This window comes from Coffea eugenioides, chromosome 9 (genome assembly GCF_003713205.1).
Source record: "Coffea eugenioides isolate CCC68of chromosome 9, Ceug_1.0, whole genome shotgun sequence".
Classification (NCBI taxonomy): domain Eukaryota; kingdom Viridiplantae; phylum Streptophyta; class Magnoliopsida; order Gentianales; family Rubiaceae; genus Coffea; species Coffea eugenioides.
In genome coordinates, this window is record NC_040043.1 from 3,380,171 (window position 1) to 3,498,943 (window position 118,773).

General features: G+C 35.7%; 17 protein-coding genes, 1 non-coding gene and 1 pseudogene across 24 annotated transcripts; 4 read left to right on the forward strand and 15 right to left on the reverse strand.

The window, feature by feature from the left end:
* Nucleotides 1–2,628: 2,628 nt before the first annotated feature.
* On the reverse strand, nt 2,629–4,521 carry LOC113782995. Its single transcript, XM_027328988.1, has 3 exons — nt 3,574–4,521; nt 3,163–3,198; nt 2,629–3,023 (listed from the first exon to the last, which is right to left on the reverse strand). The coding sequence occupies exons 1-3, from the start codon at nt 4,430–4,432 to the stop codon at nt 2,896–2,898; spliced, it is 1,023 nt and encodes a 340-aa protein (XP_027184789.1). The 5' UTR covers nt 4,433–4,521; the 3' UTR covers nt 2,629–2,895.
* A 15,065-nt stretch (nt 4,522–19,586) lies between these two features.
* LOC113782684 (probable WRKY transcription factor 31) lies at nt 19,587–22,319 on the forward strand. The gene is made up of 6 exons (XM_027328568.1): nt 19,587–20,141; nt 20,272–20,370; nt 20,492–20,659; nt 20,762–21,097; nt 21,199–21,312; nt 21,438–22,319. The coding sequence occupies exons 1-6, from the start codon at nt 19,821–19,823 to the stop codon at nt 22,116–22,118; spliced, it is 1,719 nt and encodes a 572-aa protein (XP_027184369.1). The 5' UTR covers nt 19,587–19,820; the 3' UTR covers nt 22,119–22,319.
* A 9,455-nt stretch (nt 22,320–31,774) lies between these two features.
* On the forward strand, nt 31,775–36,869 carry LOC113782810 (aspartic proteinase-like). The gene is made up of 14 exons (XM_027328735.1): nt 31,775–31,878; nt 32,756–33,133; nt 33,243–33,303; nt 34,022–34,116; nt 34,199–34,311; nt 34,452–34,620; nt 34,705–34,744; nt 34,893–34,957; nt 35,244–35,357; nt 35,508–35,572; nt 35,704–35,857; nt 35,943–36,062; nt 36,400–36,488; nt 36,582–36,869. Exons 2-14 carry the CDS (start codon nt 32,762–32,764, stop codon nt 36,664–36,666), a joined length of 1,542 nt encoding a protein of 513 aa, XP_027184536.1. The 5' UTR covers nt 31,775–31,878; nt 32,756–32,761; the 3' UTR covers nt 36,667–36,869.
* Nucleotides 36,870–38,958: 2,089 nt separating this feature from the next.
* On the reverse strand, nt 38,959–41,745 carry LOC113783079 (B-cell receptor-associated protein 31). Its single transcript, XM_027329109.1, has 2 exons — nt 41,166–41,745; nt 38,959–39,829 (listed from the first exon to the last, which is right to left on the reverse strand). Exons 1-2 carry the CDS (start codon nt 41,446–41,448, stop codon nt 39,456–39,458), a joined length of 657 nt encoding a protein of 218 aa, XP_027184910.1. The 5' UTR covers nt 41,449–41,745; the 3' UTR covers nt 38,959–39,455.
* Nucleotides 41,746–44,705: 2,960 nt separating this feature from the next.
* On the reverse strand, nt 44,706–46,160 carry LOC113783078 (probable F-box protein At4g22030). Its single transcript, XM_027329108.1, has one exon. It carries the CDS (start codon nt 46,086–46,088, stop codon nt 44,802–44,804), a length of 1,287 nt encoding a protein of 428 aa, XP_027184909.1. The 5' UTR covers nt 46,089–46,160; the 3' UTR covers nt 44,706–44,801.
* Nucleotides 46,161–48,174: 2,014 nt separating this feature from the next.
* LOC113782001 (probable F-box protein At4g22030) lies at nt 48,175–49,485 on the reverse strand. Its single transcript, XM_027327917.1, has one exon. The coding sequence runs from the start codon at nt 49,483–49,485 to the stop codon at nt 48,175–48,177; it is 1,311 nt and encodes a 436-aa protein (XP_027183718.1).
* A 5,717-nt stretch (nt 49,486–55,202) lies between these two features.
* On the reverse strand, nt 55,203–56,654 carry LOC113783524 (probable F-box protein At4g22030). Its single transcript, XM_027329683.1, has one exon. It carries the CDS (start codon nt 56,583–56,585, stop codon nt 55,299–55,301), a length of 1,287 nt encoding a protein of 428 aa, XP_027185484.1. The 5' UTR covers nt 56,586–56,654; the 3' UTR covers nt 55,203–55,298.
* A 939-nt stretch (nt 56,655–57,593) lies between these two features.
* On the reverse strand, nt 57,594–58,903 carry LOC113782002 (annotated as a pseudogene).
* A 1,196-nt stretch (nt 58,904–60,099) lies between these two features.
* Nucleotides 60,100–61,347, reverse strand: LOC113782003 (probable F-box protein At4g22030). Its single transcript, XM_027327918.1, has one exon. The coding sequence runs from the start codon at nt 61,345–61,347 to the stop codon at nt 60,100–60,102; it is 1,248 nt and encodes a 415-aa protein (XP_027183719.1).
* Nucleotides 61,348–65,151: 3,804 nt separating this feature from the next.
* Nucleotides 65,152–69,452, reverse strand: LOC113782971 (peroxisomal membrane protein PMP22-like). The gene is made up of 7 exons (XM_027328961.1): nt 69,061–69,452; nt 68,800–68,898; nt 66,953–67,054; nt 66,479–66,554; nt 65,796–65,866; nt 65,604–65,689; nt 65,152–65,498 (listed from the first exon to the last, which is right to left on the reverse strand). The coding sequence occupies exons 1-7, from the start codon at nt 69,130–69,132 to the stop codon at nt 65,447–65,449; spliced, it is 558 nt and encodes a 185-aa protein (XP_027184762.1). The 5' UTR covers nt 69,133–69,452; the 3' UTR covers nt 65,152–65,446.
* A 523-nt stretch (nt 69,453–69,975) lies between these two features.
* On the reverse strand, nt 69,976–73,683 carry LOC113783525 (aminomethyltransferase, mitochondrial). 3 transcript variants are annotated; one of them, XM_027329686.1, is made up of 4 exons: nt 73,389–73,683; nt 72,066–72,636; nt 71,229–71,347; nt 69,976–70,676 (listed from the first exon to the last, which is right to left on the reverse strand). In XM_027329686.1, exons 2-4 carry the CDS (start codon nt 72,621–72,623, stop codon nt 70,130–70,132), a joined length of 1,224 nt encoding a protein of 407 aa, XP_027185487.1. In that variant the 5' UTR covers nt 72,624–72,636; nt 73,389–73,683; the 3' UTR covers nt 69,976–70,129. The 3 variants fall into 3 exon arrangements, with proteins under 3 accessions (XP_027185487.1, XP_027185486.1, XP_027185485.1); XM_027329685.1 differs by having other exon boundaries at nt 72,066–72,657; XM_027329684.1 differs by having other exon boundaries at nt 72,066–72,643; nt 73,389–73,679.
* Nucleotides 73,684–75,659: 1,976 nt separating this feature from the next.
* Nucleotides 75,660–80,745, forward strand: LOC113783127. 5 transcript variants are annotated; one of them, XM_027329177.1, is made up of 8 exons: nt 75,660–75,711; nt 75,957–75,989; nt 76,993–77,259; nt 77,378–77,497; nt 77,582–77,740; nt 79,496–79,668; nt 80,231–80,336; nt 80,504–80,745. In XM_027329177.1, exons 3-8 carry the CDS (start codon nt 77,014–77,016, stop codon nt 80,531–80,533), a joined length of 834 nt encoding a protein of 277 aa, XP_027184978.1. In that variant the 5' UTR covers nt 75,660–75,711; nt 75,957–75,989; nt 76,993–77,013; the 3' UTR covers nt 80,534–80,745. The 5 variants fall into 5 exon arrangements, with proteins under 5 accessions (XP_027184978.1, XP_027184977.1, XP_027184979.1 ...); XM_027329176.1 differs by having other exon boundaries at nt 75,693–75,711; nt 76,599–77,259; XM_027329175.1 differs by lacking the exon at nt 75,660–75,711 and having other exon boundaries at nt 75,732–75,989; nt 76,599–77,259.
* Nucleotides 80,746–80,952: 207 nt separating this feature from the next.
* LOC113783340 (U3 small nucleolar RNA-associated protein 6 homolog) lies at nt 80,953–84,950 on the reverse strand. Its single transcript, XM_027329445.1, has 6 exons — nt 84,485–84,950; nt 83,214–83,870; nt 82,097–82,552; nt 81,682–81,854; nt 81,378–81,561; nt 80,953–81,183 (listed from the first exon to the last, which is right to left on the reverse strand). The coding sequence occupies exons 1-6, from the start codon at nt 84,884–84,886 to the stop codon at nt 81,094–81,096; spliced, it is 1,962 nt and encodes a 653-aa protein (XP_027185246.1). The 5' UTR covers nt 84,887–84,950; the 3' UTR covers nt 80,953–81,093.
* Nucleotides 84,951–86,403: 1,453 nt separating this feature from the next.
* LOC113782004 (glycine-rich cell wall structural protein 1-like) lies at nt 86,404–86,868 on the reverse strand. The gene has a single exon (XM_027327919.1). The coding sequence runs from the start codon at nt 86,866–86,868 to the stop codon at nt 86,404–86,406; it is 465 nt and encodes a 154-aa protein (XP_027183720.1).
* Nucleotides 86,869–88,376: 1,508 nt separating this feature from the next.
* LOC113781910 lies at nt 88,377–90,711 on the reverse strand. Its single transcript, XM_027327775.1, has 6 exons — nt 90,461–90,711; nt 90,288–90,364; nt 90,095–90,131; nt 89,061–89,328; nt 88,856–88,967; nt 88,377–88,757 (listed from the first exon to the last, which is right to left on the reverse strand). The coding sequence occupies exons 1-6, from the start codon at nt 90,678–90,680 to the stop codon at nt 88,587–88,589; spliced, it is 885 nt and encodes a 294-aa protein (XP_027183576.1). The 5' UTR covers nt 90,681–90,711; the 3' UTR covers nt 88,377–88,586.
* A 3,081-nt stretch (nt 90,712–93,792) lies between these two features.
* On the reverse strand, nt 93,793–98,131 carry LOC113783631 (L-ascorbate oxidase homolog). Its single transcript, XM_027329824.1, has 8 exons — nt 97,750–98,131; nt 97,510–97,619; nt 95,655–95,925; nt 95,443–95,545; nt 95,005–95,350; nt 94,464–94,829; nt 94,304–94,382; nt 93,793–94,194 (listed from the first exon to the last, which is right to left on the reverse strand). Exons 1-8 carry the CDS (start codon nt 97,897–97,899, stop codon nt 93,979–93,981), a joined length of 1,641 nt encoding a protein of 546 aa, XP_027185625.1. The 5' UTR covers nt 97,900–98,131; the 3' UTR covers nt 93,793–93,978.
* A 6,804-nt stretch (nt 98,132–104,935) lies between these two features.
* TRNAF-GAA lies at nt 104,936–105,008 on the forward strand. Its single transcript has one exon. It is a non-coding gene; the product is annotated as a tRNA-Phe (tRNA).
* Nucleotides 105,009–105,747: 739 nt separating this feature from the next.
* Nucleotides 105,748–109,360, reverse strand: LOC113783633. The gene is made up of 4 exons (XM_027329826.1): nt 108,647–109,360; nt 107,364–107,512; nt 107,129–107,239; nt 105,748–106,733 (listed from the first exon to the last, which is right to left on the reverse strand). The coding sequence occupies exons 1-4, from the start codon at nt 109,185–109,187 to the stop codon at nt 106,140–106,142; spliced, it is 1,395 nt and encodes a 464-aa protein (XP_027185627.1). The 5' UTR covers nt 109,188–109,360; the 3' UTR covers nt 105,748–106,139.
* A 795-nt stretch (nt 109,361–110,155) lies between these two features.
* LOC113783632 (glucan endo-1,3-beta-glucosidase 1) lies at nt 110,156–113,618 on the reverse strand. Its single transcript, XM_027329825.1, has 5 exons — nt 113,488–113,618; nt 112,103–113,383; nt 111,290–111,317; nt 110,927–111,111; nt 110,156–110,836 (listed from the first exon to the last, which is right to left on the reverse strand). Exons 1-4 carry the CDS (start codon nt 113,564–113,566, stop codon nt 110,940–110,942), a joined length of 1,560 nt encoding a protein of 519 aa, XP_027185626.1. The 5' UTR covers nt 113,567–113,618; the 3' UTR covers nt 110,156–110,836; nt 110,927–110,939.
* Between the last annotated feature and the right edge of the window lie 5,155 nt (nt 113,619–118,773).

The following is a 118,773-nucleotide window of genomic DNA, read 5'->3' on the forward strand; positions in this document are numbered from 1 at the left end:
GTATAAAAATATTTGAAGGAATAAAAATTAAGAAATAAAGTCAAAATATAATAAATTGATTATAATTTATATGCAATCGATATTTTTAATATTTTTTCCCCTTAGTATCATATTATTACTTGAGATGAAAGTGTAGTCTCTAATTTTCTCTCCTTAATGTATATACACAAGTCTATAGTTGTTATATTAGTGATATGAAGATATTCTCATAATTACCTTAATATATACACAAGTTCATGGTTGATATATTGTTGTGATATGAAGATATTCTAATAATCTCCTAATTGGTGAATATGCAAAATGATTTCACCAGCCATGCCTTTGTAATATGCTTACTGTCCAAGCTAAAGACTTGGTTATGAAGATTTGTATAGGAACTTTCCTTGAATGACACATCAGGCTAATCTTCTTACGAGACTGTATAGATTGTGATTGTGTTGCTCTTTGAGAGATCGTGAATTATAAATTTTTAGAACAAAGAATTCCAATTATTTTTGAAATATTTATTTTAGACTTGTTGTTAGATAAAAGGTCGAATTTCTATTAATTCAGAAAAAATTCAAGAAATAGACCAACATATTTTTCCTTTAGCTGCAAGGCAAGCATTTAGGCTGGGGTTTTTATTTTAATGATTGTGATTAGTTTTGACAGCATCCATTTAATTTTGTTTTTCTCCTAAGATGAAACATTTTTTTTCTTTCTTTTTTTTTTTGTAATTTTGAATAGATATTGTGCTTCAAGTTTTAGTAAACTTACCTTATTATTGATTTTTATCTTTTTCTTGGCTGATATTCTTGTCTTGGCTAATATTCTTGAATACTTGTCTTTCATATACACCTTTTCTGTTATTATTTTCTTTCCCAATTTTATTACATTGTCTAAAATTTTATCGTAAAAATAAAAAAAAGAGTTGAAGAGCAGCTGAAAATACAAGCGCGAGCTTCACTCCCGCGCCTCGCGCGAGCTTCACTCCCAGTATTCCAAAATGAATTTCACAAAAGACAACTATACTATTTTGTTGTTTTGGGAATTCCCAACAACATTAGTGCCTCTTGTTTGTGCTTATCAGAATATGGTTATGTAGCTACTGACTAACGCACCACATCCCCCCCCCCCCTCCCCCCAAAAAAAATTGGTTAAGCTAAATTTAAATGATCGAAATTCATTCGTGTACAGACTCATTCAGAAGATGTAATTTCTTAATTTTACATTAGATCCCTACCGCTGAAACACATGACTTGAAAGATGTGGCAAAATCTTAAACTTGTTCTCATAGAAATGCAAAGAACTGAGACCCCCCAAGAGTCAAACAGCAATTTTTAGCATTCGAAAAACTAATTGCATATGCAGACTTGGACGCGACAAATTTTGCAGAAGACCACAAGGCAAATTATACAAGCAAAATCGAGACATGGTTAAAAAACAAAAAATTCAAGTTCAGTGTACAAAACTTGTACAAGGCAATGCAAACACTCTCTAGGTAACATACTATTGTAGCTCCTTTACACAAATTTGAGCAAATCCAAGAGACATTATAATCTTCTCAAATACACATGGAGCCTATAAATGGTGACAACCTTCTCATGTAGCCTTCCTTTACCCATGGCACGTTCAATTTGTAAAATCGAGCCTTGGATCCTAGTCAAGTTCCCTTTATCGACTGTTCAAGTTTAACAGGTCTAAATGAACCCAAATAAAAATGGACTTGGGCCTTCCTCAATCACTTTTTTTATTGTAGGGTGCATTTTATAGTGGGGATTGATTGAATATGAAATTAGGTAGATGAGATTGATTCTGGCACATAATTTTTAGAGTAAAATACACCTTATTTTCTGTGGTTTAACATTTTTCACATAATCCTCTATAATTTTAAAAGCTATACACACTTCTAATGATTTGGTCTAAAGTGTCAAAATAACGAAATTTATGTTTCATAGTTAGCGTCAACTAAAATGTCAAAAGTATCCATATGTAATGTTAAAAATTATTTATTAATCATAAGGGGGTTACGTATATATTTTGAAAACCATAATGAGGTTATTTGGTGGAGCACTAAATCATAAGCGAGTTATGTGATAAAACATAAAACTATAAGAAGTTAAAATATCATGCATATTATGTTTATATATTTTGGTCATTTCAACCATTTTAGTTTTTAAATAAGGGAAATCTCACATTAATGTAGGTTCCTTTACTAAGAATTATTTCTGTCACTTTGATACTTTAATCCAAATTATGATTAGGTTATATATAACTTTTAAAACTACAGAGGAGTTATGTGAAAATTTGCTAAACCATAGGAGGGTAATGCATACTTTACCCTAATTTTTAAGGAGTGTTAAAATTTATTGAGTTTTGGTATGTTATTTAGGTCTTAATGGCTACATCTGTTATATTTGTGTCTATACTACAACACGCAATTGGGATTAATAATTGTAAAAAACTGCGAGGCTGTGATCCGGTAACTTTTGGCAAACTATAGTCACCCCCAAGAGAGTGATGTGAATGCAATGATCATAGCGAAACCTTAACTGATTGTGCTAAAGGTCTTGGATCATTTTCTGAAGGAACATGGGTGTGACATCTGAAAATTCAGAAGAGGCCAAGGTAGCTCTTTCATTGCTCAAATTATCTGAAAATCCAGAAGTCATTGCTTTGACAGTACAATTTGTCAACCAATATAGAGAGTACAAAGCAATGATATTACTGGCATACTATGACGGTATTTCTGCAAAATTTTCAAATGGCAACAATAGCAGTAAAAGATAGACAAAGTGCATCATAAGGTTGATTATAACTTGACATGTGCTTCCACGAGTTACCTATATGGCGAATGCTACAATTGACAATCTCGGACAATACATCATATGTTTTGGCATGGAAACAAATGATTATTCAAAAGAGTCTATTTTCATTGCTCTGCACGCCGTGGGTTACAGGAGCTTTTGTCCTCACTTTCCTCAAGAACCATATGCCAGCGCCGATTCCAATCGCTCCAGCAACTGAAACTGCTGTTACCGTACCTGATACAGTTCAGATGTTTATCAGGGAGAGTAAACTTGCCTTGTTAGAAGGTGCAGGTGCAGCATAAACAGTACCAGAATGCTCAGCTCACAACATTTCTATAGTATAACGAGATTAGGTGATTGAGAATGTATTAACCTGCAACTACTCTCGAATGCTGAGAATTATTGCGATCTGCATGATGGAACGAATTAAACAATGTCAAATAGCAGTCCATAGGCCTGATAGCTTTTGAAATTTCAAATACTGAGGTGATCAAGCGGTGCAACTTTTGCCAATAAAAATACAAGAAACGATCTAATACAGTTTTAAGTATAAATTTGCCCTTAACGTAATGTTAATCCAGAGTTCCTGACATCTTATAGTGTATCTGTTTAGCGAATATTATTTAATCTACTGTAATTTAAATCTCAATAATAGCTTCTTTTTTTTTTGAAAAAGAATCTCAATAATAGCTAATTAGTTCAAGTAGTATTCTCCATGAGTATTTTTTTTGAACAAACAGAATGGGAAACCAAAGATTTCTGGAAGGGCCATAACTAAACATACCTTTACAGAAAGTGGTAGCATTCCCTTTCTGACAGAGGCACAAGAAATTCTGTGTTTCTGTGTCAAACCCACAAATACCACCACCCTTAGCCGTATCCTGGCACTGAAGGCAACGCATTGTCACCGGAATCTCAAAATCAACTCGTATACCATATTCAGGGATCTGATTAAATGGTGGAGTTACACCAAGATTTCTCCAGTAGACGCTCGCGTAAGTTGAGCAATGCCTCAGCATCAACCTTAACGATTCGGTAGCTTTTGGATAGTAAGAGCAGCATGAACTACTCCTCAATGCAGATGCACATTCTGGAAGGTGTCGGCAGAGGTAACTGGAACTGTCACAAGCAGAATCACATTGCTCAGGGAATCGCTCACAGAACATAGGCTTTGGTTCCATTATCACATAGTTTTCACTACAATTGAAGAAGAGGTAGTCATTTTGGGATGAAAGTGTGAAATGCGTGCTGGTGTCTAGACTGAACGGCCTGGTGGGACGAAAGTTGTTGCCATCTTGGCAGTTCCACATGAAAGGATCTGTTAAAAGAATATGAGGGTCAGAATAGGTTATATTTCGAATTGGATATCTCCCTGAAGGAGTCATGAACTCAAGTTGTCCTGAAGTTGAGCAGACAAAGAGGTGTCTGTAGTATGGACTGCCACAGCCATCATCAATGCCAAAGGGATAGTTGATTGGTATATCACCACAAGACGTTCTGCAGAGCTTTGATTGTGCTTCTGTAAGACCTGTTAAAGATGGAATTACAAGTAAAGAAAGAAGCAAAAAAATAAAGCAGGGATGACCAGGGAGTAGTAAATTGATCATATCCCATCTGGATCTTCCCATGTATGTAGAAACCATCTTGGATACGAATTAGGCGATGCAAAAATTTCAGGGTGATGACCTCAACTCTCGAGCAAGTTCTGTATAGTTCAACATTGCTTAGGGGAGTAATGAGTAAAGTTAACCATTTACTTGGGAGGAATCTCTCTGAGAATTTCTTTTTATACTTTATGCTTTACCTTTTTCTTTTTCCCAATACTAAGACTTTGTTCCCACTTCATGTAATTGAGTGCTTCTGCTTTTGCTTTCCAACATGGGAAACTTTAACTGTATTTTCACTGGAATAATTTTGATTTAACCTAGAAAGAAACATCCTTTAACAACAGTCATGAGCAGAGAAGCATTAATTCACGTGAGGTGAATGAAGTTTGATATTATAAGCCTGGGGTAGCGCATCAACAGATGCCTTGCTAAAAAAATATTGTTGGACATCATGTGCCTTGGTTGTACAAGAGGGCAGATAAAAGAAGGGGCAAATTACACTTTGCCCCCCTATGGTTTAGCGATTTTTCACATAGTCCTCCTATAGTTTTAAAAACTATACATAATCCCCTCATGATTTTGATTAAAGTGTCAAAATAAATAATGGAAATGATCATTCGTAACGGAACCTTTGAAAATATCGAAATTGCCCTTATAAATACATGACACACTAAACCCATATGATTTTATGTTTTACTATATATCCACATTATGATTTAATGCTTTACCATATAATCCTCTTATAATTTTCAAAATATACACATAACCCTCCTTGGTTAATAAATAATTTTTAACTTTACATAAGGGTATTTTTGACATTTTAGGTGACTCCGTTACGAATGATCATTTCCGTCACTTTGACACCTTAATTTAAATCATGAGGGGGTTATGTATAACTTTTGAAACCATAGAGAGGTTATGTTGAAAAAATACTAAACTGCAGGGGGGTAAAGTGTAATTTGCCCTAAAAAAAGGTTTAATGAAACTAAAATTTTTCTTTGCCCTAATTATCGATTAGATCTTTTAGCTTATAAGAATCGATATTGATTTGATAGCATTACCAATAGTGGAAGACTGGAAGCCATTTTATTATATTCAATTCGACCTAGATGTCAATTAACAGAGTCTTATTCATTTTATGTCTAAATTATGCCCCTTTTTAAATGGAAAATTGTATTACCTTTTTGCACTTCTCCGGATCTTTATAAAATAGTTTGGTACGCTGATTTCATCTTCCTAACCTTCTAATGTTCAACCTCGCATTCCTCAATGCTCGGTTAGAAACAAATAGTCACACTAGTAATGTTGACTATCACTCATGAAATGATTACCTTCGTGGGAGGAGAAGCAATCTATCTTCATATAATCTAACATTCGTATTCAATTTTATTTGCACCAAAAGAAGTACACAATCTTGTTTGGTCGATGTTAAACTAACCCAAAACAGAAAAATGTGTCGAAAAGCAAATGCTGCAAACACAGAATGCCAATATATGTTAGTGCAAAAACTCAGCCAGCCAGCCTGCACTACCAACCCTCAGGTGCCAAAACTAAGCTAATTATGCGCCTCTTTTGGGATCAGAAGTAGTTGGCTTCAAGCTTATTCCTCTTCTTCATCGTACGTCCTCAGCCTCTGCAATTTCTTCATTTGTTTTTCCCCACGTTTCCACTGAAGTGCTCGACATGAACATAAGACGAGCAAACATAGTAGAAGCTGTTCAATGTACAATTGACAGGCCATGCATCAAGGACCAATTGAACAGAACTAACATCAGAAGAACACAACGTTAATGAAAGGAGAAATACTTCAAATGGAGAGATTGAATTTCAGTAAAGAATATTCAGGATGAAAATTAGATTAAGCCGCCGCAAGGCAGCTTGCATATATAAGACGAAGAACCAATGTAGACATGTTTTGCTATTTTCCCGACTAATGAGATTAAGGCAATTAATCGAGGAGACACCATGAGAATGGTATTGAATACTCTGTCAATCCAATTGAAAACATATATAAATTGCATGAAAAACAACGCCTTCCGTTCTTTAATAACCTTTCCCCGGGCGCCTTTACTAATTCGACCGCAGAAAGTGAAATAGCCAAGTACCATTAACTACTATGATTATAGAGGAGGATCTCGGTCTGGTTTACAAGCTTGCGAGATGGCGTGTGCACCCAATCTACAATAAACCTTTTTTGCCTACTGATCTGACTAGATAAAGGGGTGACCTAACTAACACCTTTTAACTCCCCAGTCCGGTTGGTAGCGCGCAACAATCTTGATTATTACCGATCAAACAATCTTCTCATGTTTTTGGCAACTTTTTAGAAGTTTCATGTTTTTGTTAGCAATATAACACAAAAGTATCCTCTTTTTTCGTTAAATATGATACAGGATAGGAAATTCAGAAAAGAACAAAAGAGCACAAAATTATGATTTTGAGCTTTTGGCTTATTCGATCATCCAATGAACCAGAACGAGCTTAATAGAGCAAAATTTGGGTTTAGCATTCAGTTCTAAAGACCTGCCGCTAGCATACGTAATTTAACCTTAGAGCGGCTGCTACACCCGGTCAGGCTGGTGCAATAGTACCTGGCTACTTAGCAGACAGCCAATTACGGAACCAGAATTTTGCTTTAGGGGGGCAAACATTACACAAACATGTTATAAGTTAATACTCATCGTAAATTTTTGAGTTATAAACTTAGAATAAGAATAATTATTTAAATCTCTAATAACTAGAATTTATGATATAACGAAAGAAATTGTAAAGTAATATAAAACTGCCTTTAAAAATTAGAGCTTAGTAAAAGAATCAATGCTTGTTAGCAAAGATCGATGCTTGATCAAACAGAAACAAAAGTTGAAATTTTTTATATTTATTTTAATTAATACTCCTATTTTTTTCTTTTTTTAGCTTAAGTAAATTTACCATTAATAATTTATCCCTGTGGTTAAATCTTCTTGTACTTGAGTTTGATTTCTTCTCTTAGTCTTGTCTTTCTTTTTCATTTTATTTTGCTTACCGATATAGTGTTTCTTAATTATTATTTTAAAGTTATAATAATCATATCTAATAAAGGAATGATTTGGATAGCAAGTGTCTAATGAGAGACTAGCTAAGAGGGGCCTCAGATGAGAATTCTTTTAAAAGGTGTAATTAATTTGTAAGTGTCAAAATGCAAGGGTTAAAATAATTATGATTGTGTTTATTCATATGGTAAGCTAAGTTAAGTATAATATAACTTATTAACTAATACGCATGGTACACCGGCTAGAAAAAACCCATAAAGAATATAGTATTTATTTATTTATTATTTAAAAGTTATACTAGCTACTAATGCTATAAAAATATTAAAGTGAAACTGATATGTATGCTAATATAAGGAAACTAAGACTTGAATTGCTATATATAGGATATTTTACAAAGAAAAATTAAAGGCGATTCTTTAGTTAGCATTTAAAAGTAGAATACACCAAAATCAAATACTAATTATATACTAAGATTAGTTTTATAATAAATTTATGTCTTATGCTAATATGAGAAAACTGAGAGTTGGTTTAGATAGTGACATTTAAGTAGATTTTCTAATTTATATCTAAATATGATAACGATAAACATGTTGAGGGGAGGGGTAAAGTGATAAATTTTGATTTAGAAATTAAGACTTCATATATAAGTTTACAAAACTTTCAAAAGCCTACTTAAGGGTTTTCTAATTTAACTTGCACCTAACCTATCATATATATATATATACATATACTACTAATTATTACTCTTCTTTGTATTTATATACTTTCCATATTTAATCTTACCTATTCTCTTTCATATTTATTTACTTTTCCTAATTAATCTTAACTACCCTCCTTCATATTTATTTATTTTCTCTAATTAATCTTATATTTTCAAAAATATAATACTTAAAATATATCTTAACAAATGTTCTATAAACACCCGTTAGACAGACCCTATATATATTTTTTAAAAGTTCGGAGGCTGCTGCCTATGCAACTCCACGCGCCCGCTCCGCCCAAACACCCCCCCCCCCCCCCCCCGGCCCCCCAGGCCCCAACACACCACAAAAAAACCAAAAAAAAGAAAAAGAAAAAGTTAATTCCGTCCCTGCATGCTGCATGTAGCTGATGTAATGGGCCGGAGGCCAAGTTCAGTGTATAAGGCCTCGGGTCAGGACCATGACCTGGGTCACGGGGCCTAAACCTAATGGCATCTCGTGTGCCATCTAGCATGCCTATTGTTTCAATAAATACCAACGGCAAAACCGACCAGTCAAAGTTTGCAGCTAAAAACACTTCATATGGATGGTGAAAAAAGTGATTGCAATGTGAGTTGGAGTGCTGCTTGTAGGTTGATTTCAGAATATTTTGTTTGAGAAGATTTGTGGACTACGTCTCCTTGACCAAGAGAAAAGCATGCCATGAAACGGATTGAAACGCCAAAAAAAAAAAAAAAGAATGGAAAGGAAAGTAAAGAAAAGGAAGTAGCAATTGTTAAGTTGGTCTTTTTGACAACAACAAAAAAAAAAAAAATTTGTTAAGTTGGTCTTCCTCAAGAAATGAATAGTATGCGTTTGAAAAAGGTGTATAGAGAATCAGATGAAATTCAAAAGTCATCAACCGTCGCCCGCAGAAGTTTGATAAGTATCAATTCAATCCCCTCTGAAGATGGCAGAAATGCACAGTCGATCGAGTGTGAAAGGTATCTTAGGCAGGCATACTGCAGCCTGCAGTTGGCAACCTGTGCGGAATTAATATATGGTTTTCGTTCCCTGCCCCTGGCGTAGTAGTGGGGTGCTTGCGGGCGTCATTGATGATACAACAAGTCCACCGTTTTCCGTTGATTAAGACCCCGTCGGTCCAAATCGCCATGCTTGTTGCGGTTTTCAACATTACAGATTTCAGAATTTGATGTCTCGGGGAAACTTGAAGATGTGGAAAAAGGTTACCAGGCACGAAGGAAAAGTTTTCTGATCTCTTAATCAGGTTCAGACTAATTGCATGCATGCATGCGTGCAGTTTTCTCTCATTTCATTTTCAGTTTTCAACCTGAAGGTTAGGTATGGAAAATTTGTGGTTTTTTTTTGGACACTAGGGATTGCTGTCCATCTCAGAGACGGTGCACGCTTGCATGATACTGATGGATGTTGATGTCATGAAAGGGAATTTACTTCCCTTGAACACTTAGACAATGCAATGAAGCCCATCAACTTAGGATCAAATCAGTAACAGATTAAATTGCTGTTTACAATACTCTTATCAGATTCATCATCTTAATCATATTCGTATCCTACTACCTGCATGATTTTATTGGTATCATATGTATCACAAAATAACTAATATGTCTTGAATTTGTACCAAAACATGATGACGATAAATGTACGTACAATTATGGGTGAATTGCTATCAACCCCCATTGGTTTCACCGTTTATGTCCTGTCCCCTAATGATTTTATATAAAGTGAAAAATGAATGGAAAGTGATTTTATATAGCGTGAAAAATGATTGGAACGGTTTTCTAGATGCAAATGTACTCCTAAATTATATCTAAAGCCTGAAATATAGATTATACTAAAAATATAATCTACTCGTTTGAGATTGCGGTAGCTTATCAAAAAGCACTTCAATTAATAGAACTTTTTATCAAAATACTTATTACGCACTTAATTATATTACTCGGGCCTGTACTTGCATAAGTGTGTTTTATTATTTCATAATATGTAATTTAAATTTCTAAAATATATTTATCTCTTCATTTAGTTCAAATTTTATAAGAAAATACTTAGAATTCATTTTTTATTTTTTTGACACATAAAAGTTGCTATAAAAGCATCAATTTTGGGCTTGTGTTAAAAATGCTTTAGAGATCAAAAGCTCTACTCTTAAATTTAAGCATTGATGTTCACCAACTACTTTAAAAGTATTTTTATCCTTCAAAAGTACCTTTTTCAGTAAAAGCATTGCAACCCCAAACATGCTCTTAATCTCTTTACGATTTTGCATTTGATTACATAGCCCCCTAATGGTTTTTATATAAAGTGATTGAAGCCTCGTCATTTGCTGTATTTGAAGATGGACTCCTACAATTCTAACTAGTGCTATAATTGGCCAATGTGCTTTCCATCGATTCTTTGCTCTATATAAAATTATAGGGGAGTTAAGTGATTATTATTAAGCATATAGAAAGGTACGAAAACACAGAGGGGTTAATAGTAATTTACCTACAATTATTTAAGAATAATGGGGTTAATAGTAATTTACCCTACAATTATTTAAGAATAATATTTCAAATACGGTTCTAAATATTGGATAATTGTCTCATGGGATAAAAGTAACTTGTATTGATTAACATTCATAAAAATCGAAAATTATGAATTTAAATCCCAACTCTAGTGTAGATATGTAATCCAACAACAAACAGAAAATCTTGAGAAAAGAAATATAAGATGACAAATATTTTCTAGAAACCTCCTTACTTCTCAATAACCAAAAAATAGATCGAATGATCCATACAAATTATATGTTGCTTCATTTAATCCCAAAAGATTAAACATTTTGGTACACACAAATTTTTTGGTAATTTCAAAAGTAGCTTGTATCTTCCGGTGCGATTGACCAAACTCTCATTATGTTAATTAAAGAGCAGTTATACGTGCTAAATATCTTATCAAGAGAATCCAAGGCATGCCTGTTGTGTTGAGAGTATCATTTCGCAGTTTTGATGTCAAAAGAATTGACATTCTTTTATTCTTCTCGTCCTTTTTTGGAGGAAGAATCTTGGTGCTGTCTAGAGGTGTCAAAATGGGTGATTTGGACGAGTTTGGATTGGGTAAAATGGGTACTAGGTATAAGTGAGTCAACCCATTTATACCCATCTAAATAGATGGGTATAAATGGATAAGTCAAAAAATGAATTGGGTAACCCAATTACCCATTTATAACTCATTTATTTTTAACTTTTTGTAAATTCATTTATATTCATTTTCACAAACTAAATTATCAATTTATACCATCATTTGCCTCCATCATTAGTTTTAAATATTTATTTATAATGCTCAATGAATCTAATTATCAATTTTTTCCCATCTGTACTCTATGTCGCAAAATTACATACTATTTAATAATTAAACAATAGGAATATAAAATTTTGAACTAAGTACTATAAAAGTTAACATAAAAACTTAATCCAAAAATTTTGAACATCTAGCATTTTTTCGTGTGTAAATTTAAAATTTTATTTTGGAAAAGTAAAAAAAGAGACTAAAACTTGTCATAAATTAGTAATGTTGAAAATGAACAAGTTAACAAACTAAAAAAAAATAAAATGATAAGATAAAACCAACAAATAATAATAATAATAATGAAACAAAAGTAGTTAACATCATGACAAAGTGCAAATTTGAAAAAAAAAACGGGTGGGGGAAGAGAGGAGGTTTGGGCGAAGACAATTCTAAATGAGTTAATTGGATTTGATGGGTATTATTGGGTAATCCATTTATACTCATGTACAAAAATTTAAGATACCCATACCCATCTATTCATGGACGGGTATAGAGGTAAACTTAGTTAAATGAATTTGTTTGACAGCTATAGTGCTGCCCAATTGAAGAAAGAACAACTGGCAGCGTGGAAATGGTATTTGATTTATAAATAAATTAAGAGACAATAAACCATACAGGTGGAAAAGAAATTTGAGGCCAAACTTAGCCAAACAGGTTGAAAACGAATAGTGCAATCGTTTTGTTTCTATATGGTTGAAGAAAAAAGCATGGGTTTGAATGCGATTGGTTTTGTCGGTCTCGGGAGGTTTTGGAAAATTGGAGAAACCATTTTGAACTTTGAAAGATTAAATTGGAACGTAAGCCAACGTTCTTTGACAAAAATGCAAAAGTTGAGGGCGGCCTTTTTACGAAGAAAACGCCCCCTCTAATTTGCCTGAAAAGACTCTCTGCATAAAGCTACAGGAAATTTCTAGGAAAAGCATGGATAAAGACAAATTATGGTTTCTAGAAAAGAATTGTGTGGGTCTCAAAATCCTTAATGACACGGGGAAGATAGCAAAGATGAAGACATGCCTTCTTCATCCACTACAAGATATTTAAGTTTTCGCGATTTGTTCGGTGGGTGTAAGTCACAAAAAGCAAAAAAAAAAAATCACTTTTTTATGACATAAAATTGGTGATAGCTAGTCGCAAAAATTATGATTGTCAAGTCACAAATACTTACTATTTTTGAGATGCAGCTTCTTCACATTACGTAGACGGTGACCCTCATTTATAAGTTACAAAATCAATTGTGACACGTAAATAAATTTCATGCTATTACTTGCGAATTAAAAGTTATAATTTTCGTGCCTATCACCAATTTCATGTCATAAAAAAAGTAAGCTTCACGAAACACCTAACTTTTTTGGTACTTGTATCTTTTCGGAGATATTCAAGAGAAATTTGAGAGAATTCAAAACTACACATGCTCACTAATCAATTTTACTAATAAACATCCCACCATTTCCACGAGTAAGCAAATATTTTATTTGTTGTATAGTGTTGCTTTTACACTAGAGTTTCTAATGTAGTAGGAATACGTTTCTTTTGTAGGTCAATAAATTAAAAGGAGGTTAGTTTGCTCAAAAAAGAAATAGAAGCAAGCAAAACCTTAAGCGTTCAAAAATGAACAGCGAAGAAATTTTATAAAGTTACAAGAAAAGTGGCTCTAAATTGGAGAATTTAGAAAGGTTTGGTCATGATGAGCACTTCGACAGAGACCAGCCATGCCGTAGAGCTTGGACATGATTCCAAACCACGAGCAACCCTGAGCCCAGAATTTACGCCAAAATGCAAAATCCAAAATTTAGCGTCCGTAATGACTCAGCATACCTTGGACTAGCCCCCCAATCTCCATCATCATGTCAACATTTTTTTTTTCTCAGCGGCGGCAACAATCTACGCTATTTCTACAGTATAGAAGAGAAGGATAAGCCTAATTAAACATGTATATGAATAGAAGAGTGAACTACCAAACTAAACAAGTGCACTATTACGGTCTTATATAGTTAAAGATAGCAATGCTTAGGTACTTCGCCTCATGATACAATGTGAAAAATACCATAATAATAATGTCAAGTACGTAAAAAAAGGGTAGAATTGATACGTTACGAGTTTTAGTAAAGTCTCTGTAGTTCTTGAGTCAACGCATGGAATAGTTTATAAATTTATCACGTCAGTTCCACTACACTTTGAAACTGATAAATCTCTAGTGAAAAAATAACTGATATCTAAAAGGTAATTTTGCTGACCAATTTTTATAGTATTCTTATCGATTTTTGGTACTTTCTTATTACTATGTGAAATGGGAAACATTTCCCTAAGGGGCAAATAACCTAATGAACCTCTTGTAAGAATCGTGTGCCTGCAGCTTTTCTTTCCAAACTCTTGAACCTTGATCTCCGTGGTCCAATCAGAACCTAATCTTTCCACCAAATTTTCTATGCCATGCAAGTAAGCCACGTTGGAGTTGGTGTATGGTCAAGGGAAATGAATCTCAGTCAACCCTCCTTTTGTCTTCTCCATCTTGCTTAATTTTCTTTTCCACAGCTGCTTTGATCAGGTGGCCCTACATTTTTAAAGTTAAAATAAAGGTTAAAGCTTAAAGAAATCGTGGTTCAATCTTCTCCATTCATGCTAATGACAGCACGCATTTCATACTGACAGTCAAGGTCTCCCATTAAAAGTAGTACTGGTTTTGTTTGGACAGCAGATTATTTGGTCAAATATATTTGCTGACATCATCATTACAATTTTCAATATAATTTTTTATCTTCCTAATTATTTTTTTATCTCACATACATCATATCACAAAAAGTGCTACAGTAATTATCAAATAATACCCTATCCAAACAAACTCAGTACTGTACTTCTTTTGTTACTTAGCACGATTATTCTCTTACGTCTTAACTGGTTTTTTTTTTTTTAAAAAAAAAAAACACCATACCTTCTAGACTAACTAGCTTTATATCCAATTATGGACGAAAATTACAAGTGATCAAAAATAAATTAAATTTTAGAAAAAAAAAAGGTAAGGATTTGGACATTTGAACTTATGTCCCGTACGTGCTATTTAGGGATTGAAATAACATATAATCAGTAGATAATAATGAATTAAATTTATTAAGGAATAAAATCATTCAATAATCTTAAAAAATGACACGTCAAAATATTAGAAACTTTTTAAAATATATCAACTGGTGAATAAGCAAGTATGTAGATAGATGATGAGCTTAGATAAGCCCCACCAGCAAGAAATTTTTGCGGTTCTTGAAAATCTGGACACTGATCTTGGTAAAAATTTCATGCGTTATCGTCACTTGAAAACGGATAATCAACTCATGACATCGTATGATGAAGACCTGACATATTGACCCATCTTAAGAGTCACTTAAGAAAAAATCGAAAAGTAATTCAAAGGCAGGACTTAAAGAACAGAGAAATAATTGATTCAACAGTTAAATTCTCCATCTTTTCCTTCTAATGTATTTGTAAAATTATCCTGCTATATATATTATCATCCGGTCCTTCAATTTGTAGCTTGTTACATATATTGAGAAGATTATTGGAGGAAACTTCCTATAAAGACTTTTTCATTTAAAATTTCTTTTCGTTACAAGGAAGAAATTCAACATATTTTTTTTTAAACAAGTCAATTTATATTTTAAAAAATGCATCAAAAAATTTTGCTACTTGAACGGACATCTAAATCGTACCAAGAGATCCTTCCTCTTATTATTTCTCTCCTGTTTCCCTTTTTTTATGTAATTCACTTTCTTCCTATATAGCCTTGTTTGGATTGGATTTTCTTGGATTTTTTGTAGAAAAATTACTGTAACGATTTGATGTATATGAGGAAAAAAGGTAATAGGAAAATGTAATCATGGAAAACGACACAAGTTTTCGGCGAAAAATGGCTGTCCATACACCCTCTAGTAGGTTTCAAGTTTAATTCAGTACTTCCAGTTTTCTTTTAAATGCAAATACTACTACTATTTTTGGAGCATTCGTGGAAAAAGAGGAAGACAAATGACCAAGAAAGACTTCCCAGACACAATAGCTGCAAATGGAGACCGCCGGAGCCGTGTAGGGTCATTGTGCTTGACTTGAAAGTTGGATGAAGGAAGAAAAAGGGAGCCTCACATCTTTGACGTAAGAAACCCCACGATGGTCACAGCCAGACAACCTATTACCTGCATCTGCTGACCGCGAGATCATATCATGTTTCCACATTCAAAAACAAAGAACCGCCAGCTACTTCTTGAATAATAGTTTTCAATACTAAGACAAGAGATTGGGTCACCCGAGAGTTTTTGTCCATTGCTTCTGGAGTATATATAATCAAAATAAAGGGCCAAGCGGCGTTTACAAGTTATTATTATTAACATGATCCCATAAAAACGTGTGTGCCTGATGGCCGCAGTTGCTTTTTGGTTGGTTGCAGCAAAGCTAATAAAACTCAAATCCTATGAATTCTATAGCCTGTCAAACCGACGGATCACGATTCTATTTCCTACCCAAATCAGCCGAAGATAAACCCAAAATTCGATTTCCAAACTTGACAATGGAGAGAATTTTCAAACCTAAGCAATCAAGAAAAGATTAAAAGAACATAAACTAAGGCGGGCAGAAGAATCCTCTAACTAAGTAGGTGAGGCGAGGCGAGGCGCCTTTTTATTCTGTTCAAGGTGCAAACAAGACAGGAGATTGTTTTCGTTTTCTTTTTTAACTTTTCCACATTTTGGTCGGGCCCTTTTCTTTGAAGATCCCGAAAAGGATACAAAGTACACACTACACAGGATCCAGCCGACAGGAGAGCACGCTTTAACCCTTTTTCGATGGCCATAAACAAAACAATACTTTGGCAAAATATGTTTCTTTTGCTGAGGACCAAAGATCAGATGATATATCTAAAACTTGAGTCTTTTTTACTAGCTTTTAAGGCATTTCCTGTCTGAAGATCGAGGAGGAGTTTCTTGATCTCAAAACCTTATAACTTAATGAACGTTGATGTTTCCGTCTGAACTTAATGGCTACTGGTACAGCAGCTTCTCCTGACTGTCATCCAAATTGTCAAATTGAGGCAAATTATCGCGTCTTAGTCACGGCAAAATGCTGGTACTTATTGAAAGGTCAAATGAACGTGAAACTTTTTCCACGAGACGCCCTGGTTGGTCATACTTGTTCAGAAGCCATCGACTCTTTGTCTATTCTGGCTCCCACTTGCTCCCTTTTTTCTTTTCTCCTTCGTCTTATTTCGTTAATTAGAGATTGTGGTCCGTTTAATTACCATAAATGTTCATTTTTTGTCTTGTCTCTCCAAGTCTTTGTATACTCGTATTGTGCATTGGCTTTTTCGGTGCAAGAGTAATTGCAGAGTAACTCGCTCGTCTATCTAGAAGGGAACCTACCATAATAAAAGTGCCTCATAGCACAAATCACATTTCTCTCCTATTTGGTAGCTCATCATCTGTTGGGGTTTAAAGAAATCCAAAAAAATAAATGCAAGAGCAAGTTGGGAGATTTTTAGTAGTATCTGACTGAATTGGAAGACAGGAAGGAAAGGTCTGAATGGTACTGTAAGCTAGCTTTTTTTTTTTTCCCTCGCAAAAATAGGATTCTTATAACCTAATCTAGCCTAATCTACGGGAAGAAGGGAAGATGACTCGATGTGAGTAGAGACTCCATCGAAAATGGCCAATTAAGACCACCACATCTAATGATAAATTGGTGGAAGGCAAGGATTGAACCCTCAGACCAAAGGCCTAGTGGCTATCCAGTAAGCTAGCTGGTGTTGCATTTTGTGCACTGCTTAGTTTTCCCTCGGTGTACTTCCTCACGTAATTTTATGTTTTCAATGTTTAATAAATAGTATTCTCTTAAACATTTGCTTAAGTTCAATATAACAAAATCAGAAAATCTGTATTTGATGGAAGTTTCTCGTAGGAATGGTTCACATATTATTATTATCTTAAACAAGCTAGGAGTTGTAATGTTTTTATTTCCTTAATGTGAATATTGACATTTTGAAAAAAAAAATTCTCAAAGTGAATAAATTTGACTTTCAAATAAGATATGTGGCCGACATGGTCACGATTTAGGTTCAAACTGGAAAAAGGTGAGAATTGGATTGGCGATTTGGCAAATTAGAAATGGAATTGGCTTTGGCAAACAGAATCTGTCCAAGACCTTGGCTGAAGGTTCTGATTTAGGTTCACCAGATTTGAAACCAATAGTTTTAAGCTGACTCGAACCATCCAAGTTATTGTCTTTTAATGTTTGAAAGAAGACACCACCTCAGCTCTAGGGCCAACCCAAACTCCATCGCCCAAAAATATCTTCTACTTTATTTAAAATGTTCAATAAATCTGAGGTATTGTTTCATATATTTTGTTTAACTTCCCCTTTTCCTTGTCCGTAAAAGTCATATTTTTCTTATTCTGAATTGATTGTCATATTTTCTTAGAATCATTTTCATAACCATAAGTAATTATGTGTAGCTCAAAAAATCGAAAAACTAAAAACTAACAGAAATTGAAAACAATAACCGGAAAGAACTAGAGCCTAAAATGGAATTGAAGATTCCAAAATCGTCACCGTAATTGTCCCTGCAAGGACCGATTCCGATTCCACCTTTCAAAGAAATCGAAACCGATGATTTTGAAATCATGACCACACCATACCCATTGAAAGAAAAACATCAAGCTATATTATGATTTGATTTTATACAGGGGGAAGTAATTTGTATTATTATTCATCGATCAAAAAACTCCTACTATTTCACATTCCTTCTAAAATTGTTCACCTAGAATGATATAAATCTTGTTGGAGTGATTTTTAAATTCTCAAACAACAAAATTAAAAATTTAAGCTAGTGATGTTAATTAGCAACCAGTTTACTAGTAGGTAAAACTGATGCCATAAATTATACCTGGCAATTGGGCGGATTTATATTGGGTTTTTACTTAAATGGGTTATATCCAATCCGCCCAACTTTAGATTGGGTTAATTTTGGGTTGGGTCATATTGGGTCATCTCAGACCCACGACCCAAATATGACCCAATATATTAATTAATAAATTTTTATACACAAATTCTCTCAAATACATTTTTGCATATAAAAAAATTTTTTCACACGCTAAAACACTTTTACGGATACAAACAAACACTCACTTCTTAAGTTTTAAAAAATACACTATTTTTACACACTAATATACTTTCACAAATGAGAAAGACAGCAGTGCTTTACAGGTTCCAAATCACAAGAAAATGGTGCAAAAGAACACATTCAATTTTCAATAATCTATATGCTTAGTCACAATTACTGACTAAAAATTTCGATATGAAAAAAGAAGTCAAAGAAACCCATTAAAATTGCACGCAAAGGGCGTAGAATCTCAATAAATAGAAATAGTAGTGTGGGTCTAAGGACCAGGTCCCACGGAGGCAAAGGCAAAACCAGAAAGTCTGGGAACCGCCCAATCCCGAAGCAGAACAGTCAACACTGGGTTCCAAACCCACACAAGTCACAGATCTGTCCCTCCCAATAATCCATCCAAAGACGTGGTTGCTGCGTCCGCCCGTGCGTGCACACGCTACTCATTTTTCACGCACTCACACACTACTAATTTTAAGCAACCAACCAAACCAAACCAAGTCAGGACTCAGGATATATTAAAAAAAAAAAAAAAAAACACACCCCACCTCATCAATCATCGTCTCTCTCTCTCTCTCCCCCAGAAACCTTGGCCGTCAAATCGGTTGACTTTCTCCTCTTACCTTTTCATTTTCATCACGTGGAACGCGCCGCACCCTTCGGGCCGGTGGATTTCTCTCTTCTCTCTCTCTCTATATTTCTTCTTTTTTTTTTTTTTTTACTTTTTGTTTTTTCGCTGAATTCTAACTAGTACTACTAGCTTTTTCCTCTTTTCCTTATAATAGGAACCAGTCAAACTCAGTCTTGACGAAACACAGACGAAACCTTCCCTTATTTTCCCGATTTCCCCCTTTTTTTCAACTCTATTTATTGCTGAGATATTACTACTTTATTTATTCCAGTAGAAGTGGACTTTATTGCCATCTGGCACCATTTCTGACGCATCTCCTTACGTAAATTTATCAAAAATGATCAAATCTGAACAATTTTCAGTCGACGTAACCTTGAAATCAAGACACCGTCTCCCCTCGCCTCATTTCCACCTCCTTATATACCCCTCCCCATTCCACCTGTGAAAAACTTCTTAGACTCTCTCCTCTTTAGAATACTGCAGCCTGATTAACAACAATCTTCTTGATTGATCAGAGTATTTTGCTACTGGTGTTTATCTCTTTGTGCAAAAACACTACTAGTTTCTGGGGTTGATATTTATGGACAAAGGATGGGGCGTAACCGTAGATAATTCTGACAAAATAGGATTTTTTGGAAATAAGCCGGTTTTTGGATTCAATTTGAGTCCTAGGTTGAATCCTAGCAAGGGTAGTCTGAGTATGTTTCCGGCCGCCGAGTTTTTGGCCAATCAGAACCGCCGGGAAGACTCGCACGCTGCTGCTTCGTCCGATGGTGAGAAGAGGGTTGTTGTTGGCGAAGTTGACTTCTTTTCGGACAAGAAGAAGGCTAATGATATCCTGATCAAGAAAGAAGATTGTCATGGTGAAGACAAGATGAAGACTAACATGGACGTTGTAAATGTAAGCATCCCACAAGACAGTAGTACTTTTTTTTTTGTCTTAATCTGATATATCTGGTGAATTAATCCAATCCCATTACTTCACGATTATGTGCTTACCTCTTTTTGTTTTTTGTTTTCCCCCTGTATAGACGGGCCTCCAACTTGTTATCGCGAACACTGGAAGTGATCAATCCACGGTGGATGATGGAGTTTCATCAGATATTGAAGATAAAAGGGCTAAGCTTGAGGTAAGAGGATGACAATTAACTTTCTTATCGACTGAATGATGTTTCAAGTCTAATTTGGTGATTTAGTTAAATGAGCTTTCACGTTTTGATAATAATTTCCTGTTTTGCACAATTAATTCAGCTGGCTCAGCTTCAAGTGGAGCTTGAAGGAATGAATGCTGAAAATCGAAGGTTGAGAGAGATGCTAAGTCAGGTTAGCAACAATTACACTGCCCTGCAAATGCACCTCATGACATTGACGCACCAGCAACAACAGAATGCCAAACCCCAAACCACACAAGACCATGAGGTAGATTTGTCTAACTGTTAACTCGATATAATATTCAATCATATATGGATTTTTTTTTTCACTATTTATTTTGAGATGCTGAATAAATTTTGCATCATTTAGATTGGAGAAAGGAAATCTGAAGAAAATAAACCTGAAAATGGAGGAGTTGTAGTTCCAAGACAATTCTTGGACTTAGGCCCTAGTGGCACAGCCGAGATGGACGAGCCAACCAATTCTTCGTCTGAGGAGAGAACCCTTTCCGGATCACCCCACAATAATATGGAACTGTCTAGGAATAAAGGAGTTGGTAGGGAAGAAAGCCCCGAGTCACAAGGCTGGGCTCCCAACAAAGTTGCCAAACTAAACGCATCATCGAAGACTGTTGATCATGCTCAAGCCGAAGCTACCATGAGGAAAGCTCGTGTTTCTGTTCGAGCCCGATCAGAAGCTCCCATGGTAATTCATGATACAATCCTTAACAATGATCAAGCTGATGATATTAAGTACATGTGAGGATTGATTTGTTTACTAAACCAATTCGATCAAATCAAATACAGATTACTGATGGATGCCAATGGCGAAAATATGGACAAAAGATGGCCAAAGGAAATCCGTGTCCGCGTGCTTACTACCGGTGCACCATGGCTGTTGGTTGTCCAGTGCGCAAACAGGTACGTAAAAAAATTACTACACCAAGAAAGCATTTATTTTGATCAAATGATAAGCAAGCATGTTTCTAATTTCAAGATCTGCACAGGCTATAATATTTATGAATGAATTTTATATTCAATTCCAGGTTCAGAGGTGTGCTGAGGACCGAACTGTCCTAATAACAACATACGAAGGTACTCACAACCATCCGCTTCCTCCGGCCGCCATGGCGATGGCTTCGACGACGTCTGCAGCCGCGAATATGCTACTTTCGGGCTCCATGTCAAGTGCCGATGGACTGATGAATCCCAACTTTCTAGCAAGAACCATTCTACCTTGCTCATCTAACATGGCAACAATTTCAGCCTCGGCTCCATTTCCAACAGTCACACTAGACCTTACTCAAACTCCAAATCCATTACAATTCCAAAGACAACCCTCCACCCCATTTCAGCTTCCTTTTGGAACCCCTCCCCAGAACTTTCCTCCGGTGGCTAACCCACAAATGCATCAGGTTTTTGGCCAAGCATTGTACAATCAATCGAAGTTTTCTGGTCTCCAAGTGTCCCAGGACATTGAAGCTGCAGCAGCAGCAGCACAAATGCAAAACCAAGGGCAACATCCACAGGTGCAACAAGGACAGCACCACCCATCATTCGCTGACACGCTTAGCGCTGCCACGGCCGCGATCACAGCTGATCCCAACTTCACCGCGGCCCTTGCAGCTGCTATCAGTTCTATCATTGGTGGTTCTCATCCCAGCAGCAGCAACAATAGTAATCCAACCGCATCAACACCGCCAACTGCCAATTTTCCTGGGAATTAATTTCAAGAGCTTCCATTTTCTTGCTTTTTTTTTTTGTGGAGATATTTGATGTTAATTAATTTTGTCTAATCTTTCTTTTTCCTTTTTTTCCCTCACATGTATTTTGGCTGAACATAGTTAACATGTTCATATTTTTTAGTTTTTTTAGGTCGGGCCTGCAGAGGAAAATGTTGGAACATAAAAAAAAAAATTCTTCATTTATTTTTTTGCCACTTTCTGTAGTGATAAATTTTATTTGAATTTCAGTAAATACCGTAGAACCCAAGAAGAATGAAACGCCAAGAGCAATTGCGCGTTACTCCGAGTGAATTTGAATTATGTTATTTTAGCTTTCTATTTGGTTTATTAAATATCTGTGGGCGAAGAAAATAATAATATGTATGAAGAAGTAGTCGACGAAGAAGAAACGGATAATCAGACGCGTGAAAAGCGACAGGTATATTCTGATTCGGTAGGAGGAGTGGTCGCCGGTCAATAACTACGGCCATTATTTTTGACACGCAATTGGATAGACTTGACGGAGATGGAGTAGACCACAAGAGACCTCATGGCAGCTCCTTTTGATGATTCTTTAAAGCACGATTCTCGTGGGGATAATGAATGCATCTCTTTGATTAGGTTTACGTCTCTGAATGGAGACAATGGTTGAGCTGTATTATCAATCCCACAATAATGAATAATTTTAAAGTTTTGAATTTCTTTAAAAATTATTTTTAATAAAAGAAAAAAAATGAGATTTAAGAAAGTAGAAAAGAGGGATCAAAGATTTGAACGCAAAACTTTTAATTTTTTACGAGATTTCATTCCCAAGGAATGTCTGAAATCAACTCTATAAGAAATCTTGGTTGGAAAAAACAAGGGAAAAGTGAATGGCCTACTTTGGCCAAACCAGCGAGGGGACCAAAATTTTATCTGATAAGATCATCATCAAGAATTATACTTCTAATGCCTTGAAAAGAAAGAGCTAATGCAGCAATTCCTAGCAATAAAGTTTGAAATTGAAAAGATCATCTTCTTTGACTTGTTTGCAATTATCCTTGTGTAAGTGAAGGGGTTATGATTCATTTTCTCCGGAAAGGGGAAATATCAAAATGATCACTGTAACTCAATTGACAATGCGTGGAAAAGTATCTTGACACGTAATTGATGATTTTGATATGTGCGCAAAAAAATCTACCATTAAGTTCTCTTCTTTCTTTGGAATGGGACCCCGTCTATTTATGTTCTTCAACTCGATCCTACAAAGCTACTTCCCGTGTAATTCCAAGATAAAAGTCGCCCTAAGGCTGCTGCAAACCTTTGTTGCTTCCTATCATCAAGAGCTATGGTATCAGATAAAACTCTTTATATTGATCAATCGAAAAGCAGTTTTGGTGAAGTTTAATGTGGAATTCTTTTGGCTTAACAAGGATGGCTGATAATTGGGTAACCATACCATTGCTTAGCCAACAAGTTAGCGGTCATTGTTGTCCTTCATTTGCAAGTCAATCTCATCTCCCCCTTTTAATCCAAATGGAGATAGGAACTGCTTTTTCTTCCTTGTTTGGAAAGGGATTTTCCACAAAAAAAAAACTCAATGTTTCCGTGAACACATTTTCTAATTATCTTTCTACTTTACATAAATCAAATCGGTACAGTACATTTTTTTTTATAAAAACTCTAAAAAAATTGCAATCCAAACACGAAATTTCCTTAAGTTGTCAGGCTAAGGAGTTAGGGCTTGGCTAATCAAGTACTCCCTGGCATTCAGGTTACATAAATTCAAGTGTTAATATTTTAACAAGAGCAAAACTAATTTGAGAATGTATTCAATTGTAGGAGAGCATTCCTAATAAATCTAAATATGTGTATTCATATGGTAAATATGATAAATTAGGTGTTTCTTAAACATGTATCTTAATGAGTGCTCTGGTTTACTAAAAACCACAAGAAAATATCACTCCATAAGGGGGGAGGAAACACAATAAAATAAGGTTAGCGGACGTTGATTTATTTACTTGAAACCTTATGATTTGGACATCACGATATAGTTCTGTTTCCTATGTTCTTAAATTCATTGCCAAAGTTATCAAATATAACAGAAATTAAGGTTCTGAATTGTGTTTCTTCAGAGAGTAAATTTCCCTAGCTTCTTCAAGCCCAAGTATTTAACTTCGTAATTTTAAGTCATCTTATAGTTAGAGCTGTTAAATGAAACGAGCAACTCGAAAGCTCAATTGAGCTCAACTCGATAAGGCTCGAGCTCGACTCGTTAATTGTGATAAATGAATCGAGTGCGAGCTCGAGATATGCTCATTTAATTAACAAGTCGAGTAAGCTCGACTCGTTTGTTATCTGAGTAGCTCGATTAGGCTTGATAAGGAAGGGTATATATGTCATTTCACAATTCAAAAATATAAAAATTAAAAATTATAGATTTTTATTGGGGTCAATTTGCACGAGTTCGAACTCGAGCCACATGTCCCATTTGGCAAGCCGTGTCTGAACACATTTCAAAGCTTGTCCACCTAGTCGAGCAAGATTGAGCTGGGCTCGAGTTAAACTCGAGTCGAGCTCAGCAACCAAATACTCGGCTCGCTTAACAGTACTACTTATAAGCACTACAAGTAGAAAGTTTCTATATGTACAAGAATTTTAATATTGACAAAATTTACTCAAAAATGTTAAAATTCATTTTTAGTAAATTGGCTTCTTTTAGATAGGAATCTTAATGTGTGTGGGAATAGTTAGTTTTCTAATTGTTTTAATTACTTAAAGTAATAGTAAAAAAATTTTCTATTTATATGAGTTTAGAAATTAGAAGTTATTTCCTATTTTCTATAAGTTTAGAAATTAGTAGTTATTTCCTATTATTACTTACGCCAACACCCAAGTAATATGGTTTATAATTAGGTGGGGGTTGGCATACAGCACATAATGAGCGACATATAGCCTTATACATGGGGTAAAAGGATTTTCAGGAGTTGGGAGAAATTATATAAGAGTTGGATTTGGGTTCGACTTATATTTTGTATGGAATTTATTCTCTCTGAATAAAGAATAGGTTTCTCTCCACAGACATATGCTCAATGATGGAGTCAAATCATATTAAATCTTGTGTGCCGTTTATCTTTTATACTTGTGGCTTATTTGTTATTAAATTTTGTGTACTTAATATATCAATAATAATTTGTTCCGCGTCTAAATCCCAACAATCATTAATTCCATAATTTTGCAATCTTTTATACTTAACTCTCAACTTAAAAGAAAATTTGAAAATTAAGCTTTATTGAATTGTTCACTTGTTTGTTATCAAATTTCCTTTAGATATCTCCTATTTTATTTATAGGTTTGACAAGAGTGAAACTAATTTGAGGGAGTATCTAAATTCAGGAGGCAATAAATGTGAGCATGTATATTCACATGATAAGTTAAATGTAATTTAGAAAGAAAAATTCAGGAGACACAGACACTTCTAGTCGATGCATAGCTCTAATGTACATACTATTAGGGCTGTAAATATTATTTGAAAATTGAATATTTGAAGGTTGAAAATGTTTACTATTTTTTGGTTAAATTTAGGGCTTGGAAGAAGATCTTTTTCCATTTGCTGCATCTTATCCATGTATTTGCTAATATTGATGATCTCCTGGGATCGATGAAATGATCCTTGCTATTTAAAAAAAAAAGAATTATTTGTTTATCTGTTAACATACATTTCCTTTCCTTGGGATTGTGAATGGTGATGCATTTTGGATCTACAGTTCCGTGAATTTCAATATCAACTTCGTTTGGATTGCTATTTTTTTAAATTTTTTATAAAAAAAATGTATTATAATAATTCAATGTGTATAAGATAAAAAAAAAGTGATTAAAAAATATATTCACACATAAAAATATTTTTAGTAGAAAACTACAATCTAATTAACATTTTCTTGGGATGGGAATGGGATCATCACAGAAGGGCTGCTTTGGCGACTTTGGTTGTTGGGCAATATAAAATTGACTTTGGGCACATGATGCATCCACCAATCATGTTTGTTCAGATGGGGCATAAAATTTTGACAACAACCCAACTTGTGACTTTGTGGGTCGCACCGTACTTGATCCGCCGTACAGCAATGTTTACCAAAACCAACGGCCTTAGCACCAAGTCCAAGTCCCACATGCTTCCATGTGATTTGGTCGCGCATCCATTGTCCACTATTACTTATTTTTATAAATTAGTTTTGCATCTACCAATGACGTTTACACTGACACCGTTGGATACAAGTTGGATATGTTAAAAATGGACTTTAAATTTTAATTGGAATAAAGTGACATCCATCTAAAGGTACTAAAATATACAAAATTAATTTTACTTTTAGTAGCTTTTAGCTAATTGATTTTCTCTTTTTTGACAAGATTGAGTAGCTTCAAGAAGGTATATAGTTAAGACTGCTGTTACATAGTTTTTTTTTAATCCACTATTTGGATGGACAATATCAAATTAAAACATGGAATAATGTCTATCCTCTAGAATGCATGTCTGAAATTAGGGGAAAGATGATTAGTAGAAATGCAAAGGAAAATATGAGAATCTCAACTTAGATTTGTTTCTATTTAATTATATATCTTCATAAATGTGTAGCATATTGATGCGAAAGCGCCTTGTTGCCAATTAGCAGTAATGGTGTATTCTGAAACATAATTATTGTATGAATTAATCTTCTATATACTGACAGTGTATACACACTCGCCTTTAGATGCATGACGCATGATTCGAATTTGAATTTGAAACTCAAATTTTATCTATGTGTCGTATATCCAACCGTGATAGTATATACACCGTCAATATATATAAGATTTACTATTGTTGTATTGTTCTTTAGCGATATTTTCTTTTTCTCTTTATCCTTTGTTTTTGGGGCGAGGGATTAGCGAGATCACAATATTTGTACGAGTGTCAAGAATTCAACCTAAATTTGGCTGTGATAATGTAAAAGGATTATCATTTGGTGGAAACATATGTGTTTAAGCTGTAATTTTGGGTCAGACTAGCTTAATTATGTAGGGAATGGCTCTAATACCTAAGTATACGCTCAAAATTGATATGCTTGTAAAAGTTCAGAGATTAGGTTATCATTCTACTTTAAGTTTAAAGGGCAAGAAAAAGAATGATGGAAGTTTTGGAGAACTATATAGCAATTCTGCTAATATTCCAACTGTACAAGTCGACCTAGTCATTTATATCCAGTCACACCACATAGAAGTTGAAGCTACAAACTACCAAACTGTTAACAATTCGTAATAATTGACATCCTAACATGTTTTTTTTGGGAGGTTAAAAGGTGGAACTTAGGACATCAGAAACAGTTGAAGAAGAATTCTTCAAGTTGGAGTCCACTAACACATTAAATGGGCTTTGAGCCCAAGTATCCAAACATTTTTCAAGTTTGCCAGAATGGCTACAGGTATTGCCTATTGTTTATCGGATAACTTTTTAATACATTAGTAAAAAAATTTTTATATACAAACATATTTAGATTATGTCACATATCAAATTTAAACTATATATATGTAGCATACATCCAAAACTGTTAGTGTAAAAATAATTATTATATTGTTAGTGCATAAAATTTATCATGTCCAAAAAATGTGGGATCAAAACTGCAATTTTCTCAACTTCTTGGGGTGGATAAGATCTCTTACAAAGTAGAGTGTGAGGCAAACCTACGTACAACTGAGCCCCTCAATTTTGTGAATACTCTTTTTCCACAATTGCCTCAAAAGCATATGTCAAGATGTATACACACACATATATATACATATATATACATATATATATGTATATATGTATGTATGTATATGTGTGTGTGTGTGGACTTTCAAAATATTATTCGAGTTAAAAAGCGATTAGAAAATGTGCTCACAGAAAACATAAAATTTTTTTGGTAGAAAATTGTAATCCAAACACTTTTGCGACTAAAATGTGATTATGATAGATTAATCCAACGCATCCAATTTAATAGACCTTTTGATACATCAACTAATACAAAGCATGCTACCATAAATTGTTAGGTTATTTATCTTCTAATGCTTTAGATTGGTTATAATTCCAAACTGCAAGCCAAAATGTACCAGCAAGCATTTAACTTAAGAGATGATGCGCAAAGGTGACACAAAAGCGACAACGAAGGTGGACGACTGACTTCCGTCGGCGAAAAGTCTTTAATCTTCATTCCTTTCACTTCACCCTTTTCTTCATCCTCTGATACTTAACTTTGCCGCTTAGCACCGACAATGGATTAAAGCTTTTGATAGCGATGTGTATGCTCGTTTCACTTCACTCTTTTCTTCAGTTTGTTTGCTGTAGCTGACTGGCTTCTTCTACCATGGTCTAGATTACTAATCACCTTGTTACACTTCCAATCCTCATAGTTACTACAAAGGTAATGACTGTGATGCTTTTACTACGCAAACAGATTTCTAATGATTTCACTTAGTACGTTTGAGATTTTAAAAATTACATTTACCTCTCTTAGCTGTTTAAAATGATAATACAAGCCTTAACATTATAGGGAAATTTTATTGTTTGCATTATACAAAGGATGGGTTTTATAATTTTTTTCCCTTTCTCATTCTTATTCATTTCTCTTACAATTTATCAGACAATCCAAAAAACTATCAATGTTATCCTCAACCTCTATGGTGATCAAACATCAAACTAGTAACATTTTTTTTAAAACTTTTAATATCATCCAATTTTTTGAACTCTTTTTTTTTTTGTATCAAAATCAAGAATAAATCAACAATAACTGAAAAACAAATGGCATAAAATCACTATCAAACTATGGTAATTCTATCATTGAAATAGTCCACAAACTTAAAAAAAAAAAGACACTTTCTTCTCTATCTCAAAAAGAATCTATATTCTCAATAAAACACTATGAAAAGTAGCCGATTGTAGTGACAGATTTATTATTATAGTTAATTATCAAATAACAAATATTGGCATAAAAAATTTGACACTCATTCCATTTGTAATTGCGCCAAAATACTTTATAATTGTTCAGAAGAATAAAATAAGCTTTATAAAATAAGGGCATTTTAGGGTATTCATTGAATTTTTGACCCTATTTTAATGTTTGGTTACCAAAAATGTCCAATCAAAAGAGATAAGTGTAATTTTTAAAACTTCGAGAAAGTTAAATGAAATAGTCAAAAACCTCATAGGAGATTTCTCAAATTATCCCTTTGTAAGAGTTCTAAGTTCTAACCTTAACAATAGATTGTGAGAGAAGTACCTTTATTTTAGTAATCTTTTTAGAATGAAATTTTACTACACATAATTTTTTTCACTAATAGATTTAGATGAATGACACTTCATTTTCATTCAAATTTACAATTCTTTCATTTTACATATAACATACACCTATATCTCTAGTACATATAAAAAAAAGGCTTATTGTAACAATGTAATAAAGATTAATTTATACCTTTATTGTGAGCAATTATTTTTCTTTTTCTTTAATTTTTTTAGTAAGAAATGAGTGAGATTTAAGAACCGGACAGGGAAAAGAGAATCTGAAACTAGGACTTCTAAATCATGAAGTTTCAATTTTAACTATTAGAGCAAAATCTCTTCCATATATGAGCAATTGTTTTTTGTACTTGTTACTAGATTTAATTTTTTTCTACACTGACATTATATATACTAACAAATTTATATGTATATATATATACATATATTAAATATTTAAAACTTCAACTTCAAATTTAAATTGAAATTTGTTGTTATGCATCTAAACTCGCTATGTAAGAACGAAAGGCGAATCCTTCTTACTATCTGATGAACTTTGCAATTACCTTTTTTTGGAAGATACAGAAGTGAACCGTGCATCACCAGTCTATCCAACCTTATAGGGGAAATGGTGAGGGCAGTGGCATCTTTACCTCAAATCGCAAGCATAATGCATCAATGCTAATATACTAAACCAACCGTTTGGCATTCACTATCGAATGACAATAAAAAATTCGTCGATCACAATGGATTTTACCAAAACCTTTGCAGTTGTTTGGTATTGAGATTATAAGGAATGGATTTTTACATTTAAATTTTTTTTCCTTCCCTTTTTAACTTCTTTTTCTTCTCCACAATTTCTTATTCTTCAACCAGCACCACCAATTGCAGCAGCACTGAGACTACTGCCGCTCCGATTGGTTTCGCAGTTGGAGATTTTCCCTAGGAGCTTTTGAATTTGATTCTTGGCAAGTTATATTTACTCCTCGGTTGCATCCAATTTGGAGCTGTAACTATATACAAGTCTTGCCATTCAATTTATCTTAACAAGAAATGCAGAGGTATAGCAACTATTTTCCAGGAACCTCACTTGCTCTTGATTCTCACCGCTGAAAAATGTAATTTGTACAGCAATTGTGAGCATTTTCCCCTCAGTTTGTTACTCTTCAAGCACCACCGTCAACTGGGGTGGCACCACGGCTGCACCAAACAAATCAAGAGGCATGAAAATAGGATGGAACGGGAAAGAATGAAGAAAAGACGAAGAAACTGCTGGATCTCTTGCACTAGTGTTTTCTTGTTTTGATTTTTGTTTTGGCTCTCGCTAATGTAAAATTCAGGAATGGGATGAAAATGTCCAAATTGTTTGAGCAATACCAACTTTTGGATTGTCCGTAGTAATAGATACGTACCCACAGGTACCTACCAACACCATGTATCGGCTGCCAAAGCTCAAAGCCCATGGTAGAGCTGGGATGCCAGTAGAAGTTGAATTAATTCGTAAGCTGGAATCAATTTCTCATAAAAAGTGATCGTGATGTACTTGAATCTTGTTTTCGATGTAAGAACTGTGTTGATGACCAAACGACTATAATTCCGAGACATTCGCAGAAAAGTTAAAATCGATGATGGAGAGGAATATTAACATAAGTTGAATGAATTGATAAGGACGGATCATTTTTCAAAAGCGAGAACTATGTTGATAGGCATGCGATTATGATTCCGAAAATATCCTGATATGTAGTGGTGACGAGAATCGATTTTACGTAACTTTTTATCTATTAAAAAACAAAAATTGTGGAGAGGTGATTCCCCCAACCAAACACACATCTGGCAATATTTTTTTTTTCTTGTTTTGGAAAACCTATTAGTAATACTAAACAAGATATGTCGTGGTCGTGGCACGAAGAAGCATGATCAAAACGGTTGAACCCCGGATGCTGAGAAAACACAGAAAAGAGGCAAACAGAGCCAGGTGTCGCGTGCAAGCAAGCCTCATCCACTCCACAATCGTTTGCTTTGCTGACACGTAAGCACTAATTCCGTTACGGTTTCATCTCCCCACGCGTCATTTTCCGTCACGCTACTAAATCCTTGTCACCGACCTACCTCAATCTATCCGTCACTCTCCTTGCTTTCCCCACCTCACCCTCTCTTCACCGTCCGATGAAAATCCGACGATCCAGATTCGTCAACCCATCTTAATCCTACAAGTCACGTCGCACAAAATCCCGCTCTCAAATGTTCTTTGCTTCCTCTGTTTGAACGTCCCGCTCCCACACACGAGCATCCCGTGAAAGCGACTTGCTCACGAGAATCAACGGCTCAGATTAAGAATCTCTTGATCAAGATCCAACGGCTGCAGATCTTTCATGAATGGTTGTTCGGAAAGTTAGTTCAGCAATATAAATTCACGCATTCCATATTTTTTTTTTTGGCAAAGCAATTCATCGGTTTCCGCTCTGAAATTTGGATAACTTTCTTCCTCGTTAAATTCCGGTAAGGTTTTACATTTTTTTAATCAATTGATTTTGTTCATGTTGTTACTTTCTTCCTCGTTATACTATATTGTGGTTTGAGGTTTATCGGATAATTATCTGGATTCTTTTTCTTTTTCTTTTTATTTGGTTTGACGTTTGTGTATGTTATTAATATTTATGTTTGTTTGATTCTGTGGATGATATATATATTTGACTAGGCTTTTGGGTTTTGCAATTTGTTGAGTGTTGGTGAATTTTTCGCTCTTATTATTTTTGTGAGGAATATGAAGGGTTTATAATGGTTTTATCACTGACCTTTTTTTGCGATGTTTAAAATATTTTTTATTTTATTATTTCTTCGAATATCTTTTGGTTGGATGCGGCCAGCTTATTTAGCTAGACTGAAACAGAAATTGTTGAAGTTTGAGAAATTGAAAGCTGATACTCGTGCCAAAAATGTATTATAGCTATGTCTTGATATTATGGTTTGATTTATTTATTTCTTTTGCATTTTTTCAGTTTTCAAAAATTTTTATCTGAATGATAACAAAGTTTTTTTTTTTATGAATTTTTTGTTGCATTTGTTTTTCAGTTTTCAAATATTTTTATCTGAATGATAACAAAAAATTTTTATTTTTATTTTTTGCTTAAAATTTTCTTTCATGCAGCATGAGTTCTGTAAAAAGGAGGAGGTGAATTTTAACGAAGAAAATTGTTTTTTTTTTGAGGAAAACGATGGGAAATTAGTAACTTTTAAGATTGAAATGGACCTAATTGTGGTTTGATAGTATTTCTTTTCGTTGGAGAAATAATAAACTTGGTAGTACTAAATTCTTCTTTAAACACACTGTAGAATATTATGAATGAGAGATGGTAATTTTGTGCACTTCTTGTAGGTCAAAATGGGGATCCGAATGAATGCTGTTACAGTTACTCTGTTCATTTCGTTGTTGCTGCTTCCTCTGGCGTTTTCCTCTTCAAATGATGGACTTGTTAGAATTGGATTGAAAAAAATTAAGTTTGATCAAAACAACCGCCTTGCTTCACGGCTTGAATCTAAGGATGGGGAGACTTTGAGGTCTTCAATTAGGAAATACCACTTTCGTGGTAAACTAGGGGACCCTGCTGACACCGACATTGTTGCACTAAAGAACTATATGGATGCTCAGTACTTTGGCGAGATTGGTATTGGGACACCCCCTCAGAAATTTACTGTAATCTTTGATACTGGCAGCTCTAATTTGTGGGTACCTTCATCAAAATGCTACTTCTCGGTGAGTTTGAAAAGTCCTGAAGGAGTGAAACAAGGCATATCAAGCAATTCTTATGCTGGTCTCCTTGAGGAGTCTATGGAAACTTTGATACTTGTGTATTTTGGTGCAGGTTCCATGTTTTTTCCATTCCAAATATAAGTCCAGCCAATCTAGCACTTACAAGAAGAATGGTTTGTTTTATTCCTTTAACCATTCTTTATGTTTGTATTATGAAGATATTGTGACATTTTAATTTTGGAAAAAATGCAAATTCACTTCTTGACGGAGAACTTCGTAGAAAGTCATTTGCTCCAAAAGCACAATCCTGCATTCTTATCTTTTATTGAGCTGAAGTATATAATTTGCAGTTTAAGGCTTTGTTTAGGTTGAGAACATGCTAAATTATTAAATACATCAAATCCATGTCATGTGAATTACATGAGCTTGAATTGGATGAGTAGACTCTTTTTCATCCCACTTGGGCTCCAGGAAACCCATAAATGCAATTGGGAGAAAACCATTCTTTGAATAGCTTTAATCTGTCAAACTGGCATCTGGATCTAGGGTTCGTTTTTTAGGAGTTTAGTCTATACTGGTTTTTTGGCTTGTAATAGCTATATATGTGCTTATGCATTCTGAGTTGTGTTCTGGTTACTGAATATTAAGCCTGCCCTTGTTATTCTTAATACTTTTTCTCTCATTGTCTTTCCAGTGACTTTACATGGGTTAACTTTAGGGAGTTAAAAACCTTTGTGGTAGAACATGTAGCACCATTTAATAAGCAATTAAGGCTCAAATTTAAAGGAGAAAAATGGAAGACATCAGTGGAATGCTGGAGGAACACCAAAGCTTCAGTACAATATGCATGCTATCAGATTATTGATATTTACTGTTTTTGTTTTGTTATAGGGAAGTCTGCCGAGATTCACTATGGCACTGGAGCTATATCTGGATTCTTTAGTCAGGATAATGTCAAAGTTGGTGACCTAGTTGTGAAGGATCAGGTTGTTATGGTTTTTCTTGCTTGTGTTTGTCCTGCATTTTGGTTTAAGTTTTTATGACTAATTAGTTTGTTGACCCTATCAGGAGTTTATTGAAGCAACAAGGGAGCCTAGTGTTACTTTTCTAGTTGCCAAGTTTGATGGTATAATGGGACTTGGATTCCGTGAAATATCAGTTGGAAATGCTGTTCCAGTGTGGTAAGTTTTCATTATGTTCGAACAAAAACTATATACATCTTTTCTGGTAATGAGGTTGCTTTACTTTTTTTTCAATCAACAATATTGAGGATTGTTTTGAGCTTGATATCTTGAATCTTACTGATGTTATTACATGACAGGTATAACATGGTTAAGCAAGGTCTTGTCAAGGAGCCGGTGTTTTCCTTCTGGCTAAACCGGAAGACAGAGGAAGAAGAAGGGGGTGAGATTGTATTTGGTGGGGTTGACCCAAATCACTTCAAGGGAAAACACACTTATGTTCCAGTGACACAGAAAGGTTATTGGCAGGTTAGTTATCTGGATGGTATATTCTAGCTTGAAGTTGGTATACAACTTCTCATACTGATCCCATCTTTGTGGTGTGCTTTGCAGTTTGATATGGGGGATGTTCTAATAGAGGGTAAACCAACAGGTACGTATTCAGTGGCTTGTTGTATTACAGGTTGAGAAACCATTTGATGAGTCAACGGAAGAGCCATGATTGAAATTCTTATTTGTGTTTTTAAGTTTAGAACTGTTCTTAACTTTGCCATGATATTATTTGATATGAGTGTGATTAGGTTACTGCGGAGGTGGATGTTCTGCAATTGCAGACTCTGGAACTTCTCTGTTAGCTGGCCCAACGGTAGGTGGCAAAAGACTCTGAACTTGGTGCACTATGATTATTGCTGCTTTTGTTAATTTTATGGGTTTGCCGTGGTCATAATCCTGTAGCCTCAAGAAAGTTGTCTTCGGCCAACTTGATACTGGTTTAATTTATCTTTGTTTTTTAGTATGCATTTGTTTGTGATACGTAGTACATAAGCTGTGAAGCTTTTGTGTAATATGAAGAGGTTTGTTAAGCTATTGTGCATTGCTAACTTTTGATCAATTTTGCCTTCTGCCATACGAACTCGCCGATTTATCTGCAGACTATTATCACGATGATAAATCATGCAATTGGAGCTTCTGGTATAGTTAGCCAAGAGTGCAAGGCTGTTGTGCAACAATATGGGCAGACAATTGTGGACTTGCTTTTGGGAGAGGTACTTTGTAAACCTATAACAGATTTGCATTTCGATTCTTGGTTTTTCATTTCTCCCACTCTTTACTTTTCCTTTATTTGAACCTTCCTTTTGGTTTCATTGAGCAGTGTAAGATGCAAAATCATACAATGTTTTATCATGCTCCTGCAGGCTCAACCTAAGACGATATGCTCTCAGATTGGATTGTGCACTTTTGATGGAACTCAGGGTGTTAGGTATGCGTTGAAGTGCTGTGACTACATGGACTAGTCTTTTCAATTTGGAATCAATCTAGTTTTTTAGCCCATCTAATTAATTGATTTGAGGATCACTACAATTTTCCTGATTTTGTCCATATTTTCAATAGCATGGGTATTGAGAGTGTAGTGGATGAGCGTGCTGGAAGATCATCTGGACTGCGTGATGCTATGTGCTCAGCTTGTGAAATGGCAGTTGTTTGGATGCAGAACCAGCTCAGTCAGAATCAAACTCAAGAGCGAATCTTGAACTATGCCAACGAGGTGAATTTCACTTTGTTGTTTGTTTCCTAAGTTCATGCTGGTTTTACTTGCCTGACTTAAACTGCAATCACCTTAAAAATATCAGCTTTGTGACCGGTTGCCTAGCCCCATGGGAGAGTCATCTGTTGAGTGTGGAAGCATTTCTTCCATGCCTAAAGTTTCCTTCACTATTGGTGGCAAAGTTTTTGATCTTGCTCCAGAAGAGGTACAGGCTTATCTTCTTACATGAATGATTGTTACATCCTTCTTGGACCAAGCCACAGTGTATCTTAAAAAACTTGGAAAGTATAGAGTTTGTGCTATTTAGACGTCCTAATTAATATTTTGATATTATGTATCATTAAGAATTGCATTTCATAAACACATGCCCATAGATTGTAAGCCCACCCAGGCAGAAGCTGTCCCCATGTAGTAAGCAGTTAAACTTAACGTAATATAAAGTTTTTTTTTTTTTTTTGGTCGTTGTTGTTGCTATTTTGTTTTTGGGGGGTAATTTATTCTGTCTTAGTTGTGCTAAGTGGGCTAATTTCTTGTCTGAACAGTATATTCTCAAGGTGGGTGAAGGTGCCGCTGCACAGTGCATTAGTGGTTTCACTGGTCTAGATATGCCTCCTCCTCGTGGACCTCTTTGGTATTTACTTTCCTGAATCTCATTGCTTTCTGTAGACAGTTCTGTTGCCGATGTGGGATTGGCATGCCTAACTTTCTGGTTGTGCTACTGTAGGATTCTGGGCGATGTCTTCATGGGTCGCTACCACACTGTTTTTGATTATGGCAAGATGAGGGTTGGATTTGCTGAAGCAGCTTAGAATGTGATCTACCAGCATAGTCTTCCATGGTCTTCTGGTTTGCTTGTTGCCTTTCTTAAATATATCTATCTGTATGACTCGTTTTGAGTACACCAAGGAACATGGTGTATAAACTGGAAGTCGAAAGGCTTTAGACTTGGTGGAGAATGCTTGTATATATTTTGTGCTGTGTTCTTATTGCACCTTCGTTGTGTTGTTATCTTCGTTGTTTCTCCATGTTCTCATGTGCTTGTTTGATGTGTGCTGCTACGTGCGCAATGGTTGGACATCCCATTTGGTTGTCATCTTGTTCCAAACCAGTCAGAGTCAGTGATCACGATGGTCGAAATACTGGCTGCCGCGGAAGGATTAAAAAAAGGAAGGACGTAAGGAGTATCATCTTGAATTTTGTATTACTGCCACAAAAGGATAAAAAAAAAAAAAAAGATTTAACGCCTGTAATTTTTTTGTCTGCTCAATTGTGTAAATTTACATGTCTACAACTGCCCCTTCAATTGTGCATGATAATTTGGGTATAACTATTTATAAAGTGAATCGTGTAACATGATTGGTTTGGCATCAGATCCCAATTAACTGATGGTAGCACTTTTTGGGACCGGTATCCCGTGATTATGTATAACTAATCTTATGCAGCCAGAGCAAGTAACCATAATCTCAAGACTCAGCCCTGGCCCACGGAACTATGGTGGTTCGTGGTTTATTAGTGTGCCAGTAGGCCCAGTACTAGCATTGCAAACGGCATACTAGGAAACCAATACCCAACCTGTAGTATCCACATCGGAAGAATGCAAATGAAAGGAATGGTTTAAGAACTTGGACTCTTGGAATTATTTTGTAATTTGAATTAACTATTTTGGACAAGTGAATTTCGTATAAAAATTACTTGGATCCATCCTTGGACTTGAGTTGTGACACAACCAGTTGCACAACTGGTGGGCTGCATATCATCAGCCCATATTAAAAACTAAGAAAGTCAAATACCTAACTAGTACATGTTACACGACTGATGCATTGTCATATAAGAACAGGGAAGGGAAGGGAAGGGAATTGTTGTAAGTAGTGCTGATAATTGAGCCTAGTATTTGACTGTCGAATTCGACTTCTTGGGCAGCAGCTGAAATGGGATGGAAAGAAAGTGCAGCTTGCTTATTTACAGTTGGTGCAATACACTACTTAGTAGTGTTCATCACACTTTATTAGAGGCTTCCGGGCGCTGATCGTTTTGCAGCAATACTACGACCTGTTTTTTTTTTTTTCTGTTCGTTGCTGCAACAAGCGCTGCTAGCCTAGCTTGGAGCTCCATTTCGGGGACATTCAACATATCATGCAAAATGCTATTTTTTCTGTCAATGTTCCTACTTGTTTCATTAGTAAGTCAGTCCGGCTCATATCTTGATACGCTAGAGAAAAAACCTCGGAAATAATTTAATGCAAATGGTGATAGACAAGAAGAAATGAAGAAACTTAAAAGCTTAAGGCTGTAAAGATTATTTTATTTTTAACCCAATGGTTTTTGTTCGAATTGCTTTTCAAAAATTCGCTAGAGTTTGCATTCCAACATCTGCTATAAATATAATGTCTAATCCTTATTCTTCTTTATATTCAGGCTTCTCGACCTGCACTATTCAAGAAATCAATGAAAAGGTACAATGTTGCTTGGTGGGTTTACTCATTTCCTGTAACCTTCCTAGCACTAGCCTCAGAAGAGTATGCAGGACAGATTGAAGGCGTGACGGCTTCTGGTTTGATGCTTTTCTTGTCAGCCACCTCAGTTCTTATTTTTCTAGGCTTGATGATCATTACTGCATTCCAAACTGGACCGCTGCCGTGGGAAAATGACCCTTACCTAAGGTTTACCAGCGGTCAAGTTTGAAATTTTAAGTGCTGGACGTTTTCAATTCAAATCTTATTTTGGGTGACTTTCTTCTGACCATATGGTAGCGTTCACCCTACCATAGATAATTAGATATGTTAGTTTGTTGAATTGAGTTGTAAATTATGCGTGTTGTTCCCAATTTCCCATTTTGTTCCTTTTAACCTTGTATCGAAATAAACAAAAGAAAGAGAAAGGTTTATAATTTGATTCTTGAACAATTTCCATACTTTCCACAAGAATCGCATTTCACCAGAGATAATATAACCCCGTTTACTGGTCACAACCACAACTTTTTCTTGGCAAGCGCAACCGCAATCAATATGCACATATAATCAGGAAGACAAAAAATCGTGATTTCCAGGGGAATCAGCAATGTCAGTTGTTGCCTAGCTTAAGAGACATTATATAAAATTGGATTACATTAAGACATCTGGTCAAGGGAATAACATGGTAGATACACCAGTTATCTCCCTTCATTGTTTTCCATTCAGATATCAAATAGAATCAATCCAGAATTTCCAATCAGAAAATCCAAAGAGAAGAAGATTATCAATACCAACAGAATTCTCAATTCCTGGTCGTATTGTCACGCCTAATCCAATTTGTGAAATAGGACCCATGACAAAGTCTTGAATCCTAGCTTTCTTGCCATAGTGATCAAATTTTCTCAAGTCTAACTAAGAGCAATACAAAACAATGAATCAGTCTTTCAGAAAGAAAGAACGCAACCAGTACTGACTCATTTGTCTAGAAAAATTAGCTAGTGTGACAACACCAAAGATCCAACTCATTCAATGTCTTCCCCTTTCAACCTGTCTCCCGGCTTTTTCAAGTGTCAGGGAACCTATAGCAAAAAGCTGTAAGAAATGTAGAAACTATTAGATACTCAAGGAATAGCTTTAGTCATTGTTTGTTACATAATCTTCTTGCTATCTGAGTGTGAGATTCTCCTATCCAAGGATTGCAACTGACTTCGAAGGCTTTGATTTTCCTCAAGCAACCGGTCATATTCAAGGAGAAAACCTTCTGATTGCTTTTTCAAAGCCAATTTATTGGCTTCAGCACTACTTGCTTCTTTAGTCTTTTCATCAAGCTCTGCTTCCAAGTTCTTAACCTTTGCCCGCAATGCAGCTGATTCTTCTTCCAATGCTTTAAAGTCACCATTCTTCCCATCATCAGAAATCCGGTTTTGTTTCTTTCCAGCTTCCATACTTTTCCTTCGTATCCGCAGTTCTCTGATATAATGGTGTAGCCTGTCAATCATGAATGCAAGGAAAAGGGAAAACCCTGCAGCAAAAACATGGATAATTTAAGTACACATCAAGACCAGAAAAAAAAAGCCAGTTGAAAATTGGAACGCTGCCTGAAAATTACAGGAGGTGCAGCAAATATAAAGCGAATTGCAATCCTCACATTTATTCTGATTCTACCTTAAAAAAAATTACGTTGGCTAGTATGTCTGTGTTTATTGGGGTTTTAACAAGTTCAGGAAAGAAAAAGTCAACTTTCAAATTTACAATCATGCAGCTTCAAAAAGCAACAAAAGTTTGTGAACTGGAGAATTGTAATTCACACATAAAAGAACCAAGGATTACTAGTCCTTCCAACTTGTAGAAAACACATAGGAGTTCTGAGGAAATCTTATCAAGTACAATGCATCTCAATCTACCATGGAAATTGAAAAGTCAAAGATAAGCCTCAGAAGTTGGATTTATGAATCATAAATGACCTCGATTTATGCAAATATCATCATAGCTTTGTGCGTAGATCTGATAGCTTACCTCATAATGTTTAACAACTCGTGACTCGTGTTTTTCCTACAACAGCATGACTTGAATTATATAGCAACTTAATGCATGTAATTATACAATTAAAAAAACTTCAGAAGCAGACGTGTTTTATAAACTTACAATGGATTTAGTAAAGAGGAAAGTTCTGCATCCTGGCTAGGCCTCCCAAGAAAAGCATACTAAATTTACCTTCTTTTCTTTTTCCCTGCATGATTAGTGTTTGTTTAAGTCAGAGGCCATCCTAAAAGGCCTGACATGTAATTCCCCTGCTCTTCTTCCAACCTTTTCTTAAGCTTCACATCTTAATCCCACCACTATAACCAAATACTAAGTAATCATCGCAGAGCACTAGCACACACTAAATCACTTGATTAAGACACTCAGCACAAATATATCATATGAGGCCGAAAAGAATTAAAAAGATAAAGAAAAAAATAGAAAGACCGCAGCCAACAGCAGATTTGATTTATCCAACTTCAACACCATCAGACACCAGATGATCAAGTATAATCCTTACTCTTAAAAATTTGAGGTCATAAAAACTAATACGAACAAGATCACATTTTTATAGTGATAAAAGGGGAAAAATCACATTATCAGAAATCAGAAAGCATTGCATAACAAAAACATGAGACCATTATATAAAGATAGTAACATGTTCACAAGTTCCCTGGCGAAATCTACAACCCAACATTACCACCTTCTTACTTGAGTAACACTTCATTATTTTTTCCTCAGAGTCAAATTCACAATCGCTTTCCCTTCGTTACCAAAATTCTACAGCATACACCCTACACAGATATGCATATTGCAAGGTTGTAAGGTAAATTTACCCATAAGAGAGGCTTCAAGTAGGTAGTTCGCAAAAAGAATCTGATCCGTCGGATTTATATCGGCATCTTGAGACCAACGGTTGTGGATCGCCACCGCATTGTAGCCGCTGGACATCATAACCACAAAAAGGGTCCCGGCAACAGCCTTGACTACGGTTGGACCGCGACCCCTTTTGACCCGATCGATGCCCATTATCACCAACTTCCTCAAGGGGGTTTTAAAGACGAAGATCACGATCAAGGCCATCTCTGCGAATATCAAACTAAACAGTAATCGAATCATCTTTTTCCCCTTCTCCTTGTTCTTTCTTCTCTTTCTTTTTTCAACTTTTTTCTCGACTTTAGATCATATGAATGAAGGGATTTGTTAAGTGATTTGGATTCAAGGATTTCTTAAGGATTGAATCAGAAGAATTATTCAAAAAGAGGAAGAGAGATGGACATCAGCAGGGGAGGAAGAAGATGGAAGCTCTATTGGCTTTTGGTGTTTGGTCATCATAGTGATGTGTAAGGATGGCAATGGGGCGGAGTTGGAGCGGGGTGCCCGTCCCCTGTCTCTCGCACTCCACTCCCCTGCTCCGCCCCGCCCCGCCCCTCTTTCCTCGTGGGAGTTAGTAAAAATTTATTATATAATTTTATTAAAATTAAATTTTAGTAAATAATTAAGTACTAAAATATCAACACATCATTAAATTATTATTCATTATAATTTCACAATAGAAACTTACAAAAACAATCAAACAAAAATTATTTGAATACAATCCAACATGATGAAATAAATATAATTAAAGTAGTCAAGTTTTCACTTTTGGCACAAATACAATCACTTTTGGCACAAGTACAATAATGATTTAGTGATTATATTTGTATCAAAAGTAAAAACTTGACTACTTTAGTTGTATTTGTTTCGTCATGTTAGATTATATTCAAATAACTTTTGTTTGATTGTTTTTATGAGTTTCAATTGTGAAATTACAACGGATAATAACTTTGCAATGTGTTAATATTTAAATACTTGATTATTTATTAAAATTTGATTATAATAAAATTATATAACAAATTTTTATTAGCCCCGCGGGGGAAGCACGGCGGAGCGGGGGTGAGGGAAATTAATGGGCAGTGGGGTGGGATCCCCCGCCTCAAATCCGCTACGCTGCCATCCCTACTCTACACATAATTTCTTTAGTAGTATTATTTTTGCGTCTAGTTTTTTCTTTTTTCTTTTTCCTTTAGCTGTTTTATTTTTTTTCCTTTTCCTTATTCCTTCTCTCAAAAATTTCAATTCTAGGGTAAGAAAAGACTTGCTCGAATGAAAGAAAAAAATGTACATGGCTATTCTTGGCCAATAGTTTGCGCACAACCTGGGATAAAGTGTGAGAAATTATTGAACAAGTTACTAGGCATGGAAAGGCATTACTCGTGTGAAGGATGTGCAAAAGTGCTCTCTTTCCTTCGATATGTGGCTTCTTTACTAGCTAGTTTAAGGGTTAAGTTAAAACCCTTGTCGATTTTGCTCCAATTAATAATTTTGAGGCAATTTTTTTTCCATATGAAATATAAGGGGAAACTTTGATGTTCGGTTTCATTTTAGGTGCAAATTTGTATTTCAGATGACAGTAGTATGTATAGCCCTTTCAAGAGAAGATATTCTTACCATTGCTGTATTTGACTACACATAGATCATTTCTCTTTACGCCTTGATACACGCATGGTGGAATTTGCAGATAAAGAGTGTTCACACAGCTGTTCACTTTTGGCAACGTAGAATTGGAAATTTCTTGCATTCAGAGAATTCATTTTACTTTCACATGCAACTGCATATGGTTGTCATCATCAGTTATCGTGAGTGTATTCATTAACAATATAAAAATGGCATTGTCCTCGAATTAAAGAATGCAGGTTCCGGAAGTCTTCTTTCTTTAACATGATAGGATATATTTGGGAGTTTCTTAATGCTATAAGCCAACATCAACGTCAACATCACCAGTTCACACCCTCAATTTTGAAATTTTGTTCAAATTTGATTTATTTAGTTATTGAATATTCAAGTTTGAACGAATTTTTTTTTTTTTATCGAATTTGAAAGTTATCGAATAGAAAACATTGTTTAAACTTGATTTGACTAATTAGCGAATCAAGTTTGAACGAGCTCTTATCAAGTCGAACTTCATTCGAATATCGAGTAATTTGGTTCATCTTTCGACCCTAATTACATTGCATATTTCGTACGCTTTATGATAATGACAGCACATAAAGGTTAGACTTTAGAATTACCTACCCAACAGCTAAAGTAGTCAAAAGTCAGATGGATTTTGGTTGATCAGTTCAAGTTTGATCGATTGCTTGGTTTACCTTTCTCCATTTGGTTGCATTAATTTTTGATTTGTTGGGTAATCTACCAAGTTATGCTTTGTGTTTTATAGCTCATTTTATTTTAGTACAATATTAAGTTATTAACACGTTGGATGCGTTAGAGATTTATCAAAGTGGTTGGTCCTTAATTATTGCTTCAAATAAGATAAGATAAGATAATCCTTGGTTTTTACGATCCTCAAACTTAAGCAACTGGCAACCATTCGTATCTTTATTACCATGCAATTGCCCATCTCCCCGTCCCACTTCCCTTCCCCTCCGGGCACCTTCGTTTTGCCCTCATCATCATTTGCCCTACTGCAAGGGGTAGTTGATGTCTAGAGCTCAATAATTTGCAACTTTTCTGGAAGCTTTTGAGATTCTTTCTCAATTGCCGTGGAAGCAGGTCAATAAATTGCACCCTGCTGTGGAACAACCAGTGGAACTTAAATTATTTTCAGAAAATGGTGGTAATTGATAAATGTACATAGTATAAATGTATGTAATGGAAGCATTTAATGTATTTCATATAATTAAAATAGATCAAAATTCTTAGAAAAGAGGATGGGAGATTGAGAGCTCTTTAGAGATGGAATCTAAAAGTTGTCTTCAAATGTACACAAACGCACTTTCAACAAGATGGATGATTGCTACAATAGATAATCATAAGAAAATTAGAACTAGCAGAGATGAATAAACAAAAGAAGTATTGATGAAAAGTTTAACTTCCTGATGTTTAACTTCACAATTCACAGTATAATTGAATAGCACCGTCCCACATTAGCTGAAAAGTTTCAAGCTGCCCAGGACCCCACATAAGTATTGATGTTGCAAATTAAATTGGATAGGAGATTTGACAAATAATGTGGAAAAGTATTTCATAAGAAAATTATTAAGAAGTTGCTGTTTTCAATTTAACTTCTTGATATCTCATATATAGTTGAGTTCAGAGATTTATGATCATCAGATATTTTCATATTGATGTCCATGAAAAAGAAAAATAAAAATAACTCAAGGCAGCACTTGAAGTTTGTTTTGAATATGAAGAACATTTCTCTATCTTTTTTTCCTTTTTTTTTTGGGTGGAGAATGGAGTGACCATTTCAAAGTCTAAACCAATTACTTATATTTATACCCAGAATCAACATACTTAAAAGAAAAACATAATTGAATTTAATAAATCTGGTCAAAAGAATTACAGATTTAAAAAAAGTCAGTTATATATACAAGTATATACACACAATCATTGACTCGAGTTCGTCCGGCTAAGAAAATCCTGATCTATCAAAATAGCTTGCTACCAAACTCATTGACATCTTCAACTTCGTTTGAAGAAGAAGAAGCAGATGCAAGATCTCTGAGCTCGGATAAGCTCCTTCCTAGTTGCAAAGCTACCTTCATTTCGAATAATTCACCATTTTCTCGTCTCTCCATCATATTGGATTCTATGGATTCCTCCATAAGTTTAAAGAACCCGGCATTGCTCCTGTACATCTCAAACACCATTCCAATTTGTCCTCCATGCTCGAATGTGTTGACGATGCTTGCCAATGCGCCGCCCACGACTCCAAGCATGGCCGCCAAGAAACCAATATGAGAAGAAGAGCCCACAAAAGCAGAACCAATGGCAGCAATGCCAGTCAAAAAGGGACCACTTATGGCTAACAATTTGTTAAACTTTAAGGCTTTCCCACCCAGCCTTAGATATTCTGCTTCATCCTTAATCCTTAGAACCTCAACAATTGATCTCATTTCCTTCTCAAGCTTCGAGCTCCAGCCATTCGATTTCGAACCCGTCTTGTGGGAGGAATCGTTTGCCTGTTGAGGCCACCAAACTGCAGGTTCTACTTTAGATGGGAATTTTTCGAGCATGACACCAAGGAGAGGAAGTGGATAGGCCTTGTCAAGTGCCAAAACTTTCTCCACTGCTTCCTTTACATCCTTGTCTGTGGGATGACCTATACTTATAACCGTTTGGACTTCATTATGCAACTGCTGGAACAATCTTGTAGCACTTCTTTGCTCCTCTACAAGTTGGGAGGGTTGAATCTTATTCATTATCAATAGCATCCCAGTTGCTGCAAGAAACATTAGAGTAGAGGACATCTTTAAGGCTGCCACAGGAGCACTGCCAACAGCAGTTGTGGCTGCAACTCCCGACATCGTTGCAGCAGCAAGAGTAATTGTATTAATGGACGACAAAAGTAGGCTGTTCCAGTTTTTTCTCTGCTCCCCAATATTTTTATGCATCTCCACTCTATCCGCAACTGCCTCCAAGATGGCGTATAACTTTGCCAGCACCAATGAATCAGCTGATTCATCAGCACTGTCTCTGCCAGTTCTAATGGTGTTTGCCTGTTTCTTGAGAAGGGTACCAGTCAAAGATTTGATTATCAAATCTCTGCCCAACTCCAGCTCATCTCCAAAAACTCTAGTTTGGAGATTTGGGAGGGGAATATTTGTAGTCCGTGATTTTGAGATAGACATAAATGTGCCTTTCTTGCATAGACTGGGGGATACTGCAGAATAGGGAGATGAGTGTAGGATGCCAGAAGTGTTAAGTGTTGACATATTTGTGCTTGTGATTGAAGAAGAGGTTGCAAAGTGTTTTTTTGAGAATTGTATTTGTTGAAAACTTGAAATGATATGACACAAAGTGGTGGAGAAGATGGAATATTGCAATATGGTATATATAGAGGGGGCTGTTGACAATGAAAGGTTTGAATGTACTCCTAAAGTTCAACCTTTGAATCGGTTCTTTGTTTAGACTGTTTCTGGTCTTTGGTTTATTAGACATTTAGACCAAGTCACTGAACCAATGACCTCAGGCCACCAATTGGTTGCTGAATCGATTGATTCTCAAAATTATGAATCCAAGAAATATGGATTTGAAAATTCGATTGGACAAAGAGGCAAGGGAGAGGAAGTGGACAACCCACCAACTGTGGGATACATGATCATACAACTCAAACACAACTTTTATAAAATCAGGTTTTTAGATGTTTGCGTAATCTCAACTTAGACATCAAAATAAATTTGTACTCTCTAGCGTTTACTTTCAAACCAAAAAAAAAAAAAAAAAGAAATCCCTTATTGATCTTCAAACTTTTGACTTTCAGCATTTGTCTTAAAACACATATTTGCAGTAACAATATAAGTTGATTCAATTGATAAGAGTCAATCACTTTCTCATAAAATGTATGTTCGAATTTGAATACAACTGTCAATGTGAAAATTGTATTGGTGGACGATATGTAAGAACCCTCACATCGACTTTGTTGGTGGACAATCTATGGTCCAAAAACATGTTCTGACCCATGGTGGTGATTGAAGCCGAATCCACCCACATTTTTTCTTAATTTTTTTTTGGTAATGATTTACATATATACCTACACCAGTGCACTTTAGACAAAACTTAACAATTATATAAACTTTTTAATATTTTTTCTTTTTTCTTTTTGGTGGCTGCACTTTTTATTCATCACTATGCAATAATTGGTGATATGGAAGCGGTTTGTTTGAAAGGGACAATTCCGTTTGGCAGTTTGAAAGCTCCCCAGCTCCCATCGCTCGAGTGCGCGTGGAATGGTCTTTATCTCATTTTAATTGGTCAAAGCTTTTTTTTTTTTTTTTTTTTGGTATTGGTGTTTGGAAATATTCAATGGACAATGCATAAATAAGTTTACCAGAAAAGATTAATGCATTTGCAAATATCCATGATTAATTCTGATCTAAAGTGGTTTCATGAATCAAAAACTATTAGATTTTGGGAATTCGAAAGTGAAACAATATGATCAGTTCTGCATGAATAGCTTTGATCTGCATGGAAGGAAATTAAAGCATGTTGGTCGCAAGGTACGTACCTTTTTGTACGTTTTTTATTGCCCTTTTTTCTGCGCAGAAAAATTAGAGATACGGTAGAAAAAATGCTCAACAAAATCACATTCTTGTCAAGAGATTTACAAATTACGTTAGCTATACATGTCTATTTACAAGAATTTGCTAGAATGAAGTAGAGGAGCTTGCCAAAAGGCATTCGTGAGTGACGAGAGGCCATTATCATCTTTTTGTTATTTTCGTCCTGTTGCTAATTGTCCATATGAGATTACCTGGCCACGTTCATGGAGGATTTTGCATCACATTTCACTTATCTTACTAGAGTAACATTGGCTACTCCTTGCTCCTTTTGCTGAGTGCTTCCATGATCTTGTAATCATCTATTGATCATTACTCAACTAATCTGTGGACTATATTGGTTTTACCCATTGACTACACTGTATTGGATGATGACCTAAGAAACCAAGGAGGGCTTTAATCAATGATTAGGTAATACTTAATTTCAAGTTTGAATTTTTGTAAATAGAGCAAATACGTGGTCATAAAGTAATGGGTTCTATATATTTTATTGAATTTATTTCACGTCGATTATGAAATAAATAGGATACTTGATTATAAGTATGAAAAAAGTCTCACCCTTTAGCTAATGTATATATGATGCGCGAAAAAATCCTAAAAAATATCCAGCGTTGTAAAAGCTGAACATGTGAGTATGACGAATACATGACTTCCATTCTAAAACCATTTTTCAACTACAACAAAGGTCTATTACCTAAAAAATGATATGTTATCTTAGTCTAACGCACAAGTTCGCAAAACTTCAGAAAAGTTTGCAAGCAAACTCCTCGACATGCTCTTCTCCATTGGAAGAAGAAGAGGAAGGTGCAAGATCTCTAAGATCTGATAGGCTCCTTCCTAATTGCAAAGCCACCTTCGTTTCAAATAATTCACCGTTTTCCTGTTTATTCATCATATTAGCTTCTATAGTTTGTTCCATGAGTTGAAAGAAACCAGCATTGGTCCTGTACATCTCGACAACCATTCCAACTTGTCCTCCATGCTCTACTGTGTTAACAATGCTTGCCAACGCACCACCTACAACTCCTAGCATAGCTGCCCAAAACCCATGAGAAGGAGATCCCGTGAAAGCAGAACCAATGGCTGCTAGCCCTGTTAATACAGGACCACTTATAGCCAACACTTTGTTCAGTTTCAAGGCTTTTCCGCCCAGCCTCAGATATTCTGCTTTATCTTTTCTCCTTATAACCTCAAGAATTGTTTCCATTTCCTTCTCGAGTTTTACGTTCCAGCCATTGGAGCATTCCATCTTAGTGGTCAGCTCCTCAGCTTGCCCTGGCTGCTGTCGAAGCCACCAAACTGCTGGTGCTACCATACGTGGGAATTTTTCAAGCATGACACCAAGGAGAGGAAGCGGAAATGCCTTATCAACAGCTAAAACTTTCTCTATTGTTTCCTTCACATCATTTTCACTAGGATTTCCAATGTTTATAAGTATTTGGACTTGATTGTGCAACTGTTGAAATAATCTTGCGGCATTTCGTTGCTCTTCTGCAAGTTGGGATGGTTGGATTTTATTCATTATCGACAGCATCCCAGTTGCTGCAACAAACATAATAGTAGACGACAGTTTTAAGGCTGTAACAGGAGCACCGGCACCATCCGCACTTGTTGCAGCAATAGCAGACATTGTTACAGCAGCAAGAGTTATTGCATTGATGGATGCCAAAAGTAGGCTGTTCCAATTTTCTCTCTGCTTGCCAATATTCTTGTGCATCACCACTCTATCTGCAACTGCCTCCAAAATTACATAGAGCTTTGCCATTACTATCATAGTATCATCAGTGCCATCAGCATCAGCATGGATGTTGTTCAATTTTCTGTTATTATTGGAGCTGGCCTCATGTTTCTGATCATGAGTAGTTGCAGTGGTCAAAGACATAGAGTCCCTGGCCAGCTTCGCCGCCCCCGATCGTCCATTGCGGCCGTTTGATGACCCCGGTTGAGGGACTTGATCAAGAATCGCCTTTAGTGTTCGCTTCTGGTGAAGCCTGAACAAAGGACAGGGAGATGTCGAGTGGAATATAAAAGCCGAAGCTTGAAGAGATGCCATTGTTTGTTCTAAAGCAAACCTCTTGTGGCTGTCCAACCCAATCCAATGCAGTATTTTTGTGATTTGAATCGGGGTGAACAATTTTAAGTAGATGACTGACATCAGACAATAGATATCATGATTGCGTTTGAAGTAAGATCGAAGGTGGTGTTTGATACTTTAATACATGTAATTGTAGTCTCTGTAGAGGACAATAGACATAAGAGCAGAGATATATAGTAGCGCAATAAGCTGTTACAGTAGAATTGGTTGAACGTTGTTTAGACTACTTCTCCTCATTGAAAGACTTCCTAATGAATGGACTGAGCCGCTTGGATTGAGTGTAACCAAAATACGAGAGAAAGCAACTAGTATTAGTATTTTAGTATATGAAAACTTTTTTAGATTCATAGTATATGAAAACTTTGAAACAGCCCACCCACGAGGCAAGACCATTCGATTATTATCCTGCAACATTATTATCAAGTCTTTTCAGTATTTCATCAAAAGAAAGAAATAGTGATGCATATCTGAGAGCACCATCCGAAGGATGCAACAAGTGCCATACAAAATACTCTTTTTGATTAACCTGGTATTCGTTTATGGAATAGTTAGGTACGATTCACTGGCTGACTTGTGATTCATGTGGAATCTTCAAGAATCACTTTCAAATTTTCTAATAACATTATTCAACGTGATCGATATCATTTTTCTTTATCATCATAAGCATGTATCTCTTAGATATATTTCGTGGTCTACAACTAGACTCACAATCCGATCTACATTAGCATTTCACGTTTCTTCAGTATTCCAATCCTTCTCTTAAAGCATTCCGTTTTAAGATGTATAAGGGATCAATGCTTTTTCTAAAGTAGTATATTTTTCGAGTTAAATTTAACTAGAAATAAAATGGAAAAGAATGGCTGAAAATTTAAGTATAGCCCTTAAACAAAAATTGAGTTGTTTAGACTTGAAGTACATATGTAATACATGTGCTAATTACTATTCTTATTCATGAATTATACATGTGCAACGTATCTTCTGTCCCATGTCACTCTTTGTCCCACTTTTTATTATTACCACAAATTGTGACTTTTTTTTTAATACTAGTATGTCGTATTGAAGCAGCCCACGAGGCAAGGAGACAGGGCAAGACTATTTCTTAATGCCATGACAATGGCATGGCTAGTCTGTTGTGTTATGATGATTATTGCCTTGCAAAATATGTTACGGCAGTTGAAGAATAAATTTCTCGATCTATTAGCAATAAAAAAATTCATGACCCAGCCCCAGAGTTATTAAATGACAAATGTAAATTAAGTCCATTCTTGAATTATACTCTAGACTAAAAATGCAAAATAAAAAAAAAAGAAAGAAAGTAAAATAATGCAAAAGATCTTGTGTCCTACTGTTTTCCAACTCTCTATGCCACCTTTTATCACATTGTTATTTGACCTTCACAAACATCTTATTTTAATTCCTTTTTCCCCTAAATTCTAATAACTAATAGCAGGGTAAAAAAATTACAGTAAGATACTGACAAACTAAAAAAATTAGAGAAAAATAGAATTTATGAAAATGTTATGTTGTATTTCATAATTTTCTATTTTATTGTGTTGGTTAATATTTTATTTTTTACCTTGAAATTAGTTATTGGAACTTAAAGAAATCGAAAAAAAAGAATATGATTCTTTCTAAAGAGAAATGGCAAGATAATGAAACATGGGATAGGAAATGGGTAGGAAGTGAGAGAAGATCTCATGCTAAACATTGTTTTGAAACCTGAATCGTTAATTGAACCGGTGAAGTGATCAGATTGAGGTTCAATTGATCGGATCAATTCAACCCTGGGCCGATCATTATATATATGTGTGTGTGTGTACACACTTGTGTACAAAATAAGATATCCCACGGATCAATCTAAGACATCATTTAATAAAAAGTTAAATATTTTTAAGCACAAATAAATTTTTAAAATTGTAAATTCAAACAAATAAATTCATCTCAATTTGTACCTACTAGGAAAAAAAATTTTAAATCCTACACAAACCAGAACCATATTCTAAAATTAAACAAAATGCATTGAAACTTTTGAAATTAAACAAAATCTAATAGAACTACAAAAGAAAATGGTGATCTTTGAGTTTGAGGGTGAGAACAGAAGATTCAACATATGAGTTTTATGTTTAAAACTATAGGTTCATTTTTTTTAAAAATGGGAAAAATGAAAAACTGCGGTTCATGGGTCAATTTGGGTAAAACAGTCCAATTGATTTTTTGCAATTTTTATGATAAATGAACACTAATAGTGAATCAAATCGAAAACTTGTCCGATTCCTGGTTCGATCGGTCGAACCGGCAGGTCCAATCCGATTTTCAAAACATTAAATTCCTTTGTGAATTCCTCTTTAATTTCTATCTCACATTTTATCCCACTTTCTCTGCTTGCTGTCACCTGTGACCCTATTGAAACTAATACTATCTCCTTGTAAACATATTCGTCACCATCGTTTGTTATATTCATTAACTAAACAAATAATGTTACCATTTGCTTGCCCTTAAATAGGTAAAAATCATATTGCTAATTATCAAATGAATTTGACGGAGAGAAATTGGGATCTTTTACACCACACAAGATTTGCAACATTGGACAAGCATCCAGAGTCCAAGATAACAAAACATAGAAAAGATTGATTATAGACCAAATCCTGGCAGTAATCCGAAGATAACATCAAGTCCTGGCAGTAAATATAGACCAAATCAGCCCATCATTATCCTCAGGTAATCCGAAGACGATGTGGATTATGTAGTCTCAATTTCACAGTAAAATATAAATGAACACATAAATCAATGTATAAGATGAATGACGGCATATTCAGACCAGAAAACGAATGGTGAACAAATAATATCAGGAATCTTAAGTGCTAGTTTGGAATTTCTTTATTGAGCATTAATGTTTTTTTGTTCTTCTAACACTCAATTTGAAGGTGAAACGAAAAGCCCTTGGACAATAATTCAGACACTCCAATTGCAACAAATGAGGGTTTCAGACAACCAAGTCAGGAGCAACTCTAAAGCAGTTGGTGGTCAACTAATGAGGAAAAGATTTCCAAAATGTTCTTGAATTTATTGAAATGCTATTTGATTACCGATAATAATAATAATAATAATATCAATGGATTGTAGTATGATCACATATTGACCCTAGAGCGTTTGTGATTTACTGGAATCTTCAAGGGCGTATTAGATTGGCAGTCGACGTGGTCAGTGTCAGCAATTGAAGTTCCAAGAAGTGCGAAGCTTAGAGGCCAAGAGCGCGCGTGAAATGGTCTCAACTCTCAGCCCGTGTCGTGGGTCGGTCAAATTGATCGCGGTCACCAGACGAGACCGGTACCATGACCCGAAACATTCAATGCTTGACCAATTTCAATTCCTCAACCAGTCGTCAAGACATTTGCCATCTCCCCACGTACACGTGAGACGAGGTCTATGTTTGCATTGTAGTTTTTCAATTCAAAAAAGCTTTTACGTTTTTTTTTTAACACATTTGTTTAGACAGAGTATTATTTAAAATAATTATTAGAACATTTTTATGATGTAATGTATGTGAGATAAAAAAGTAATTAAAAAATATAACAAGGTGACTTAGAAAATGTGTTTATGATGTAAACGAAATATTATTTAGATTAAATGTGCTATCCAGATCTGATTACATCTTCTGCATGCAGTGATTATTTTCAAAAACACTGCAAAATAAAACAAAAGATAAGGGCAAGCTTTGATGTTCGGTTTCATTTTAGGGCAAATTTGTATTTCAGAGGACAGTAGTATATATAGCCCTTTCAAGAGAAGATATTCTTACCATTGCTGTATTAGACTAGCTACACATAGATCATTTCTTTTTACGCCTTGGTACACGCATGGTGGAATTTGCAGATAAAGAGTGTTCACACAACTGTTCACTTTTGGCAACGTAGAATTGGAAATTTCTTGCATTCAGAGAATTCATTTTACTTTCACATACAACTGCATATGGTTGTCATCATCAGTGATCGTGATCGTGAGTGTATTCATTTACAATATAAAAATGCCATTGTCCTCGAAATAAAGATTGCAGGTTCCGGAAGTCTTCTTTCTTTAACACAGTAGGACATATTTGGGAGTTTCTTAGCGCTATAAGCCAACATCAACATCAACATCAACATCAACATCACCAGTTCACACCCTCAGATTTGAAATTTTGTTCAAATTTGATTTATTTAGTTGTTGAATTGAGGTTGAACGATTTTTTTTTTATCGAATTTGAAAGTTATCGAATAGAAAAATTGTTTAAACTTGATTTGAGTAGTTAGCGAATCAAGTTTGAACGAGTTTTTATCAAGTCGAACTCCATTGGAATATCGAATATATAGTTTGGTTCATCTTTCAACTCTAATTACATTGCATATTTCGTTCGCTTTATGATAATGACAGCACATAACAGCTAAAGCAGTCCGAAGTAAGATGAATTTTGGTTGATCAGTTCAAGTTTGATAGATTGCTTGGTTTACCTTTCTCCATTTGGTTGCATTAATTTTTGATTTGTTGGGTAATCTACCAAGTTATGCTTTGTGTTTTATAGCTCATTTTATTTTAGTACAATATTAAGTTATTAACACGTTGGATGCGTTAGAGATTTATCAAAGTGGTTGGTCCTTAATTATTGCTTCAAATAAGATAAGATAAGATAATCCTTGGTTTTTACGATCCTCAAACTTAAGCAACTGGCAACCATTCGTATCTTTATTACCATGCAATTGCCCATCTCCCCGTCCCACTTCCCTTCCCCTCCGGGCACCTTCGTTTTGCCCTCATCATCATTTGCCCTACTGCAAGGGGTAGTTGATGTCTAGAGCTCAATAATTTGCAACTTTTCTGGAAGCTTTTGAGATTCTTTCTCAATTGCCGTGGAAGCAGGTCAATAAATTGCACCCTGCTGTGGAACAACCAGTGGAACTTAAATTATTTTCAGAAAATGGTGGTAATTGATAAATGTACATAGTATAAATGTATGTAATGGAAGCATTTAATGTATTTCATATAATTAAAATAGATCAAAATTCTTAGAAAAGAGGATGGGAGATTGAGAGCTCTTTAGAGATGGAATCTAAAAGTTGTCTTCAAATGTACACAAACGCACTTTCAACAAGATGGATGATTGCTACAATAGATAATCATAAGAAAATTAGAACTAGCAGAGATGAATAAACAAAAGAAGTATTGATGAAAAGTTTAACTTCCTGATGTTTAACTTCACAATTCACAGTATAATTGAATAGCACCGTCCCACATTAGCTGAAAAGTTTCAAGCTGCCCAGGACCCCACATAAGTATTGATGTTGCAAATTAAATTGGATAGGAGATTTGACAAATAATGTGGAAAAGTATTTCATAAGAAAATTATTAAGAAGTTGCTGTTTTCAATTTAACTTCTTGATATCTCATATATAGTTGAGTTCAGAGATTTATGATCATCAGATATTTTCATATTGATGTCCATGAAAAAGAAAAATAAAAATAACTCAAGGCAGCACTTGAAGTTTGTTTTGAATATGAAGAACATTTCTCTATCTTTTTTTCTTTTTTTTTTTGGGTGGAGAATGGAGTGACCATTTCAAAGTCTAAACCAATTACTTATATTTATACCCAGAATCAACATACTTAAAAGAAAAACATAATTGAATTTAATAAATCTGGTCAAAAGAATTACAGATTTAAAAAAAGTCAGTTATATATACAAGTATATACACACAATCATTGACTCGAGTTCGTCCGGCTAAGAAAATCCTGATCTATCAAAATAGCTTGCTACCAAACTCATTGACATCTTCAACTTCGTTTGAAGAAGAAGAAGCAGATGCAAGATCTCTGAGCTCGGATAAGCTCCTTCCTAGTTGCAAAGCTACCTTCATTTCGAATAATTCACCATTTTCTCGTCTCTCCATCATATTGGATTCTATGGATTCCTCCATAAGTTTAAAGAACCCGGCATTGCTCCTGTACATCTCAAACACCATTCCAATTTGTCCTCCATGCTCGAATGTGTTGACGATGCTTGCCAATGCGCCGCCCACGACTCCAAGCATGGCCGCCAAGAAACCAATATGAGAAGAAGAGCCCACAAAAGCAGAACCAATGGCAGCAATGCCAGTCAAAAAGGGACCACTTATGGCTAACAATTTGTTAAACTTTAAGGCTTTCCCACCCAGCCTTAGATATTCTGCTTCATCCTTAATCCTTAGAACCTCAACAATTGATCTCATTTCCTTCTCAAGCTTCGAGCTCCAGCCATTCGATTTCGAACCCGTCTTGTGGGAGGAATCGTTTGCCTGTTGAGGCCACCAAACTGCAGGTTCTACTTTAGATGGGAATTTTTCGAGCATGACACCAAGGAGAGGAAGTGGATAGGCCTTGTCAAGTGCCAAAACTTTCTCCATTGCTTCCTTTACATCCTTGTCTGTGGGATGACCTATACTTATAACCGTTTGGACTTCATTATGCAACTGCTGGAACAATCTTGTAGCACTTCTTTGCTCCTCTACAAGTTGGGAGGGTTGAATCTTATTCATTATCAATAGCATTCCAGTTGCTGCAAGAAACATTAGAGTAGAGGACATCTTTAAGGCTGCCACAGGAGCACTGCCAACAGCAGTTGTGGCTGCAACTCCCGACATCGTTGCAGCAGCAAGAGTAATTGTATTAATGGACGACAAAAGTAGGCTGTTCCAGTTTTTTCTCTGCTCCCCAATATTTTTATGCATCTCCACTCTATCCGCAACTGCCTCCAAGATGGCGTATAACTTTGCCAGCACCAATGAATCAGCTGATTCATCAGCACTGTCTCTGCCAGTTCTAATGGTGTTTGCCTGTTTCTTGAGAAGGGTACCAGTCAAAGATTTGATTATCAAATCTCTGCCCAACTCCAGCTCATCTCCAAAAACTCTAGTTTGGAGATTTGGGAGGGGAATATTTGTAGTCCGTGATTTTGAGATAGACATAAATGTGCCTTTCTTGCATAGACTGGGGGATACTGCAGAATAAGGGGATGAGTGTAGGATGCCAGAAGAGTTAAGTGTTGACATATTTGTGGTTGTGATTGAAGAAGAGGTTGCAAAGTGTTTTTTTGAGAATTGTATTTGTTGAAAACTTGAAATGATATGATACAAAGGGGTGGAGAAGATGGAATATGCCAATATGGTATATATAGAGGGGGCTGTTGACAATGAAAGGTTTGAATGTACTCCTAAAGTTCAACCTTTGAATCGGTTCTTTGTTTAGACTGTTTCTGGTCTTTGGTTTATTAGACATTTAGACCAAGTCACTGAACCAATGACCTCAGGCCACCAATTGGCTGCTGAATCGATTGATTCTCAAAATTATAAATCCAAGAAATATGGATTTGAAAATCCAATTGGGCAAAGAGGCAAGGGAGAGGAAGTGGACAACCCACCAACTGTGGGATACATGATCATACAACTCAAACACAACTTTTATAAAATCAGGTTTTTAGATTGTTTGCGTAATCTCAACTTAGACATCAAAATAAATTTGTACTCTCTAGCGTTTACTTTCAAACCAAAAAAAAAAGAAAAAGAAATCCCTTATTAATCTTCAAACTTTTGACTTTCCGCATTTGTCTTAAAACACATATTTGCAGTACCAATATAAGTTGATTCAATTGATAAGGGTCAACCACTTTCTCATAAAATATATGTTCGAATTTGGATACAACTGTTAATGTGAAAGTTATATTGGTGGACGATATGTAAGAACCCTCACATCGACTTTGTTGGTGGACAACCTATGGTCCAAAAATATGTTCTAACACATGGTAGTGATTGAAACCGAATTCACCCACATTTAAATTTTTCTAAATAAATGAAGCCCTTAGGGCTATCTCATACTGTTCAACCTGAGGACATATTCAAAACCAAGAACCGAGTCCAGAAATATCCAGCGTTGTAAAAGCTGAGCATGTGAGTATGACGAATACGTGACTTCCATTCTAAAACCATTTTTCAACTACAACAAATGTCTATTACCTAAAAAATGATATGTTATCTTAGTCTAACGCACAAGTTCGCAAAACTTCAGAAAAGTTTGCAAGCAAACTCCTCGACATGCTCTTCTCCATTGGAAGAAGAAGAGGAAGATGCAAGATCTCTAAGATCTGATAGGCTCCTTCCTAATTGCAAAGCCACCTTCATTTCAAATAATTCACCGTTTTCCTGTTTATTCATCATATTAGATTCTATAGTTTGTTCCATGAGTTGAAAGAAACCAGCATTGGTCCTGTACATCTCGACAACCATTCCAACTTGTCCTCCATGCTCTACTGTGTTAACAATGCTTGCCAACGCACCACCTACAACTCCTAGCATAGCTGCCCAAAACCCATGAGAAGGAGATCCCGTAAAAGCAGAACCAATGGCTGCTAGCCCTGTTAATACAGGACCACTTATAGCCAACACTTTGTTCAGTTTCAAGGCTTTTCCGCCCAGCCTCAGATATTCTGCTTTATCTTTTCTCCTTATAACCTCAAGAATTGTTTCCATTTCCTTCTCGAGTTTTACGTTCCAGCCATTGGAACATTCCATCTTAGTGGTCAGCTCCTCAGCTTGCCCTGGCTGCTGTCGAAGCCACCAAACTGCTGGTGCTACCATACATGGGAATTTTTCAAGCATGACACCAAGGAGAGGAAGCGGAAATGCCTTATCAACAGCTAAAACTTTCTCTATTGTTTCCTTCACATCATTTTCACTAGGATTTCCAATGTTTATAAGTATTTGGACTTGATTATGCAACTGTTGAAATAATCTTGCAGCATTTCGTTGCTCTTCTGCAAGTTGGGATGGTTGGATTTTATTCATTATCGACAGCATCCCAGTTGCTGCAACAAACATAATAGTAGACGACAGTTTTAAGGCTGTAACAGGAGCACCGGCACCATCCGCACTTGTTGCAGCAATAGCAGACATTGTTACAGCAGCAAGAGTTATTGCATTGATGGATGCCACAAGTAGGCTGTTCCAATTTTCTCTCTGCTTGCCAATATTTTGTGCATCACCACTCTATCTGCAACTGCCTCCAAAATTACATAGAGCTTTGCCATTACTATCATAGTATCATCAGTGCCATCAGCATCAGCATGGATGTTGTTCAATTTTCTGTTATTATTGGAGCTGGCCTCATGTTTCTGATCATGAGTAGTTGCAGTGATCAAAGACATAAAGTCCCTGGCCAGCTTCGCCGCCCCCGATCGTCCATTGCGGCCGTTTGATGACCCCGGTTGAGGGACTTGATCAAGAATCGCCTTTAGTGTTCGCTTCTTGTGAAGCCTGAACAAAGGACAGGGAGATGTTGAGTGGAATATAAAAGCCGAAGCTTGAAGAGATGCCATTGTTTGTTCTAAAGCAAACCTCTTGTGGCTGTCCAACCCAATCCAATGCAGTATTTTTGTGATTTGAATCGGGGTGAACAATTTTAAGTAGATGACTGAAATCAGACAATAGATATCATGATTGAGTTTGAAGCAGGATGGAAGGTGGTGTTTGATACTTTGATACATGTAATTGTAGTCTTTGTAGAGGACAATGGACATAAGAGCAGATATATAGTAGCGCAATAAGCTGTTACAGTAGAATTGGTTGAACGTTGTTTAGACTACGCCTCCTCATTGAAAGACTTCCTAATGAATGGACTGAGCCGCTTGGATTGAGTGTAACCATAATACGAGAGAAAGCAACTAGTATTAGTATTTTAGTATATGAAAACTTTGAAACAGCCTACCCACGAGGCAAGACCATTCGATTGTTATCCTGCAACATTATTTTAATGGGATTACAAGTCTTTTCAGTATTTCATCAAAAGAAAGAAATAGTGATGCATATCTCAGAACACCATCCCAAGGATGCAACAAGTGCCATACAAAATACTCTTGTTGATTAACCTGGTATTCGTTTATAAAATAGTTAGGTACGATTTACTGGCTGACTTTTGATTCATGTGGAATATTCAAGAATCACTTAAATTTTCTAACAACATTATTCAACGTAATCGGTATCATTTTTCTTTATCAAGTAGGTCCGAATATGAATTTAATTTTGGTTTCGAAAGGACACTCAATCAGAAGGTAATTCAAGTTTCAAGATGCATGCAGCCTAAGACGAAGAGTGAAATGGTCTCCGAGTTGTTTTGGTCAAATCGTACGATGTCACAGTGACTTGAAATATATATTAATTACAGGAAGGAAACCCGACAATGACAATAGGATAAACCAATAACCTGAGAAAGTCGATGCAAAACGAAAATAAAAATGAGACATCTGGTTGTATCTTGTTTGAACTGAAGCAATTCATGCCAACAACTCAAAATTAACAATTAGAAAGAATTAAAAGAATCACCACATTTGATTAATAATTCTAGTCAAAAAATTATACAGATTACATTTCCTATTCAGATATGTAAAGAATTAAAAAATTTTTTACCACATTTGATATTAGTAATCCAAGTCAGAAAATATACAGATTACGTTTGCTATTCATGTGTGTACAGGATAAATTTACAGGAGTTTGTCAAATTTTGACAAACAACCTATCAGAAAAGTTTGCTTGCAAACTCCTCCTTAGCACCTTCTTCTTTGTTTTCTGGAGAAGCTGCGAGATCTCTCAGCTCTGATACGCTCCTCCCTAATTGCAATGCCACCTTCATCTCAAACAATTCACCATGTTCCCGTCTCTCCATCAAGTTAGACTCTATAGATTCTTCCATGAGTTTAAAGAAACCGGCATTGCTCCTGTACATCTCAAACACCATTCCAACTTGTACTCCATGCTCTAACGTGTTTACAATGCTTGCCAATGAACCGCCCACAACTCCAAGCATGGCTGCCAAGAAACCAATTTGAGAAGAAGAACCCACAAAAGCAGAGCCGACGGCTGCTAGCCCTGTTAATAAAGGACCCCCTATGGCTAACAATTTGTTCAGCTTCAAGGCTTTTCCACCCAAGCTCAAATAGTCTGCTTTATCTCTTCTCCTTATAACCTCCACAATCGATCTCATTTCCTTCTCGAGCTTCGAGTTCCAGCCATTCGCTTTCGAACCCGTCTTGTGGGCGGACTCTTTTGCTTGTTGAGGCCACCAAACTGCTGGGTCTACTTTAGATGGGAATTTGTCGAGCATGACACCAAGGAGAGGAAGTGGATAGGCCTTGTCAAGTGCCAAAACTCTCTCCATTGCTTCCTCTACATAATCATCTGTAGGTTTGCCTATAGCTATCGTTGTTTCGATTTGCTTTTGCAGCTGCTGGAACAATCTTGCAGCATTTCGCTGTTCTTCTGCTAGTTGTGATGGTTGGATTTTGTTCATTATGAACAACATCCCGGTTGCTGCGAGAAACATCATCGTGGAAGATAGCTTCAAAGCCGCCAAGGGAGTGCCGGCACTAACCGCAGTTGTGGCCGCAATACCGGACATTGTTGAAGCTGCAAGAGTAATTGCATTGATAGACGTCAAAAGTAGGCTGTTCCAGTTGTCTCGCTGCTCTCCAATATTCTTATGCATTTCCACTCTATCTGCAACTGCTTCCAACACTGCATAAAGCTTTGCCATCACTAATGAATCCGCTAGTACATTTTCATCATTTTTCTTTGTAAATTTTTTGTGGCCAATGAAACCTCTAGCCAACTCCATCTCCTTCACCAATGGTCCAGCTTGTTGGAGATTGTGGAGGGGGATATTACTAGTCCTTGATTTTGGGATACCAAGAATCGCTGAGATGGTGCGTTCTCTGCATATTTTAGGTGATGAATATTGCAATAAGGCTGAAGATTGAAGGGTTGCCATGTAATTGGTGATTCTAAAGGAACTCTTATAGATAAATTGAATCTATTAGACAATTAAAATCGCCTGAAGATTGAAGACTTAGTTAGGGATATCTGACTACAATTAATGTGTCTATGAATTGAGAATATGGAGATTTTGAACTGTGAAGTAGTACAAAAATATGTTGTGATATGGAGAGGATTGAAGGTGGCGTACGTATATATAGATAGAGAACAGTACGTAAGAGGGACATGCAGTAATAAAGTTCAACCTTTGAATTGATTCATCGTTGTTAGACTGTTTCTAAGGTTGGATCTCTCCCTCTGATAATTGGCTGCTTGATTGACTTTCAACGTAAAACTACCAAAATAAAGTCACAAATTATAACTTTTTTTATACTAGTATGCCGTTTTGAAACAGCCCGCGAGGCAAGGAGACAGGGCAAGACTATTTCTTATTACCAAGACAATGGCATGGCTAGTCTATTTAGTTATGATGATTATTGCCATGCAAAATATGTTACGGCAGTTGAAGAATAAATTTCTCGATCTATTAGCAATAAAAAAAATTCATATATCCACCCCTAGAGTTATTAAGTGACAAATGTAAATTAAGTCCATTCTTGAATTATACTCCAGACTAAAAATGCAAAATAAAAAAAAAAAGAAAGAAAGTAAAATGACGCAAAAGATCTTGTGTCCCACTTCTTATCCAACTCTCTATGCCACCTTTTGTCACATTGTTATTTGACCTTCACAAACATTTGATTAATTCTTTTTTTCCCTCAATTCTAATAACTACTAGCAAGGTAAAAAAATTGCAGTAAGATGCTAACAAACTAAAAAAAGTGGAGAAAAATAGAATTTATGAAAATGTTCCGTTGTATTTTATAATTTTCTATTTTATTGTGTTGGTTTAATATTTTATTTTTTACCTTGAAATTAGTTATTGGAACTTAAAGAAACCGAAAAAAAAAAGAATATGATTCTTTCTAAAGAGAAATGGCAAGATAATGAAACATGGGATAGGAAATGGGTGGGAAGTGAGAGAAGATCTCATGCTAAGCATTGTTTTGAAACCCGAATCGTTAATTGAACCGGTGAAGTGATCAGATTGAGATTCAATTGATCGGACCAATTCAATCCTGGTTCGATGATTATATATATATATATATATGTGTGTGTGTGTGTCTGTGTACACACACTTGTGTACAAAATAAGATATCCCATGGACCAATTTAACACGTCACCTTATAAAAAGTTAAATATTTTTAAACACAAATAAATTTTAAAATTGTAAATTCAAACAAATAAATTCATCTCAATTTGTACCTACTAGGAAAAAATTTTAAATCCTACACAAATCACAACCATATTCTGAAATTAAACAAAATGTATTGAAACTTTTGAAATTAAACAAAATCTAATAGAACTACAAAAGAAAATGGTAATCTTTGAGTTTGAGGGTGAGAACAGAAGATTCAACATATGAGTTTTATGTTTAAAACTATAGGTTCATTTTTTTTAAAAATGAGAAAAATGAAAAAATTGCGATTCATGGGTCAATTCGGGTAAAACAGTCCGACTGATTTTTTGCAATTTTTATCAATTTTTATGATAAATCAACACTAATAGTGAATCAAATCGAAAACTTGGCCAATTCCTGGTTTGATCGGTCGAACCGGCCGGTCCAATCCAATTTTCAAAACATTAAATTCCTACGTGAATTCCTCTTTAATTTTTATCTCACATTTTATCCCACTTTCTTTGTTTGCTATCACCTGTGACCCTATTAAAACTAATACAATCTCCTTGTAAACATATTCGTCACCATGGTTTGTTATATTCATTAACTAAACAAATAATTTTACCTCAGGTAATCCGAAGATGATGTGGATTATGTGGTCTCAATTTCATAGTAAAAAATAAATGAATAAATAACTCAATGTATAAGATGAATGACGGCACATTCAGACCAGAAAATTAACCAATGGTGAACAAACCAATATGTATAAGATGAATGACGGCATATTCAGACCAGAAAACGAATGGTGAACAAATAATATCAGGAATCTTAAGTGCTAGTTTGGAATTTCTTTATTGAGCATTAATGTTTTTTTGTTCTTCTAACACTCAATTTGAAGGTGAAACGAAAAGCCCTTGGACAATAATTCAGACTCTCCACTCCAATTGCAACAAATGAGGGTTTCAGAAAAAACCAAGTCAGGAGCACCTCTAAAGCAGTTGGTGATCAACTGATGAGGAAAAGATTTCCAAAATGTTCTTGAATTTATTGAAATGCTATTTGATTACCAATAATAATAATAATAATAATAATATCAATGGATTGCAGTATGATCACAATATTTGATTACCAAGTATGAGCGTTTGTTATTTACTGGCATCTTCAAGGGCGTATTAGATTGGCAGTCGACGTGGTCAGTGTCAGCAATTGAAGTTCCAAGAAGTGCGAAGCTTGGAGGCCAAGAGCGCGCGTGAAATGGTCTCAAATCTCACCCCGTGTCGTGTGTTGGTCAAATTGAATTGATCGCGGTCACCAGACGAGACCGGTACCATGACCCGAAACATTCAATGCTTGACCAATTTCAATTCCTCAACCAGTCGTCAAGACATTTGCCATCTCCCCACGTACACGTGAGACGAGGTCTATGTTTGCATTGTAGTTTTTCAATTCAAAAAAGTTTTTTCGTTTTTTTTTAACACATTTGTTTAGATAGAGTATTATTTAAAATAATTATTATAACATTTTTATGATGTGATATGTGTAAAATAAAAAAAAATAATTAAAAATATAACAAGGTGAGTTAGGAAATGTGTTTATGATGCAAACGAAGTATTATTTAGATTAAATGTACTATCCAAATCTGATTACATCTTCTGCATGCAGCGATTATTTTCAAAAACACTGCAAAATAAAATAAAAGTTTTCTTTTTATTTGTGCCATAAGAGAGCAGGATGAATTTATAGAAAAGATGATGGGTTAGGCGCTCTGGCCTACTGTTAGAGTTTGATCTTATCCCTGTCCTGTAAAATTGCTTACAATTTTGCATGATTAACTTTTTCAGGCAAAATAATACAGGGCTCACATTTCATCCTGTGCCCTAATGGCATAGAACAGGATAATGAAAAAAAAATGTCACGCGTGCGTGGACGTATAAACCTGGGACTGACTGGGGGTCACTAAGTTAGCCCATTTAGAGTAGGAAAATGAATTAGGCCTCGCCCAACTTTGTTGTATCATTTGCGTTCAGCCCAATAATGCTTAAAAAAGCAAATTAGAATTATGGCAATTTTCATAATTGAAATGACAAGAAGAATTTTTCCAATGAAAATGCACCTAGACTGCAACACACCATGAATGAACAAATTAAGGTTGCTTGAATTTTGATTAGACTGACATGCAATCACTAAAATACTCAAGATGTTCAATAATTTGGAAAATTGAACAATTTTTCAACCCAAGAATAAGAATAGATGCTTCCAAATTCGATGTGGTCATACATTTTTCGTCCTTGGGTTGACAAATAGAATTGATGAAGATGACTTAGAATGCGTTTGATAAAACTGAAGTAAAAACTGAAATTTGAATCAATTAAATCGTTACGTACTAAATTTGATTCATTTGAACGTATATTATATTAAATGATAAATGAATAACTTATTTTTAGAAATAAGTTTTGCTTAGAAAATTTAGTGCCACTTAATTAATTTAGGTGTTCAATTTTTAGTTATCAAATGCGTTTGAACATATTAAGATCTGAATCCATTATATTTAAGTACTGAATTGGATAATCAAACAGAACCTTTAGAGAATCAACTTATGAAAATATCACATTGATAACCAGAAGACAGCTAATAATTCTTAGTCTTGATCCCACACACACGACTACATAGATTCAACACATTTGTACTCCATGACTCCACAATTAAAAGCTAGCCAACTTTTGCTAACATGATCAATGTTAAGCAAGAAAGAACACGGGCGACGACATGAAGGAAAGAGCAAAACAATGCAAGAATGTCCAAGGATACATTCCTTTTGTTTCCTCTCAAAAGTATTAAGCTCCATAGATTAATCTCCCTGACCTAAACCATATGCTTAACCTTTCGTCAATGCCAAAGACCTTGCTCGAAGATTCAAATATATTCCCCTAAAATGGTAAAACAGGGATTAACACCCCAAATAGTGATGGAAATCAAATCAACAGAGCATATTCCATGCCCAAAATTAGAGGTAGACGACAGAAAGGAATTACCAGCATAATCCAACCATACTCTGGAAGACAACTCGCAACTCCAGTGGTAGATACTGGTGATTTATCCATCCCACCACGGGCCAGAACTGCAAAATCATTTGTTCAGTTCATTCTGCACACACTTTGCCATTTTTAATGATGACATATAATATAACTGCATTTGCAGAAAGATTATCGTGGCAAATGGCATACCGTCCATGCAGTATATTGCACTGCTGGATATTCCTTCTTGATTTTGGATTTCACATGCATCCAAGGTCTTCCTGTGCATTTGGAATTGTAGCAAATGGCATGTTAAGACTCGAGGGGAACACTAACCAGAACCCAGCCAAGTAGTTTAGAATGATTTCCACAAATTGCCAAGCTATTGATGCAAAAGATCGAGCAACATTATTATGGCAGTTATCCAACATCAGCTGTTGGCTCGAGTGTAGCTAAACACAATGTTGTGACAGAAGCTACCACTATGTCAACTTCAATTTACAAGTTGCGTTTCCAAACAAACATACATAACCCCCAACCCACCATCATTTGAAGCTTGGTAGATTTCACATAGTAACTCAAACTTTTAGCCCAAATTATACAGTCTTGCATCTACAAATCCCTATAACTATTGCTCCACTTATCTCAATGCAAGTACACCAGTTCCGAGCCCATCCTATAACTTCTAAAACCAAGAGCTGTCAGAAGTATTTAATCTTATGAAGGCAGAAATAACCCTGCAGATTGGATCTTACTTCTAGAAGTCTCCTTTGTTATCCCTGACATTTTCTTTGGAGAAGTAGGCATCTCATTGGAAGCAAATCATTTCTTTTTGGTGTAAATGCAGGACAAACAAATTAAGAACAAGTTGAGAGGTTACACTACAAACTTACCCTCAATTGCCAACCCATAGAAAATCATGAAAAACAAGTTGTTCCACGGTGAAATAGTAACCTGTTCCAGCACGACCTGAAAAAGATTTTGGGCATTCGACATTTTGTTACACAGGTATATTTTGCCATTGTCCTTTGTTTCATCAATGTTGCTAATAATCTTAATTATATGACAGTCATGGATAACATGCCCAATGCAAGTTAGCAACAACAGTAATGATTCATGTCAGGTTAAAATGTAAGAGAGTCCAGTCACTTATCCAGATTACCACTTAAAGATGATACTTGCACATTAAAGTGAGGGAAGTATAACTATTTTCAACAGACTGAACTATTTGTGCACACTGGAATACCAGGAATTTCACAGCTGTATCATTTATGAGAATATCAAATTTTCAGTTTTTTATATCAACCATGTCTCCATAAAGTTAATGGGGGGCAAAGAAAAAGAAAAGGTCCAGAGGCAGATTATACCTTCTTGGCAACCGTTTTGGTGTCCTTCTTTCCTTTAAAAAGCTTATCCAGAAACATGTGAAAGTAGTGCCCCAGTGGTCCAAGATATGCAGCTCCAAAAATCTGCTTGGATGAACATCAGAAAAGAGATATCAGTAATTAGTGCAACAGGAAACACTGCGGATGCTGATGCTCACTTGTAAATTTAGTTCAACAAGGCTCAGATGTGCACGATCATATTTCCAAGTATATTGTCAAGTCGAGCACAAGTTCCATCAAAGATGCGAAAAGCAAAGCTTCAGAAACCAAGTCACATCAAGAACATAGAGAAATTTGAATCTGAGAGTCAGGGTTGGCTGGGAAACATACAATGTATTTGTATCCAAAAATTATTAATATGCAAATGTTGAGTCAAGTCATTTGATAGTAAATTACTCTAGTAATACCAAGACATTTAATTTTTCCTAGGTTGGTGAATAAAAATTTAATAAAAGATGGATTTGTTCTGAAAGCTGACCTCTAAAAGTTGATAAAATACAACTACAGGAAAAGGACCAGAAATTGCACAATGGGCAACAATGAAACAGCTTCTTTAAATTGAGAATGGATGAAAATGAACTGAAGATCTTCCAGGGGTTTCTTTCCAGCCAACTAGCTGTGCCATTGAGGATAAGGACTATGTGTTCAAGTATACATTTGATATTCCATATAGATGGATTCATCCTACTAAAAAAAGTTCAACTTTCTAAGCGCACGCTAAAATGCATGTCCTTCAAACTACTAATCTCCTAAAGATTGATTTAGCAATCTTATGTGCATCCACAGCTCCCATAAGCATGTTTCTTACTAACACTAAGCTAATTAACAGTGCAAATGCTATAAAACTCCCAACGTGAGAAAGTATCAAAGGAAAACCAAAGTTCTTGAAAACCACCAAAATTTCCTAAGAATATCAACTTCATGGAGATATCAAAGGTCAGTTACTTTTAAGAACTTAAAAGTATGATGGAAAAAGAGGTTAATAAAAGACATTTTACACGTCCATACAATTTATGTAATACTGGTGCAGAACAAAAACGCATCGGATTAACAGCAGGTATATCCAGATGATTGCAAGAGTTATGTTTAAGAGCGAGTCATAAAAAGGATTAGGAATAAAACATAGGGTAAACTTACAAGCCATCCAATTTAAAACTGCCCGCTTGTAATATGCTTTTACAATATGATTTTACTCTGAAACCTCCAAAAGCAGGAGCAAATGCCCTCAAACTAAGCTAGGTGGTTAAAAATTTTAGATATGTAAATCCAGACACCAAGATGTTAGCATAGCTAATACAGAGCAATATGTTAATGCAGATAGAATTCATCCTAAAATTGAGAACAGTTCAAGGAATTCACCAAGCACTTCAAAAATATATTTTCCTCAGGATTCATTCAAGTAACCAAACCAAAAGTAACAATATTAATAACGGTTCAAAACTTGAGTCCAGATAAGAGAAGAAAATCTTCTAACATGTATTAGAATTGATAGGGGATCCAAGTTCGAGTTATCTAACCAAAGGAGAGCAAGATCTAATAATCCAAGTGGTTGAGGCCTTCTAACATCAACATGACAACAATGTTCAACATCCCATTCTGGCATCCCCCTTCCTCTCCCTACCCTTCTTAAATTTTAAATTTGAATTTCACTCCAAAGAAAAGAAAAAAGTCAACTAGCCAACTTCACGTACATATTCCTACTGCATATTTTCATTTTTCTTGAAGGGCTTAGGACCATCAAATGTGACCTTAATTAAGTCAGTCTCATTACCTACATAACCCATCGCGTCAAAGGAAAAACAGCTATAATGAATAGTTCAACACATTACCACTTTGAGAAGAAGGCGTCTGAGTTGAAGCTTCTGAATACCAGAGAGCTTTTGAGACACTATATCACTGACTGCTGATAAAACTCCTGCAGTGATTGCCTGAGTTTAAAGTGGAGAACCAAGAAAAATGATTAAGCCCATATCAAAGTCAACACTTTTTTTAAAAAAAATAAAGAAGGAAACTTCACATACTAATATGCAATAAATTGCAAAAAAATAAAAAAAAATCAAGAAGAGATGAAGGGATGTTGAAGATTAAACCTTTGTTCGTAATGGGTGCTTTTGAAGCTGAAACAGATACTGTTCCAAACTCTTTTTCGCAACTGATCCCATCTTTTCTCTTTCTCTACTCTGGACCCTGATTGAAAGAGGAAGAGAAAGAGAAAAGCGAGGAAAACTGTAGTCGAAGTACTAGTCAATCAATCAGTACTAGTTTAGCCCTCTCTAAGATTGGTCGGAGTTAGAGACTTTCCAACGAAAATATCTTTGGTCAAGATGCACACTACAATTATATACCCGTGCGTTTACAACAGTTTGAACAGGGGAGACTCTATGGGGTTGTTAGGTAAATGGGCATGAGAAGGCATAAAATGATGGACCAATGTTGTTAGGTAACTTAGGAAAAGAAAGTGAATAGAAAGAGAGCCAGAGGGGACAAAGTTTAGTTAGGTGTGGCGGATTCTCCAGGAGATTATGCAAAAGAATCTTAAGTTATTGTGACTTTGTGATTGATGACCCAAAAGCATATTCTGGTACCATCTTGTCCCATGTTTGGGGTGGGCTTGGTCTCGTATCAAGTTAATGTGGATGCTGGACTAGGTCAAATTACATAAATTGTATCCAGCTATTTTAAGTACCATGAGGTGGGGGAAGAAAATTACACAGGTTGGTCGCAATCAATCCTTAGGCACATGAGGTGAGGAAAATAAGTTGCCTGGGAATGAAACAATTCAGTTTGTAGGTGATTTAATCCTTAATATGATATGGAAGCAAGGGTTAATCCGATTTACACAGACAACCTTAGATATTGTGCCAATACACTCAATCACTTGCAGCACCTGTTTTCTTTCCTTTACCTCCTTGAAATATATATTGAAGACATCCACTGTATAAATTAGCCGTCAATAAAGCATAATCCATCTTGCTTTAAAGAGAAAACAAACAAAGCCTCGCCAATTTAAGGCAGAGTGATAAACAAACATCCATAATCCCAGGATCAGAATTAGATTCATCTGTAAGTATTCTGCGTTCACAAAGAGATGTTCAAAAGGGACAGGGGAAGGGGGCAACTGTAAAACTTGGAAGGTTGATGATGTATTAAAAGAAGAAATTATGATGGCTTGTAGTACTTTGTAGGTACAAAAGGCATTTTTGTAACAGCTCCATCATACGACTTCCCTCGAACCACAATCTTTACTTTGGTTCCAGCCTTGTGATTTCCAGATTTTACATACCCCATGGCTATGTTCTTCTTAAGGCAGGGGCTAAATCCTCCACTGGTGACTTCTCCAATATTGTCACCTTTCTCATTCTGAATCTCACTGTGACTCCTGGCAGGTGGTCCGGATGAGAAAAGTCCGACTCGCCTGACCGGTGGACCCTCTTCAAGTTGTTTAAGTATCACATCAGCGCCAAGAAACCCTCCTTCTGCCCTTCTTCTTTTCCCTATAGCCCAGGTGAGTCCTGCCTCTACGGGTGTGGTGTGCTGCTCCATGTCATTGCCATACAAGCACAGCCCAGCCTCAAGCCGAAGACTGTCTCGAGCGCCTAAACCTGTCAATCTAACCTTCCCTTCAGACTTCTCCAAGATTGCTTTTGCAAGATCAACTGCATTCTCTGAAGGAACTGAAATTTCAAATCCATCTTCACCGGTATACCTGTGAACTCAAGACAATACAACTAATTAATTCATATTCAGTCTCGGTGCCAAATCATGAGTTCAGTGGGAATAAAGGAGAAGAAAGTGCAAACTATTCCTTTCACAAGCGTTGTGATGTTTTTCACTTTAACCTTCGTCGTACCACACTACTGCTGCTTTTAAAATTCAACCTAATTTACTGGTAATTACAAGACGATGACCAAAAATTTTCAAATTTCTAAGCTCAGGTCAGCTGAAGGAAACACAGTGAATCAAGCATGCAGCACTCATATTAATCACTTAACCTCACTCCACCTTGTTTCTGTATAACTACCAACTTTCAGTAGCTTTTAAACGGTTAGATAGCTATTTTACAACTCACTCCCAAAAAATAACTCGTAAACTTATGTTATAACAGCTTTTAAGTACTGAGTTTCTATATTACATCAACTGCAAAAAACAAAATGAAGGAATAATTAGGTTCATATTCAACAAGTAGAAGTTCTTATTTTTAGTTTCCATACGATGCATGCTGAAATGACACAAAGAGATACAGTAAGAAACAGCATACCCTGTCCTTGTGAGGAAGCAGGTTGCCCCATTAATATCCAAGATCCGGAATTCCCCAAAGTAAAGCTTGCTTAGATCATCTTTTGTCAGGTGTTGAAGAACTGGGGTAGCAATGGGACCCTGCACCGAACATATGGAGGAAACACCACCAAGTAAACAAGAATGTTTTGAAACCTATATCCCTTTAAAATTAAAATGACAGGGACCAAAGTATTGTGTGGAAGGGTGAATCTCCTGATCAAGACCCTATCTGCCACAACCTTGTAATCACAAACAAAGGGAAAAGAGAAAATGAAAAGGCAAGGAGAAAAATGAAAAAGTGTAACAAATCTTGCCACTAGTGAGAGAGACACTTGCAAACTACAAAAGTAAAAGGAGGAACAGTAAATACGCAAAACTACAAATTACATAGGCTCATAGCCTAAAGCAGTTAAAGAGTCCAAGCTGATGTTTATTTGCCTAACAAATTTACCAATGCATTCAAGCAAAAGAAAAATGAAAATAAAAAAATGTAAGAGGAAAAAAATGTCTATCTCAAATTAGAACAAACAGCCAAGGGACAATGGTGGTAGTAGAGCGAGCAGTTAGATTTGCTGGAAAACCATAGGTGTAACCTATAGTGGCAGAAGCTCTCAACATATGATACTTCACCACTTTACAATTGTTTCACCCAATCCGTTTCTTGCTGTAATTGGGCTAATGAGAAGGGACTAGAAAATACTAAGGAAGATTGTGTGAATGCTTCTGCTAATAGAGTTCATGAACTGTGAGAGATCACGCAATATGCTTAGTGACAGAACTGAACAAAATGAACCATTAGATGCCAGTGACAACCTACCTGAAGGGCAAGTAGAGACCGCTCATCATGGATGTGCCAAGACACATTACCACCTTTTGATGTGAATGACTTCATGTGCTCCTCAATGTGTGCAAGATCCTTATCTCTGCATCCTGCATTTACAACCAGGTATATATGCTCATTTGTCACCTTGGTAATGACCGAATCATCAATTGCGCCTCCCTTCTCATTGGTGAATACAGTTAAAGTTCCAGTCCCAGGGTCAAGTCCAGCTACATCAGCAATGACAAGCTTTTCCAGAAAAGGAACCGTGTCCTTTCCCTTAAGGCTGAGGCCACACATATGGGAAACATCAAAGAGGCTACCATTTTCCCTACAATTTACTGTGGAATCCATAATTGAATCCTTGTATTGAATTGGCATACTCCAACCAGCAAAAGGAACCATTTTTCCCCCATTGGCAACATGGAAATCATACAGAGCTGTCTTCTTAAGATCAGCCTCTGATGCGAAGCATCTTCTAGCAATAGTCTTTTTATCAGCCTGAACCAGCCGGCGAGTTATGGATTGACCAAGTTGCCACAATCCTCCTCTCATCTTTGCTAAAATCCTGATTCCTACAACAACAGCGCTATCATAGTCAGTCAATACAAGTATAACTGACCATTTAAAAATTCAAATAACAAAACAAAAAGCGGATTTCTTTTGTGATTACCAGTTACAATCTCCCGCCAGATATATGATCCAAAAATAAGTATAATCAAGGTATCCCAATGGGAAGCAAAATCCAGTGGATAAGTATGCAATATCATATTCCTTAATATCTTTCAATCATTAAGTTTACGTATAACCTTAACAATGTCGAATGGCGTATGGGAACAATTGAAAGGCCAATTAACGAACCAAGGAAAACCCAAAATTTCGTGCAGCTGACAAGTGTACCATGAGGGTGAACTAATTCATTTAGACTGTGCCTAACCATCAAACAAAAAGAAACTCGGATTAATAGGATTCCGACCCTCATTAATCAAAATCCAATCTTTACCTCTCCACGTGATTTAAGCCTGAAAAAACATTCACCTCAGCATTCCACAATAAAGAGACTGCCGCTGACACTTGAGGACGCAAATATGGATGTAAAACATCAATCCCAGATCCCAATACAGATACTATTTCCAAGAATCATGCCAACATAGATCTCGGAAACCCAGAAGCAAACATTGACGCAAGTACCAAAAAACCAATCGTGTTAACATGAAGATGAGATGAAGCAATAAAGACACAAACTTGACACATTTTTAAGCATGCAAAAACATGACAATGGCAATACAGAGAATAAGTGCAGAGATTCATGATACTCACCGCTCTGGGAAGCTAAAAGCTCTGATCTTTATCTTTTCTTGTTTTTTCTTTTAGTTCAGAGCCCAGATGAGTAGTAGCCTTGTGACTGTTACATATAAATACCCATAAGGAAATGGAGAAAAGACTGTCCTTATGTGAATGTTTGTGGGGGATATTATAAGATTAATCTCAAACTAAAAGGGGTACATGTAATGTAACTAAGAAATAAATAAAGAGATAGCAGTAACATGGGACCTGTTTATATAGGTATTGAGAGACTAAAATATGAGGAAGTTTGGTGGGATGTAGTGGGTGGAGGAGGCTTTCTGTGCCAAATCGAGACCCATCTCCAGTGAGTGGTGGTGGGAATTTGGATACTCCATATCTTTTCTTTCTCAGTCTATTGTTTGGATTGGGGGTGGTTGGAGACGAGCTAGGAAATTGAGACCTTGGAAATTCGAATAGTGAGAGACCAGTAACAAGAGAGGAGAGAAATCCTTTTCGAGTATTGCACTTGTACCCCTTTCTCATAGTCAGTAGCTTTCTTATGTGGACGACACTATTTCTAATTTTGGTCACATACTCACATCCTAAGTTGTTAAAATTAATTTTTTTTCTTGTAGGTTTGTTTGGATTGCATTTTCCGTCATTTTTCATGGAAAAATTACTGTAGCGATTTGATATATGTGAGGGAAAAAAATGATAGGAAAATGTGATCACGGAAAACGACAATATTTTCCGACGAAAACAAGCAATCCAAACAAGGCCGCATTTGGCAAAAGGTGATCAGCAGGCTGCCATAAGTTCTTTCATGATGAGCTGAAACCTCTGGTTTTAGAAGTTCAAGGGGAGGTCTTGATTTGCAGAGAAAATGTAGTTTGAGCCCTCACTATTTGAGGCGTGAATTCAATCAGGTCTCCAATAATTTGAATCATAGAAATTGGTTTTACAACCTCTAATGTCAGTCAGCCAAACTCATCCGAATTATTTCATCACAAGGAAATGTATTCTCTACAGTATTCAATTAGTACTCTTTTTTTTTTTTTTTTTTTTTTTTTTTTTGTCGACGGAGTGGGTGTCCGGGTCAAGTCCTTAAAGGCGGCCCGACTAATCCCACTTCGGCCCTGTCCAGCGCCCCAACTTAGACCTAGCACGTTAAACGCACGGAGAAGCCGATGTTGCTGCGGAGGTTCGACCCCAGGACCTGACGGACCCGAGGAAGAGGCGCCAACCACCAGCCCATTCACGTGGGCATATTCAATTAGTACTCCAATACCTGTATTTTAAGGACTCGCATATCTATTTTTTGAGGACTTCTATATAGCAATCTTTCAGAATTTGAACATCAAATTTAGACTCATCTACTCTACCAATTAGTGAGATAGCCCTCTAGTGGAGGCAATCTATGAAGGGGTTTGAACCAAAAGCAACTTCTTCAACTCCTGGATCCTTTATAAAAAAGAACAAGCAACTTCTTCAATGAAAGAGCGTATCATTTTTTTTTTCCAGTTTGGTAGGAGAGAGTTTTCGTGACATAGTGGTCATCAGCTAGTAGCAATTGAACAGGAAAACATCTTCCTCCGGGAAGTTACATAGCTCTGGAGGTTTTGCATCATAATATGTAAATGAACGTGTTTGGATAGGAGATTATTTGGAATGATTATTATATGGTAGTACTTTTCAAAATATGACGTATATAAAATAAAAATGTGATTAAAAAGATTAAAAGGTAATTGAAAATTATATTTGTGGTGTAAGTAATAAAATATTATGTGGAATTATTTTTGCTTGATTGCTCCCATTTTTGCTAGTGGAGCAGCTCCTCTACTTCGCATGTTATATGCCATTTTAACCTTTTTTCCCCCAAATTTTAAATATGTGCCATTTGGACATTGCCCTTTTCATATTTCATTTGTTTCAATCAATGTTTTATTTATTTATTTATTTTTTGGGTTCGTTCCAATCCCAAACTTGCTTTTCTTCCAATCAGCTCTGTGTTCTCAATTTTTTCTAGTTTCATCTTGCTAGAAAGGAAAATGGAGTGCAATATTGACAACTCTATAAACTCTGAGAAAAAGTGATCAAGCTTTTAAAAGAGAACAAAAAAAAAAGGATGAGTTTACATAATTTTTTTTTGGAAATTTTAATTTTTTGAAGAAATAAATATGTGCTGCTGGCATTCAATCCTGAAGCCTAATAAAAGTAAAACACGTTACACGAAAGCGACAACGTTGGATCATTAGTCACTTTGCCTTGCAAAACGAAGCGCAGAAAACACCAAGGTTAGGAAAGGCCATTGGTCAATAGCCAGAAATTTCCACCTCTTCTGAAAAGAGCCTTCTAGGTGATTCAAATGAAGAAGTTTTGAGAGCCATTCATGAAATTTGTGGCCCCCCCCCCATATAATTCTCCTTGAGATTCTACCTTAGATATTTCTTCAACTTCCATGCAGCATCTTTCCTTGCATCTATATATATTTTGCTCGTTTAAATCTTGATTTTCTGATCGCTATTAACCTCATTTTTTATTTGGATTCAGCTGTCTTTGTACTAAGCTTTACTTTGGAAAATCTATTTCTGTATTTGGCAGATGAGATCATCTAAAACCTGATAAAGCCTGAAGGTATGTGTTTCTCAAAAAAAGTGCTTTTTTTTTATTCTGTAACTATGAATTAAAGCCAAGAAACATGTGTGATCATTGTTTTACTACTGATGATTGTACTTAGTAGGCCATACTTATATCTTGTCAAGCTTTATTAAATGGTGAGCTCGAAAAAGAAGCTAGAATCAGCATAACATTTTTTATCCTGTGTCTGAAAAATGATGAATTTCCTTGTTTTAATCACCATGCTCTTTGAATTCTTTCTCGGGTGCTGTCCAACTAACAGAGAAATGGTTTCTCTCTCTCTTTCTCCCAAAGTTCTTTTGTTGCGTTTAGTTTTTCTAAATTTTAAAGGATGACTTTACCGATAATTTTAAAGTTACATTTGCTGCAGCAAATTGCAATGGTTTTCTGGTTTTGGTCTATATGAATATAGGTGCCATCTTGACTTGCATTTGTGTGACTAGTTGCAGGGTTTATGTATTCATTCACTTCATTGTTGCTGTTTCCAAAGTTCAATGTTTATGAAAATTATGAAACTTAGATAATTGAAATCTCTTATTTGCAGAATGTTAAGCATAATGAAGCTTCAATTATGTAAAGCTTGTAACTTTTTCCCTAATACTTCAGGGGTATCTGATATGATGATAGGTTTTTTCAGTCAACTGGAACTGATTAAAGTTTCACAACATATTATATGAGCAAGGCTGATGTTTTATCCGTCTCTAAGATGGATGTAGTTTTTTATCGAAGTGTATAGTACCATAGATTTAGTACAAGTTGGAAGCAAATATATTAACAGGTGTATGCAGAAACCTGGGAACCTGCTATAATGAAACTTCTAGTCTCTTTTTTGTTTGCTTTAAAGTGTTTGCACTTGTTCAGTCAGATCTTTGTGACTAGTTTTGAGTATGCTTGAATGCTAAAAGCATAAAGAACTTGTTTTGGAATTTGGTTATTGTACTGTTCTCTTATTCTTAATTTAGCATATAACTTATGATTGAGTGTTTGGAACTGATTGAAGATAAACTGTCATGGTTCAACCATGTTGACGGTTCACAATCTGGGAACGTATAACAACTGCCACGCTTATTTGGACTCAAATTTACTGAATGAAACCGCATCTGGAAAGCTTAGGCTTCTAAATCCCTTGAGCAGTAGTGTCAGCTCTGCTAACTCTCCAAGGGACCCTTTTACTAAAAGAATACAAAATTGCTCCTTTTCTCGGGATTTCTTTACTCATCTTAAAGTCCATCACCTCTCATACCAGAATCCTTCAAAGATATGGCTGGTAAGCATTAAGTTGTGCATTCTTTCCCTTAATAAGGGGAACACACAAACTTTTTCAACTAATTGTCCTTTCTGACTATGTTGGTTCTTTCGTGTGATTGTTTATGCAATCATTTCAGTGCCATTTACAAGACTCTGTTTCACCTGACGATGAATACCGTTCATCACGTAATATAGCAATCAGCTTGTTCAGGCGTTACCGGAGTTTTGTTGAGCGCGGAGGAGGTGACAACTTAAAAGTATATTTATTTCTTTGTTGCTTTTTCTCCCACGAGTTGAAGTTATTTGCTTCCTGTAATAAGATGTTAGAATGGTAATTGTAGGAGTTCATTGGTGCTGGTGTAAATGCCTATGCATTGGGATGTACTGACGAAGGATTAAGGAAAGAACTAATTCAATTGAAAGAATCTGGTGCCGAAATTGAAGCTTTACAAACATATGGTGGAACCACTAGTCTAAAGTACAAGATATTCAGTGAGGAGGTAACAGACAGTGCAATAGTGTTGTTGATTTGCTTTTTGGCACATTGCCAACAATGGTAATGGCAGCAAGTTCTTTAACCATATTATAGTCCATGTGAATCCAGATGTTGTAGTGAGTGATTAAATCCAGGAAAGTCTTAATTTGAGAAGTCGGGTAGGGGTAGAAAAGCATTTAAAAAATGAGGCTCAATCTTCAATATTGCGGGAAAGGTCATGCATGGATAATAGAACGTGCATGATCAATTATTGGGCCAAGTTGAAAAGTGCATTTTGATTTTTTTGACAATAATCTCAAATTAAAAGAAAATTTCTACTTTACGGCAATAAGAAGCTGGATAGTAAGGGACCAGATAAAGGGCAGCCAAGACATAACATGCCAATGAAGCAAGTGTAGTTTTTCAAAATAGTAAGCTGGTGCACCTGTTTGAACAGGTCAATGATATATTTCAAAGAAAGAAGTAGAGAAAAAAAGAAGACAATGTATAACATATTAAAATTGAAAGGTATGAGATCATATTGCTCGGGCAAAGTGTAACTGGAGTATGTATCTAGCTGACAGTAGGTACTCTGAGGCCTTCATTGGGACAGTTAGCAGTACTTCCTGGTGTTTTGTGTGAGTTAAAAGTTTTCCTATATGAACAAAGCACTTCTACATAAAGAAGTTCTCAAATTTAATCAGGTCAGTAGACAATATAGGTTTGTTTTCTGATATTGTGTTTTCAACCAGGATAGCATTACCTCCAAATCAAGATAAATGATTCAGATTTTCTACCTCTCTTATTCATTGTTCTCTTTGAAGCTTTGGTTTCAATGCGACTTTTTCTTCTGGGTATAATTTTGGGAGCCATCCGAGTGAACATCTTTGATGCTTGCAATTTTTTGAATACCTAAACTCATCATTTTCTTTGTAAGATCTCTTTTGGGCTGTATGAGTAAGAACTCATATCAATCCACTTAATCTTTTCTTATTGCTCATAGTTGCTTTCTCATATTTTCATCCCCTTCAGATGTTCATAATTCAGGAAATCCACAGACTCTATGATATGTGCTATTGCACGTCGTAAAGCAAGGTTACATTGTCTAACATAAATCCTCTGTTTTGTTAGTGACAGCATCTATTTTTTGGAACACTTATTTAGGAGGCTTAAGTTGTATAGCTGTTTTTATATTGCTTAGTGAGGTGAATTGTTGCTTGTGTCAATAAATTGAGAGTCCTACTTTCTCACAAGACAATAGTCTCATTCCTCAATCACTGATGTATAATTTAACTAAAAGGTGCTATGGGTAATATCTTAGCTATCTAGTAGACTGGTGGTGTATGTGATGGTCAGTGATCTCAAAATCAATGAGTTTAATGACTAGATGACTGAACTTCGTCTTTTCCAACAATTGACTGCTTTGTTATCTGCTGGCAACTTGAAGTGATAGCATTAGTCCAAAGTCGTGCTACTCCTTTATGAAGTTTGATGCAATATTTTGGGGCTGGAAGTTAATGCATAGAGTATCTAAGCAGTGTTTTACGTCACCTGTTATTTTATGCCTTATAATTGATTGTTGGTTGATGACCATGTGGAAGATTTGGCTCTGATTAAGATGATTTTAAACTTCTAACGACCATCTTGAGACAAATTGTTGTGCTTTTGTAGTCTAACCAATGCTTTTCTTTGTCTTGCAAATGATAGCTAACAGGTAACTCTGGTTACCAACAGCATCTGCTTAAACTGAAGATTAACAGCACATAATTTCTTTATGCAGCTTGATGAGTGCATTCTATGGTTGACCATTATATTCATCACCATCCTGTGTACGCCACAACCAACAATAGTTAGATGGTCATCCACACCTCCAGTGTCTGAGGATATGATGACGCACTGGAAAGGCTTTTGTGCAATCATAGCAAATGCGTACTTTGTGAGGGGAATGGCATGGTCTGATGTTTGATTTCCATTCCTCTCTCTTCTATAATTTCGTTTTAGTTTTTGAAGTAAATCTCTGTATACTCCTTAATATAATGTGTTCCTGAAAGTCAAGGCATCATGATTTTGTTTTCCTATTGTGGATTATCATTTCAAACTTACCCATATTGAGAAAATTTATGTTAGATCTTTGTTTTCTGTTTGCTTTAGATTATTTAATCTTCTGTTTTATGAAGTGACCCCTCAACAACGTTCTTTGTTGAAGAAGGGAAAAAAGATGGTTCATCCATTTGAAATGATTATGTTCAATGTCCATTTGTCTTGCCGGTGTAATTCTTCTTTTTTTTTAAATTTGTCCCTGCTGGTATATCCATGAACATGTCCTTCTTACCATATTACTCTGGTGTAACTTTTTCTCTAAGAGACATGCCTTAATGTGTCTACTGAATATAGTCGACTCCTTTTGTATGTCTTCATCTTAATGTAGTACGACTACCTTTTCCCATGGCTATGAAGTGTTGATATTTTCTTGAAGCTAGAAGCATTTACATCATAACCTTTTTGTCTGCATTAGGCTTCCTGTGAAGACTCTTCAGCTAGAGCAGATGGCAGTAGTGGGCTATGCAGAAGAGCCATCAGTTGTTGCCAGCAGAATGAGATTAGTATTTAGCACACTCGAGGTCAGTTACACATTCTGATTCCGAGCTTCTCCTGATGTTTGACAAACAAACACTCTGAAGAGGAAGCACTGAAACATGTTCAGATAATTTCGTCGTATAAATAGATTACGCGTTGAACATTTCTGTTCCAAGTTGGGATCTTCTCATTTTCCAGACAATTCATGCAGGTTGTGAGTCCACAATGGCCAAGAGGGTAATCTAATTGGAGCACATCCATGTTTTGCTGGAATCCCCAAATATAGTAGTTTTCAGCTGTAAATAGGAGGCTCTAGCAGAGCATTATGTACTACTTTCTTGGACAAGTAGCTGTTGTAAAAAGTATTTACTAATCTAAGCGCATTATTTGTTGAGATCAATACAACTCTTTCAGATGGCAACGCTTTGTGTTCCTATGAAAATTATGTCTAAATGTCTTTTTCTTTTACTTCTGAGTGCAAACCCTTTTGTTGATTTAGAATCGTAGAGGGAGAATGGTGAAATTGAACGGTTAACTTTTAGCAGCTCCAGGAGCCTTCATTGGTATACCATGATTGTTAAAGATTCTTTTCATAGAAGGGGAAGAAACAGAAAAACCGAATAGCTATGCAACTGACTAAAAAGGAGGCAGCAGCAAAAGCGTTTCTAGATGATACCAGTTTCTTTCCCAAAAGGGTAAAGCTTAAATTTCATGTTTAACAGCATTTCCCTGATTACAGCAATTAAAAAAAAAGGATAAGAGAGTCAAAATTTAATAGGCTTGGCCACTTATATACATTTGTCACAAATTTGTCGTAGCTAGTTTAACATTATATTTAAGTGCCTTTCGCGCACGCCAATGAAGAGCTGCAGCTTTGTCCGGTGTTCCAATCTGAAAATCAGCCAGGAAAAATAAGATCAATAACAAGATGATACACCTTTTGAACACTGTCCACCCTTTTCTCCGCTTTCTTTGAGGCAGCTACAAAATTGACTCACTAACTTTGTACAGCGACATAACCAACAATCTTGAAAAACACATTAATGGGACGGAAATGGAATAGGGGATCAAGTATACAAGTTTACCTTAACCTCCATCGTGTAATAGTCCCTCCACAAACTTGGTTCTTGGCTATAAGTTGTGAGGGCAGATTCAAACAATTTTCGAGCATTTACAAGACAATCGCTGTTTCCCACAGAAGCAAGGTTCATTTCCAATTCAATGCAGTTCTGGAATAGAATTAGCCCTGGACGAGGCAACGCAAGCAATCTGCAAGTATAACAGTTTTAAATGTTGGCTCTTCCACGGGGATAATTTTCACCCTATGATAGTCACTACGTCATGCATACATATTAAGTACACAATTGTACTCAGAGAAATCAGCAATACCGTTTATAAATCTCTCTTGCTCTCTGAACCCCATCCCTTTGAAGGACATGATTTACAACAGTGGAACCGAGAGAAAAGCCATTATCACTTCCGCCGAACTTGGTCAGTGCAACTACTGAAGTCTCTACTAGCTTGTCAAAATAGTGTTGATGATGTGCGAAATATTTGAAAGCCTGAATAACATGCAAAATAAATGGATTAGAAGTTAGAACTTAAGGCCATCTATGCAATTCAGTCGTCCATGCATAAATGAACATGTACAACTGCGTGAGAAAATTAATGCAGTCCCAAACCAATGAGGTAAGTACAACTGCTATTCTTAACAACCAAAGCCCATACACATATGATAACATGAACATGAATTAGTAGATCCATAATTCTAAAAGATAGGGTACCAAAAATTGTTTCAGCATACCATTCGCCACAGCTTTTCTGCTTCTGAAATGGCAACATGAGTTAGAAAATTTATGAGGATATCGAAGATGGATGATAAATTAGCTTTGGTAGGAGAATTGGATCGATCTTGAACACATCTCATGTCTATTGAAATTTGCAAAGCCCATAGTTTCACAGAATTTGAGAATTTTCCTGCACAAAGCTTTTCCACAAGCTTTCTAGCTTCATGTAGTTTCCCCAGTTGCAATAGAAATGACACATGCTCACAAGCAAGATCCTCAGAAATGAACCCCGAGTTTTGTGCTTCTTCATAAACCATCAATAAATGAGAAATAGGATCCACCCCTTGCCCAGATTTGCTGGAATCCTCAGGTTGGTTGTCCCCAATTATGCAACTAATAGCATCCATTAAGAACTTTACATAAAACTCAAACATTGTAGCTGAAGGCACAGCTTTCAATCCCTCCTCGTAAACCTATAGGTTTCAGAACAAGAAAGATGATGCATCAAGATGTAGTCTGTAAGAAGATATCATCTTCCTCTGATGTTTGACATAAAAGCACAGAAGTAAAATAATTAAAATATTTTATTTACAGTGATTTAGGGTGGTAAACTAGAGTGTAGCTGAAACACACTTGATAGCTAAAGTCAGTAGACAAAGAAAAAAAAAACTGACCAAAAAAGAAAATAGACTCATAAGGCTCCAGCATCATTTTGCTATAAATACTAGCTTCCTACTTTCCTTGCACAAAATCTGGCTTTGAAAAATTAGGAATTTCCCTTAGGACATACCAACATTCACATGGTGCAGTACAGAACTAAAGAAGTTGCACAGCCCCCTCTAAGAGGGGTAAAAGGAGGATGAAAAACTGATATTATCATAATTGAGTGCAGGAAGGAGGACATAAATGTAACTGCTTGGTCATGATTATGCAACCTTAGATGATGAATGGTAGCCCAAAATACCTGATACAGATGAACTACTCATGTGATATCATTATAGGCAAGGCAAGCCAATGGATCAATATACTATTTGTCCAATAAGCGTAAGTACCACCCTTAGAATTGGATGACAATAGAGTAACACCATAAATCAAAGCACTATATGATGCATAATTTCTAATTTGGCCACACACCTGGATTGTTTTTCTAAATTGTTCAGGGAAAATTTCTTCATTCTTCTTTTGCCCACTTCTTCTTTCATAAGTTTGCTGTCTGGCAAGCCAATCCCAAAATTCTGGTTCTTTTGAAAAATCCCTTCGTAAGTCGGCAAGTATCTCATCTCGCATATCATCTGAATGAGTCAAGTCTGTTGCTTCCAGTATCTCAAGAAATCTAGTTCGTAGGCTGAAACTAGAAGGAAGGGCTTCAATTGCTCCACTGTAAACAGTTCGAAGGATGCTTAAACCTTTCACTCGAAATAGATCTGGTTTCTCCTCTGATGCAGCATTGGCATTAGATTCTAAAGCATCCTCCTTTTCCTCATCAAGTGCCATAAACAGTTCACTGTTCTCGGCTCTCCATTGCTTCTCAGCAGTTTCATGGGGATCACGAGTTAATGTTCGGTCATCCTCTCCTAGAGCAACCCTTCGAGCTTTCAACTTGTTAAGATATGTGAGTTCCATGCGGAGATACTCTACCCACAGATCCTCTGAAGTTGGGCATGCTCTCAAACCATTCTGCATGAGAGCACGAGCAGCAGTAGTATTCAAGTTCTGGTCAAACTCCCAAGCAGCAGCATAAATCCAGACCCCAGGTACTTTAGGATGAAAACGGATCAACTGTGCTAGTGCCTAGAATAGAATAAGAAGAAACAAGAATGTTAAAATGTATGAATCAAAATTAGCATCCCGCATGACTACATAATCATGTTAGTAAACAAATTGCTATGCATGCGTAAGCAAGCTGTGTGTGATATTTACACACTCGACTTAAGGAAATGATTCTCAGTCTCAATTCTGAATTCCTAGTTCTTTGAAAACCACAAACAACTTAGGTTTGAATATCCCCTAATCCCCAAATTTTAGAACTTGTGCCATATGAAAGCAAATTTGGCTTCTTAACCAGAGATTGGAGAGCACATGATTGGTCTCCCACTAATTTTTCATCAGAACCAAATAGTATAAAAGAAACCCAGTTTCCTCTAAAAAGATTAAAACTTGATTCCTAAAGAACAATACATTGTCTCAGGCGCTCAACTAGACATGACTATACATCAATTTAGATACTCATATATAGATGTCTAGGATGCAATATCCCTGTTCATTCATCCATTCCTTTCACATCAAAGAGTTACAAAAGTCCGTCTTCTATTTGAAGCCAATCCACCACCAACAATGAATTTTCTAAATTGAATTAGCCAGCCCAAAAAGAAAAAACAGAGCCAAACAAAACATATCTAAAATACCTTTTTCATTCTGCCATTTCTTCTTTGCCTACAGAACTCCAAATACTGAAACCAAAGCTGAATATCTCCCTTAAACCTATTAGTAGCCAGCCGATATATCTCCACGATTCTGGAGACACCCGCGTAATCCGCCACTGATTTCTTCCATTTCTTATCCTTCCCCGTCTGATGCTTCAACAGAGCTTTCTTCCTAAGCAGCCGCAGCTGGTCCAGCTTCTTCTCGTATTCGGTATATGCCAAAAAGTCTTCCTTCAAGGGGCTCGGCCTCTTTAGCCGGTACTCGAACTTCCGCCGCTGTTTCACTATCTCGGCTATCTCCCGCCGGCTGAACAAGCCGCGCCGCTCTAGATCCTCCAGCTCATTCAGCATCCTCTCCAGCTTGAACTGTACCACGTCCGCCATTTTTCTTTTCTCTTTCTTTCTTTTGTTTTTTTGGTTCTCTGTTTCGTGGGGTTTTGGGAGGGGAAGGTTTTAGCGGTTAGGTTTATTTGATTCTGATTTCCAAGGAGGAAGATGACGGAGGTGGTATTGGGCCTAGAAATTGGGCTGTCCCCTTACTAAAATGATTTGAGGGGCTTAAGGCTGGTGCAGTATGCAACCCTTGATCTCTTCCCCTTATAACTGGGCTGAGTTGGGCCTACTTCCCTAGCTAGTTGTTAGGACCCATTTCTTCAGTTCCCTCTCTTTTTCTTATTTCTTCCCCCCCCCTTTTTTAAGTTGAAAATATGTGAAAAGTTATTCTTAATCTTCTATATAGTAAGAGTATGCACCGTCATTATTAGATGGATACACTATCACTATTAAGTGCATGAAACTCATCTAAATTTAAATTTAAAATCCAAAATTTGTTCATGCATCATACATCCGACTATGATAATATATACACTGTCAATGTATATAAAATAAACTCTATTATTAAAGTCCAACATTTTGGTCAAGAAATGTTCAATTTCAATTCTAGTTACTAGAAGTCTTTTATTAGTACTTGGTAGGCAATAACATAAACTAAAAAAAAAAAAAACACACACACACACACAGAGAAAAAGAATCTACTAATATCTATCAAATTCTTAACTTACAATTGGTCAATTTTCCATTGTAATTATGGAAATCTAGTAGAAGTGGAATTCACTCGTTTTGGGGAAGCAATAACTTGTTCTCAATGGGATATGAGACGGAAGCTTGCAGATTAACAAATAATAGTAAATGCATGCAAAATGTATTAAAAAGGGCAATGGGAAGCGCGGCAGTATCATCATCATAACAGCGCTTTGTCAAGCTTGAGTCCACGCTCTTGAGACATTTGCTGAAGGCGTTAACACCGAAAGTGTGAGACCCACGCCTTCTTGCTTCTTTAGCAGGAGGATGCACTTTTGAATTGCATGAAACCAAACAAATTTCTGACGTGAATGTATCATGTGGTTTTAGGCTTTGTTGTCTCGGTTACTTGTGATGCTAAACTATTCACTGCAGGTCTCTGATGTATTGTACTATAATTTTGGCTCATTTATGTAGTAACTTTTTGAGATCCAATTAAGTTCTTTCTTTCTAAATCAGATTAGATAGATTCATATCCAAAAAAAGGCTGACAATAAGTTGTTTCAAAATCGACTATTTGTCCCCAATTTTTAGAAATGTCTGCGATAGAACAAATAGCTCTACGAACCAATGGATCGTTTGAAGGAATATCAGCACTAGACAAATACAAATTTAGGGGATAGACTAAAGAAAAAAGAAGAAACCAATGATCAATATTGCAATGCTAGAAAACATTAATTATTCATACATGTGACATAATTTCTTCGACATGAAAACAGTATTGAGGGTACGAAAATGTTAAAAACAACATAACATAGTAACGTCACAGACTGATTAAGCATGCAGCAAACATCTACTACTGTATATTATCTTCCGGCAGATCAAGGCTTCCCATTTCCGCGGTCACCAGAAGCAGCAGCTCCGGAGGCGCCAACTTCGCCACCATTACTACTTCTGCCACCACGATCAGCGCGGCCAGCAGTTCCACGTCCTCCAATCGGGCCTCGATCAATCCGAACCCCACCAGAAGCATCTCCACTTCCAAAACCTGATCCTACTCCACCACCAAGACCACCGCCAACCCCACCAGTGAACCCACCGCCACCTGGACCGAAGCGTCCAAAACCAGTACCGAACCCCTTTCCTAAGCCAACACCGTTGCCTATGCTACCACCTCCAAATTTACCGCCATGACCAAACCCTCCACCAAAAGGTGGGAGGAAGGGGTGAAAGAAAGTCTTTTGTAGGTCGATGGCCTTGGCCTTTCCCATGGGGAGCATCCTAGCAGTACATATGGTGAAAGTGAGGGCAGCCATCAGCACCAGAGACGGAATTTTGGTTGCCATTTTCGACTTCTACGAGGACACAACGTAATTGAGCGAGAAATACGTACCTCGAAAGAAGGATTTATATACAAAGGCGGACCAAAAATGGAATTTGGCACAATCATAATTAAAAAGAATTTGGTTGGTCAATCTTTCAGCTATATTTCGTGTTTGAACAGTTTTGTGAAAGTATTGGTACTATTCTCATGATTTACCAAATTCCTGCCTGCATTCTACTCGATCGAGCACTCATCAATGTGACTAGTAAGCCCGGATGCAGATTGGTTTGTGGTTTCCTCCCTTATTTTTCCATATTCCTGCTAGGGGATTTGCTTTGCATATGATGCCTGGTTATTTGCAGAATTTATTATGTAAAGCAAAAAAAATTCTTAAGAGTCAAGAATTTATTTGTTGACAATTGTATGAGACAGACAAGTTTCTGATGCACATGATTTTTTTTTTTTTCACTGTAATTTAAGTGAAGAAGAAGCATATGTAGCTGCGCTGGTTGTACTTGTAAATTAAACACTAGAAAGATTAGTTTCTGATCAAAATTTCTGCATTAGATGCACAGTAAAAGTCTCACATAAGCTACTTTACACCAATATGACATTGTCAAACAAATGCAAATGCTGTGTTTGGATATGAGATTATTTGAAATAATACTACTACAGCGTTTTTGTTGATGTAATGTATGTGAAATAAAAAAATAATTAATAAAAATTATATTAATGATGCAAGCAGGATAATATTTGCAAATTTTTTTTCCAAATTATACTATCCATTTTTTTCCCAAATGATTTTGAAGAGTAAGGAGTGTGATGCAATTGACTAATTCCACTTAAGTATGATTGCAAATGTTTTGGACAAGCAACGGTGGATTTCACAAAACGGCAAAAAGCCTAACATTAATAAAGAGAGCAAGCCCAATGAAATACATGCAGGAGCGACTAAGATGAACTTAAGACGAAGGGTTACAAGATTAATGTATTCTTCTATCATTTTAGACTTCATTTGGCCAAAATTTTAGATAGGATCGGAGTACTAATAATCTTGGAAACTTGGCAAAAACCAAGGGGATATAATTAACAAAAAGAATATGAAATTCATGGAGAGTGTAATACAAAATCTTTAAGGACCAGAACGTTTTACACTTTCTAAAAGTGGTTTTCGTATTCAATTTATGAATAAAGAAAAAAGAATAACAATATATACTCCAAAAAAAAAAAACCTAAAATTTCAGTAATAAATAATTATTACTTTATAAACAGTGCTATCAACTTACAAGATTTATGGTCCCAAAATGCAGTACTGGTTATCTATAATTCTATATGGCCATTCTTATTTATTTACAAAATGTTAATAAATCTCAAATAAATAGGATAATGTCAAACTACTGCCAAAAAACAACTATCTACCACACAAAAAATTAAAATAAAACAGTCAAACAACTACAAAGTAATCTCAGGAAGTAGAGATATTGTGTTCAAATTCCTCTTCGCTTCTTAAATCCTATGTCGTCCTTGCTAAAAAAAATTATTTAAAAAATAAAAAACTCTAAATTAAATTATAAATCCCTTATGTCTAGAAAAACATGTAAACTTTACGATAGTTCTACCAAGTTTCAGTTGAATCGGAAAAATAAAAAGAAAAAAAGTTTCAGTCAAGTCTGAGCGATATTCTAAATCTAAAATACATATAGTCATCTAAAATAATTTTTAGTTTACACAAAATTCAAGTCAACCAAGAGTGAGCTCAAGATTGATATCATTCTCATCTTTGGTGGCAGATGATCCTGGAGCTTCTTTGTAAAATATGGTGCTGCATCCACCCTCTACTATTTTCTTCATCTTCTTAGAACTGGAGCTGGCTTCATCCGGAACTTGCTCGTTTTTCTCATTCACACCAGCCTGACAATTGTGCGAAATAAGTCTAATTTAGAACCAGAAATATCCGTTTGTACCTCATGTTAAAAGACAACAGGAAGAATGAGACACAAATTATTTACTTGGCCGTCAATGCGACCCAAGAAATCATCGTTGCAGAAAATTGGAAGGGGAAGTTGCATATCGAACATATTCCTGTGATACTCTATGTTAGCTGCTGCAGGCATCTCTTTCCTACAAAGATTGCCAAGATTAATAATGCAACAAAAGAATATATACGTACAATAAATTATGCAAGAAAAAAGTTAATGTGGATTTTGTACGAACCATGTATTATTTGGCAGCCCAGGGGTGATCGTTGGGGGAAGCAGCTCCTTGTAGACTTGAGCTCCATAAGTAATTGAAGTAGGAGTATTATTTTGGTACAAAAATGGGGCACTCATGTAATAGTTAGGAAACCCGAAACCCAAACGATGTTTGTACTGGTAATGGTAATATTGTGGCTGAGGAGGGCTGGTGGGGTGAAGGAAGAAGTATGATGGTTGCTGAATCCCTCTCTGCATCTTGTTGCCCTTACCTGCTTCAATTCTTGCTTCTGAAAACAACAGCATACTATGTAATGATTAATGTCAAATCACTAGCACTAGGGTTGTGATTTTATCGCCCTTATCTATCTGCAAATGTTCATTTGAAAATCATACGGAAAAAAGAAAATTTCTACTGTACGGTTGTGCTAAAACCTACTACTAGTCTACCGATTGGGATTTTATAGAATCAACTAATTAAGGTGCCTATTAAAAAAGAATATTTCTCTAATTTGACATTAATTGTACCACAAAAACGTTGAATGCTAAAATCCATTTAACTTTTGATGTACGTAAAAATTGCTCTTTATTGTGAAATATCAAATGATCCCTTTTTGGAATGTTTATCATTAAGTGAGTGCAGCTGTTATTTCAAGATTATAGAGATAAAGATAACATGCTCGTGAACATACGAGCGTGTGTGCACGCTCATATATATATATATATATATATATATGTACACGTGTGTGGGCGCACGTGCATGCACCTATTGTGTTGACATATTGGAAACCAAAGTTAAAAAAATTCAATTAAAAACTATTCATTAAATGAAGTCCTTTTTCCCCCTCTTTTTCATAATAACACAAACATGATAATAAAAATCAAATTCAATTTTCAATTCACAACACGAAATACTTGGTAGTATAGTATTTGAGTTGAACTTTACTTACCAAAAACTACCATCTCAAATGTACACAAGTACGTTTTGCCATTTTATCACCTTTTTAGGTGGAATTTTCCTTATTAGGTAAGAATTAAGGATTAATTAATGCATACCTTTTATTGTCTGCTCTTGCATCATGCTTCTATACATCTGTCCATAGCAAAGTAAGATGTGAAATCAGAAACGATAGCATTAAAATTCCCAAATTCGATTCTCTATTAGAATTGCATGTTTCATTGACGGCATGCAAGTATTAGAATTTTTTCAAGCTACCACATTCCGGTAGAGGAGAGCTCAAGTGAAAACCTGCAGGTGACTCTTCACATGAGATACAGTGAGACCCTTAACATTCATCATCTGTAGCACTGCCTTAGGAGTTGCCCCTACCACCCCATCAAGAGACAAAGGAAAAAAGATGAAAAATAAGCCAGCATCAATCACACATACACACACACGAGGATGTGAGAAAATTGACTTACTGTCTTCTCCGCCGAGGCGCTGGACAGCATGCACGAAACAGTGGTGAAGATCCTGCGTCCATCGGAGCCTAGGCAACTTCGATCTGACATATGGTCTCACACGACTTCTAACACTACTTTGTGATGGAATTTCAACCATCTTCTCTTCCAAGATGGTAACCGACGAGTTATCGGTATCTGCAGAATTATCAAGGGATTGAAAAGATGGAGAATTGCTCATTTCTCCCAAAGAAATTGAAGAGGGGAAGAGAGGAAGCTAGAGAAACAAGAGGGGGTGCACGGCTCGGTTGGTTGGTATATCATATATGTGAAAACAAGCAAGGAATAAATATGAGTGAAGCTGTGGTCACATTTTTGGCGGTATGTGCAGCTTTTTGGAGTCAGTTTTTAAGTCTCTAAATTTTCATTATGAAGCAGAAAAATTCTTCACGGAATTTCAGAGTTTTCCTGATAAGTTCGAAATTGCATTCATGATTTGTTGAAAGTTCATCTGCAGAGAAGGATAAAGTGCAACAAAAGAATTTCGACCCGGAAAGGTTCCCCCATTGATGATATATACATATATATATATATACACACACACATATAAGTGGTATCACTTTTCAAGGACAATCTATATCTATCTTTATGTCAATATCAAAACATTCCATTCTTGGTGTCTTAACAAATTAATACTAGTATATATTAAGTACAACTAGCGTCTAGTACTTTGTACAAGGCATCGATCATTTTGTCAAATGACAAATTAAAGCGTTTAATAATATTGTTAATCGTGGTTGAGTAAGAGCAAAATTAATCAACTCAACTAGTTTGGATTATGAGCAGCAGTCTAAGATGACTTTAATTAAACCTTGAATCGTATTAGTTTCTCATGAATTACGCGCAAGAGTGTAAGATGAATTTTATTGATACGTAGATTACATCTCAACAATTTGTAAATTATAAACGAAAAAGGGCATAAGAGGACTTTTAACTAATTTGAACAAAAATCTAATTAATGTCTCCATTGTGCTTACCTGTGTAACGCGGTTTTTCATTAATTTGTAAATGAAATATTTTACCATTTTCGGAGCTAAATCAATTAAAAAGGACAATTAATATTCATTTGGAATTCTAAAATCTAAATGTTTTCCAAAGATTGTATTTAATAACTAGTGACATAGAGTAGTTAATTATCTCTGTTTTTACCGTTCAATTTGTGTGTCAAGACTTATCCACGAAGCTAATTAGTAAACAAAAGCAAAAAAACAACAAATTGCATACGTGAGAAAAATGAAAAAAGATGAGGTGACATAAGCAAACGCATGTCCTTAAGGAAACATACCAAAAATCCTACTCCCCAAGAAAACTCCTCACTCTTGAGGACACGGGGTTGGGATCCTCTCAAGTGGATTTTCCTCCATGAGTATCTCCATTTACTTATATCTAAATTTATATAAGGTTATAAAATTATGTGATTATATCATTAATTTTCTTTCAATCTTTAGATCAACATACTAAAAAAATGGTATTTTTTGAAAATATTCAATTTACACAAAACATTTGAACGGTGAAAAATGGGTCAAAATTGTGAGAAATTTGCAATGATTAATCGGAAGGCAAAACTTGCTTAATTTCATACAAAATTTTTTATAGAACCAACACAAGTATTGAAATATATTATGAACTGTGTTGATTTTTAGAATAATTTTTAAATTAATTTTATTAGATGTAATGGAGAGAAGTTCTCTCCAATGCAATGAAAAAGAGCCTAATCTCAGGACAAGCTCTTAATTCCATCTAATCCGTCTAAAATTTTGCACAACAATTGATCAAATCTCAAAACTCTTACCCCCTCTTCACATCACACGAAGAGAAATGCTAACAAATTCCAACCCCTTGATCATCATCATCATCATAATTCATGACATGCCTGGACCTCACAAGTTCTAGCATCTCCCTCTCTGAACATGCTTCGCATGTAACACATTCTTCCCAGAGAGAGACACGTCCACGGCTAGACGTCATGGCCGTTTAGCCTGAGAACAAATCAAAACTGACTGGTAGTGCAATTTCTAAAGATTATGAGCGTTACATAGTGTAGATTAACATCTCCAGTTTCGAGGATGCTGTGTAGTTGTTTCCTGAAGGCTAGCTAGCTTAGAGCCAAAATGGCTGAAACCAAATTTGGACGTCGGGATGTGGTGTGGGGAATTCCATGCTGACAGAGTTTTGGAAGAAAATGCAGAGAAGCGGTTCCAAAATGGGGAATATTCTTTGGATGGATTTCGCAGAAGCATGGACAAGTGTCTGAGATATCGTAAGCATGTATGTGTATGGAGTAATTGAAGTTTGGTGGAATGAGAAGAGATGGATATTTCGTCAGGATCGATATTACTCCGATCCCTTTCCATTTCTCTTCTCTTTCTTGGCAGATCAGGTTTATGAGTGCGTATATAATCCAAAACAAGAATTATTGTTTCATCAGTTTCTCTGCTGACTACGAAAACTTATGGGTCAAATTTTTTGTGCTTTGACGTTCGTTGTTATCCTCAATCTGTCGTTTGTATTCGCGCAAAATCAGCAAAGAAACTCTCTCATTGGAAACTTTGCAGAAGAGAAGTTCTCAAGTCGAATGCGTGATTGTGTGTTACGTAACCATCATGAGGTTCAATCTTCACACTTGAATGGTGTCAACTGCGGTTAATTACTCCAGCGCTGCTTCAACTTTCTTAAATGCTCAATTTAGTCCTCAAATTATCAAAGCCTTTATAACAAGAGCTTTTTAAATTCATTAAACAACTCAATTTGGTCTTTTGGCTTCAATCATTAAACCCCAACTTCTTGGGCATTTTCTTCTCTAAAAATAAATACTACAAACATTTTCCTGAAATAATTCATATTTTTTCAAGATATACTATGGAACCAGAAGGTTAGAACAACTTGAAATTCGCAGCAAATTAAGTTCATTTATATTACTCCGAAGATATTACTTTGCTACTTAAGAGCCTTATATTGACTCGAGCTCTTGTATATTGATCTTTTATTATCTTCTAGTTGAAGATATATATTTTACTATTTGGCTAACTGTACGGATTTGTTTAAAATAGATATTACTATGTACCAGTGCCTTCCTCCTAGAGAAAAAGGAGAAAACGCAACAGACAATTAGGTGGTGATTCTTATATTTTGTGCATCCACAGCAATTTCACTTCGGTAATGGCTGGCTACTATATATATATATATATATATTCATTCTCGATGATTATGATTTATGATGAAGAACAATCCGGTTTGGCCACTGTTGCACTTGTGCGCTGCTGCACCTTTAGACTAGGATGGCAAGCAATACAGACCAAGAAGTAATAACCTTCTACTGAAAATTGTCAAGGAATAAATTCCAAAATTTTCCAAGAATTGAGGAAATGCTAGGGCAGGAATAAACCTGATACATAGCTTGAGTGAAGCTGATGAATTAATATTGCAACAACAATAGTAGTCACCCTCTCGTGACTGGTTTTCTGAAGACCTGCGCAGCTTCAAAAAAGAGGTCTAGTGTGGCGGCCTGATGCTCGGCCACAAAGAAGGGCATTCCTTGGGATTGGATATTCATCTCTCAATGAATTTGAAGGAGTATAAACTCTGAGATAGAACTGCTGACCTAAGTATTGCCTTTCCCAGTTCTCAGACCTAATGTTCCACATGCCCACATTGTCCAAAGCCAGGTAAATTGCAGTCCATGATCTGGGATATACCTGAATTAATCCAAACATCAGTAAATTGATATGTGTCCAAGCAAGTGTGCCTTCACATTGATGTTAGTTCATATTATTAAGTTCTTTTGGCGCGTAAATTTTCACAGACCTGAGTGGTACATCGAGAAACTGTGTCTCTCAAATTGTATTTTGATCTACTTGCTGGTGTCCACTGCCCACCATCCATACTGTTCAATCCATAATTTAGCATCAAATGCGGGAAACAAATCTTGACCAAAATTGTTAGGCAAGCAAACTAACTTACTTACCCCACAACGAAGAAATTGAAGCCATCTATATGCCATGACTGGACAGTGTTCTCCCAGTTTTGGAACACAATCTCAATAAAAGCTCTGTAATCTGCATGCATTACGGCAGTTGCAAAATAGGCATTGCCCCAGGAAGGTTTATCAGGCATGCTCCCAAGATTGAAGACTCCCCCAATCTTGAAGTAATCAGCCAACTTCAGAGGAGTATCTGCAGGAACATATGAGACACTGTTGACAGCATATCTCAGCTTCCCATTTATGTATGGTGCAGAGTTTGCAAGAATGATTGTGCGTGAAGGCTTGATCAGTCCATAGTGGTAAGAACCTTGTGGATTAGGTCTTGGTGCACTTGCTGTTAAGTTCCAGCTGATCTCACAAGACATGACATGACAAATTAAAAGAATTGTTATGAGGTACAGCACCATCCAAAACTTTCATTTGGCAATACTGACCCAACAAAATGGCAGATAGGAATATTATATAACAATCCACCATAGGAACGATAGCTTTCACCATAAATTTTAGGTAAAACAAGACTTACCGTATGGAGCGAGCCTGGCTCAGGGACGATGCAATATCAATTGTAGGTCCTCCAGGGGGAGGACCAGAAACTCTGGTAAATGAGTTCTTATAGTGGAGAACAGCAGTAGTTGTGAGCACACGAGAAGTAAAACGTGAAGAAACTACAATATAGTAATCCCTTGCAGGCTGGTTTGCTGTGACTAGGACAGAACAGGACTGCCCAAGATGAATGTCAAGGGAGGTGTAGTAGTTTTGGAGCGTATGAGATCCTTCAACCTCCACCAGTTTCATTGAATGTCCCTGGATTCTGAAGTTAATGGAAGTAGCAATCCCAACATTTGATATTCTAAACCGGTATGTTTTACCTGCAAACAAAAAATTTTCACATTGAGATGACGAAGGCATAATCTGCAGGCATTCAAGACCTGTTCATTTCAGTTAAAAGCAGAACAAATACCTTGCTCAACTGTAAATGTGTAACCATTCCATCCGCGACCATTAATCAGAAGCCCATCCGGGAAGGGGAGACTGTGACCGCTATCCAAGATATACCTTAATTGCTGAAAGATCACAATGGAATATCACATATCAGTTCGAAATAGTTTCCAAGTAAGAATTCAGAATTCAGAACAAAATGTCTCTTATATGTTGAAGCCAAGATATGCTTACTCGGTGACTTTTCTTGAACCAATCCCCAGCTAGTACAATAAAATCACCAGCAGGGGGAGGGAATGGTACCGGTATCTGAGGACGGCTATAAATTTTTATTGAACCAAAACCTCCTGCAGCCTTATGGAGCCCAAGCGATGGAAAGTAGAAATAGGTACCTATCTGGTCCTTTGCCTGTAGTATGTAAGTGAAGTTTTTCCCTGGCGGTATTGGGCAGGTGGTGCCTTGAACTCCATCCTGCCACGAGTTTTTCCTATGCTGTATGCCATTCCTAAAGTAACAAGAATTGAAGCACATCACAAAGCACTCTTGATTTCGCACATTCAATGGCATGAACTCTTATATTTCATAAAGGTATGATGATGCTATTAGGTAAGTCTGTGATTGAGATTACGAAGGCAAAATCTCCACTCTGAAAGTCACTGGTGCAAGAAATGGGAAGATTGGATGCTAATCTTATTTGAATATGCTCACGGGCTGCATAGTTAGTATATGCACTTCATTAACATGCACTTCATTAACAAGAGAAGTCCACTTCCAATTTATATGCCTCCAGTAAAAACTTTCGGACTGGAGAAAAGCATAAGCCTTCCTGGCAATCAGTTGAATCCAAAATTAAGTAAATACCACCAATTTAATCCATTTGCTGGAATATAAAAAACTGACGCTTAACATTTCTTTTGACTTAGCAACATTGAGACGTTTAAGGTTCTTTTTTTTTTAATAATTGTAACACTGCCAAGCTAGTCAACACATCAATATCGACATATCTTAGATTACCATTCAAGTTATTCACGTTTCCATGAAAAAGAAATTAAAGCCATACTTAACAAAAGAATGTAATATCAGGATTAGAGGTAAAGCAGAGAGTGAACGAAATGAAAAAAAAGTAAAAAAGAAGAAGAAGGAAAGAAATGTTGTTTTTGTCAGTTAGCAATTAAATATCGACATGGTTTCACAGCCAAGAAGCCCCTTCCAACAGGCAAAGATCTCACTTTGTAGCAATATAGAATGGAATACATCCAGTAAGGATGATGATGTTAAACTACAACTTATCCTCACCAGAACAACAAGACAAATGAGGTATGATACCCTAATGTTTAATGATATTATCAAGCATATGTGATGCGTCCCACTCCCCATGACTCTAATGGGCATACATAGTCAACTGTAATATTGCCTTTAGACAATAGACATATGGAACACTTCATGGCATAATTTATATTGCTCAACCATACACTGATAAGCAAATAACAGAAAGAAAATGTGGTATATGTCCGAGATCTGGAGATCTAGCATGTGCAGAGTGTACAGTTGTCCATAAAATCGTAGAAAACTTCCTCGAGTTAACTTCACTGTAAAAATCATTAATTGTAGAAACAATAGTCAGAAAATAACATCTAGTTACGTGGACCACCATTTTCAGACCAAATGTGTGGGAACTGGGAAGTAAAGGCTAACCAGAACGAGCCCCACTGGGCCAATAGCAGTATGCGCCCGACCATACTTCCAAGGCTTGGCTTACCAATTCCGTCATAAAGTTGCTTTCTTTTTGCACTACTAGTCCTTATTAAATCGAGTTCCATCACATTCTGATAGTAATTACACTTAACACCTCAACATTTGAGAGTGTCATCATCTTCATTGAGAGCTAAGGGGCACAATTTGCAATCTTTGTGCAGAAAAATATGTGAAAGTTAAAGACAAAAAAAAAAAAGGGAAAATAGCCAAGCAGATCGCCATTGTTGCAGGGGAAACATTGCACATTTTACTCCATACAAACTGCAACATCCCCCATCATCCTGCTGTAGTAATTAAGAGAAAGGGTTCTTTGAGATTACTGTGAAAAACTTACCAAGAAATAAGGAAAGGCTCGTTCAAGTAGTTGTAAACACTGATAATCAAGTTATCATTGGTGACACAGTCAATGTGTGGCCCTGGAAACTGCCCATTTATCAAGATTCCCTGCAGCATATACACTTCCGACTCTTAACCACCCAAAAATTCGAGCAAATCCAAGAAACACATTGCCACATGCATATCATAGTACAAGTCATTAACAACATAAAAACATGTTTTAGTGCATATACATTACCTGTTGTTTGACACCCAATGGGTAGATATCACCATAAGTGATTTTCCAAGTGTAGAACCTATATGGGTTATCAGCATTTGCTCCATTGAGAACAGAAACAAGAAGAATGCAACTGCTAATGAGAGAACAAAAAATCTTGCAGTCCCTCATCCCTTTTTTTCCCCTTCTCTAAGAATTTTGTTCTCAAAGAAAGATTTCCTTGGATTCCTTCGGTGAAGGCCAAAGGGTGGGGAGGAAGAAAATGAATGGGTCAGTCTGTCTTCTGGCAAAATTCGGGACAGATATGTAAGGCGAGGCTTGTGAGTGAGTTGTCAGTGAAGAGAGATTAAAAGCATTAAGAAATTGCGGTGAAGGAAGTCAGATGGTCAGAGAATTCAGAATTCAGAGGTGATTTTAGTTACCCGCTAAAAAGTGTGATGAAAAGCTTTTGGAATGGCGTATTTAGCGTCGTCACGTGCGGCCATAACTGGAATCTTAGGGCGGTACCATTTCTGTACGAATTATGAAAGTTAACCAGGGCCTCCTAATATCCACCGCCTGTTAGACTATTAATAGCCTTGTTAATAAGTACTACTATAATACACATAAGTGACTATTAATACCCTAGTTAACAAGTACCATAATACACATAAGTAAGTATACATTAAAAATTTTAATTTTTTTTTTTGTATTTCACATATTTCATAAAAGTATTCTAAAAACTATTTGTACTTTTCATGTGATCTTATAAAATCTATATCTATATAAACTTCAGAAGGAATTTTTAGCGACAAGCCTCCACGCATCTTCTCACTACCAATTCCATTTTTCTAGCATTTCACATTTAATTTAATTTATAAAATATATTCCTCTCAACTTCCGCATCTACTCTTCACATTTGAAATTGTTGGTTACTTTTTAAAATTTTTTCATTTTAAATTATTGGTTAATGTGTATGTTATCCTATTTGAACTTCAACCAATTACGTTTCCGATTGCCTTGCGTTATTTATGATTTTACAACAATTAAAACTTCTATAACACCATAAGAAGAGATAACAAATATAACATCCTTTCATGCTTTCTTATTAATTTAAATAAGTAAGATTATTTACACTCCATTTTTGTTATTCACACTCCAATAATCATTTTGATCATATAATTTTCATGAATTAGACTATATGATAAAACAAATGGTGAAATTGCAAATAATAAAAAATTCAGTGCAAATAACATTTTCTTAAGTAAGAAGTGGCTCCCATGCCTTTCTAATTTAAAAAAGCAGTGGCTCCGCTTATATAGGAATTTGGTTTGAAGTTTATTAGTTGGAGGGTAAATGAAAAAAAAACATTGTCAAACTTAGTAAAAGTAAAAAAGTAAATGATAATATTTTATCTTTAAACTTAGTAATCCTAAGTAAAAGGGCAAAATTAAATAGAAAACAAAAAGGAAATGATGTCGTGAATTTAAAAAATCAAGAATGGTACCATTCATGAAATCCAAATTATGAAATCACTAAATAAAAAACAAAGTACTACTAGCCTTTTAATGTGGAATTTTTTTTAAAATATTCATTTTTGATAAAAAAAAAAATAATGATAATAACAACACCAATTCTACCAAAAATTGTAAAAAAAAAAAGTAATATTATAGTTTAAGAGAAAGATATAGAACATTCAACCCTAAAATACTACTTAATTTGTATATATCTGGCCCAAATTTGACATTAGATCTGAATAAGAGTGCAAAACCCAAACACTAAGGATAACTTTTGGTATCATTAATTATTTTATGTATTCTTATTGCTGTCTTCAAATATAAATATGTATTTGCTTTGTTAAAATAAATAAATATATATATATATATATGAATTGATTGTAGTACTTGAGGATATTATAGATATTATCAGTTTTTCATTTCCATTTTTAGATACTAATAATTGCAACCATTGTAATTAATTTTATATTTTATATTTTCATTATGACAGGTAAAGTTAAATATATTGGGTTGACGGGATATGAATTCAGAGGTTAGGTATAGGGGGAGGAGTGAGGGAAGAAAATGGTGAGGTGTTGAAAAGTAGCAGGAAAGGTTGAAGAAGAAATATGAATTACAAGGATGGGCGGAGAAGGGAGAGAAAAAGAAAGGGGATTGCAGGGATATGACAGAGATAATTTAAAAATAATAATAGAGAGGGTGGTACCATGATAGAAGATATGAAAATCGTAGAAGGCATCTGATGACTAACTGATGTATAAGAGAAGAGAGAAATGATGGTGATTTTTAATAATTTTGAGAACTCTAAAAACACATATTACGGAGAATTTTTGTAAAATATACGTTAAACTTTATGAAAAATGCTAATCTAAATACAGTCAACAATTTTAGGGGCACAAGATAGGAGAAAGATTTTTTTTTTCTAAAAATGGAAGAAAATAAATTGGTTATAATTTATTTTTTTATATTATAAGTTTTGATATATGGGTATAACATAATATGTTTTGTCGGATATTGATAAATTGACTTTTTTTAGAAAACTCTTCTCACCTTACCCCCCAGCCTAACCCTCTCCTTAAATGCGTTAACAATTCTTTTATCATGTAAATCATTATAGATTAAATTTTTTTTTCAAGATATTAAGCATACTTCTTTAAAAAAAATTTCTATATATGTATTTATTATTTTGTACCACAATATATAAATATATAAAATATTATTTTGATTTGAAATATAACCCCGTGCATAGCACGGGTCAAAATACTAGTACATAATAAATTTTTTGCACATTGTACACACACATGCACGCGTGGTGTGAGCAATGTATATAAGGGATAATTTCAGAAACCTCTCCTGAAATTTCTGATGATTTCATTGACCTACTTTAAGGTTTTCAATATTACACTTACCTCCCTTGATGGTAGATAATGACTATAATAACCTTTATAATTTTTCAAAAGACAAGCCATTGATAAAAAATGAAAAAGATAGGAGAAAAAAGGAAAATAATTCTTCTTGATCATACCATATATTGTGACCAAATTATTTCAGCCATGGCAATTAAATTGCAACATTCTATCACTCAAATATGCTAATCAAGGTAGATATCGTCTTTCTTATCGTCAACCTGCTATCACCATCCCTACCACCTTTCTCAAAGTGCCTTTTGATTTCCTGATCTCCTAAATGTTAATTCAAAACTTATAACTCTTTTTTTTTCCACCCTACTTATTACAACTTTGGTAATTCTATCCGTAAATTAAAATAGAATGGAAATCTAAAATTTTCACACAGAAAATTCATTAAAAGTGGAAATCTAAAATTTTCACATAGAAAACCCATTAAAAACCTTTACCTCACTAATCTTATTGTCATGCTACTGCTGTTGATGATGATGGAAGCAATCATCCCTGCCTTTGTTTGGGTGGATGTAGAAAACTATGAGCGTGGAAAACATCAAGATATTGACTAAGCAATAAAACTCATAATTGTGGTAGTGTACAAGTGTATTCTCGACTTTTAAAATATTGTAATGATTGTTCATATTAAGGAAATTTAGATGAGGGCAATGTTGGGCATTGATATACTTTTTTGGTCTTACATCATCAAAGTGAAACCCAAACCTATGTTTTAGGGAAGTATGTGTACTTTTCAAAAAACGTGAGGGAAGCTGTCTGAAATTACTAGAAACCTCAAGGGAGCTAGTAGTGTGCTTAGCTATTATTACTATGCTACTGCTGTACCATAATAGCTACTAGTATACTTATCCATTATTACTATGTTTATCCCATGTTTTCCTACCAACTTAAATAAAAAAAAAATTAGAAAATCCCAATACTCTATAATCAATTCTTTTGCTGCAACTAATTTGTTAGTCTCTATTTTTTATTATTTATTTTTCCGCAAAATCTGCACACAAATAGAGTGTGCCTCACCCACTAGTATATGTGAGTGTCTACATATATCATTATTTTATACACGTAATATATATATATCATTACTTAACACATTTTATAAATTTAATATATCATAATTTCTAAACATAGCAAAGTAATATAATTTAATAAATTTTAATGTTTGATACACAATAATAAGAGTTAAAGATTGTACTAATGTAGCATAATTTTTGAAAGTTGTAGCAATTTTATTTGTAATTTTTAGTTGCATAAAGTTCGAATATATTTGTATTATTCAAGTATGAATTGATATACATAATTTTGTCAAAGTTGTATTTTTATGCTGAACTTTTAGTCGTACTATAGAAAAAAAAAATGTATAATGCAAGTGCATATTATATTTGGTATTCTATTCGTCCCGAATTTTACTAACTATGATTAATGCTACAATAAAAATTTTTATTTGAGAAAATTATTTGGGAAAATTTCTTGAACTAACATTCTGTAACATTTTTATGTTTTGATGTGTGAAATAAAAAGGCGTTGAGAACATACAAGCGACATAGTTAGAAAACATATTCATGATGTAGATTTAAATACGTAAAATGTAAATCTTATACATTATCAATGAAATTATACACTATACGAAAACGCGTCTATGCAATGAACTACACTTGTACTGTCAGAGAAATATAATTAGCATTTTTGGAGCCAAATTTGACGGTGAATTGTACCCAAAGATCCAAACTGAGGATTGCTCTAATCTCTAGTTACTGAAACTTCTTGGTGCGTTTACTGAAGGGTTACATGAGCTGTCTCAGAAATGTTTAGGGAGATCCAAGGTGAAGTTCTGTTAAGAAACTCGAACAAATCTAGGTAATAGTAGTAATATGAAACTGGCTTTATAAAGTTTGCAATAATTCAGGAACCTCTATTATAATTTGGAAGAATATTACATTAACCTGCCATGTAAACCTTCACGTTTCTCTTTGGCTTCGACTTTCATTATCACATTTCACTAAAACTGCCTCCCATTTATGGCAGGAAATTTGAAGTTCTAAAGAAATAGTTTGATCTAAAGAAGCATGTGGGATATGACATACACTCTCAACGACAGTAATTTCAACCATAGAAAGGGAAATCGTCATCTTAAGCAAAATAAACCTTTAACTTGAAGGAATTCTTCATAATTTCCAGTACTCTTGGTAAGCAGAGTTTTTAATTAAACTGGTTATGCTATAATGATTTAAGCCAAAGAACAGATGGGATTTTCTTTGGAAATTGAAAAAACAAACAAGAAATTGGACCAATGAATAGGTATATAGCATATCATTCTTGCATGACAGAGCTAAAACAATCAATCATGCATGCCAGCGCAGACCATTCTTCAGCTGCGAGTAATATGACATTAACAAGAATTAAGCTTCCAGAATTCGTTCAATATTTTAAGCAAATGAGAAACACTGGAAAACGCGTTTACTTCGTAGAATCATGTAACTAATGGCGATCATTAAAGTCCCAAATTCTTGAAGCTTGACTAAATTCTTCATATCATATGTTTTCGCATGTTAATGCCTAATGCACATGCACCCTCAATACGTAATGGCATGGACCACACTCCATAGTCACCTAAGAACATAGAGTAGTTGCCTTTTCCGTTGATTGCTCTTGATATAATTTATGCAACTTGTATAATGTTGGCCATTAATGATTACAACGATGCTCAGCTACAATCAAAGTTGGCTAGAGGAATAAAAGCACAAAGTATTTTGTACCAAAGGATTGAACAATTTTGTAGCCACGTGGGTCTATTTAAAACTTTTGGTGAAAAAAAATAGAGATGTGCAAATATGGCTGAAAGATGAACTAAACTATTCGATACTCAGATCGAGTTCAATTCGGTAAAAACTCGTTCGAGTTTGGTTCGCCAACTAATCAAATCAAATTTGAACAGTAGTTTGTATTTGATAAACTATTAAGTAAGATCAGCTCAATTTGTATGAGTGAAATTTATATGTAAAAAGCATAAGTTACCTGAGTTCAACTCGAATTCGATTCGATAAAGGCTCATTAATAGAACCCGACTCGAGACGTAAACAACTCAAAATTAAATAAAATTTTAACTTGTCAAAATAATTAAACAAACTTGAACACTGGAGTGTTCAACTTGTTTTTACCCCTATGTGCAAACAAATTGTGTAAAATAATATTTCGTGTAAATAATAACAATATGTGAAAAGGGTTGACCTAATGTAAAGAACTGTGTATTGGATCAACTTCACCACTGTGTATATCCTGTGCAACACATTCTTACATACATAACGAATCAGGAATTGATTGTCAAACATTATTATTATTTGCTTGGGCATGTTCTGAAATAATAGAAGTAACTGTGAAGCAGACAGCAACAGAGAAGAATGTTAGAACGCACTCAATAACAGCTTCTCCTGCACTCAATAACAGCTTCTCCTGCAAATGGCTTGTCTCTTCTCTTCTCTTTTCTTTTCTTTTTTAGTCCATTTTGCTCGTTTTTTTCTCTGCCAGTGGACGCTAAATAATCAGAATTAAAGGAAAGATATTGTCAAGTTTGACCTATGAATTTTATTTCAGCAATTTCGGCAGATAGCTTCAGAAATTTGAAATGTAATTGTAAGGACGCGGGCGACAGGCTCAGGCTGGAAACCTCTCTCTCTTTAATTTGCCTTTACGAGGGCAAAGGAAGTTTTATGTTTTCACATCTCTACGTTCATATATGACTATTTTGAGTATGAGGAGAGGACATATACCTTGGTGAAAGGGCGATAATTAGAGACAAAGAAAAGGTAAAATGTATAAAAAGAAAGGAAAAAAAAAAAAAGACATGCTTAATCTACGTACCCTTTACTTGTTGCTTATTTTGATTTTTTTTTTTTTTTTTTTTTGTCAAAATGATAACATTTGTATTGATTTAAACTTGATAATACAAGAGCACTTTACAAAAGGAGCTCATTGCTCTCATAATCTATTCTTGCTAGATCTTTAATCCAGCCAGGGAAACATGATTCCCAATATACATCATTAACTAGCTTCAAGGCAAACTTTGCTAGCCTATGACACACTTCATTCCCTTCCCTATGTATAAAAGAGAAGTTGCATTGCTCAAAAAACTCCCTCAGTTGTTGTATTAATTCAGTTGTTGCTTATTTTGATTGATCGAACAAAAATATCTCTTACAAGTAAACATCTCATGTCATTTTACTCAGTTGCTACCAAGTCATTCGATTTGCTTATCGGTTGGCAGTACGGAAGATTACTCGATTTAATGCTGGCAACCAAGCGGGGATAGCTCAGTTGGGAGAGCGTCAGACTGAAGATCTGAAGGTCGCGTGTTCGATCCACGCTCACCGCATTCTTTTTTCAGAGTGGCCTATTTTTACGTGTTCTTCCATGCAGAGTCTCGTATCAGTCTTCCTTCCATGATGGTACATTTTGATTGCATACTTTTATAAATTTTTTTTCAACAGCCATTCTTATCAACATTATCAATGCATACGTAGATTGTGAAAAAGCACTGAGTGGACGTGTCATACTATTCAGTGAGCAGAAGAAATAAATTGAACTTTCCATCTTTCGTCCAGCTAGAGCTCACTGAAATATTGACGATCTTCTGCAACTTTTGGTATGCAAAGTAAAATACATCACAAGTTCTCTACCATGCAGAGTGGCCAATTTTTACATGGGGCATCAAGTTTAACCTCATTTCATTAACTAGCGGAATCTACAAATTGAGGTTGGCCATAGCTTCATCAGCTACCCGTTCTGACTTCAAGGTAAGGTTCCTCGCATGAGAATGGCAAGATACAAAGCACGTTTCGAATTCCTCGAGTATGCTTTGCTAATCCAATTTTACCATCTGACAGGTCCATATTAACTACATAGATCTAGAAAACCAAGTGATGAATTTAGGAACAGATAATACAGGTTGTGTAAAACATGGGATATATCGTATTTGACATTACTTCCTCATTGCTGATCAGGGGACATAATATCAGATTTCTCACCCAGGCCAGGGCAGGAAATGTTCTTTGTGGAGTTATGTATGATTATATTAGGTTGGAAGCTCCAGCAACATCTGAAACTATGAAAAATGAAAGAAACTTCAGCACTTCTGAAAGTGCTAATGCAAAGATAAAATCGTTATTTTGTGCTATTACAAAGCATTGATAAACAAGTACCACAACATACAAGACAAAACGAGAGATGGAGACATACAAGTATCACATGCATCAGCTAGAGATGGAGTATTTCACAACAAAAACAAGCAAGACATAATAACAGCTGTCCGAAGCATAAATTTGGTCCTATATGTTCGAGCATTCCATTGCATTCGAACAGTTACCCTGAAAATGTTGCAATGCTCATGAAGGGTTTTAGCCCTTTGCGCCATCCATATGTTATGTACACAAACCTGGACAGCAAGGTAACGAACTCTCAAACAAAAAGATATAGCAGCAAAACATCTTCTGCCCGGAAGCACTGCCTACTTGCGCTGCTGGGGACAGATTGTCAAGAGCAACCCATAGTGATCGCTAGGTAAAACAGGAAGCATCAATTTCTTCACCTCATTTTTCACTTTCTTCTCTTTGCAATATGATAAGCCAGCAATTTCATCCATCCCAATCATCTCAATCTCACTTATCTTGAAATCTCGTAAATTGCAAACAAATCGATCTAAGCGTTTTTGTAGAGTTCGATTGCCACTTAACATCTTGTTGGACTTGGTGTCATATGTCCAACCATTTTCTGAAGGCCGAAGCTGCACCCAAGCATCAACCCATCCATCAGGTAACGGAAACTGACCATCCAATTTGTCATCCCAGTTCATATCACCACAAAAGATAACATTGGGATTCTTCTCCAAAAATTTTATGGCCTCTTTTGCCTGATTGACGCGTTCCTTGCTGTACATCTGATCCCATTTGGGAGGTGCAGGGCAAGGACTCTCAAGATGGCTAGTTGCAACAATCAATGTCCTTTCAGTCTGAACATTTACTTCAGCAATACAAAGTTCTCTTCCCATAACAGAATTAGCAAAAGGTCTACAGCTGTAGGATTTCACCGAAAGCTTGCATAACTGCAAATTATATGCACACAAGGTTTTAACTTCAAAAAGAACTCGTAAAATGTAGGTATAGTAAAATGAAATGAAGCAGAGACATTCAAGAATTAGGAAGGCATGCTGCTGTATTCCCAGTTACTAAAGGGATTGAACTAAATCCTTAAGGAGGTTGGTTTAACAGGCTACCAGAGCATAGCTACTTGTCATACATAGATAAGCTCAATCATTGTCAAACAGATAAACTCAGCATTCTAACAACTGCATATCAAACTCAATGACCTGGTCCAGATTTAACATGAACTAACACCATATTTTTCCAGAATCCTGATGTGAGGTCTTTCTCCATTACAAACACAAAAATAAGCATAGATTAAAGGAGTTTATACTTTCTAGGAGAAATAATTTTTTACCTGCAAGCAGAAATATGCCCTTGTAAATGCCTCGTCATCTGAGACAGAGCAACGATACAACTTCCACCAGCTGGATTGCTGGAAAACCTCGTAAATGTTTGGGGTAACCTCCTGCAGGATTAAATATCTGTTAGTATAGCACAAACTCATTTTGGAGCAAGGAATCATCTTCAGTAATTTTTTTTATAATTGTGCCTCAGGATGGAGGAAGGAAGCGAGGTGGGCCGTGGAAAACCTGAAAGCATATTATATCCGGGGAATGCAGCTGAATAAGGTCACCCAGAGCTTCCATCCTCTTATGCATCTCCAATTCCTCTCGAAACCAAACATTGTAACTCATAATTTTAACTGGTTTATTGCCTCTATCTAAGCCAGTTTCACTTGCTGCAAAGTCCAAAGGGCATGAATCATAACTTCATATACAGGAATAAAGGACCAGAAACAAATCTAGAGGAAATAAAAAGAGGAAACCAAAACCAGTTACATGTCAAACAATATCAGCATATTAGCCATAGATATACACATGGGAATCATCAGAAAACTCAAATTCCAGGAAAGCAAGCAAAACAGATATTAAAAAGTACTTATTCTTACTTGAACTAGAAAACTAGTACAAGGATCACCGTTGTGCAAGTTGATTGAGAATTACTTATATCACAAATAATATAGCAGTATCATCCACAGGAGGATAAGCCAAGAAAAACTAAGCTCTAGCACTCAAGCATCATCCTCTCTAGTCTAATTACTGAGCACTTAGCATAGCCTTTTAAAATGGTATAGAATTGTGAATCAAATTCTCCCGACTCCTGAAGAAACACCCACTACCAACTGCAAATGCCAACTTATAGCTCTAATTCATAATTTGGCATGGGATTTGCAATTTGCCCGCAGGTTTACCATTCAAAATTGCACCTTTCCTCGTTTAGTTGGAAACTTATCTCAAAGTCATATCTACATGTGAAAGAAGATCTAGAACCGATACCACAGAAAACGGGAAAACAAGTGATTGCTATGCTTAGTACGAGCATTTCACCAAGACAACACCAAAAAGATACATAAATCACCGCCAATTACATGAATCAATTTTTTTAGCAACAGTTGCAAGTACAGAATATGAGTACAAAAGCAAAACAAAAGGTACATTGTTAATTTACAACAAAAATAAAACGTCAATTTTCCTTATCTGAAACACTAACAAAAACTAGCACGGTAGAACAAACTAAAATCAAGAAACCAGAAATCCGACAAGAATGGACATAAAAAGCATGATCAAGCAGAGCCGAAGTTCAAAAATCCGAAACTACGCACGCGAGCCACAATATCATATAATACACCACGCTCACTAAAATCCAGCAAAATGAAACACAAAGTTCAATCGGAGCTTCCCAAAATGCTTTTGCAAGCGAACATGAAAAAGAATCTTTTTCACCAAAAATCAACAAAAGCATCACACCCACAAATGAAATCCTAAAAGCACACAAAAATCCAAAAGAAATTCGAACAAAGCAAATAACGCACCTACACATTGAACTTCCCTACTAGCAGCCTTGACACCCCTAAAATCGTTACCAGAATCAGCCAAATCATTAGCATCCCCAATTGAGCTCTCCCAAATTTTCCTCTTATTCTTATTACTTGTACTGCCACTATTGCAAGCCCTCAAAGGCAAGAAAACATCGCCAACACCAGAACCAAGCTCATCAAAATCATCATCATCGTTCTCAAGAATAGATAACAATGAAGCAGAGGCCCTGGTCCCACATACTTCACAACTGCTATTATCATACTGGTTCAGAAAGGTGCAAGCTTTGCAAGCCCATTTGGGCTTTGTGGGCGATGGTGACTGTGATAATGCTAACGATGATAAGGGCTGTGATGAAAGGCAGATTTGGCAAGTGGGTTTTTGGTGGGATGAAGGATTGATGAAAGTGCAGACCGAACACGTCCAAGACATTGGTAAAGATTGAGTCTTTGGAATTGCAGTAGAGCTTTTGAGAAGGAGGAAGGGAAAGAAGATGGCCGGGGTCGGTTTGATTTTTGGGGAGAGAAACTGGCGCATTTTAAAACCGTACGCGTAGGCGTTTTGCCGCTTTTTGGTTGCTCTAGGCAGACTACTACATGGATCCGCTATCAAATCAAATCCAATACCAGCCACGGTTCTGCTACCAAATTTTTGGGCTCCTATTTGGAGGTTTCTCTTCTTTCAGGCAGTTAGCCTCAATTGACAATTACTCTAATATTGCAGTTTATAGCAGTTGGGATAAAGACAAAATTAACAAAGAATGCAGCGTAACAATTTTTTTTCTCTGCATTTCTACAACAGCTTTTGTAAAAATAAGATGAACCAGCCCATCCTAGCTTGAAAAATAGACCCCAATTTTACATATTAAAGACAATGTAAAATGCTTGAGCAATTCACTAGTGATATCCAAACCGGTTTGAATTGGGCTTTCAAGAGTTTTTACAGATATATAACAGTGACGTAATAATAATATATATAAGATAAAAAAAGTAATCATGAAAAACTCGCAATCCAGATAAGGTAGTACCGTTTGGCACAAACAGTGACCTGTTGTTCCATGTTGTTGAATAGTATTTCAATTTAGTCTACTGATTCTTGAAGTTTATGAAACTGTATTGTAACACAAAAATCTCCAGGGGCATTCTTTCACCGAGAAATGGAGCAGATCAGCCTTCCATTTGAACTACAAATGGTATTTTTCATTGAAGTAAGTTTCATGTTTCACTAGCTATCACTTTCCTATCTTTTCGTTGTTTTTTAACTCCTTGGACACTTTGGAGAAACAAGGCAAAGTGTCGCGTGTGAGAATCTAGGCCAAGTATTTGCTTGAACATTAAAACAGACTTAAATCTTGCCCTTGTTTTTCAAACCTGATGTCTAGAGTCCAGACACAACAACAATGTACTTACTTCTTCTTCACTGATGATTAATACCTTTTCTTTTTTTTTTTTTGGGGATCAATCTTCACTGATGATTACTAATAAATGTTATGAGGGCAAATACGATACTAAAAACCTTGCCGAAAGGTTGTTGAAATTTTGCTAAAAAAATGATGCCTAAGTTGTACTGCACCAAACTAAAGGAGCATTTCACTAGCTCAACACACCAGAACCAGACAAGTAACAGTAGTCTATCTTCAGTGCAAGAATTTAAGAAAAGCTTCCCCTACTAACTGACACAAATAAACACACACCAAAACATGGATCCTCCACTTATCTTTATGATTGAACTTTTAGATCATTCCTGCCCTTTCCCAAGTACAATAATTGCTGGCACTACTTGTTATACATTCACAAAATAAAGTAGTAGAAGCAAAACAATAAGTGCCAAGTGCCAAGGCCAAGCTCTGGTATCCTTCTTTATTTGATCACTTCCTTCCATTCAAGAAAACTAATCCACAGCTAGGTACAGTTATTCTTTCTCCATTTCTCAAGCAATGTCTGATTAAGAAGAAAGAACAAGGGTGCAAGCAAAAGATTCCTGAAGTTGCAACCACTTTCAAGTTTCACATAATTAAGGCTCGAGAACCCCACTTCTTTTTGATACCTCTGCCTCTGGTCTGGACTGTTATTGCATCAGCCTTTTCAAGAATCACATGAAATACAACATTTCACAGAGGGCCCATCAAATATAGCTCATGTGGTGCACCCCCAAAAGAATAAGCATCTAAAGAATGAGAAGTAGCTCTGCAATGCATTATCAGGATGAGTCCATATAAATTCAGGCAAACACTAAACTTAAACAATAGATTAATGTAGTAAATGATGCATTGGTACCTTCAACTTTGTTCTATGGAAGGAGCAATGAATAAAATAAACAAAAAGTGACCCCCAAGATGATGTCAAAGCCCATGGAGGCACTTAATCTGGTACCATGAAGACTGCTGAATCTTATTGTAACTGCACCACTAGCTTGTGTTGAGTTCACTACCTGCTGGCTTGTTTTATTGCTTAACTTCTTGCTGCAGTCAAAATTTTATATATACAAGACAAATTAGAAAAAATTAAGATACTAAGAAAAGATTATTAAAAGTACAAACTCATAGACATATGCAAATCGTTCTACTCGAATTTATTGTGGGGTAATGTACAAGATAAGGACAAATATATGTACTAACAAAGCAGAGACAATCAGCTCACCTTCCAGGAAATATACAACTCCCGTGACCTGCAAAATTTCCCCAGAAAAGAAACACAATTCAGATGATAATTTATGAGAGAGGAATATTACAGAGCAGAAATTGGAACCACATATTGCCTACATAGATCAAACAAAAAACAGTGAAAATAAGTGAAAAAATGTCAAATGCTTAAAGGTATGAAAAGAAATGAAGAAACACTCAGGTAAATTCATTTTTCCTGTCCCACTTACACACATGGAAACATGGAGTGAGACAATATGGCAGTAGCAAGGAAGACAGCCTAGTCACCTAAGGCTACCAAAATGAAACAGACAATTTTGCACTCCCAAGTGACGAAATTACAAAGGGCTTCCTACCTTTAGGCCACCACCATCTTAACCTCTACTCCAGCCTTTTCTTTCATGAATATAAGGATTTTTTTACTGTTTTTGCCCTTTTCTTTCGGGCGTACTAACATTTACTGATTTTGCCTGAGCGCAACAATATGGCATCGATAAAGATAGAAACCACACTGTCCTCCTCATTAGGGATCATCTCTAAACCAGGCAGTGCGCCGTGATGACAAAGTCAGTGAACAATAAAGCTCTTGCCACCGACCACGCCACTCTAATTTCAACCAACAACCACAGCATATGTCCACATTCAAATTTCAATACAATAATGTTATACCGTATTCACTTAATGAACTACTGGCCATGATTGAATGCTCTGTCTTCCCAAAAAAAAAAAAAAAAAGTGTTTTCAGAATACAATGTTGGATCTGTAGCTTTTGGGAGTCGGATTGCAGTATCTATACTTATTGAGAACTTACTTGGATCACTGGTTGTTATCATGGCCACACCCTTGAAATCACAAGAACTACCAGCCTTCCCTTCCTTTTGGTAATAGCTATCAAATGCATAAGAAGCATGGTCTTTCACATTATTAGGCTGATAACAACTCTCTCCTGGCTGAATCTCTGAACAATTCGCCCTTCCAGGTCCACAAGCCCAGTCCAAAGCAGTTTGCATAGTCTTTGTATCAACTCCATCCGCGGCTATACAATAAGTTTGATTAGTAGTGTCATTAGCTAAAAATGTACCACTTCCAGAGACATGAAGCAAGTAAACCGGTGTCGAATTCCCATAAAACAGCCCCCAATTAGCCTCAGAAACCGGCGGTGCCCTCAAATCCTCATTGAACAACTCATACAAATAAGCACTAGAGGTGATTTCTGGATGCAATGGTGTCCCGCTACGATCAAAAACATGCTTAATCAAATTGGAATTATAAGTATCAGCATTGTCAATTGTAGCATAAGGCTCTTTCGAATCCCCCTTTGAAGGCCAACCAGTCTCAGTAACCAGAATCACAACATCAGTAACATTAAGATTCTTCATTGAAAAATACACAGAATCAATCATAGCATCAAGAACATTGGTGTAATGGAGCAAAGTATTGGGGTCAACCATTTCTTTGGATGGTGTCAAGGGCTTAAAAAGTGAATTATCTAAGGGAACAACCCCTTTGTTCTGCATAAAGACATAGTAAGGATACAAATTCATCATCATAGGTGATTTGGTTCTCGACAAAAACTGCAGCAGCTGAGAAATAACCGAGCTCAAGGATTGGTTGAAAAATGCCTGAGAAGGTGGAAAAGGGTCCAAAACAATAGAGGCAGCACAAGGAGTGGAAACCTTAATTTCAGTATGCAAATTTGCAGCCACTAAAGCACTGTAAAGTGACTCAATTGCAGGCACAAGCAAAGGGGCTGAACTGGGAGTTGTTGTTAACACTTCATCACCAACTGCAATGGCAGTGATTAAAGTTTGTGGATAATATGCTGCCACATTTCTACCAACCCAAGCGGCTGCAGTGGTATTAGACGATCCAATTGCAAGAAGCTGATTATTGGGCACACTGATGATGACTCTAATCTTGGTTTTAGCCAGTGCTTTGAGAATATCAGCATCTGCATCATAAAGCCTCAAGTGAGTAATCTTTTGCAACTGCAAAAAAGCAACCAAGTCTGCTGGCGAAAGTAGATTCGACACATCTGTGCCTAGGTTCACTCCGACATATGGCTCTTCGTGGCCTTGTTGTGCCTTTATCCCTGCAAGAAATAACCCACTCATAAATCCAAAGACATCAAGTAAAATAAATAGTTCAAACATGCCAAGATTGAATTTTTTTAAGATGGGTTGTGGTTACTTTTACCTGGGATGAGATAGGACAGTGATGCGAATATAATGCAGACAATGCAGAGAACAGAGAAGCTTAGCTCAGAATTTGCCATTAAAGAAAGGTTTGAGTTATTACCAAAAAAAAAAAAAAAAAAAGAAAGGTTTGAGGATGTCTTGAATCATCTTCTGGTTCTTGGTCAGCTAAACTTTGCATTATCTTTGGGGAAAACTTGTGTTGTTTTTTGGGGGTGGTTTTGACTTCCAAGATCTGGAGTTATAGAGGAGAAAAAGTAGAACTCGATTGATAGTGAATGATAAGAAAATGGGACATTGTTCTAGCAAGAGGTCTGCTAGTTGCTACTAGACAGCGGTACAGGACATTACAGATTGTAATTCGTAGCGTCCAAATGACTATAATGGCCTTGGGACCGACATGCTTTTCCGATTAAAATAGGTGAAAGGTGTTTTGGGGGAGCTTTGGGTACTTTCAGCTTTTTCATCATACGTTTGGTGAAAAAAGTGAGAAAGTTTGAATAGTATGGCGTAAATAATCAAGATTTTTATGTGGTTCAGTTCTTTTTTCTTGAGGATGCTTGGAGCTTCTTCTGGATTTTTTTTTCTGTACTCTCAGGGCGTTGATCCTGAGCTCCAGCCTGGATCTCTGATTCCGTTCCAGTTCTCCTGTTTTCCCTATTTTGTTTTTTTTCTTTGGAGAAGTATCTCACTTCTTGAGTGACAGGAGTCACGACAGGAATATATATTACCAAAAAAAAAAAAAAGACAGGACAGGACTATAGCCCCATGTGTCTAAATCTAGCTGGATTTTGTTGGGTATGGAATGGGGATTTTTTTTTTATTTGATAAATTCTATTCTACAACTACTCCTACTCTATACTAAGGAAAATGAGTGAACTCAAAGGAGTCAATGGGGGAATTTAGAGAGGATTGAACCGTCACCAGATAAAATAGATGCCTCTGATAAAATTTCTAAGAAATTTCGAACAAGAATACAAGTCAAGGGTTTCGATCCCTTAACTTACACCCAACCAGAATTTTACAGCTCTCCTTGGTGACCAACTCCTCTGGAAGGAAGCAGTCGGTTGGGTATGGAATGGGGAACTGAGAACGGAATTTGATATTTTAAATCCCCTTTTAATGACTATTTTGTTTGGTAGATAAGAGGATGTGAGAACCAATTTAGCCTAGCTGAGATGGCCACTAGGGACTCAAGTCCTCCTTCCTGAAAAATTTCATCAGACGTGCATTATTCGGGTCTAGCGGCGATTTAGTTTTCTCCTAGTCTTTATTGGATTCTTTGGATCCATCTCTTCCCTTCAGCGAGTAGTACGAGTATAATAGGAATTATCTATAAAAAAAAAAAAAAAAAAGATGTGACTTGTGAGGATATAAATTGAAATCCATTATGCCAAAAAAGAGTAGGCGGTAATTCCAAAAGAATCCTGTCATTGTGCATGTGCAAATTGCAAATTTGCAATGCAACGGCCATTTGCATTTGGTCCTCCTCGTATTCGCTGGACAATTTACTGTGGGTTGAAGCAAGGCTTGTACATTACTACGTTCATTGCCATACAGACGATGATTGCGGCCTGTTCATTTGTCCGCCCCATACTCATCTTCATCGCTACAACTGTGCCCAGATGCTCTGCCAATGTGACATTGCAGAAGAGTTTGCAGCAGAGCTGTCCTTAGGAGGAGAGGTTGAACGCCTGTCCAGAAGAAGCTAAATGAAGTATACGTAACTGACCAAAATCTAGAAGTATTACAGGCTTAGAAGTTTGTTGAAGCTCAATCATGGTTCAAGAATTTATGGTTGTTTTCCTAAATATGTACTTTATCTCCTTTCCATTTCCTTTATTTAATTGCCCATGAAAAATATGTCACTTGAATTACAAAGAATGAATTAGGATTGTTTACTATTGAAAGAAAAGTGTTAGAAGTTAATTTAAATAGTGAATCACATTATCACATGCACTAGGCTGCCGTCATTCATTTTAATAGACAGCTTTGAATTAAAATTTAAATGATGTAACATAAAAGATTTTTTCAAAAATCAGATGTTTTTTCTTTAAAAGTTACTATAATGGTGACCCTCACACTAGAAAGATTGTTATGGCACATATGATGAATTTGAATTTCAAATCTAAATTATGATTAGCTTTCATGCATCCAACTAATTTGGAGTTTATTGCCACAATAATCTTCTTCTTAAAAAATTTTCTAAACTAATCTGGTTTCAAAATTTATTTCCTTGTTAATCTACTTGATGCAATGTGCACCTCAAATATGGAAATCTCATCACGCTTAAAATTTCTCTCTTATCTTCTTTCTTTTTTTGAGAGGTGCAATCCCCATTAAAATATTACTAACAACTCTTAGGAGTTTAATTGCTAATTCATATTAGATGAATCCACAATTTTTTTAGGATGACTTTTTATACACTATCAATGTATAAATTTTTATTTATTTTTTTTACATGAGCAAGATTAGATCATGTCACATAAAATGAATTCAAATTTGAAATTTAAATTATGCACATGAGGTATACATACAAATCTGCTCGTGTAAAAAAATCACTACATTGTCAATACATAAAAAGTTAATCCTTATTTTTAATAGTTCAAATTTTACTACTTGACTACAATCTCCAAAGTGAATAAAAGTTCTTCTCTATTTATTATTGATTGTCTATTTTGAGAAAATTCTTAATATATTTGGAATTTCTTAAATAGTGATAATAACTCAAAAAAAATTTCTTGCCATGTGTATGATGAAATGCCATATAGATAAATTGAAAATCTTTGGAGATCTATTGTATTAATTCATAATATTTTCACTCTTAGAATGCACAATTATAACTATTCCAAAAGTTGACTATTAACTAACTTTGGTATTGAATCTGGTGCTAATTATGACTTGCTTAGATTTTCTATAATGGGTCAAAAAATGGAAGAATCTTTTTTTTTGTCATTTGTCTTTTCCTTTTAAATGGAACTTTATAATTCATATTAAATTATAATCATTATCTTGAAATTATTGCATATAACAACAAATAAAGAAAGCAACTTGAGATATAACAATCAAAAATAATGTTAGGGAGGAATAATATTGGTATCCAAAAAACAAAAGCGACATTGTCAGGAAATAGGATATATATGTGACATAGATTTGGCGTCATAAGAGTACACATTACAATAATGGGTATGGCGTTATTGTTTTCGTGAAAGAGTAAATTTTTTCTACAAAATTATTGCAATTCAAGGGATAATTGATAATTTTAAAGCATTCTTTAATATGGATTTATTTTCCTTTCTTAGTTTGCCTATAGTGCACCAAATCGAAGAAAAAAACCATATAATTAATATAAGAAAGAAAATAATTACAAGTGATTCTTTTCTTTTGATGGGGAGCCTACGTGGCAATAAATGGATTAATAAGAGAACAAAAACTAAAAGAGTATTAATTTGGAATTATTTTTTATTTTGTTTTATTTTTTGCACAAGTATTTGGAGATAATTATGTGTTTTTTTTTTCCTTTTCAAATTTGTGGTCAACTAAAGATTCGAATACGTTCTATGTACCGGAAAATACCCCCATTTGCCAAATTAAAACACAATGAACATCAGCAGTTATAGTAAGTGTCAGAATTGGTTAGCAATTAATGGATTAGTTAACCAGTGAGTTGTATGGCTATATATATATATATATATCCGCTTGCATTAGCTCTTCCTAGAATTTCAACTTAAAACAAGAAGCAGTAAAAGAAAAATATGAAGACAGCATTTAGCCTAGTTGTTTTTCTCCTGGCGCTTTGCGTGATGGAACCTTGTCAGTATCTCTACCTTTTCCATTTAAAAGCTTTTTCCTAGTTGTTTATCCACTGAAGAATTTAATTATTAAAGTGTATGTTGAATAAACTTTGCAGGTGTTTTATTCGGGGTTGAAGCAAGGCGAGTTGTTTTCGTCCATTGCAATTCGGACGACGATTGCCACTATATTTGTCCTCCCGGAACCACCTACTTCAAGTGTATCAGCAGGATCTGCGAATGCCACCCACCAGAAAATTTTGCGGCAAAGCCTGAAACTGCAAATGATGCCAAACACTTGAATGCCCGCCCAAAAGAAGCTGTATGAATTATGAAGTAACATGTAGTTGACCATAGTTTATAAAATAGCTTGATAAAAGCTCAATTATGTAGTCCAAGGAATTATGGGTTGCTTCCAATTTTCAATGCAAATCAAGGGTTTCGAGTATCTCTTTGATTTCCTTTATCAAGTTGTCAATGATTTGAATTGGAAATTAAAGTTTGTTCCTAATTCATTAACAATTTTTTGAATTATAAAGAAATAGGATTAATGGAAATACTTCTAATAAGACTCTAGAAAGAATAGCGTTATCAAGAGTAAGAAATTAAAACCCGGGATTCATGAAATTCTTAAAGCTCTGAAAATGAGATAATTGGCCTTGTTTGGATTGCTTGTTTCCGTCGGAAAATATTGTCGTTTTCCGTTATAACATTTCCCTATCACCTTTTTCCCTCACATATATCAAATCGCTACAGTAAGTTTTTCATGAAAAATGACGAAAAATGCAATCCAAAAACAACCTTTAATTTTAAGTAATTAATGAACGGATATAAGGTAGGGACATTGTATAAGGGAAAAGATCTACTCCAGCATTTAGGAGTAGTCACGGTTGAGATTTGAACCTGAATCGGATCAATCTATTGAACTAGAGCCGGAACCGGATTTGAGAAATCGGAACCGAAACCATGAACGTGGCTAAAGATTTATAGGTTCAGATTCATAAAAAAATTTGAACCAAAACTAGAATTGGAACTGACGGTTCAAGACCTATTCATACCTTCTAAAAAATACACTCCAAGAAATAGAATATAGATGAATCAAGAGCAAAATTATCTCTAGAATTACTAAAATTTCGAGCAAGCGTAGATGATTGGACTAAAATTCAGAATACAGACTTCGAGAAATGGAAAAAAAATGAAGATGAAGAACACAACAGATTTTAGTACATTTGCAAGCAATGACGATAATTAATTAATTGAGATTTTTTTCCCTTTTCTCTATTTCAACAATGAGAAAATTATGTATCTTTTTATTTTATTAAAAACATTCAATATAAATTGAGGTATTTTTTTTTTTATAAAATATGTATTTTTCTTTTTCCTTGTCACATCATAATACAATAAAATTCAATTTTTTCAATATTCGTTGTCATATTTACTTAGAATCAATTTTATAATAACGAGTACTTACATGTAACTAAAAGAACTAAAATCAT

Excerpts from the sequence above, each read along its gene's own strand:
- LOC113782995 (XM_027328988.1), bottom strand. The coding sequence starts at position 4,432 with ATGGTTTCTACATACATGGGAAGATCCAGATGGGATATGATCAATTTA. Across the intron at positions 3,199-3,573 it reads TGCTACCACTTTCTGTAAAG|ATCGCAATAATTCTCAGCAT; the intron begins GTATGTTTAGTT and ends TCCATCATGCAG. Across the intron at positions 3,024-3,162 it reads GCATTCGAGAGTAGTTGCAG|GTACGGTAACAGCAGTTTCA; the intron begins GTTAATACATTC and ends GAACTGTATCAG.
- LOC113782684 (XM_027328568.1), top strand. The coding sequence starts at position 19,821 with ATGGACAAAGGATGGGGCGTAACCGTAGATAATTCTGACAAAATAGGA. Across the intron at positions 20,660-20,761 it reads AAACCACACAAGACCATGAG|ATTGGAGAAAGGAAATCTGA; the intron begins GTAGATTTGTCT and ends TGCATCATTTAG. Across the intron at positions 21,098-21,198 it reads CCCGATCAGAAGCTCCCATG|ATTACTGATGGATGCCAATG; the intron begins GTAATTCATGAT and ends AATCAAATACAG.
- LOC113782810 (XM_027328735.1), top strand. The coding sequence starts at position 32,762 with ATGGGGATCCGAATGAATGCTGTTACAGTTACTCTGTTCATTTCGTTG. Across the intron at positions 34,745-34,892 it reads AATAGAGGGTAAACCAACAG|GTTACTGCGGAGGTGGATGT; the intron begins GTACGTATTCAG and ends GAGTGTGATTAG. Across the intron at positions 36,063-36,399 it reads TTGATCTTGCTCCAGAAGAG|TATATTCTCAAGGTGGGTGA; the intron begins GTACAGGCTTAT and ends TTGTCTGAACAG.
- LOC113783079 (XM_027329109.1), bottom strand. The coding sequence starts at position 41,448 with ATGATTCGATTACTGTTTAGTTTGATATTCGCAGAGATGGCCTTGATC. Across the intron at positions 39,830-41,165 it reads ACTTGAAGCCTCTCTTATGG|GGTTTTCCCTTTTCCTTGCA; the intron begins GTAAATTTACCT and ends TTTTTGCTGCAG.
- LOC113783078 (XM_027329108.1), bottom strand. The coding sequence starts at position 46,088 with ATGTCAACACTTAACACTTCTGGCATCCTACACTCATCTCCCTATTCT.
- LOC113782001 (XM_027327917.1), bottom strand. The coding sequence starts at position 49,485 with ATGGCATCTCTTCAAGCTTCGGCTTTTATATTCCACTCGACATCTCCC.
- LOC113783524 (XM_027329683.1), bottom strand. The coding sequence starts at position 56,585 with ATGTCAACACTTAACTCTTCTGGCATCCTACACTCATCCCCTTATTCT.
- LOC113782003 (XM_027327918.1), bottom strand. The coding sequence starts at position 61,347 with ATGGCAACCCTTCAATCTTCAGCCTTATTGCAATATTCATCACCTAAA.
- LOC113782971 (XM_027328961.1), bottom strand. The coding sequence starts at position 69,132 with ATGGGATCAGTTGCGAAAAAGAGTTTGGAACAGTATCTGTTTCAGCTT. Across the intron at positions 68,899-69,060 it reads AGCACCCATTACGAACAAAG|GCAATCACTGCAGGAGTTTT; the intron begins GTTTAATCTTCA and ends CTTTAAACTCAG. Across the intron at positions 66,555-66,952 it reads CCAAAACGGTTGCCAAGAAG|GTCGTGCTGGAACAGGTTAC; the intron begins GTATAATCTGCC and ends AATCTTTTTCAG.
- LOC113783525 (XM_027329686.1), bottom strand. The coding sequence starts at position 72,623 with ATGAGAGGAGGATTGTGGCAACTTGGTCAATCCATAACTCGCCGGCTG. Across the intron at positions 71,348-72,065 it reads GGTCTCTACTTGCCCTTCAG|GGTCCCATTGCTACCCCAGT; the intron begins GTAGGTTGTCAC and ends TGTTCGGTGCAG. Across the intron at positions 70,677-71,228 it reads TGCTTCCTCACAAGGACAGG|GTATACCGGTGAAGATGGAT; the intron begins GTATGCTGTTTC and ends TTGAGTTCACAG.
- LOC113783127 (XM_027329177.1), top strand. The coding sequence starts at position 77,014 with ATGTTGACGGTTCACAATCTGGGAACGTATAACAACTGCCACGCTTAT. Across the intron at positions 77,498-77,581 it reads GAGGAGGTGACAACTTAAAA|GAGTTCATTGGTGCTGGTGT; the intron begins GTATATTTATTT and ends TGGTAATTGTAG. Across the intron at positions 80,337-80,503 it reads TAGTATTTAGCACACTCGAG|GTTGTGAGTCCACAATGGCC; the intron begins GTCAGTTACACA and ends CAATTCATGCAG.
- LOC113783340 (XM_027329445.1), bottom strand. The coding sequence starts at position 84,886 with ATGGCGGACGTGGTACAGTTCAAGCTGGAGAGGATGCTGAATGAGCTG. Across the intron at positions 81,855-82,096 it reads CAGAAAAGCTGTGGCGAATG|GCTTTCAAATATTTCGCACA; the intron begins GTATGCTGAAAC and ends CATGTTATTCAG. Across the intron at positions 81,184-81,377 it reads ATTACACGATGGAGGTTAAG|ATTGGAACACCGGACAAAGC; the intron begins GTAAACTTGTAT and ends GCTGATTTTCAG.
- LOC113782004 (XM_027327919.1), bottom strand. The coding sequence starts at position 86,868 with ATGGCAACCAAAATTCCGTCTCTGGTGCTGATGGCTGCCCTCACTTTC.
- LOC113781910 (XM_027327775.1), bottom strand. The coding sequence starts at position 90,680 with ATGAGCAATTCTCCATCTTTTCAATCCCTTGATAATTCTGCAGATACC. Across the intron at positions 90,365-90,460 it reads GCGCCTCGGCGGAGAAGACA|GGGCAACTCCTAAGGCAGTG; the intron begins GTAAGTCAATTT and ends ATGGGGTGGTAG. Across the intron at positions 90,132-90,287 it reads ATGTGAAGAGTCACCTGCAG|ATGTATAGAAGCATGATGCA; the intron begins GTTTTCACTTGA and ends TGCTATGGACAG.
- LOC113783631 (XM_027329824.1), bottom strand. The coding sequence starts at position 97,899 with ATGAGGGACTGCAAGATTTTTTGTTCTCTCATTAGCAGTTGCATTCTT. Across the intron at positions 95,546-95,654 it reads GGTTCAAGAAAAGTCACCGA|CAATTAAGGTATATCTTGGA; the intron begins GTAAGCATATCT and ends GTGATCTTTCAG. Across the intron at positions 94,195-94,303 it reads TTTCTCGATGTACCACTCAG|GTATATCCCAGATCATGGAC; the intron begins GTCTGTGAAAAT and ends GGATTAATTCAG.
- LOC113783633 (XM_027329826.1), bottom strand. The coding sequence starts at position 109,187 with ATGCGCCAGTTTCTCTCCCCAAAAATCAAACCGACCCCGGCCATCTTC. Across the intron at positions 107,513-108,646 it reads TAGGGAAGTTCAATGTGTAG|CAAGTGAAACTGGCTTAGAT; the intron begins GTGCGTTATTTG and ends TGGACTTTGCAG. Across the intron at positions 107,240-107,363 it reads CGGATATAATATGCTTTCAG|GAGGTTACCCCAAACATTTA; the intron begins GTTTTCCACGGC and ends TTAATCCTGCAG.
- LOC113783632 (XM_027329825.1), bottom strand. The coding sequence starts at position 113,566 with ATGGCAAATTCTGAGCTAAGCTTCTCTGTTCTCTGCATTGTCTGCATT. Across the intron at positions 113,384-113,487 it reads ACTGTCCTATCTCATCCCAG|GGATAAAGGCACAACAAGGC; the intron begins GTAAAAGTAACC and ends TATTTCTTGCAG. Across the intron at positions 111,318-112,102 it reads GATAACAACCAGTGATCCAA|GTCACGGGAGTTGTATATTT; the intron begins GTAAGTTCTCAA and ends GAAATTTTGCAG.